The 144,179-nt window shown below is 38.6% G+C and overlaps 2 protein-coding genes and 1 pseudogene across 4 annotated transcripts; 2 read left to right on the forward strand and 1 right to left on the reverse strand.

Moving 5' to 3' along the window:
* Positions 1 to 4,674: 4,674 nt before the first annotated feature.
* On the forward strand, positions 4,675 to 57,160 carry LOC121979492 (annotated as a pseudogene).
* A 1,072-nt stretch (positions 57,161 to 58,232) lies between these two features.
* On the forward strand, positions 58,233 to 60,978 carry LOC121980349 (probable pectinesterase/pectinesterase inhibitor 34). The gene is made up of 2 exons (XM_042532351.1): positions 58,233 to 60,031; positions 60,123 to 60,978. The coding sequence occupies exons 1-2, from the start codon at positions 58,942 to 58,944 to the stop codon at positions 60,818 to 60,820; spliced, it is 1,788 nt and encodes a 595-aa protein (XP_042388285.1). The 5' UTR covers positions 58,233 to 58,941; the 3' UTR covers positions 60,821 to 60,978.
* A 15,259-nt stretch (positions 60,979 to 76,237) lies between these two features.
* Positions 76,238 to 84,400, reverse strand: LOC121982716. 3 transcript variants are annotated; one of them, XM_042535819.1, is made up of 4 exons: positions 83,877 to 84,400; positions 76,486 to 76,533; positions 76,382 to 76,406; positions 76,238 to 76,286 (listed from the first exon to the last, which is right to left on the reverse strand). In XM_042535819.1, the coding sequence occupies exons 1-2, from the start codon at positions 84,231 to 84,233 to the stop codon at positions 76,504 to 76,506; spliced, it is 387 nt and encodes a 128-aa protein (XP_042391753.1). In that variant the 5' UTR covers positions 84,234 to 84,400; the 3' UTR covers positions 76,238 to 76,286; positions 76,382 to 76,406; positions 76,486 to 76,503. The 3 variants fall into 3 exon arrangements, with proteins under 3 accessions (XP_042391753.1, XP_042391752.1, XP_042391751.1); XM_042535818.1 differs by lacking the exon at positions 76,238 to 76,286 and having other exon boundaries at positions 76,318 to 76,406; XM_042535817.1 differs by lacking the exon at positions 76,238 to 76,286 and having other exon boundaries at positions 76,318 to 76,533; positions 83,877 to 84,399.
* Between the last annotated feature and the right edge of the window lie 59,779 nt (positions 84,401 to 144,179).

Here is a 144,179-nt window from a genome sequence, read left to right on the forward strand (position 1 = left end):
AAAAATTAAAATCTCTTTTAATCTACAAATAAGGAAAGATATCAAATCTTTTCTTAATCTTTTGTAGAAACTTATAAAAGAGAATATTTAATTTTTAAACTCTCTTTTAAATCATGAACATGGTTAAAAAGGAAAGTTTTCTTAAAATTTAAAATCCACCTTTTAATCAACAAATAAGGAAAGATTTCAAATTTTAAACTCTCTTTTAAACATGTAGATGATTTACAAATAAGGAAAGTTTTTACCAAAAATTAAAACCATCCTTTTAATCTACAAATAAGGAAAGAGATTAATCTCTTCTCTTAATCTTTTGTAGAAAACTATAAAAGGAAATTTTTAATTTTTAAACTCTCTTTGAAAAACTGTGATATCCACATAAGAAATAATTTTAATAAAAATCCTTTTAATACTCTAGTGGTCGGCCACCTAAGCTTGGGACCCAAGCTTTGGCTGGCCACCAACTTGGCTCATCCACTTGGTCTTGGCCGGCCCTAGCTTGGGTTCCAAGCTAGCTTGGCTGGCCCCATTGGATGGGTAAGAAGGTGAGTATGTGGTGGGTATAAATCTCTATATACAAGAGGCTACGATAGGGACCGAGAGGAGGAATTAGTTTTGGTCTTTCGATGAAATTAAGCATCCCGTGTTCGCCCCGAACACACAACTTAATTTCATCAATAATAATTCATTCCACTAAAGAACTATTATTGAACTACCGCACCAATCCTAAATTACATTTTGGGCTCCTTCTTATTATGAGTGTGTTAGTCTCCCTGTGTTTAAGATAACAAATGTCCACTAATTAAGTTACTGACACCTCACTTAATATCTAGCTCAAAGAGTAGTACCACTCAACTTCATCGTCATGTCGGACTAAGTTCACCTGCAGGGTTTAACATGACAATTCTTATGAGCTCCTCTTGGGGACATTCTCAACCTAGATTACTAGGACACAATTTCCTTCTATAATCAACAACACACACTATAAGTGATATCATTTTCCAACTTATCGGGCTTATTGATTTATCGAACTAAATCTCACCCATTGATAAATTAAAGAAATAAATATCAAATATATATGCTTGTTATTATATTAGGATTAAGAGCACACACTTCCATAATAACTGAGGTCTTTGTCTCTTTATAAAGTCAGTATAAAAGAGACGACCTCTAATGGTCCTACTCAATACACTCTAAGTGTACTAGTATAATTATATAGTTAAGATAAACTAATACCTAATTACACTACGACCTTCCAATGGTTTGTTCCTTTCCATCTTGGTCGTGAGCTACTGTTTATAATTTATAAGGTACTGATAACATGATCCTCTGTGTGTGACACCACACACCATGTTATCTACAATATAAATTAATTGAACAACTACATTTATCATAAATGTAGACATTTGACCAATGTGATTCTTATTTCTAGATAAATGTTTATATCAAAAGCTAGGCTTTTAGTATATATCCTAACACTTAAAACAACTCTCCTCAAGTTAAACTCTTCCCTAAATTTAACATTGCAAATTTTTAAGAATGTTAAAGATTTCTTAACTTTGAATTTCATGTCTCCATTTGTCTCCCATCAAACAGAACGGGACTATTGCACAAATTTTTAGCCTAGGTTTGAAATAAACAATTTATTCTTAAAGCTAAGTATTCAAGTTTTTGATGAAAGTGTTCAAAAATAAGTTAAGTTTTTGAAAATATTTAAGAGTTTAAGAAATAAATTCAAAAAGAATTTTTAACAAAGTTTTGAAATAAAATTTGAAAAGGTTAAACTGTGCTTTAAAAATATTTTCAAATTATTTTTTAAGGTAAGAGAAATTTTTAAAAATGTTTTTCAAGATAAGAATAGTTTTCAAAAATAGTTTCTTAGTAATAATGCTTGTAAAAAACATTTATTTCATAAAGCATTTTTCATTTTCAAAATATTTTTAAGGTAAGAACATTTTTTGAAAATATTTTTAAAGGCAAGAAAAATTTTCAAAAATATTTTTCAAGATAAGAATCATTTTTAAAAATATTTTTCAAGATAAAAATAATTTTCAAAAATATTGTCGAAGTAATAATGCTTGTAAAAACTTTTCAAAATTGCATTTTATAAAAATGTTTTCAAAAGGAATGTTAAAAGAAGAGACTTTTTTTTAAAAAAAAAATAAATTTTTAAAAGAAAGTGTTTTCAAATAAATTTTAAACGAAAAGATTTTTCAAAAAAAAAAAAAAGGGGCTCCCCTTATCTTGACATTCTCTTTTTAAATTTAAGAAAAAAGATAAAATAATATCCTAAAATCCAAGATACATGATAATCAATTTTAACATGTGGCAAAAGAGGATTTGTTCGCCCCCAACGTCCCTGTCAATCCGTCCCTAGGCCAACACGGAGGAGATAAATCACAGATGGCTACTAGTTATTAGTATAAATGGCCAAGACATGGGGGAGGTTATGCTCAGTCACGTCGAATTTCGACCCTAAGACCTTATATGGTAACACCTCATATACCTTAACTATCGCATCATCCCGAGGAGACAATAATCAATTTTAACATGTCAATATAGAAGATATACTAATCATGCAAATCATAAGCAAGTCAAAGTCAAATACATAAAACTAAAGCAACAAGTGTCTAAGAGTCAACTAGTCAAACATAACATAAAGCTTCATAATGCTAGAATAGATAAGACATAAGTAGACGGTTCTAGATCTTAGGGGGCGTTTGATTCTTTCCTAGGAATAAGAATCGAAATGGGAATCATTGTATTGTGGAATGGGAATGGGTATAAGCATGGATATCACTCTTAAAAGCAATGTTTAGTTAGTTGCATATTTTCTATCGGAATAAATCAAAATTTCTTTTTTTACCCATAAAAGAAAATAAGAGAAAAAATTAGATGTGAGAGAAAGATGAATGTGAAAGAAAAATATGATGAAAGAGAATGATGAGAGAGAAAGTATCATGAGAGAGAAAGTGTGATGAGAAAGAATGAAGAGAGAGAAAGTGCGCTGAGAGAAAATGAGAAAAGAAAGTGTGATAGGAGAGAGCATGATGAGAGAAGATGAGGGAGAAAATATGATGTGAGAGAAAGTATGATGGGAGAGGATGAAGAGAGAGAAAATGTAATGAGAAAAATGAGAAGAGAGTGTGTGATGAGAGAGATTTAGGAGAAAGAAAGTATGGTGAGAGAGAAAGTACGATGAGAGAGAAAGTGTGATGAGAAAAAAAAGAACAGTGAGTATGATGTGAGAGATTCAAGAGAGAGAAAGTATGATGAGAGAGAAAGTGTGTTGAGGAAAAAAAGGAGAGAGTGTGACAAGAGAGATTGAGGAGAGAGAAAGTATGATGAGAGAAAAAAAAAGTAAGAGATTGCGATGGAAGAGATTGAGGAGAGAGAAAGTATGATGAGAGAAAAAATATGATGAGAGAGAAAGTGTGATGAGAAAAAAGAGGAAAGAGAGTGTGATAAGAGAGATTAAGGAGAGAGAAAGTGTATGATAAAATGATGAAAGAGAAAAAGGAGAGAGAAGTGATATGAAAGAAAAAATAAATAAATATATTTTGATATTTGATATTAAGGGAGAAAATTTTAGTTTTAGGTCAAGGGTATTTTTGGAATAAGGGAATATTTTGATGGATGAAAATAGGGTAATGGCTCATTGAAGGGGAGGTACATGGGAATAAGTTATTACTCATTTCAAGGATTCATTCCCTTATTTGCATTCATATTCCTATAATCCAAACATTAACAATGACAATCAATGATTCTCATTTTTATTCCTCACTCCTATTCCCCTAAATCAAACGTTACCTTAATTGGATGAAAGTGGGAGTTGCTGGCTGATGTGCCAAGCCCGAAGAAAGTTAAACATGGCATCCTGCTCCTGTCGCATCTCGTGCTGCTATTATTGTATCGTTCGTTGTGTCTATCGTATCTCTAACTAAGCTGCGCAAGAGAATCAACACATCCATCAATCAGATCTACACGTTCATGGACCCTCTGATAGCTTCTAAGCACGAGCATCTGGCTTAAAAGGTGATGCATAACTATGATATGGTGAAGGCAATGCTAGATATGGTGAAAACCTCTTCATCAGTAGGCAATTGTACTTCTACTGGTTTGGATTCCTCGGACTCTTGGGCTCATGCTCCTCTTTTGTATTATTCCTTGAACACTAAAGTCTAGCCTTCAATTCTTATTCCAACCAAGGAGAACTGCTTAATTCCTATTTTGTCATAATGTTTAACCGTAGCACCAGTAGTAGCAGTGTTTATTTCGTATGATGAGAGGATGGCTGTGATAATGTGCCAATAGGTCATGATCCGGCGATGACATAGGGGGGCCCACCGCCGAGGAGGTTCAATGATTGGATGGTCGTCAAAATCAAGGGACGGTCAGCTAAGAAACGAGCCGAGCGACAAGCCCCAGGGGCCGAGCGGCAGAAAGAGCTCGTGATGGTAAGGCCGAGCCCACAACCTGACCAGTCTAAAGAGTTTAAAGAAGTCGGGTTGAATCTAGGCCGGGCCGAGAAAGAGAGGCCCAAGCCGATCGGAATATATATATCCGTAGAATGCCAAAGAGTGGGTTGGCCGGATAGATCAAAGGAAGTGCCATCAGATTAGCGGCTGACATTTAAGAAGGGAAGGGAAATATGTCTTAACATCCTTTTGGGAGTCAATGTCGCCGGCTGATGGCGCGAATGGACAGGAAATCGTACGGAAGAAGATTGCGCCGCCTTGGCATAAATGCGTCCGCTCCGTTAAGGCAAGGTGTCAGGGATCCTTTCCCGATGTTAGCTATTGAGGAAAACTTAGGAAGTCACGTCCGCCCGGAAAGTGTGTAGTCAACCCATCAAAGCTCTATATAAGAAGAGGAATAGTCACCCGCGGAGATACGCGCAAATACGTCTCAGAACACCACCATTCACTTCTTCATTTCTTTCATTTCTCTTCTTGCCGTTGTGTGACTTGAGCATCGGAGGGCCGTCGCCGGGAACCCCTTCCCGGCTTGGCACTAATGACTTGTGATTGCAGGAGCGAGGCGTTTCCATCGCACACGGAGATCCAACGGTATTTCCCGACAGTCGTTCACTCAGCTTCGGGGCAGGATTAGGTCATAAGAACTATTTTAATTGAATTATATTCAGAATAATCAATAATGGTCTTGAAGACCCAGAGAGAGACCTACATCAATGTTGTCAAGATGATGTTTGAGGGCATAGATGAGAAAAAGATGATATGGTTTGAGGACAACTTGGTCCCCGGTGGCTAGGAGTATGAAACCTACAATGGCTTTGTAGAATGCATTGTCATGTGGACTAAGATTTACTGAACTCATTGTTTTAGGTCTAGGATCGTCAAAAGTCAGCATACATAAGCTCTAAGGTTAAATGAGTATAGGATGCTGGCAAGGTCTCAAGGTAGATGGGAAAGGCATAAAACTGATTATTGGTGGTCTTAGCATTAAGAAAATATCTAAGTATGTCAAAAGTGAAAAAGAAGTCACGACATACAACCCTAGTTTTATAGTTGAATTCATCTATTTGGACGAGATTATCACAAAGTTCAAAATTAACATAATGCATACAGGAGAAAACTTTAGACATGACATAATAATTGATAATTTCTACATCATTTGGGCAGTAAGTGTTGTAGATGTTGGGTTTTTCGAGTCGCAAAAATTACTTTTTGCGTTGCGGAAACCCCCATGCCATGGATCCGTGCGAAGAAATAAAATTTCGAAAAAATCTTCACGTACGAGTTTTCTAAGCCTAGATCTTCAAGATAAGATCTTTACCCTTGATGCGAAGCCCTTTGCTTAATCCCGCTCATCCAAAGTTCGTCGGATCTCAAGAGTATCAAGGTAGATACTCCTCTATGTGTATCCACACAAGCAAGAGATGGAGAGAAACCACTAAGATGTGCTAGCACCCTTGATGGTCTCGGCAAAGATGAGGAGAGGGAGAGAGCTTGAGAGCTTGAGGAAAAAGAAGGAATGAATGAGAATCAATTCTCACTTGTAACTCCACCAAAAGTGGCCGGCCACCTTCAAGTGAGGAGTTATATACTCCATGGAATTTTAAGAGTCAAAAACTCTTGATCTCCCTCATAAGATGGCACACCATGAAGTGGTCTTGATGATATGGCACATCATCATTAGTCCACTTAATGTCAACTCACCAATGAGGTGGCAAATGGTCAAGTCAAACTTAACCCTTCATCTTCCTCTCAAGTCAAGTCAAACTTGACCACTTCTCTCCCTTGGTTGATCTAATCTAACAATTAGTTCAAGTCAATTTTAATTTAATGAATCTCTATTCATTGAATTAAATTAATTAAATGAGTCTAAGTCCAAATTAGACTCACTTAACACATGAACCAAATTGAGTCCAACTCAATTAGCTCAATTTGGACTACTCTTAATCCAATTTGGTTCATCTCATGAACCTAATCCTTTAGGTTCATCAAATGAACCTAATCTCCATCTAATTACCCTTTGTGTATGACCATATATGTTCTTATAACGTTGGCAATGCTCCTAAACCAATTTAGAAGCATAAGTAATAAGCGGTATCTAGCAACACATCATTCCTACCTAAGTTATAAGAATGTTGAGATCCAACATCACCTTGTGACTACTAATTGTGACTCCTCCCAATATATGACATTGTCCTTTTATCCTAGACATCTAGATTGATCAATGTGAGGCATAGACCGTGTCATCCTCTAATCAATATAAATCTTGAACTCCAAGTAGACTCACTCAATCAAATGAGCTCAATATCTCATATTGACTCATTTGGGCATGGTCATGCACTTCGTGGTCTCACTCTATCAAGAATATCGATGTCATTCCCATCATATAGGAGGGATAGATCCCATCTACGTTTCTCACATCCCTCCGCATAATTTGTTACATACAGTAATCGCCTGTATAGTCCACCCAGTTACGGGTGACGTTTGACGAAGCCAAAGTAAGTAACTCCTTATGTAGGGAACCATGGTGACTTCAAGTCCAAGGATTAGTAGTCATACTAATAGCCACATGAGAAAGTAATGACACTCATATAACGATCCATGATACTTTCTCATAGCGGGTCATTCAGTATACATTCTCCAATGCATACCAATGTGTCAACTTGATATCTCCATATCCATGACTTGTGAGATCAAGTCATCGAGTTGACCTACATACTAGTCTCGTCGCATTAATATTGTCCCTGAATGTTAATACTTGACTAGGAATGATTAAAAGTAGTGGTCCCTATATCATCTCACTATCGATTAAACCAATCGATTGATATAGGTAAGAACCTTCTACTCAAGGACGCTATTATACTTAGTTATTTGGCACTAATACAAGTAAGTATAATAACTCAAACAAATGCCTTTATTTATATACAAGAATATGATACAACGAGTCCATACAACAATCATCAAATGATTGACTCTAGGGTTCTAACTAACAGTAGAAAGATATGTCAAGATGCCTAGACCCTAAGGGAATAGACTCCCTATTAGTGAAGGTTTGTCTATGTTCTTCGGTAGGGAATATAGGGTCTTGACTGGAATTAGATGGACCAGCTTGGTTTTGAACATTTTGTCATTTCTTTTGTCTACAAAAATAGGCAAAATAAGGAAAGAAAGACTATGATATTAAAGAGTGAAATTTAGGAATTTTACCGAGACATCGTGAATGGTTTTGTAGGGTTTTGGAGACCTTCATATTCATAAAAAAAACTCATTTTTGGCACCGGGAAGGAGAAAAAAAGGTGAAAGTTTGGGATGAGCATTTGGTTGGCCTTAGCTAAGTTTTTATAAGGGTGGATCAGTCGACTAATAAAGTGATCAATTAACTGATCAATTTAATGTGCAGGCAACCGTTTGGCTCTGATGGAACTGGACGGTCAAAGTTACGAGGTTCAGTTAATTGATAATGATTTATCAGTCGATTGAACAAGTTAGGTCATGTCAACTTTTTCACCGCTTGAGTTGACCTAATGTATTAGGTTGACTTTTAGCTTACCAAGGTTTATCAATCTCCTGATAAGAGTTTTTCAGTCGATTGATTGGTTTATTCAAAACTTTTAACAACCAAATTTTGAGTGAATTTTAATGTTTATCATTATCAGTCGACTAAGCATGTGTGTTCAGTTGATTGAATGATTATTTTCTGAAAAAAAAATAAAAGATATTGTTTTTCAAAATATTTAGTTTTAAAATATATCATCTAAGAATTTGTCCTTAAGAAAGTGTCTAACTCATTTTTTTCCTTAACTCACTTGATATTGAATGATCAAATAAGTTTAGTGTGGAGTTAGTTATGTTTAGTAATCATTTTGAGTTTAGATTCCTTGGTTCATGTTGATGTATATATTTATCTACATCTGGAACTTGGGATAGATCCTAACATGAGAATCTCATGTCCATCTACGTGGCTCAAGACACAAACATGTAAATGTTTAGGTGTTTGTGAGATGCAAAGGTTACCTAGGTCTATAGGTTTATGCAATATATGGTAAAGCCTAAGCTATTTAGAAAAAAAAAAAAAAAAAAGATAAGTATAAAAAATTATTTTTATTTTAATTAATATCTCACTGATTCTAAATGATCAAGCTAACTCTATGGTTTTATGAGATGATTTGTTTAATTGAAAATTTTAGATTATTTAATTTCAGTTCTTTTGACTTAGAATTAGATTAATTTTAAGTTTTCAAGTTAATTAAAATGGATTAAGTTAATGTTTCGATTAAGATTGATTTTGTATAAATTCAATTAAATTAAATTTTCAATTAGGTTTGATTTTAATTTATTAAGTAAAATTAAATTAAATTTATTAAGTAAAAATAAATTCAGATTAAAATAATTAAATTAAGGTTAAGGTTAATTTTTTGAATTAAAATAAATTTATTAAGTTAAAAAATTAATTAATTAATTAATTTAAAATTAAGTTAATTTAAAATTTATTAAGTTAAGTTTATTTAATTAATTAAGTTAAGTTAAAATAATTAATTAAATTAGGTTAAAATTACTTAAGTTAATTTCAGATAATTAATTAAGTAAAATTAAATTCAGATTGAAATTAATTAATTTAAATTTAATGAAAAGGTTAATTTCGAATTAATTATGTTTTTAATTGAAAATTAATGAATTTCAGTTTAATTAAATACTATCGGATTGATTAATAGTTGATAGATAAAATTGATTAGTTTGATTTGATTTATTAATTATTTTAGTTTTCGGATTAAAATTAATTAAGTTAAGGTTAATTAATATTAATTTTGAAATAAGTTCAGTTTGAAATTAATTAAGTTAAAGTTAATTAAGGTTAATTTCAAATTTTAGTTAAAATTAATTTTATTTGAGCTTTAAATTTATTTCTGATTTACTTAATTATTTTTTATTAATTATTATTTAAATAAAGTAGAATTATTAAATAGTAATGTCGAATTAACTAGATTAATTAAGATTTATTATTTAATGAAAATTTTGAATTAATGAGATTAAATTTGATTTGATTGAATAATTAACTAAAAATTTTGGATTAATAATTAATTAAATTTGTTTTGATTGATTAATTGTGAAAAAGGTTGATTGACCGTTGTGTTAGATTCAAACTTAGTTTTGAGTTTATCAAGAAAAAGTTTATAAAGTAAGTTTCTAGGCTATGATAAGTATAGATATTATTAAAGTAATCGAGTGCCTAAGACAAAGGTTCCGAAAATAACCAATCCAAAGAATTTAATACTAGGTTTTGGTCTAACTATCTCATGTTTGACTTACGTAACTTCAACTTGATCCACTAGGTCTAGTGCACCAGATAAAACACATATGATTCAACTTAGACATGCATGAGATAAAGTTTTCTTAGCCTATTATCATCCTAATTCATTCCAATACTAGGTTGTCTCATTCTAAATTATCAAAAAAAAAAAAAAAACTAAACATGCATATTTTAAAAATTATAAATCAAATAATCATGCATTTAAAGAATGATTCTTCTATTAGTTTCTCTGAATCATAATTTAGATAAGATCTATCTAGACAAATAAATTTGATTCTTAGGGTCCAATTTTGTTAATTAAACATGCTTTAAAGAATCATACTTGAACTTGGTTTCTAATATTTTGACTAAGTAAAAATAAGTAAGATTTGTTTGATGTGTTAGCTTTATATCCTAGTTCAAATTATTGTACACGGTTTGTTGGGAGCCAAACATCATATTCAAATACTTGGAGTGCAAATTAAACTTTTCTAATGTTTTATTGAGTCTCTCTACTATTAGATTGGTTGGATCAGCTAGAGGAGATGAATAGTCTACAAATTGTTAATTCAGACTGCTCTTGTTTTCTATCTAGTAAGGGCATACTAATTAATTAAAAATAACAATAACATAAATTAAAATAAGAGACAGGGGTTTACTTGGTTACAACATAAGTGGTTGTTAATCCAAGACTTTGAAAAGCACTATCAAGCTTCTTCTTTGACAAGGTCGAAGGTGGAGTAGTCCCATATAGAAATTGAAAACTTAAAATGAAATTAGAGAAGTGAGAAACAAGTGTATATTTAACAAATAACTTTAGGGCTCTATTTATAGTCCACTGATCAAAAGTGACCGTTGCTAATGTGGTACTTCAGAGGTGCCTCAAACACTTGGAGGTGCCTACAATTGGATAAAGTTTTATCCTTGTTGCAACTTCTACCATCTGATCTGGTGGCATTAGAGGCACCTTAGTTTATCAGAGGCACCTCGGTTCATCGGAGGCGCCTCGGTTGTGATGAGCTAGAATCCACTACTTATCTCCGTGGCAGCAGCTCCATCTCTTTCGAGGCACCTCAGTTCATCGAACATGCCTCAAATCCTGCAGCTGATAGTGGTTCTTCGCTTCATGCGAGACACCTTGGATCAATCGGAGGTGCCTTGGGTTTTCACTTCATCAAGGCCCCTTCAGTCCTGCAACTAACAACGGCTCTTCACTGCATGTGAGGTGCCTCAAATCAATCGGAGGTGCCTCAGGTCTTCACTTTATCAGTGCGCCTCCGATCAATTGGAGGCATCTAGAATGGTCAACCACAAATGTTGACCATTCTTCGTTCCACTCGCTTGGGTGATGCTTCAGAAGTCCGGAGTTAAGCTTACCTAAACTCAACTCTGACCTTCTTCTCAAGCAAACTTCCTCCCAGCTTATGTCCCTCGGATACACCATGCATGTTCTTCTTGCTCCACTGGTGTACTATTCTGCAGTTCCTCATTCCTCGAATGCAGTGAGCCTATCAGCTCTCTTCCCGTATCATCCTTCTCGTTCGCTGCATCTTCCGCTCGACTTCTTATATTCCTAAGTTCTTATACACTTAGACACAAGATATCAAATACATATGACATAACTTAACTTGGTTGATCAACATCAAAATAGACTCGGGGTACTTATAATTTCTCTCCTTTTTTATGTATATCAACCTAAGTTAATGTTAGAGAAATCAAACATGAAATTGTATATGAAAAATAAAAAAATAAGTATACTAACAAAATTTTTTGCAATTAAGTCCTCTCCTTAATTTAATATTATTTTTCTCCTTTAATCACATCAAAAATATGAAAAGAAGAATGAGAATAGAAGAGACAAATTTTTTTTTTAAAAATTTATGTATGTTTAAGAATTAAACCTTGGATTTCTCAAAAATAATTTAAATTTTTTTTATTATTTGAAAAATACAAAAACAATTTTGTTAATGTTGAACAAAATCAAATTGATTATAAAAAAAAGTTTTATGAGAAAACTATTTTTCAGTTAGTGAGAAAATATTTTTTATTATAAAAATAGGTATTTTTGAAAGTAAATACTTAAAAATAGATTTCAATGTCAAACTAATTTGCTAATTTTTTGAGCATTCAAAATATAATGGTCATTTATAGAAAAATCAAGTTTTTCAAAAAAGTAATCGTAGAAAATTTTTAATTTTAAAAATTTAATTTTTAAAATAATATATATAAAAATTATTTTAAAATGGAAATTATTAAAAATCTTTTGTGCTAATAGATAACATATTTGTTGATCATAAAAAAAATTAAAACTGAAAGAAAAGTGAACAAAAAGTTTATGAAAACTAATTTTACTAATAATTAATGCAAATTAATTTTTAGCATGCAAATAAAGACACTTAATAGGCTAGAATAGATTTTGGAACTCAAAATAAATTTCTATCTATTGGATTTACCAAGTATTTTCATGAAATATTAATATTAGAATTTTTTTTAATTTGGTCCCTATTGCTTAAATATCAATTAAGTCCTTCATAATTTCTAACATTTCTTGTAGGAATATTTTAAAATGAGTTTAAATTTGTAGAAAATTATTCTAACTCTAATTTTTGAGTTTCCATTATTTCTTTTAATTTTTTATTTTCATGTTTGAACTTTTTTAGTTCTAAGCATGCATTTTCCAATTCAATTTCCACTGTTAAATTTTCTTTTCTCAATTCAGGAAACTTACTTCTAGATTTATATAAGGATTTAGATAACATTTTTATTACATCATATAATTTTTCGATGGGTAAGAGTCGTACCTTACTTATCGTGTCGAACTCTAAGTGGATGCTCCCCCTTCATCGATGCTCTCTGCTCAGATGCCTTCGTCTTCTAATTCTTGGTAGTTCACTATTAGTACTAGTCCGGCATATTCTTCCATTTCAGACTCTTCTGACGACAACTTGCTCCACATCGCTTTAAGCTTACTTTGCTTTGACCTTCTTGACCCTTTGTCCTTTTCTTTTATTTTATTCTTCAATCTTGGATAGCTATTCTTAACATGACCTTCTTCTATTATTTTTCCTCCAAAGTAGCTTTGTCACCTGTTTTCTTATCAAACCCGTTAGTTTTTAAAAATTGACTCATTTTCCTTACCATATAAGCCTCCTGATCTTCGTCGAGAGATGACTCTGAATCCAGTTCATTCTTCTTAGCTTTAAGTACCTGATTTTGATTTGGTTCCTTTTCTTTTCTTAGTCCTAAACATCAAAATTCATGAAGTTCTAAAGTCAAAAATAAATTTTATAAACTACATACCTAGAGGTCCTTGGAGATGTAGTAGGAGTCTACAATTAATATCCATTCCGAGGTTCTTGAAAATGCATTTAGTGTATACCTTAGCCAATCTCATTCATTACTATTTCTCCAAGGTTGTTGAGCCCAATAATTAGCTCCTTGAGCTTTGTATATAGTTGAGCAACTAATTCACCATTCTGTAGTTTGAGGCTGCTAGTTTGTGTAGGACCGTGATCGTTCGATAGAAGGGGGGGGTGAATATCGATTCGAAAACTCGAGTGTAAAAGTACGCAGCGGAAAAGTAAATGAACACAATTGATTTTACTTCATTCGGAGCCTGTAACGACTCCTACTCGAAGGCCCGTGGTCCTTGACCACTTTCGTTGGGCAATCACTAGCAATTCGAACGTGATTACAAAAAGAGTACAAGAAATGCTAATGAAACAAAACACAAAGCTGTACTGACAGAAAAGAAAACTTAAAGAGCAAGGGCGCGTTGTCGGAGCTTTGTTGGCGTCGCTGGAGCACAGAGCAGCAAAGCAATCTGGGAATTCTGAGAGATGTTCTTTTGAAGGCGTCCTGGTGCGACGTGGCAAGTCCAGTCAGGATGCTCCACGTGGCGAGGCGACGCAGAGGATAAAACTTGCCTCCGGGCGCCCGGACCACCTTTTTCCAGAGATTCCTTCTCCTGCAAAACAAGGTTAGTCCGAGGCAAAATATACCCTGTAACACAGATTGTTAGCACAATTTATAAAGTATGAATTAACAGAAAAAGTATGACTTAGATTCCGTCTTTCCGAGACCGGAATCTGTTGGAACCTCGAGGTGTTTTGATGTGATCAAACAAGTTAAGCTAGGTCCTGCGTAGTTTAACCCTTGTGTCTAAGTGTGCAGGAACTTAGGAACACAGGAAGTCGAGCGGAAGACGCGGCTAGCGAGAAGGACGGCACGGGAGAGAGCCGACGGGCTCGGTGCGTCCGAGGGACAAGGTGTCCGCGGAAGAGTACACCGGTGGACGAGAAGAACGTGCGCGGCGTTCGAGGGACGAGAAACCGAGAAGGAAGGCTGCTCGAAGAGAAGGCAGGAACTTGGGTTCGGGTGAGCCCTATTCCGGATGGCCGAGATCACCCAAGCTAGCGAGACTGGAGCGAACAAGACCTGGACCGAGGAGAACTGAACCGGAGCAAAGAGCCCGGGCCAAAAGTCAACTGTGTTGACTTTGGGCTCCGGGGCGCCCGGAACAGTCCGGGGCGCCCGGAAGTTGATTTTCGAGCAGATCGAGCTTTGACTCGATCTGAACGTTGGGGATAAAATTTATCCCCCCTAGGGCGCCCGGAACCCTTCCAGGCGCCCCGACCAAGGCTATAAATATAGCCTTGGTCTAGAAGCAAGATAATAAATCAAGAACAACTAGTTGTAATCCAGTGCTTTCATTTGTTATTTCTTTCTGTGCTTTCAACGCTGTAAGAGGCTACTCCGCCCAGAGGAGAATCAATTAGTGCGCCTTCTTTCCCTTGGATTAGCAATCCTCTGATTGCAAACCAAGTAATTCCTCTGTGTCTATTTTCTATTTTAATTAGTCTCTGCCCTTTTAATTACAAGTTCTTTTAAGTTAGTTAAATATCCGAGAAGGGTTTTTGGTTTTATCTTGTAGGGCAATTCACCCCTCCCCTCTTGCCGGCCTCCAAAGGGACCAACAAGTGGTATCAGAGCGAGGACGCTTCAGGAGGACTAACCGCCGATCGAAGCAACAAGATGGCCGGACCAAGTATCGTCCCACCAAAATTCGAGGGGAACTTCGTAGACTGGAAGCGTCGTATGGAGGTATTCCTAAAAACAGATTTTGAAATTCGGTTTATTATGAAATATGGTTTTATAGCTCCAGTAGATAAAGATGGAAAAGAAAAAGAAGAGAGCGATTGGACAAAGAAGGAGCAGAATGAGTCGGTAGCAAACAGCCGTGCGGAACATCACCTGCTGAGTGTGTTACCGCCTCAAGAGGTCAATCGCATCGGAAACTATGTGTCTGCTAAAGAACTTTGGGAGAAGTTCTTGGAACTCCACGAAGGCACGTCCGAAGCAAAGCTCGCTAGAAGGGACATCCTCCGTAACAAACTGATGAACATCCATCTGGAAAAAGGTGAGAAAGTAGCCAATCTACACGCGAAGGTAAAAGAACTAATTACTAGTCTCGAGAACCTCGGAGAAAAGGTATCAAATCGGGATACAATACGCTACGCGCTCAACGCATTTCCTCGAACTCCGGAGTGGACTTCAATCATCGACGCCTACTACATCTCAAAAGATTTGGAGGTAAGTACATTAGAGGAATGTTTTTCTACCCTTGAATTACACGAAACTAGATGTGCAGAGACATCAAAGGACACAACCCAGACTATGGCGCTGAACGCAACCAATAAGGATGAACCCGAGTCAGACTCTGAAGACGATCAAGAAGCGTACATGGTAAGAAACTTTAAAAAGTTTTTTAGATCTAATAAATTTGAAATGCAGAATAACAAGAATAAAAAAGGTAGAAGAAAGGTACGGTGCTACCAGTGTCAGAAGGAGGGACACCTAAGGGAAGACTGCCCAGAACTTAAGAAGGTCAAAATGAAGACACCCAAGAAACACAACCTAAAAGCAACTTGGGACAACACTTCTTCATCCGAATCAGAAGCTCAAGAATATGCTGGGATAGCGCTGATGGCAAGTTACGAAGGGCAAGGCTCATCAGAACCTAGCATCGATGAAGGGGGAGCGACCTCAGATGAAGGCAGCGAAGCAGGGGGAGATTCAGGCTTCAAGTCTGATATGGTAAGTGAGGTATGCCTCTTACCCCCTGATCAACTTTATTCTGGCATTAAGACAATGACTGAATCCATGTATAAATTAGAAAATGAAAATATCAAATTAAAAAATGAAATTTTGGAAACAAAAAGAATTTTAGCAAAATCATGTCTTATAGAGGATTTTGATAAATTGAAAATTGAAAATGAAAAACTAAAAGAAGAAATAGAAAGATTGAAAAAATATAAAAGTTCAAATATTTCTACTTTTAGAAATTATAGAGGTTTAAATTGGTATTATAGATTTCATCAAAGTCAAATTAGAAATATATCAAAAATCTATGTACCTAGGAAATACTTGGTTAACCCTGTAGGTAGGAACCTCTACTGGGTTCAAAAAACCTATTTAATTTAACTTAGCATTTTCAGCAAGGAAATTAAACGACTAATTTCATTATGAGGCTTTGTCTAAGGAAGTGGTTGTTGCTCCAATAACCAAGAAGGCCTAGTGCCTCGCCACGACCTGGAAGCCAAGTATCGAAATGAAAAGTTTAATTGACTAACTGAAAAAGCATTAATTTAATTTACCTAATGCTTTAAAAGAGTTATTCAATTTATATATTTAAAATTAATTTATAATAATTTTTTTTGGAAATTAAATTTTTTTTTAATTGACTTAGAAAATTTCTGAAAATTATTGACTTAGAAATTTTCTGAAAATTGATTTAGAAATTCTTTTTGGAAATTGACTTAAATCTTTTTAAATTAACTTAGATATTTTTTTTAACTTAGGAATTTTTCTATGAATATTGTCTTAGACATTTTCCTTTGAAAATTACCTTAGAAATTTTTTATAAAAATTCACTTTAAAATTTTCTGAATATTGACTTAGAATTTTTTTTTTTTTTAAACTAGATATTCTCTTTTGAAACATTGCCTTAGAAATTGCCTTAGAAATTTCTCTTTTAAGTTAATTGCCTTAGAAATTTTTTTTTTCACTTAAATTTTTTTTTACCTTAGACTTGTTTAGAGAACCCCTATTTTTTATGTGATCAAAGGGGGAGAAGTATGTTAAGTCTAGGGGGAAGTATACACTTATTAAATTGAAATATCTTTGGACTTAATTGCAAATAAATTGTTTTTACTGCATCTATATTACCCTAGCTTAACTTGGGTTGCTCACATCAAAAAGAGGGAGATTGTTGGAACCCCGAGGTGTTTTGATGTGATCAAACAAGTTAAGCTAGGTCCTGCGTAGTTTAACCCTTGTGTCTAAGTGTGCAGGAACTTAGGAACACAGGAAGTCGAGCGGAAGACGCGGCTAGCGAGAAGGACGGGCTCGGTGTGTCCGAGGGACAAGGTGTCCGCGGAAGAGTACACCGGTGGACGAGAAGAGCGTGCACGGCGTTCGAGGGACGAGAAACCGGGAAGGAAGGCTGCTCGAAGAGAAGGCCGGAACTTGGGTTCGGGTGAGCCCTATTCCGGATGGCCGAGATCACCCAAGCTAGTGAGACTGGAGCGAACAAGACCTGGACCGAGGAGAACTAAACCGGAGCAAAGAGCCCGGGCCAAAAGTCAACTGTGTTGACTTTGGGCTCCGGGGCGCCCGGAACCCTTCCGGGCGCCGGAAGTTGATTTTCGAGCAGATCGAGCTTTGACTCGATCTGAACGTTGGGGACCCCTAGGGCGCCCGGAACCCTTCCAGGCGCCCCGACCAAGGCTATAAATATAGCCTTGGTCTAGAAGCAAGATAATAAATCAAGAACAACTACTTGTAATCCAGTGCTTTCATTTGTTATTTCTTTCTGTGCTTTCAACGCTGTAAGAGGCTACTCCGCCCAGAGGAGAATCAATTAGTGCGCCTTCTTTGCCTTGAATTAGCAATCCTCTGATTGCAAACCAAGTAATTCCTCTGTGTCTATTTTCTGTTTTAATTAGTCTCTGCCCTTTTAATTACAAGTTCTTTTAAGTTAGTTAAATATCCGAGAAGGGTTTTTGGTTTTATCTTGTAGGGCAATTCACCCCTCCCCTCTTGCCGGCCTCCAAAGGGACCAACAGAATCTAGTCACGATCTCGACTTAGATATCCGAAATGGATCTAAGCCGGATCGACGCCTAATGTTCCCTTCCCGCGAACGCGTTCTCGCAATCACTCCCCTCCAGTGACTTACCTTACTTACCTGCCAGACATCCGGTCAGCCCTTCGACCCGTCTGGACTTCTCGCCAGCTATCCGGTCAGCCCGTTGACCTAGCTGGACTTCTTGCCAAGCGTGCGGTCAGCCCGTTGACCCGCTTGGACTTCTCGCCAGCTATCCAGTTAGCCCGTCGACCTAGCTGGACTTCTTGCCAAACATCCGGTCAGCCCGTCGACCTGTCTGGACTTCTCCTGCACACTCGATCAAAGTGTCAGACAACAACAAAACTAACTTAACCCATTTATCATTCATCAAAACCTAGGTTAGACCGTTAGTGCTACCCGCACCAACAATCTCCCCCTGGTTAAGTTAGTGAAAAGACGCAAAAAATAAATAAAACAGGTACATGGATTTTAAAGTTAGTTTTGGTGTTTTCAATTTGGTTTAGCTAACTTAACCACCTAACCCTCCCCCTTTGGCATTCATCAAAAATAGGCAATGGTAAACAAGCATAGTGTAGAGTTACTGTAAAAATTTATAAATTTAAGAGACAGCTAATTTTGGAAAATATCTAAGTTTGATTCAAAATTCAAAGATACTGATAAAAGTAATTTGCTTTAAATTTTACTTTTTAGCCTTTGAAAAATATCTAAGTTATGAAAAACTTAGATTGCAGAGTAATTTTCAAAAGATAATATTTGCAATAATGAATTTTAAAAGGTATAAGTTTAAAGTTAATAAACTTTTCAAACGTGTAAAATTTTTCAAATCAGGTTTTTCAAATTTAGATTTTAAGTAACATTTACTTTTCAAAAGGTAAAATCTAATTTTCAAATTCCAATTTTCAAACACTAAGTTGAATCTAGTTTTTAAGCAAAATTTTAATTTTTTAAAAAACAAGTAAAATTTTAGCCAAAATAAATTTGTTAAAGCTAATTTGATAAAAACTAAGTTTGGAAAGTTTAATATTCAAGCATATGTTACAAAACTGAATAAGTTTAAAAATTAGGTGGGATTTTTAAACTTCCAATTTTTCAAACACTCAGTTAAATTTAACTTTTTGAAAACTAGTGTTCAAAAATAAGTTAGTTTTAAAATAGATGTACAAAAGCATTTTTCAAACATACAAAATTTTAATTAATTTCTCCCCCTGAACTCGACACTTAAAATTAAACAGCTGTCTAACCAATTAGGTACTAACTAACTATCAGAAGATAGTAGCTTTCACTTGGTTAGTTAGATTAAGTTGATTATAAGCAGCCAGTGTTTGACTTGACTGGTGAACTTAATCTGATTAATGTCTGATTTGTATTTAACGTCCAGACTTATGCTGATGCACTGAAATAAACATCTTAAGTCCAAACAGTTGGCCTATGCATCTCACCCCTTTCTATGTTTGTCAAACACAAGCAAGGTAAACCTAAGGTGTTGGTGAGATGCTCAAAGACTAGTCCTATGGGTACATGTTTTCTAAGGATTTTGAACTAGTCTAAGGCTAAAACTTTATTTGAAAATCTAAAAAGAAGGAAGGTTTTGAAAACACAATATGTTTCAACCTATAATTTGAGAAAGCCATTTTTGAAAATGTTTTTGAAATTTGAAACTCCTAGTCTATTAAGATTGAACATGCTCAACTCATACCAGAAAGAACACTAGATAGATCAATAAGTATACTACAAGTGATGTAAATGCCTGAAGTGTCACAACTAACAAGTAATGTAAATGTCTGAAGTGTCACAACTAGAGCTACTGAGATGAGGAAGGGGGTGGTCCAGATCCCCAGGAACGGAGTAGTGTCATCAGCTTCGTGTGTCGAGTCTGTCCGTCAGCTCGTAACTCGGAGACCTCTCGCCGCATCTCATGCTGGAAGTCAGAGTTCTCCTGCTGGAGACTCGCCATGTCCCTCTCTAGTCCAGTCATGCGGTCGGCTAGAGTGCGTGGTGCGTGACGTGGTGCTCGAGCTAGTGGTGGAGGTGGAACAGCCTCCTCCGGAAACAGTGCAAGCATGAACTCATCCTGCTCGGCCTCCCCCTGTGCGCCTGGGTCGTGCTGGTGCTGTGCCCCCCTCCGCCAAGACATGGTACCGTCGCCCTCATCTACGTGGATACCAGCCAGAGAAAAGTTTCTGGCTTTTATGACGTCAAACTCAGTCATATAGCGAATGTCTCCTCTAGTGACATCAATGCACAACGAGGACATATATGCTGTCAGAATGTGACAAAAAGGCATGTGGACTCGACTATTAGTCACATATCCAGCAGAGTAGATAATGGTGGAGAAGATATGTAGGCTAATGTCAATATCTAACCTATGACTCAGGGCATAAAGTAAAAATGAGTGGAATGGGCGCATCACAGCGATGTCCCAAGTAGTTAGTGGTAAGATGCAAAAGACTAAGACCCTATAAAGAGCGTAGTCCTGGACTCGAAGTTCTACAGACCTAAACTGGGTCACCGTGGGATCTCGCTCCCCCTCAAAAAAGTACGAATAAATCGTATCAAGAGTTATGTGTGAGTAGGGATCTCCGAATGGTAGATCCCCGGGAGGATAACACAGAAAGGAACAAGTGGATGGACGTAACCCTAAAAACTCTCAGATCGTCGTAGGTGATAGCGTGATATCAGTACCTGCTGCCCTGGTAGTATAGGTAAGGTCGTCTACTTTCACTAGGTTGTTACAAAATTCAGCACACAGACTAATGTTTACAGGACTAGTACATTCAACAAGGTTTCCTAGGTTATAGTAGTTTATAACTTCCATAACAGGAGCACAAGAAACTAAAAAGAATGATCTATCTATGTATTTAGTCCTAATGGCCATATAAATGGTTGACTCAAATCTAAGTCTAAGTTCATCTGTGGGAAACCTAGGGTCAGTACTAGCATTAGAGGGTCCAGCACCAGTATTTGTTCGTTTCCTACTGTATATAAAAAAAAAGATATTCTAAGAAAAAAATGAGAAGACAAATTCTAATAAATTTTCAGATAGGGGAAGAAGGTTTACCGAGGAGCCATCGACAAATATAGATCTGACGACCTCAGTTGAATCGCAGCAGCGTCTTCACCGCAAGAAAATTTTGATTTAAAATACTCTCGCACTGAGGTTCGGAGTGAACCTTGGCAAAAGTGAAGATTTTGTGGGGCAAGGGTTGGGGGTGCCCGCTGCCCCTTATTTATAGGGAGCTCCGGGCGCCCGGAGTTGATTTTAGGCGGGGCGCCCGGATTCCCTCCCGGGCGCCCCGGAAGTGTATACCAGGGGCGCCCGCCGAGATTAGGTTTAAAATTAATTTTTAAGTTTTTAAAATTAAAATTTTGAAATTAAGTTTTAAAATTAAAATTTTGAAAATGATTTAAGTTTAAAATTTTGAAATTAATTTTTAAGTTTAAAATTAAAATTTTGAAATTAATTTTTAAGTTTTAAAATTAAAATTTTGAAATTAATTTTTTAAGTTTAAAATTAAAATTTTGAAATTAATTTTTAAGTTTTAAAATTAAAATTTTGAAATTAATTTTTAAGTTTTAAAATTAAAATTTTAAAATTAATTTTTAAGTTTAAAATTAAAATTTTGAAATTAAATTTTAAGTTTAAAATTTTTGAAATTAATTTTTAAGTTTAAAATTAAAATTTTGAAATTAATTTTTAAGTTTTAAAATTAAAATTTTGAAATTAATTTTTAAGTTTAAAATTAAAATTTTGAAATTAATTTTTAAGTTTTAAATTAAAATTTTGAAATTAATTTTTAAGTTTTAAAATTAAAATTTTGAAATTAATTTTTAAGTTTAAAATTAAAATTTTGAAATTAATTTTTAAGTTTTAAAATTAAAATTTTAAAATTAATTTTTTTTTTTAAATTAAAATTTTAAAAATAATTTTTAAGTTTAAAATTAAAATTTTGAAATTAATTTTTAATTTTTAAAATTAAAATTTTGAAATTAATTTTTAAGTTTAAAATTAAAATTTTGAAATTAATTTTAATTAAACAAATTTAAGCATTATTCATCTCACCCGATCTATATTATCAATCAGGGAATCCTATGATTTTGTGAGATGAAATTGGATTTTTAATTATGGAGTTTTGGTTTAACTTGTGTTAGATTCAGATTTAGCTTTGGTCTCCACAAATAGGCAATCTTCAGATAAACTTCTAAGCTTGGTGAGTCACATGGACGTTATTAATAGTAACCAACCTTTCGAGGTTTTTCGAATAGTCCTATCCACAGAGCTTAGTACTAAATCTTGGTCTAACTGGTTAGGATTCATTTAAGGGTAGCTTCGGTCAGTTCCACTTGGCCAAATGCACCAGATCGAAACCATATCTTTCTAGACATGCGATGCCTAAGCTTCCCTAACGTACTATCATCCAAAAACTTCACCAGTACCATGATTCAAGTTAAACTTGGTCTCTTTTTAACTAATCCTAATTATCCTGCCGGGTTAGTTAATTTTGGAGGTGCCAGCTATTCTGGAGCCTCCCCCTGAATTATTGACCTTTAATTTAAATTTTCGTTTTAGGTTTGTGTCTGTTTCTTTTATAGTTATAATTAACTTGGTGATAGTTTATATTTTGTTGAGTTTTAAATTTTGAATTTTTCGATTTAGGTTTGTATTTTGGTTTTTTATTTGGTTTAATCGAGTTTATATAATATACTTTTCTTTAGGTATATAATATTGATTAAGTCCTACTTGCGTGGTCAGACACGCTTTTGGAACCCAAGCTTGATTATTTGATTTGTATTGAGTTATTAATGACTTAAAAGTTTTATTTGAGTTCAACTTGTATCCTAGTCCGATTTTATTATAACATGCTTTTTGATTGTTCAGGATTAAGTCAAGATTTTTTGATCTTGTTGTAAATTTTTCTAGCATTTCTTTTAAATTGTTAATATCATTTTTTAATGATAAATTCTCCTCCTCAAGTGTTAGATCTTGAGTTGGATTTGAATTTTTGATTTGTTCCTTGAGGTTTTGATTTTCCTCAAGAAATGATTTGTTTTCATTTTCTATTTTAATTAATTTACTATTTGAACAGGAAATGATTCTAAAAAAATTTTTGTTTAAATTAAAATATACCTCATTCGGGCCTTCGGAAACGAGTACGGACTCGTGGCTTGACCCGTCTTCATCTTCCGACTCGTCTTCTGTTTCAGCTTCGCGGGCCATCAGTGCGAGGTGGCTCTGATGTTTCTGCTCTTCTTCCTCCGATTCGTCCGAGGAGTCGTCCCACGTTACTTTGAGGGCCTTCTTTTTGGTTGGCTTCAGTTTGTCGAACTTTAGTTTTGGGCATTCGTTCTTGTAGTGTCCCTTTTTATTGCAGAAGAAGCAAGTCACGTTCTTTTGTTCTGAGGGAGAACTGATCTTTTGAAGGTCCTTTTTGCTGAAGCTCCTTTTTCTCCTGGTGAACATTTTTCTTATCAAGTTCACCAGGTGTTCTTCGTCTTCGGAGTCTTGGTCGGAATCTTCTTCATATTCAGGCTTGCTCTTCTTTTCTTTGGAGGAACCTGCAAATAAAGATATACCTTTTTCGGCTCCAGCATTAGTTTGTTCATGTAATTCTAATTCACAGAAAAGCTCGTCTAATTTTAACTTAGAAAGATTTTTAGAAATTTTGTAGGCATCTACGATTGATGCCCACAAACTATTACGTGGAAAAGCATTTAATGCGTACCTTATTAAGTCTCTATTTTCCATCTGGTGGCCTATCGCATGAAGCCCGTTGAGGATGTCCTTGATCCTCGCGTGGAGTTGATTCGCCGTTTCACCTTCCTGCATTTTTGTATTAAGAATTTTATTTAAAAGCAGGTCTCATTTTGTTACCTTGGCGTCGCTCGTTCCCTCGTGCAGCTCGATCAATTTGTCCCACAGCTCTTTAGCATTTTTGTGTGGACCGACTCTGTTCAGTTCTTCTCTTGTTAATCTGCACTATAGAGTGTTGATCGCTTTATTTTCTGTTGACGCCTTTTTCTTCAAATCTGTTGTCCAGCCTTCAGGATCCAGTATATTCCCGGAGCTGTCCGCTGGAATTTTATAGGGTCTCGTAACACTCATCCACTGGTCGAAGTCTGTTTTGAGGTAAACCTCTATGTGCTTCTTCCAGTACGGAAAATCATCCCCGTTGAAGAGTGGAGGTCGTACTGTGCTGAATCCTTCTGTCTGAGACATTTTAGTCCTGCGCATAGAAGAAAGAAAAGAAAAACAAAAATCCCAAGACTTGGTCTTGGATTAGTAGTGCGGAAAAAGAAAAATAATAGAAGTATCTAAATTGGTGTTGCACCAATTTAGATTTAATTGCAACGAAAAAAAATTCAAAGCAGGTAATAATACCAGTTTGAACGTAAAACTAAAAACCGAAAAAAAATTAATTTTTCACCCCCTGTCTGATTGGTGGTTGCACCAAATCAGAGCGGTACCTGCTCTGATACCACTTGTAGGACCGTGATCGTTCGATAGGGGGGGTGAATATCGATTCGAAAACTCGAGTGTAAAAGTACGCAGTGGAAAAGTAAATGAACACAATTGATTTTACTTCGTTCGGAGCCTGTGACGACTCCTACTCGAAGGCCCGTGGTCCTTGACCACTTTCGTTGGGCAATCACTAGCAATTCGAATGTGATTACAAAAAGAGTACAAGAAATGCTAATGAAACAAAACACAAAGCTGTACCGACAGAAAAGAAAACTTAAAGAGCAAGGGCGCGTTGTCGGAGCTTTGTTGGCGTCGCTGGAGCACAGAGCAGCAAAGCAATCTGGGAATTCTGAGAGATGTTCTTGAGAAGCTCCACCCCTGGGGCTTCTTTTATATGCTGCTCCGGACGCCTGGATCCCTTCCGGGCGCCCTGGTGCGACGTGGCAAGTCCAGTCAGGATGCTCCACGTGGCGAGGCGACGCAGAGGATAAAACTTGCCTCCGGGCTCCCGGATCCCTTCCGGGCGCCCGAACCTTCGGGCGCCTGGATCCCCTCCGGGCGCCCGGACCACCTTTTTCCAGAGATTCCTTCTCCTGCAAAACAAGGTTAGTCCGAGGCAAAATATACCCTGCAACACAGATTGTTAGCACAATTTATAAAGTATGAATTAACAGAAAAAGTATGACTTAGATTCCGTCTTTCCGAGACCGGAATCTAGTCACGATCTCGACTTAGATATCCGAAATGGATCTAAGCCGGATCGACGCCTAATGTTCTCTTCCCGGGAATGCGTCCTCGCAATCACTCCCCTCCAGTAACTTACCTTACTTACCTGCCAGACGTCCGGTCAGCCCTTCGACTCGTCTGGACTTCTCGCCAGCTATCCGGTCAGCCCGTTGACCTAGCTGGACTTCTTGCCAAGCGTCCGGTCAGCCCGTCGACCTGCTTGGACTTCTCGCCAGCTATCCGGTTAGCCCGTCGACCTAGCTGGACTTCTTGCCAGACATCCGGTCAACCCATTGACCTGTCTGGACTTCTCCTGCACACTCGATCAAAGTGTCAGACAACAACAAAACTAACTTAACCCATTTGTTATTCATCAAAACCTAGGTTAGACCGTTAGTGCTACCCGCACCAACAGTTTGTTGCGGAGCCCATCTCGTCTAGCCAATTTGGTCTCCGAGACTCTTTCATGAAGATCCAGAAACTTCTTCTAGAGTTCTTTGGTGAGATTGTAGACATCAATCTAGTTGACTTCTTGAGGTAGTAGTATGCTCAAAAGGTGGAACTCAGTCTTATAGTTTGTCATCAACTCAATCTGCTACTTTTTGTTATAGAGGTACTCTTCCTTTTCTTCTCTATTCTCATCCTTAGGCTCTTTAAAACCCTATTTTATAGTTAGTAAAATATCGAAGCCGATTTTAAAAAATACCTCCATTTGACTCTTTCGTAGCATGAACTCTCCCTCAAATTTTAGTGGGTGAATGCTTGATCTAATCATCTTTCTTGTAGCTTTAGTCGGCAGTTAGTCCTTCTAAAGTAGTCAGGCTCTGATACCATTTGTTAGATGAGTTGAACTGGCTAAAGGAGGATGAATAGCCTGCAAATTATTAATTCAAACTTCTCTTACTTTCTATTTAGCAATGACACACTAATTAATTAAAAACAAAAATAACATAAATTAAAATAAGAGGCAGGCATTTACTTGATGACAATATATACAGTTGTTAATCCAAGACTTTGAAAAACATTATCAAGCTCCTTCTTTGACAAGGTCGAAAGAGTAGTAGCCCCTTATAGTGGCTGAAAGCTTAAAACAAAATTACAGAAGTGAGAAACAAGTGTGTACTTTTAACAACTAGCTTTAGAGCTCTATTTATAGTCCACTGGTCAAAAGTGATCGTTGCTGACGTGGCACTTCAAAGGCGCCTTGAGCACTTGGAGGTGCCTCCAACTGGATAAGTTTTATACTCATTGCAACATCTACCATCTGATCTGGTGACATCGAAGGTGCCTCGATTCATCAAAGGCATCTCAGTTGTGTTGAGCTGGAATCAACTTCTTATCTCCACAAAAATGACTCTAGCTCTTTGAAGGTGCCTCAGTTCATCAGAAGTGCCTCAACTCCCACATAGCCGCTATTCACTGCATACAAGGTGTCTCAAATCAATTAGACGTGCCTCAGGTCTTTACTTCATTGGGTGCCTTTGTCAATTAGAGGAACCTAGAATGGTCAACTATAACTTTTGAGTATTCTTCGTTTAGCTTACTTGGGTGATGCTTCGGTCGTCTGGAGTAGAGTTCACCCGAACCCAACTCTGACCTTCTCCTCAAGCAAACTTCCTCCCTACTTCTCATCCCTCGGATGCATTGTGTGCATCCTTCTCTCTTTACCTGTGTATTCTTCACAGCTTCTCGTCACTCAGATTCACTAAGCTCGTCAGCTCTCTTCCCATTCCATCATTGTCATTTGTTGCGACTTTTGCTCGACTTCTTGTACTCCTAAATTTCTATACACTTAGATACAAGATATCAAATACATAGGATCTAACTTAACTCAGTTGGTCAACATCAAAAGTAACCCGAGATAGTCATATCTAATTTATCTTTCAAGATAAAATTTTCTTCCTCAAGTCTTGCAACTTGAGTTAAGTTTCCATCTTAAAGTTGGTTAATTAAGGCATTCAAGTTGACTTGTTCTTTAGGGTATTTGACTTCCTTAATGAGCAAGTTAATTTAACTCTCAGATTTAGCTAATTTCCTAGTTATGAATGCAATTATTTTAAGCATTTTATTTTTTAAAGGAGATGTTACCTCTTTTTATCCTTCTAAATTGGATACGGATTTGTCACTCGACTTGGACTCAAATGTGTCATTTCTTGCCATAAGTGCCATGAAGCTCGATTACTTCAGTTCTTCTGCATCTAACTCCTCTGAAGATGACTCATACCAGGTACTCTTGAGTGTTTTCTTCCTTCTTGATTTCTTAGGTTTCTCCTCTTTTAGATTAGGGCATTCATACTTGTAGTGGCCATTTACGTTGCACCCGTAGCACGTTACCTCTAATTTAAGTTTGCCTAGATTATTTTGTACCATATTTTTTAGATCTCTTTTGGAAAATATCTTCTTGGTGAACATCTTCCGGACCATCTTTACTATTTCTTCTTCGTCGTTTGAGTTTGAATTTGACTTGTCTTCGGACTCTTGTTTCAGCCAGGATTTGGACTTGACTTCTTTGCTTTTATTTTATTTTATTTTTTTATAAATAAAGCAATACCTTTCTTTATTTGGCTCAAGTTAGTCTGCTCGTGTGATTTTAATTCACAAAGCATTTCTTCTAATTTAATTGAGGAAAGATCCTTCGAAACTTTATACACATCTACCATAGATGCCTATAAGGAGTTCCAAGGAAAAGCTTTTAGAGCGTCCCATTTAGGATGTATTTTATCCTCAAATGTAGTTGACTAGAAATCTCTTCATCTTGCATTTTACAATTGAATAGTTGATTTACTAGTAAATCATGGTTAATTATCTTAGAGTTCTTTGTTCCTTCATGAAACTCTATTAGTTTGTGCCATAGTTCTTTGGAGTTCTCGAAAGGTCTGACCCGGTAGAGTTCTTCTTTCGTAAGCCCACATTGAAGTGTGTTCATTGCTTTGAAGTCAACTTGGGTCTTCTTTTTGATTTTCTGATTTCATTTATCTAGATCTAGTGGTTCTCCGAGTTCACTCAATGTTGTGTACCATTTCTTGAAACTGAATCATATGTCGAAGTCAGAATTTAGAAAGCACTCCATCTTCCTTTTTCAATAGCTAAAACCTTCTCCATTGAAGAGTGGTGGATGGATAGTGCTATAACCTTTTTGATGTGGCATCGACATACTTGTAAAAAAATATAAACTAGAAATATTCCAAGACTCCTGTGTTGGCGCAGCGAGCCAGCAAGAGGGGAGGGGTGAATTTCCTGAAATAGAAAAAGATACCCTCCTCGTTCTTTCAACTCTTCTTAAAGTGTAACAACAATAATAACATAAAAATGACAAAACTGAGGAAGAGACTTGGGATTGACTTGGTTACAACCTAAGTGGTTGTTAATCCAAGGTGGTTGCAAAGCTCACTAAGAATCTCCTTTCTATGAAGGCGGAGAAGCCTTTTGCACACAATGAAAGCTCGGATAGTTGCTAGGAAGTTAATACAAGAGTTGATGATTTATTCCCTAGCTCCATGGCCCTTTTTATAGCTCCTAAAAACTTTATCCGCAACTTGAGGGTGCCTCCCAAGGGCATGGAGGGCGCCTCCAGCATAGCAGCAACAGATAAGGTTTTATCCGCTGCAACGACTAAAAACTGGGTCAAGGGCGCCCTCCATAAGCATGGAGGGCGCCTCCCATACTTTATGGAGGGCGCCCTCTATGCCTCATGGAGGGCGCCCTCTATACCTCATGGAGGGCGCCCTCCACCTGCAGGGTATAAATTGCTCCAGCTTTCCTTTGGTTCTTTCGCTGCTCCGTTTGCTTGGGTGATTGCGGCTAACCGAAATAGGACTCACCCGAACCCAATTTTTGAATTTCTTCTCGAGTAGGCTTCCGCTCTGACTTCTCATCCCTCAAACATCGCATACGTTCTTCTCGTCCACCTGTGTACTCTTCCACAGCTCTTTCGTCCCTCAGACGCACCGAGCCCATCGGCTCCCTTCTCGTATCGTCCTTCTCGCCAATTGCGTCTTCCGCTCGACTTCCTATACTCTTAAGCTCCTACACACTTAGGCACATGGATCAAAACCAAACAGGACCTAACCTAACTTGGTTGATCATATCAAAATAACCACGGGGTCTAACAATCTCCCTCTTTTTGATGTGCATCAACCCAAGTTCAAGTTAGGGTAAAAACAAACAAGTAGTAATTGAAAAATAAATATTTTAAGCATAAATTTACAATAAAATAAATTTAAATATAAAATGTAATTCAAATTGGAAAAAATCTTAAATAAAAAAAACTTAACTCCCCCTAATTCCCTAGAACTTGTACATATTTATCTCCCTTTGATCACATAAAAAAACGCTTGTATTAGGTACAATTTTCTAAGTTAATGATTTTCTAAAAAATTAGAAATTTTGAGATAATAAAACACATTAAAACAATTTTAAAACAATTTCTAAGTTATGAAATTTTCAAATAATTGACAAGGATTTAAAGTATTATCTTAATCACATGCTTATCAGTTTGTCAATTAAATATTCAATTCGATAATTGATTTCTAGGCTGTGGTGAGGCACTAGGCCTTTTTGGTTATTGGATCATCAACCACTTCTAGACAGAGCCTTTTAAGAAATTTAAATATTTAATTTTTCTGAAAGTCTTAAATTAAAAAAAATTTAAGGTAAGTACGATTTCAGAACCCAATATAGGTTCCTTCCTACTATGTTGGTTAAATATCTGGGGGTACATATCGTCTAGGTATTCTTCTAAGTTGTCCTTGATGTTTTCTAATGTACCAGTTTAACTTTCCATAAATTCTAAGTTTTGATTTTTGAAAGTTATTTTTCAAACATGTATCTTTTTTTAAGTCGTCGATTTGTAGTTTCAAGTTATCATTTTCAGATTTTAAACTGTTTAACTGTCTTTTAAAATCAACATTCTCTTTTTCTAGTTTTACCAAATCTTTTGTAAGAACTTTAATAAACTTAAAAGACTACTTAGGAGACAGAGCATGCACCTTACTTACCTCAATTTTTGATGCTCTCCCTTCATCACAGCTTTCTTCTTCTGATCCTCCCCCTTCATCGATGCTCATCTCTGAGCTGGTTTCTTCTTCCACTTGATGGTTGGCCATTAGAGCTAGTCCCGAGAAGGCTGTGATCTCGGAATCAGAGGATGATGAATCATCCCATGTGGCCATCAGGGTCTTGTATTTGGAGGATGTTGGTCTTTTATCTTTCTCGTTATCTCCTGTCTTCAATTTTGGGTAGTCATCCTTGATGTGCCCTTCTTCATGGTAGTTGTAGCATCAAACCTTTTTTTTTGTTTCGGTAATCCCTCTCTGCGATTTAAATTTATTAGATCAACTAAATTTATTGAATTTTTTTACCATAAGGGTTGGTTCATTTTCACTAATTGATTCGTCGGAGTCTGAATTGTTTGTCCTTGCCTTCAGGGCAATGTTCTGACTCGATTCTTTTCTTTGTCTTATACACTGAGATTCGTGTAATTCAAAAGTAGAGAAAAGACTTTCTAACGTACTTACCTTGAGATCCTTGGATATATAGTAGGAGTCTACTAGAGATATTCATTCAGGTGTTCTTGGGAATGCATTAGAGCATACCTTTGTGCATCCTGATTCGTTACCATTTCTCCGAGGTTTGTTAGTCCTATGATTAGTTCTTTGATTCGTCCGTGTAGTTGTGCTACTGACTCTCCTTCCATCCGGAGGTTTATCAGTTGATTCCGAAGCATGTCCCGTCTCGCGAGCTTTGTTTCAAAAGTCCCTTCGTGCAACTCCAATAACTTTTCCCAAAGCTCCTTCCTGGAGTTGTAATTTTTTATCTGATTTACTTCCTAGGGTGGAAGCACACTAAGCAGGTGGAACTCGGCTCGTCCGTTCGCTACGAAATATGCTTACTCCTTCTTGGTCCAATGATACTCTTACTTTTCTTCTCCTTGGGGGGTTTTGGGAGATACAAAACTATATTTAATTATTAATAATATTTCAAAATCAGTTTTGAAAAATACCTCCATTCGTTTCTTCCACGACGCAAAATCTCCCTTGAATTTTATCCATTGCAACGGCTAAAAATTGGGTTGAGGGTACCCTCCATAAGCATGGAAGGTGCCTTCCATACTTTATAGAGGGTGCCCTCTATGCCTCATGGAGGGCGCCCTCTATACCTCATGGAGGGTGCCCTCTACCTGCAAGGTATAAATTGCTCCAGCCTTCCTTTGGTTCTTCCGCTACTCTATTCGCTTTGGTGATTGCGGCCAACTGAAATAAGGCTCACCCGAACCCAATTTCTAGCCTTCTCCTCAAGCAGACTTCCGCTCCGACTTCTCGTCCCTCGAACGTTGCGTACGTTCTTCTCATCCACCGGTGTACTCTTCCGCAGCTCTTTCGTCCCTCAGACGTACCAAGCCCATCGGCTCCCTTCCCGTGTTGTCCTTCTCACCAGCTGCGTCTTCCGCTTGACTTCCTGTGCTCCTAAGCTCCTGCACACTTAAACATAGGGATCAAAACCAAACAGGATCTAACCTCACTTGGTTGATCACGTCAAAACAATCACAGGGTCCAATATCTTGGAGTAAGTAGAACAATGGAAAGAAAAAAACAAGATAAAAAAATTTCTATAGAGTAAAAAAATGAAAAGAACCTTTTTAAAGAAAAGAGAAAATTTTTTAAAAAGTTCAAAAAATCATTAAGTCTTTTCAGAGCAATCTTACTCTGATACCATTTATTGGATCAAAATAGAGGACAGAGGAGGTGAATCTCATGCGTTTAAAAATTTCTTTTCTTTTCGTTTCGTAACTTAAAGTAGCAACGAAATAAGTAAATACAAAAACACAAGTTCTTTTTTACATGATTCGTAGTCTAGTGACTACTACTCTAAGGCTCTCAATCCTCAATCGCTTTACGATGAGCAATTCACTAAAGTTATTCTCTCCGAAAACCTTTGGAGAAGAAGTAAATTCGTACAAGAATGGAGGTGGATAGTAACAAACTATTATCACCTTAAATGAATGCAATTAAGAATGAGTATACCGAGATTACAAACTATTGGTCCAATATCTCCTAGGTCAAGATTGACTAGGTTGACTAAGCTTCAGTTGGCTCAAGCTTGAGTCTTGATGTTTCAGTTTTGATGTTTGACAATATATGGAGATTGCAGGTGCAATCATCCGATTGGGGAGATTGTTGGTGCAATTCTCCTCTGGTCAAGATTTGACCAGTTTGATGTGAAGAATAGTCAAATATGTCAAGGTTGACCAGTTACTTGACTGGGAAAGTTCTAACTGGAGGTTAGGCAAAGGCAAGTCAAACAGGAATGTTGGTAGAAAGGAAAGTTCCGGTGAGTGATGTCGGGTAGTGGAAAAGTCCTAGTGAGTGAAGTCGAGTAGTGTGAAAATCCTAGTGAGTGAAGCTAGGTGAAAGTCCTAGTGAGTGAAGCTAGACAAATGGAAAATCCTAGTGAGTGAATCTAGGTGAAAGTCCGGGTGAGTGAAGTCAGGCAGGTGAAAGTCCCGGTGAGTGAAGTCGAGTAGTGGGAAAATTCTGGTGAGTGAAATCAGGTGAAAATCCTAATGAGTGAAGCTAGGTGAAAGTCCTAGTGAGTGAAGCTAGACAGATGGAAAGACCTGGTGAGTGAAGCCAGGCACATGAAATCCAGATAAATCATGGTTGACCAGACACCTGGTGTTGGGAAGTCTAAATAGGTCAAAGGAATAATCGGATACTTATCACAAGGAAATCTAAATGGGTCAAGGGTGACCGAACATCTGGTGGAAGGAAGTCCAAGTGGGCCGTGGAGGACCGGATATTTGTCACAAGACGGTAAGTCCAAGTGGGTCAAGGTTGACCGGTCACTTGGCATGAGGTGAAAAGTCCAAGTGGGTTAAAGGATTGACCTAACACTTGGTGAAAAAGTCCCAGCAGGTCAAGGTTGACCATATGCTAAGCATGAGAAGTTCCAACAAGTCATGATTGACCGGATGTTGGATTTGGGAACTCTTGAGCTTGAGTTAACCAAGTCAGGGGTGGTCAATCGATCAGTCGATCGATTGAATCGAAGCTCAATCGATCAGCTGATCGATTGGGAGAGTGATGCGATAAACAGTAGCCCAATCGATTAGCTGATCGATTGGGAGCCTGAATCGCGAGCACGGAAACATCCCCAATCGATCAGCCGATCAATTGGGCACCACCAATCAATCGGTCGATCGATTGGGCACCACCAATCGATTGGCCAATCGATTGGGGCTGGAAATCTTACGCAATGCGAGAAAGGTTGAATCAATCGGGCAATCGATTCAAGCCTTTTCCAGTGAGAGCACAGAAGCATTCTGAATCAATCAGCTGATAGATTCACGCCTCCCCAACCGATTGGGATATGACCATTGCGAAGGTAGCGAGCTTTGGATGGCTGGGATGGCGCGGATCTCACATGAAAATCAATTGGGAGCAAGTTCAATTGATTGGGAGCCCTAGATACGCAAAGTATAAAGCTGTGGCGAGCTTTCTTCCCAACAGTTCTTGGTTCGAGCCTTCTTCCAGCGCACGCGATTCTCCTCACTACTCACCGCCAGTTCTTAGAAGCTCTTGGGGACAAGTGTTGTTGCACTTCCAAGGTTTAAGAGGTGATCTACATCAACAAGGTCAAGCAAAAAGAGGTTTTTATTGTGTACTCATGTATTTTCTTCTTGTGTGTGTTGTATCTTGTTGTGTGAGTGTTGTACTAGGTTTCTCTACCTCTGGTAGTTACCGAGAAAGAGTATTTTTCATAGTGGAGAGCATGTCATATATGGATCCTTGGATTAATCACCTCTTCTTGAGATGAATACCAAGTAAATCCTTATATTAGTATTGTAAATGTTACTTCGAGTTCTATCTGTTGCAAATCAGCATCACAAAGCAAGCAAACAAAGCACAACTAAATATTCACCTCCCTCTAGCTACAAATCAACCCTAAGACAAACCAATAATAGGTTGTCAGAGACCCTCTCAGCATTGTAGCTATAGAACTTACACGAATCGAAGAACAGGAGCGAGATGAAGCATTGAGAGAATTGGATACTGAGCTACAGAGCTCGAGCCTTCTTTTATAGGCTTCTATTAGCCAACTGGAAACTGTTCATTCTATTGAAATACTTATTCACCTTTATTAGTCAACTGAATCTCCCTATTTTGTCGACTAAACCCCTCGATAAATAAAAACTTTACTTTTCTACAAAATAAAGTTAGCACAATAATACAAGTAATGATCCTGCAAAACAAAGTTAGAAACATATAATAATGCATGAATAAATGGACAAATTGGATTGTCTTTATCTCAACTTAGAAATCTTCATTGGTTTCTTCTATTGAATCAATGCCTAAGATTTGTCCCGACTGGGACACGACCTCACTATTCTTCTTTTCAGAAGAACCACTCTACTCCAAGAGCTTACCTTAATTTATCTGCCAAATATCTAGTCCTCCAGACCTATTTGGACTTTTACTGCTCAGCATCTCATCATCTTACCAAGGCTTTCTCCTAATTCAATACCCGGTCTTTTTGATCTATCGAATCCATCTTATTAGATGTCTCTGGTCTACTAACTCATCTAAACTTCATGCTTGGTGTTGATGATCTACCAAGTCTTCCATTTCCTAGTATCTGGTCTAGTTGACCTACTAAGACTTTTAAAATTGAGCAAGCTACACACTTGATCAATCAATTAGATCACAATAGAACTTAACTTTGAACCTTTGGTAACATTAAAATATAGGTTCAATTCACTTGTCTTTTCATTCTAACAATCCCACAATTATAGCTGAGACTACTTGGGAATAATGTCCTCCACATGGAAAAAGCAAGCACTTAGGAGTATGAAGTGATAGATCAAACAGCTAAAATGGAACATGTATAGTGGAAACACATTACTAGATAAAGCTTGGAATCCTGAGCCGACTAACGCCGACACCATAAATGCATGAGATTGATGGACTGACAGGTAATGTAATGGAGACAATCAAAACTTAAGCTACAAGAATGAAACACTAGGCAGTAACCTGAACAGGTAGCAGAAGGACATGTGATATACCCACCAATTTCCCTGAACGAAGGAAGGAAAACAGTGCTAGCACTAGCACAAGACTAAATGAGATATGTCAGATGAAGCAAATGTTGGTGCGGAAAGCATCCGACGATCGAACTCGAGTTTTGATAATGACAAAAGGATTCAAAGTTAAGGTTACTTGTTGTCTGATATGCTCAATGAGTTTGCAGGAAAGTCCTAGCTGCGGTTAGGCAAGTGAAAACCCCTAGGGGGTGATAACCCTAGGTCCTAGGGGGTGGTAACCCTAGGCGGAAAGTCTTGGTGGGTCGAAGTCTTCGGGCAAAAATCCTAGGGGGCGGTAACCCTAGGTGGAAATCTTGGTGTCGCGAACCAGGTGGAAGTCTAGACGAGTCGTGGAGCGGATGTCCAGCATGAAGACCGGAAGATTCGAGAGCCGAGCAAAAGTCCAGTCGGTCTGGAGGACCGAACTAGCAAAAGATAACTTCTCCTGAGTGGAGTAGGTGAGGGCGCGTTCCCCGGAAGAGGGAACAGTAGGCGTTGGTTCTACCTAGGGTTTTCGGTCGAAAATCCAAAGTCAAAACTGGACAGGTCGAAGACTATCAAACTTAAGTTTCTTATATATATTATTTGTTCTGTTCTAACTCTGTTTTGCATGAAATTAACAGTTTTGTGCAGGGGTAGAACTGACCGGGATCGGTCGACCGAACGCTTGGATCGGTCAATCGAACCCCCAAAGCAGCAGATCAAATCTCCAGCGAATGAATCAGGCTCGACCAGGGGAGTGGTCAACCGAACCTGGTTATCGGTCGACCAAACCAGAGATAGGGGTTGACCATATTTGCCCTAGGCTCCGAACCAAGTAAATCTTGGTCTTCTTGTATGTGTGTTTTTATTTTCCACTGCGTTACTTGAATTTCCGAATACAAAACGCGTGAAAGCCACGAGCGCTATTCACCCCCCCCCCTCTAGCACTTTCGATCTAACAATTGGTATCAAAGCCCAGACTGCCAGAAGGTTTAACCGTCGACTGTGCACAAGAGCTATGATCTGATTGAGCCATCTGGGTACAATATTGACCTCGAACAAAGAAAGTGGGGGATCCTATGTTCTGATCAAGAGGACCATACATCAGGTAGGAAGTCCTAGTTGCGGCTAGGCAAGGAAGTCCTAGTAGGTCAGGTGGACCGAGGGGCAGGAAGACCTGGTGGGTCGAGGATCAGACATGGAAAGTCTGTGGTCCTTTGTTTGAGGGGGGATTGTTGGGGTTGCAAGGTTGCAAACATTGTCACGCCCCAGAGGAGTCTCTGTCCGAAGAAATTTCGGCAGCATCTCCCCTGTACGGCGGACAATCTGAAACTTTTCTACAAGCACTATATACCTCAGCCACATGCGGCTGGAATAATAACAATAAAAGAAAACAAACACCACGCAGTTAATATCAAATTCAGCCTCTGGCTGACACAACCACGCAGTAAAAAAAAATAAAGCAGCCCACTCGGCTGTACCAAAACCAAAACACAAAACTGCTAGCCGGCTAGGCTTACACAACCAACAACAAATACAAAATACCACATAACGACATCAACACTCCAAAAACAAAACCGAAGTACAGAGCTAAACAAACTGATACATAAACAAACAAAACATACGTGAAATCGATAAGTCTTCTGATGTGACGTGGGGACCAGCAGACAGGATGCTCCAAGCGACACTATAAATAACCTGGTACCTGAAAAATATAGAGTCCACGGGGGTGAGTTCAACAACTCAGCGAATACCAATAGACATGTCTAGCAAGATATATCTAACAGCAATAAACATGGAATACAGTTTCCTAATCATATATAGGAAATATGCAAAACTGAAAGGTAATTGAGGAAGCTGTACTTACCAGGAACTCCTATCCAGAACAAAAGGGTCGTCAAACTAGATACACAATATGCCTCCTGTATGCATGTCAAACAAATGCATCCACCAAAATGCAGCATATAAGTGCAGCAAACACAAGCAAATAAATGCATCAATGCATATGATGTCAATGATGCGTCCTGGTCACCCCCGACGCCACCACCATCTCACACACAAATGGCGAGACCGAGTGGGTAGGGGTATGACCTCTGCCGTCACTGCCCCCGATGAGTGACCGAGTGGACGGATGTTGCGGAGTACTCCTGTCCCGTGACCCCAAATCATAAATGGGGAGCTCAATGCTCTCAACTCCCGATACACGACGAGGAGGAATCCCTGCCGGCTAACACGTTGTGTCACACTACCCATGAGCGGACCAACGTAGCCAAACAAAGTCCCTGCTGCAACACACACTGCCTGAATCGACCACTAACCCATGAGTGGTGGTGTGTGCAGATCCATGTAACTGGCGATGTGCTCAACAACAATGGAGTCGACTATCGCACAGCATGCAATCATGATGCATGACACTAAGCATGGCAAAAACTGATCAACATAACCATATCCATACATACAAAATGGGTACTGTAAAAGCGATGGTCACATACCAAGATCTAGAGTACACAGGTCAGATAGAATATCAAAATCCTTATGTCCTGAACATAATAAGTATGGAATATCCTGATCAGCATAGAAAAATCCATATATACATAATATGGGTACCACAGTATCAGTAAGTCAAATCCACGGATCTAGGGTATACAAGTCCTCTAAGGTATAACAACCTAGACCCAAATCATATCCCTCTTCCATAGCATATGTACCAACAATATACACAGATCAAAGAATCAGGGTCTAAACACCCGAATCATATATGATATACAAATAGAGGTACACAAATCTGATATGGCACAAAAACCTAAATATCAGATAATCTAGATACACAGGCCAGAAACAACAATCCAAATCCTAGTCCTAACCTCAGTAAGCATGGTATGTCACTCTAGAAACCGAGATACTCATGGTAACAAGATAATCATGGCAACAAATCACGAGATATAAGCACGGATACATCACAGGTGACAAACCTAACATGCTATGGATATCAAACAGTGACATACCAAAGGCAAACATGTTCATTGCATGTAGTTATAAAATACTATGCATATCCAATGACAATATCATAAAAGATAAGTCAAGAGGTACCCGCCTTCATACGCAGGTCGTATCAACCGTCCTCAACAAATCCAAGAGATCGCATCCAACTCAAATCCTACAAATACAGGGTATTCAACAAACTAAGGATTTATAATCAACATATCAACTATAAATCCCTCTAATCTGATCCAACCCTTTCCTTCACATCAAATTAAATTCCAAGAACACATAAACTAATGATCCACTTATCCAATCAAGTTCACTACCATCCAATACTAAGCATCATGAATCAACCTAAAAACTTACCCGAATTCAAATGGGTTGTTGATAGCTCACCATCAAAGGATGACTTTAGATCGGAAGGTTGGCCGAAGCCATGGATCGTCCACGAACAGCACAGCTAGAGCTGCAATGGCTAACAACACCTACAAAGATTCCAAAACAAGTCATTCCTTGAAATCCTCATTCCACATCAATTGAAATCAAAGCTGAATACCAACAATTCCAAACTTGTATCCCACAAACTCTGTTACCTCACTGGCACAACACTTGGCACCTTCTCCAGCAGTGATGAATCCATCCAACAACCAATTCATCTCAAGAAAGCCTGTACACTGTGGTAGGGATCTGGAAATCCAAAAAAATTTCTGATCTGATGATAAGATACGGCGACCTCCGGCCAAGATCAGAATAAGGAGAGGTACGGAAACAACCATACCATCTTGGGCCAGAACAGGCTAACAGGTAAAGCGTATAAATGCTGAACGGTAAATTAAATCAGATACCTCAAGTGAAAAGATGGGGATATCGAGCTCGGATAGTATCCTCGAGCTCCCAAGTAGCCTCCTCGTCCGAATAATACTACCATCCGACTTTAACCAGCCGGATAGTCTTGTTCCTTAACTGACGCTCTTTCCAGTCCAGAATCCGTACCAGAATCTCCTCATAAGTGACGTCAGACTGAACTGGAACTAAGACACCTGTCAGCACCTGTGTCGGGTCAGGTACGTATCTACTCAGCATAGATACGTGGAATCCATCGTGCACGCCTACCAAGGACGGTGGTAGTGCTAGCCAGTATGCTACCGCTCCAATCCTCTCCAAGATCTAGAAAGGTCCAATGTATCGCGGAGCTGGCTTACCTCTAAGGCCAATCTTTTCACCCCTTTCGTGGGTGAAACTCGCAAAAAAATATATATGGTCGCCTCCAGAGAACTCTTAGAGTCTCCGACTCTGGTCTACCTAACTCTTTTGGCAGTCTTATAACTCTGACATCCTTTGTCTAATAGTACGGACCAACTCTACATCATGCTAGACTCTATGAGGTCCCAACAACTAGGCCTTCCCAACCTCATCCAGAGGGTGGGTGTCCGACAAGGCCTACCATACAACACTTCAAACAACGTCATCCGGATAGCCAAAAGAAAGCTGTCATTGTAGGTGAACTCTACAAATGGCAGATGGTCCTCCCAACTGCCTCCAAAATCCAACACACACAATCTCAGCAAATCCTCTAGAGTCTGAAAGGTCCGCTCTGACTGTCCATCTGTCTGCGGACAGAAAACTGTACTGTAACAGAGCTCAGTGCCTAAAGGCTGCTGTAAACTCTGCCAGAAATGAGACGTGAACCGAAGGTCTCTATCCGAAATAATAATCAACAGAACATCACGTGATCTGATGATCTCCCAGCAAAATAGATCTACCAATCGATCCAGGAAATCAATCTTCCGGATCGCTAACGAGTGCACGGATTTGGTTAATTGATCAACGATTACCCAAATCGCGTCATAACCTCGTCGTGTCCTCGGCAAACCCACCACAAAGTCCATGGTAATAGGTTCCCATTTCCACTCAAGAGTAGGAATCCGCCGAAATAATCCGGCAGGTCTCTAGTGCTCAGCCTTCACCTGCTGACAGACAAGACATCTAGCTACAAATTCCACGATGTCTTTCTTCATACCGTTCCACCAGTAGGAACACCTCAAATCTTGGTGCATACGGGTACCGCCTGGGTGGACAGCAAATCATAAGCGATGAGCCTCCGGAAGTAACTCCTATAAGACCGGATGAGACTGAAATACGCATAATCTGCCTCGGAAGTGTATAACACCCTCCTCGTCTCGTGTGAACTCGGTCTGCTATCCCTGCAAATAAACTATAAATACTGATCAGCAGCCTAGGGCTCTCTGATCCTGTTCTGATCGACGACTGAGCAACCCTGGTAACAATAATACCCTGCTCTGTCTGTCCCTTCTCCTCAAGGTCTAACTCGGAGAAGCCCTGAATCAAGTCTGTGACCACAACTCCGTGGCAAGCTAAAGTCCCTTTAGACTTCCGTCTAAGTACAACGACAACCACATTAGCTTTTCCCCAAATGATGGCTAATGGTACAATCAAAATCCTTCAGGAACTTCATCCACCTACTCTGTCTGAGATTAGGTTCCTTCTAAGTAAAACAGATATTTGAGACTCTTATGGTCAGTGAGAATCTCAAATATAACGTCATATAAATAATGTCGCCAAATCTTCATGGCAAAAATAATAGCGACAAGCTGCAGATCATGTACAGGGTAGTTCTTCTCATGCTTCTTCAACCGACGAGAAGCATAGGAGACTACTCTATCGTGCTGCATCAAAACAGCGTCCAAACCCTGAATAGGTGCGTCGGTGTAGAGGACATATCTGTCCTCTCCAGAAAGGTAAACCAAAATCGGAGCCGACACTAGTCTCCGCCTCAGCTCCTAAAAGCTGGTCTCGTAATCCTCGAACCACGTAAACTTCACGCTTTTCCTGGTCAAGCGTGAAACCCAACGAATCATTTGTCATATCGATCCAAACCAAGGAAGTTGCGAGTCTCCTATATAGACTACAACTACTCCCAACGATAACAACCTCTATCTCCTGTGTAACCACGGTATACTCCTACTAGTGACCGTGTGTCTCAAACATCTCACAGAAGACAACCAAAATATGCACTACTGATCTTCATATGTAGATGTTTTCGTTGAAACATCTCTAGAACTATTCAAAATGGTGTGCGTGTCTCACCGCGGATCCGAAATAGATCACAACATCGTCAACAAGACAATGGAAACCGATCCAAACATCCTGGAAATACTAAAATCATCAAATCTCTGAAAACATCTAAGGCTCCGCAATCTCTAATGGTAACACCAAGACACATCATGTCTGTATCACAGACATTCCTAACCATAAGATCCTCAACAATAAACAGATCTGATCACCCACTAATAACATAAATCACCAAGGAAAAGATCCTCTAGTGTGAGAGCAACGCTCCATCACACGAAATACCACAAATGTGGGAGCAACGCTCTACCACAAGAAATCCTCCATATGTGGGAGTAACACTCCACTACAAATAATCCGAAATATGTGGAGAATACTCCGCCACAACGATCCGAAATATGTGGAAGCTATAACGATCCATAACATGTGGGAGCTACACTCTACCACAACAATACATAAGTGCCCAAAGCACCTAACTATCTAGCTAGAGACTGCACAAGATCTCTCTACCACGGATCACTATGGGTACGCCTAGGGTATAACCACCCAGTAAGCAAATCAAATCCATAGTCAACTCTATCATCCTCCTAGTGGGTCGGTCACCCACTAATGAGAGAATTAGTTGACAAGGTAATACAACCAATATCATAATGTAGACATTTAATATTCTACATTTTACATAGGTAGAATCATCATGATGCTACCAACCATACATCTGACACACGTGCACACACAACATATGTATGATCGACATAATCCTCCAATTAGTACACACCAAAAATACTCACATCATAGGTATAAATCTCTGTGATACCTCCAACAATGTATACCGAACCCGTGTGCATATATCATCGTAGGTAAAATCAACAATACCCCTCAAACAATACTCACATGACAAATATACACATATGCCAAGAGTATAATCAACATATAGTTCCAATAAGACATACTAAACCCAGGTGCATTCACAAATCACACATAATCAACAAGATACCTCCAATATGTCAATCAGACACGTACAGCTAACTAAGAAGCTATAATCCATAAGGAACATACAATAACCATATCTAGATGTGAATACTCACACTTCCTGCAAATGAACTAACCATCAGAGAACTCCTATAACTCATTACAATCATATGTACACGAAACAAAGCTAGGGATAATCAACATATTTGACCCAATCAACCTGACATTCTGAAACGGTAGGGTCACCTTCTAAGTTATCCCACTAGATACATACAGTCAAAAATTAAAGTCCACATGGAATAGGATACATCGATCCTCTATAGACTGACACAAATCGACAATGGTATACTACTAATTCAGTCTTTTCCCACGTCAGTAACAGTCATGTACTCCAATGTGCTCATAATATCCAACTAAGTACGAAAAATCAAAAGATTCGAGCCTCTAAAAATAGAGTATAATTGTCCTCTACTGATCAAACCAACAAAACTAAATCAATCATCTTCTAACTAATCAAGAATACCTTAATCCTCCACAAGCAACTAAGGTATATCAATATACGACTACCCAAACCAATAAGTGTAAATCAGACTCCTATTGACTGATCTAACAAGAGTAAATCAATATTTACTGATGAAATTACTAAGATAACATGATATACTACTGGCTAGGTCAACATAAATAGGTAAATACTATCCACTACATAACTAATAAAGAGGCTGGTATTTACCTCAATCTGCTAACCAAATAGTAGTAACAGAAGCTAAAACTACTAGGGTATAATATGTAAAATCACCAAAGCTTATAATCCTTAATCTCTATTAAGGTCAATCACGATCAGTGGATAACCCATCACATATAATATATGCTACAACAACCAGACAAGCACTAGTAAAGAGTGCTAATACATGCCATAGACTGTAATAATGAACAGGGCATAAACTAACCAAAAAGATAGGATAACATATACCAACATACCTCCTACAGCTTGGAGATGTCCTGCCGCTGCTAGGTCCAAAAATCCGAAAAGTCACATCGAGAAGACCAAAACACGAAATCCGAAACACCGGAAATAAAACTCGTAAGTCGATCTCTGATACCAAATAAATTGATATCAGATACATCTCGAAAATCCAAAAAGTATCGATACAGCTCTGATACCACTAATTGTCACGCCCAGGAGTCTCGTCTCAAGAAAGCATCTCCCCTGTGGACAATCTGAAACTTTCTACAAGCACTATATACCTCAGCCACATGCGGTGGAATAATAACAATAAAAGAAAACAAACACCACGCAGTTAATATCAAATTCACCTCTGGCTGACACAACCACGCAGTAAAATATATACACAACACAAAACTGCTAGCCGGCTAGGCTTACACAACCAACAACAAATACAAAATACCACATAACGACATCAACACTCCAAAAACAAAACGAGTACAGAGCTAAACAAACCGATACATAAACAAACAAAACATACGTGAAATCGATAAGTCTTCTGATGTGACGCCAGCAGACAGGATGCTCCAAGCGACACTATAAATAACCTGGTACCTGAAAATAGAGTCCACGGGTGAGTTCAACAACTCAATGAATACCAATAGACATACCTAGTAAGATATATCTAATAACAATAAACACAGCTTCCTAATCATATATCTAGGAAAGATGCAAAACTGAAAGGTAACTAAGGAAGCTGTACTCACCAGAACTCCTATCCAAACAAAAGGGTCGTCAAACCTAAATCCTGTATGCATGTCAAACATATGCATCCAACCAAATGCAAGAAACACAATCACAAGAAATAAATGCATCAATGCATATGATGTCAATGATGCGTCCTCCAGTCACTCATCTCACACACAAATGGCGAGACCGAGTGGGTAGGACTGTACACTCTGTCATCACTGCTCCCGATGAGTGACCGAGTGGACGGGATGTTGTCGGAGTACTGTCCTGTGACCCCAAATCATAAATGGGGAGCTCAATGCTCTCAACCCCCGGTACGGGAGGAATCCTGCCGCTAACACGCTGTCACACTACCCATGAGGACCAACGAGCCAAACAAAGTCCTACGGCTCTAACTCACAGAATCGACCACTAACCCATGGTGGTGGTGTCCATATAACTGGCGATGTGCTCAACAACAATGGAGTCGACTATCGCAAGCATGCAATCATGATGCATGACACTAAGCATGGCAAAACCGATCAACATAACCATATCCATACATACAAAATGGGTACTGTAAAAGCGATGGTCACATACCAAGATCTAGAGTACACAGGTCAGATAGAATATCAAAAATCCTATGTCCTGAACATAATAAGTATGGAATATCCTGATCAGCATAGAAAAATCCATATATACATAATATGGGTACCACAGTATCAGTAAGTCAAATCCACGGATCTAGGGTATACAAGTCCTCTAAGGTATAACAACCTAGACCCAAATCATATCCCTCTTCCATAGCATATGTACCAACAATATGCACAGATCAAAGAATCAGGGTCTAAACACCCGAATCATATATGATATACAAATAGAGGTACACAAATCTGATATGGCCCAAAAACCTAAATATCAGATAATCTAGATACACAGGCCAGAAACAACAATCCAAATCCTAGTCCTAACCTCAGTAAGCATGGTATGTCACTCTAGAAACTGAGATACTCATGGTAACAAGATAATCATGGCAACAAATCACGAGATATAATCACGAATACATCACAGGTGACAAACCTAACATGCTATGAATATCAAACAGTGACATACCAAAGGCAAACATGTTCATTGCATGTAGTTATAAAATACTATGCATATCCAATGACAATATCATAAAAGATAAGTCAAGAGGTACCCGCCTTCATACGCAGGTCGTATCAACCGTCCTCAACAAATCCAAGAGATCGCATCCAACTCAAATCCTACAAATACAGGGTATTCAACAAACTAAGGATTTATAATCAACATATCAACTATAAATCCCTCTAATCTGATCCAACCCTTTCCTTCACATCAAATTAAATTCCAAGAACACATAAACTAATGATCCACTTATCCAATCAAGTTCACTACCATCCAATACTAAGCATCATGAATCAACCTAAAAACTTACCCGAATTCAAATGGGTTGTTGATAGCTCACCATCAAAGGATGACTTTAGATCGGAAGGTTGGCCGAAGCCATGGATCGTCCACGAACAGCATAGCTAGAGCTGCAATGGCTAACAACACCTACAAAGATTCCAAAACAAGTCATTCCTTGAAATCCTCATTCCACATCAATTGAAATCAAAGTGAATACCAACAATTCCAAACTTGTATCCCACAAACTCTGTTACCTCACTGGCACAACACTTGGCACCTTCTCCAGAAGTGATGAATCCATCCAACAACCAATTCATCTCAAGAAAGCTCATACACTGTGGTAGGGATCTGGAATCCAAAATTTCTGATCTGATGATAAACTACAGCAACCACCGGCCAAGATCAGAACAAGGAGAGGTAAGGAAACAACCATACCTTCTTGAGCCAGAAGAGGCGATCGATGGCTGAGTTAGACTCGGAGCTAGGGCACGGCTGGGATGCTCAAGTGCTCGGCAATCTCCAAATGCCTGCGACCAGAAGAAGAGAGGGAGGAGTTGACATTAGGGTTCCTGTGGCCGGCGGCTTTGAGCTGTGCCGATCAATCGGTGGTGGCAGTGGAGTACGAGGACTTAGGGCACAGCAGCGGCGCTGGATTCCAGTGGCCGACGATGTCTCGAGAGGGTGTGGGAGCCGCGGGTCGCTAGGGCACGGGATATTTGCCGGCGGCCGACGCTCGGGAGAGAAAGAGAAGGAGAGGCCGGCAGTAGACTGAGATCTCTGCGGCGACGAGGCAACGGCAGAGGGAAGGGCTACTGTTGGCGGTGAACTCATGGTGGCCGGCGCCGAGAGAAAGAGGAAAGGGTGGGATCGGCGTCGGAAGAAAAGGGGAAGAAATAAGGGGAGAAATGAAACTGTCGGTGTTGAGGAGAAGAAAAGGATCGGGCACGCGGGGAGTCGGCGAAGAAAAAGAAGTAAAGAAAATAAAAGAAAAATAAATAAATAAACATTTCCTCGCTAAAATGGGGTAGCCTAAACAGGCTTTTCCGGGCCCCGTTTTAATCCCCGTTAACTCGTCCGTACGAGTTCCGAAAAATTCCCAAAAATTTTCCAAAAATTTCAGAAAATTCCCTTATCAATATTTGCCTATTTTCGGTATTTTACAAACATAATCCTACATTGAAAACACATGGGAAAGATCATGGATTTATAAGAGAAAGATATCTCCATTTGGCATGAGGCCTTTTGGGAAAAGCCCAAGAGCAAAACCATGAGGGCTTAGGCTCAAAGTGGACAATATCATGCAATTGCGGAGATATCTAAATTCTTTTCGATCCAACAATTGGCATCAGAGTGGAGTAGCTTCGATTTGGTGTAACCACCAATCAAGCATTCTTTTCGTGGTGAGTTCATTTGTTTTCGGAGTCGATCGAAATCGGTATTTTTGTCGTTTTTTGATCTTATTTCTTTCGTAATCGGATTTGTCTCGAAGTTGGAGCAACACCACTCGAGATCGTTATTTATTTTTACTTTTATACCGCACTGCTAATCCAGGATCAAGTCCTGGGACAATCTCTTCGTTTATTTTTTTGTGTGCAAGTTTTTCAAATGGCCCAATAAGAAGGCTACAGCACAGTCTGTCCCCCGCTCTTCTCCAGCGAGGACTTCGACTACTGGAAAGGCCGAATGGAATCATACCTACAAACCCAGTTCGAAGTCTGGATGATCACCAAGACAGACCTCGAACTCCCACTTGGCGGCACGGGCAAATTAGTATCATACGAGAACTATGACGCATCCCTAATAAAGAAAGTAGAAGCAAACACAAAGGCAACCTGCATACTCCAGTGTGGTCTGACAAAGAAAGAACTCAATAGAGTAGGGCCGTTCTCAAGTGCAAAGGAGTTATGGGAAAAGCTAATCGAACTACATGAGGGTACATTAGAAACCAAGGTAAGTAAGCGAGATCTGCTTTTCAAAAAATTATATAATATCAAAATGCAGGAGGATGAGACAGCAAGCCAGATTCACACTAGAATTCAAGACCTGCTGAACGGACTCCACGCAATAGGATAGTAAGTGGAGAACAGGGATGTAATAAGGTATGCACTCAACGCCTTCCCTAGGAATACCTTGTGGGCATTCATAGTAGATGCGTACAAGGTATCCAAGGACTTATCTTCAATTAAATTAGATGAACTCTTCCCTGAATTTGAATTGCATGAGCAGATTAATGCACGCCCGGTCGAGAAGGGTATGGCTTTAATTGCAGGTAGTAGCAAAACGCGTGAACCTAGATCGAAGCACAAAACGAACCGGAGTCAGAAGAATAACTTGACTCAGACGATGAAGACGACGAACTTACGACTGAACTCGTCAACTTAGTAAGGAAACTCTACAAGAAAAAGAAAGGCTTCAACAAGAAGGACCTCAAGAAGGCAATTCAATCTAAGGAGGCTCAACCAAAGTCAAAGGTAAAATTTGAAGTGACATACTACGGTTGCAATCAGAAGGGGCACATCAAAGCCAACTGCACAAATCAAAAGGATGCAAAGAAGCAGCAACGGAAAAAGAAGGCTCTGAAGGCGACCTAAGACGAGTCATCCTCGGAAGAATCTGACGACGAAGAACTCGAACAGACGAGTTTTCTCGCGATGACAGTCCGAGACTACATCAATGAATCCGGAAGCGAGGATGAATTGGAAGCTGAATCTGAGAGAAGCCACGGATCCGTATCCGTTTCTAAAGGGCCTAACCCCACTGTAAGTATCTCGCATTTACACAATTTAGTAAATTATTTAATGCGAAAATTAGCAAAATCAAATATTAGGATCAAGTCACTTCAAAAGGAGGTAACAACCCTTAAAGAAGTGACTAACTTCGAATCCTTGCCTGACCCAATTCAGACTGGAAACTTAACTCAAGTCCAAAAGCTTGAAGAAGAAAATTCCAGCCTGAAAACTCAGGTCAAGGATTTGAAGAAAATGTTGGAATGATTTTCTTTGGGCTCCAAGAACCTTGGCCTTATTCTTGGAAAATAAAGAGTCATTTACAACAGATCCGGATTAGGATTTAAAACTAAAAAGAAATATTGATCCTATCTAATGTTACTGAACAGCCTAAACAGTAAGATAATCCAAGCATGGGTACCTAAGTCTAACTTGGTCAATCAAGTTGGACTTGGTCAATCAAGCATGGGTACATTACCTTGATAGACCATATCGAGGCTATGATCCAGGGGGAGCCAATAGAAAAACTATCTTAATAAATAGATAAAATTGATTGATGATTGTTTATTTATTTTCCTTGTATTATGCATGTTTAGATTAGGAAAGTGTAAGGACCAAGGCGTTATTTACACTTGGTTAGTTAAACCTAGGGGTCTCAAAAGGAAGATTAAATATATATTTTCTTTGAAAGACTCTGTTTAGAAGTGGTGGATGATCCCATAACCAAGAAGGTCTAGTGCCTCGCCATAGCCTGAGAGATAATATTCGAAATGTATATTTAATTAACCAATTGGAAAATCTAAGTTTAACTCAAATGTAAATTAATTCTTATAAATAATCTAAATTAAAGATAATCATCTCACAAAACTACCTAAGATTCCCTGTTTAATAACCTAAAATCAGGTGAGATGGATCTAGGTTGAACTTAGTCAGAACTTAATAATTAATTCAACTTAATTCAAATAATTAATTCAACTTAATAATTAATTCAACTTAATAATTAATTCAAATAATTAATTCAACTTAATAATTAATTCAACTTAATTCAAATAATTAATTCAACTTAATAATCAATTCAACTTAATTCAATTCAACTTAAATAATTAGTTCGACTTAATCAACCTAATAATTAATTCAACTTAATTCTAATAATTAATTCAACTTAATTTAAATAATTAATTCAACTTAATAATTAATTCAACTCAATTCAAATAATTCATCTTAATAATGAATTCAAGTTAATTCAACTTAATTAATTTAATTAACTTAACTAAAATTAACTTAACCCCAATTAATCTAATATACTATCTCACAATCACCCATAGGGATACCATGTTTTTGATCATTTAGAATGGGTGAGATGGAACATTAAGTTGATTTCAATCAAACTATCTTCTGAATCCATTAAATTGACCCAAATCAAATATCTTATGTAGGAACATAAAGATTTAGATTAATGGATACTAGATAGTGGATGCTCTAGACATATAACTGGAGATAGATTGAAATTCAGTAAGCTAAAACTCAAAAAAAAAAAAAATATGGAACCGCCACATCAGCGGCCCCCTTAAAGCCGGTCCCACTGATATGGAGGGAGGTAAATGTAGGTACACAGCTGAAAGTGCATAGCCGGGACGCTAACCCCAGGCAATAACACCCCGAGGATCGAACCCTGGACCTTTCGTCCATGAAACCATGCGCTCCCAGCTGTGCTACGCCCTGGGGACCAGTAAGCTGAAACTCAAGAACCTAGGGTTGGTTGCGTTCGGCAACGACGAAACCCTTAAGGTAATCAGAATATGTAATATCCAATTAAATTCTAATTTTTATATTCGAAAAGTGTTATTGGTTGAACAGTTTAGTTTCAATTTACTTAGTATTAGCCAATTATGTGACTCAGGTTATTTAGTCACATTTTCAAAAACTGAATGTATAATTAAGAATATTAAAAATCCTGAAACCACACTTAAGGAAATTAGAAAAAAGAACATTTATATTATAGACCTACCAACTTCCTCACTAGAGTGTTTATTAACACAACAAGAGGAAACTGAGTTGTGGCATAGGAGACTGGGTCACACTCATACTAGACTCATTTCAAAAATGAGTCAAAACGGTTTAGTTAGAGGTCTGCCCAAATTAAAATTTATTGAAAATATAACTTGTGATGCTTGTCAACAAGGCAAACAAACCAAGTCAAACCACAAGTTAACCAACCTAAACAGAACAACTTCAATACTTGAGCTCCTTCATCTAGACTTGTTTGATTCACATAGAGCCAAGTTACTAAGTAAAAATCAATATTGCTTAGTAATAATCGATAACTACTCAAGATTTACTTGGGTAAAATTTTTAAAAACTAAAGATGAAACTTTTAAAGTATTTAAAATCCTTTGTAAATTAATAGAAAATGAAAAAGACACTCACATAAAAAGAATCAGAAGTGACCATGAGGAAGAATTTGAAAAGCATAACTTTATTGAATTTTGTGAACTTAATGGGTATAAGCATGAATATTCTTGCCCTAGGACCCCCCCAACAAAATGGTCTAGTAGAACGTAAAAACAGAACCCTACAAGAAGCCGCTAGGACCATGTTAAACGAATACAAATTATCTAATCAATTCTGGGTTGAAGCAATTAATACAGTCTGTTATATACAAAATAGGATTTTAATTAACAAATTTCAGAATAAAACACCCTATGAAATATACTACAATAAAATTCCTAACTTAAACTATTTAAAAGTATTTGAGTGTAAAGTATTTATTTTAATCACAAAAGACTATTTAGGGAAATTTTCATCAAAAATAACCCCAGAAACATTTTTAGGGTACTCAACAACTGGTAGGGCATATAGAGTTTACAACAAAAATACCCTAAAAGTTGAAGAAACAATAAATGTAATATTTGATGAAGAAAATAAACCACCCAATATAATAAATGAAAATAATAATACAGAAAATGTTAACTCAAGAAATACAGAAGATGATGACAAAATTCAACCTGAACTTAATAAATTTAAAGAACCAATTACTAACCCAAGTATAAAACTAACAAGAACAAGCACCAATCACCCATCTAACCAAATTTTGGGTGATCCAACTCTAGGAGTTAGAACTAGGTCATCTTATAGGAACCTAAGCCAAATGGCTCTTATTTCCAAAATTGAACCCAAAACTATAGATGAAGCCCTACCAGACCCAGACTGGACCTTAGCAATGCAAGAAGAGTTGGCCCAATTTGAAAGAATTCAGGTCTGGAAATTAGTGCCTAAACCCATTAACAATACCATAATTGATACTAAATGGGTTTTTAGAAACAAATTAAATGATCAAGGTGAAATAGTTAGAAACAAAGCTAGGTTACTAGCTAAAGGGTTTAATCAAGTAGAAGGATTAGACTATGATGAGACCTATTCCCCTGTAGCCAGACTTGAATCTATTAGGATGTTGCTGGCCTATGCAACACACAAGGGATTCAAGCTATATCAAATGGATGTAAAATTCATATTTTTAAACAGATTTATTAAAGAAGAGGTCAACCCCCAGGATTTGAGTACTTAGAACAACCAAATCATGTCTTTAGACTAAAAAAGGCCCTATATGGACTAAAACAAGCACCTAGGGCTTGATATGAACGTCTGTCCAATTATCGAATATCAAAAGGGTTCAACCAAGGTCAAATAAATCCAACCCTTTTTGTAAAAACCTTAGAAAAAGATATTTTCATAACCCAAATTTACGTAGACGATATAATTTTTGGATCAACCAACTCCAAATTTTTAAAAGAATTCACCAAACTAATGGAAAATGAATTTGAAATGAGTCTGGTAAGTGAACTTAACTTCTTCTTAGGTTTACAAATTAAACAAACCAAAGATAGAATTTATATTTATCAAACTAAATATGCTAAGGAATTAGTTAGAAAATTTGGAATGGAAAACTCAAAAAATATTAATACACCAATGGCTACTAATATTAAAATTGAGTAAGACTTAGAAGGTAAACCAGTAGACTTGAAATACTATCGAAGTGCGATAGGGAGTCTACTGTACCTAACTGCGAGCCGACCAGACATTCTTTTCGCAGTAGGTATGTGTGCAAGATACCAATCTTGTGCAAAAGAGTCTCACTTAACCTTTGTCAAAAGAATCCTTATGTATATTAAGGAAACCCTAAATGTAGGACTATGGTATCCTAGATCTTGCACCCTTGACCTAACCGGCTACTCTGACTCAGACTATGTCGGGTGCAAGCTAGATAGAAAAAACACAAGTGGTAGCTGTCAATTTTTAGGTCAGTGCCTAGTAAGTTGGTCAAGCAGAAAACAACACTGTGTTGCTTTATCTACCACTAAAGTTGAATTATAGCCCTAGGTGAATGTGCCTCTCAATTATTATGGATGATGCATACCCTTAAAGACTATCAACTAGAATATCAGAAAACAAAATTTTCAATTGATAATATAAGTTCAATTAATCTAACGAAAAAATCCAATTCACCACTCAAGGACTAAACATATAGAAGTAAAGCACCACTTTGTAAGGGATCACATAGCTAAGGGTGATATTGTACTTAACTATGTTGAGTCAAAATCAAACCTAACTGACATATTCACAAAGCCCTTACCTGAATTTGAGTTCAGTTCACTTAGAAGACATATAGGGATGTGCTTGGTAGAATAGAACTTATCCTTTACTTTTCACAACTTATAAAAAAAATGGTTTTAAAATCTTAGAAAAAAAATATTTTTCAAAGTTCCAAATTTTGTTAGTTTTTCAAAAATCTTGTTTAGCCTATGATTTTACCCCCTAGAAATCATATATCCCTAGTTTCAGTCAGAGCATCTCACAAGCACACTAAGACTAACTTGCTTGTGTTTGAAAATACTTAGAACGGTGTGCGATGCATAGAGTACTGCCTGGACTTAAGAATACTTATGTCAGTGCATCGACATAAGTTTGGGCATTAAATATCAAAAATACATTAATCAAGTTAAATAATCCTGTTTTAGTCAAATCTAACTGGATTACTAACTTAACTTGACTAACCGAGTGAAAACTGTTACCCTCTAGGTGAACATCTAGTAGCTAACGGTTAGACATGTGGCTAAGAAATTGAAGTTACTCATGCTTGGACTATAGGACTCTTTGAATGTTTTTTGTGGGAGTGGCCTTAGCTAAAATTATTTAAATCAAGGAGTTTTAAAATCAAATTTTTTAAGATCTGTTAAACATCTTTTATCTTAAATTTCTCCTCTATTTTTTTCAAACTTTTTAGCTAAAATATTTTTCAAATCAAAACTTTCCTTTAGCAAAATTTATTTTTAAAATTAAGTTTTGAAATTTTGGCCAAAATTTTCCTCTAAAAAGCTAAGTATTCTTGCAAAATTTTTTCAAACTTTAGCTAAGTATTTTTCAAAAGCCTTTTTAAACTTATAATAAAACTTTTTCACTGATTTAAAAAGTGTTACAAGGAAATTTATTCTAAAAAGCTAAGTGAAATTTAGCTAAATTTTTCAAAATCAAATTATCTTAAGATCATTTTCTTACTTTTTGATAAACATTTTTGTTTGTTCACTTAGCTAGAAGCTAGGTGTTTTAATATTTTACATATCTGTTTTCTTTAAGTATTAGCTAAAGGATTTTGTGACAAACTAAAATTTTCTAAGTTGAAGGCTAAGTTAACTAAATATCTTTTTAGCTAAGGCCAATGGTCACTCAAGCTTAGGAGGAGAGTATAAGAACATTTTGATATATGGCAAAGGGGGAGAGTATAAGAAAATTCAAAAGAAATTAAGAAAATTCAAAGAGGAGCTTTTATTGAGGGGGAGTTCTTTGTGTACTTAAAACCTTTATTAAAGGGGACTTCTTCACTTACTATACTTAATTTATACTATCATGCATGCTTGCTTGTATTGTTCTTTGAAAATTCTTTATAGCATTATTTTACTTAACTTTGAATTTTTGTTACCATAATCAAAAAGGGAAAGATTGTTGGTGCGAAAAGCATCCGACAATCGAACTCGAGTTTTGATAATGGCAAAAGGATTTAAAGTTAAGGTTACTTGTTGTCTGATATGCTTAATGAGTTTGCAGGAAAGTCCTGACTACGGTTAGGAAAGTGGAAAACACTAGGGGGTGGTAACCCTAGGTCCTATAGGGTGGTAACCCTATGCGGAAAGTCTTGGCGGGTCAGAGTCTTCGGGCAAAAATCCTAGGGGGCGGTAGCCCTAGATGAAAATCCTGGTGTTGCGAACCAGGTGGAAGTCTGGACGAGTCATGGAGCGGGCGTCCAGCATGAAGACCGGAAGATTCGAGCACCAAGCAAAAGTCCAGTCGATCTGGAGGACCGAACTAGCAAAAGGTAACTTCTCCTGAGTGGAGTAGGTGAGGACGCATTCCCCATAAGAGGGAACAGTAGGCGTCGGTTCGACCTAGGGTTTCCGATCGGAAATCCGAAGTCAGAACTGGACAGGTCAAAGACTGTCAAACTTAAGTTTCTTATATATATTATCTGTTCTATTTTAACTCTGTTTTGCAAGAAACTAACAATTTTGTGTAGGGGTAGAACTGTCCGGGATCGGTCGACCGAACCCCCAAAGCAGCAGGTCAGATCTCCAGCGAATGAATTAGGCTAGACCAGGGGATCAGTCGACCGAACCTGGTTATCGGTCGACCGAACTGGAGATAGGGGTTGACCAGATCGAAGCGGCATGAGCAGATCGGGCGGATCAGATGAGGAGGAGATCATCTGATCGGTCAACCGAACGTGGGGATCGGTCGACCGATCCGCCTCGAGTCAAACCTGATCCCGAGACTTGAGGACCTAGATTAGATCTGTAAAGGCTATAAAAGGAGCCTCGGGTTGCAGCTTAAAGAACAACTCGAACAGAACAACTTGTGCTCTTGTACGCTGCTCCGAATGCTTCAACTACACTCTGCTACTCCGACAACTGACGACTTCATTCTTCAATTCTTTTGTACTGTCGGTATTATATTTCTTTATTCATCACTTGTACTCTTAAATTGTAAAAGATTTACGGATTGATAGTGATTTTCGACCGAAAGCGATCAATGATCGTTGGCCTTGGAGTAGGAGTCGCCCTAGGCTCCGAACCAAGTAAATCTTGGTCTTCTTGTGTGTGTGTTTTTATTTTTCGCGGCGTTACTTGAATTTCCAAATACGAAACGCGCGAAAGCCACGAGCGCTATTCCCCCCCCCCCCCCCCCCTCTAGCGCTTTCGATCTAACAGCAAACATCGTTAGTCAAGCATATCCTTTGAATTATTCACATTTAGCTTGTGCATAATGTATCAAACTACCTCCCTTACTTAGATAACTATCAAGATTCAGGGTGATCTTCATGATCATAAGATCTCTATGATCCTCAATCAGCTGGGGATATCCACCCTATACTTGGTGCAGTCTACATGATTGTAAGATTGTTGGAATCCCTGATTGAGGGAGGACTTGTCTTAGTTAGTATGGTCTCTATTACCTTGGGTTGCCACTCCTCTAGCTAGTGCGGGATTCATCCTATCCGAGCAAGTTATTCTTATTCCTAACCGTGGAATCGAGCTCCTCTCTCCGGTTCAGATGCAAAGGTTATTCTTATTCTTAGCCATGGGATCGAGCCCCTCTCTCTAGTTTTGATGAAAAGGTCATTCTTATTCCTAGACACAGGATCGAGCTTCTCTCCCCAATTCATATGCAAAGGTTATTCTTATTCTTGGATGCGGGATTGATCCTCTCTCCCTAATCTAAATGCAAAGGTCATTCTTATTCCTGGCCGTGGGATCGAGCTCCTCTCCTTGGTTCAGATGCAAAGGTCATTCTTATTTCTAACTATGAGATCACGCTCTTCTCTCCGATCTATATGCAAAGGTCATTCTTATTCTCAAACAAGGAAGGGAGCAAGCTCCTCTAGCTCCTTGATCTAAATGAAATGGAGAGGCCAACATTTCTGGCCTGTTCTTGAAATCTTAGATCTTCTCATGGTTGTCCTTGCAACTGAGTAATTATGCTCCTCTCCCAATCAGGATAGGACAGAATTTCTATTATGTGTAACATTCTTAGTATTCTTTTAGATTCTTGGCCTCCTTATTATGATCAGCACTATGGTCAATTCAGGATGACATTCTGGGGATATCCATAATATTGTTGTGCTATGGATAAGGTTGGATTTCTTATATCTTTAAATGCTCCCTTGGGGATTCTGCACGGTCGGATCAAATTACACATAGCTGATCGAAAATAGATCCTTCCCTCACTTTATAACTTATCGGGGAAATACATTATTACGTCCCTATTGTTTCTGAGTTTTCCCATTTATGTCCCTAAAATGTTTTCATTCCCATTTATATCCCTCATAAATCATTTTCGTTCCCACTTATGTCCCTGCCGTTAACTTGTCCGTGAATATGAGACGGAATCGGCACGTTCTCTGCACGTGTTTATAAGTGAGCGGTGGTTGATCGCGATGTCGTAGGTTCTACGTGGCGGAGGTGCTGCTCGTGCTGGAGTATCTTCACATGCTGGGCATCGTCTACCGCGACCTGAAGCCGGAGAACATCCTCATCCGCTCCAATGGCCACATCATGCTCTCCGACTTCGACCTCTCCCTTGAGTCCACCTCAGCCCCCACCCTCGAGCCCATCGCCACCTCCGCCGCTGCGTACAGGGATCACTCCGCCGTTGAACACGAAGAGTGCCTCCCCGCTGAACCCTCTTGCCTCCCCTTCCTCTCGCGTCGGCCGCCGCCCCACTCGGCCGCAAAAATCGAACCCTAGCGCTTCATGGCGGAGCCCATCGATGCCCGGTCGTGCTCCTTCGTGGGAACCCACGAGTACGTCGCGTCGGAGGTCACCGCAGGCCAGCCCCACGGCAGCGCCGTCAACTGGTGGGACTACGGCATCCTCCTCTACGAGCTCCTCTACGGGCGCACCTCCTTCGCCGGGTCCACCAACCAGCGGACCCTCCGAAACATCGTCAAGCATCCGCTCTCCTTCCCGCCTGCAGACGCCACCTCCTCGCCGGCGAGGCACCTCATCGCTGGCCTGCTCGCGAAAGACCCCACTGTGCGGCTCGGCTCTTGGCGCGGCACGGCCGACGTGAAGTCACACCCTTTCTTCTCCTTATAAACATGTGCATATCACGTGCCGATTCCGTCTCATATTCACATATGAGACGGATAAATTAACGGCAGGAACATAAGTGGGAACGAAAATGATTTATAAGGGATATAAATGGGAACGAAAACATTTTAGGGACATAAGTGGGAAAACTTAGAAACAATAGGGACGTAATAATGTATTTCCCCTAACTTATCAAATTTTATTCAACTTTACTCTTCACTCTAACTTAAATGGGAGGCATGTGATACTACCCAAGTAAACCTTGATAGCCCACCAGCATATTAGGGTCGGATACTATAGACTGGTGCCCTTTCCTAACAATGGAAGACGAGTCAGCTTCTAGTCGAGCAGTCATGTCAAGGGCTAGTTGTAGAGGATATTAGCTATGCTAGCTCTTCCAAGTGTCAACTTCCAACCAGTCTTGATACAGGACCGGCTCCAGCCAGACTATCCCTTTGGAAAGGGGCATCAAGTTGATAACTAGACAAAATCGGCAATACGAACCAACGATTGTCGCTTCTAGTGCGAAGGTTAGCTCATGCGATCTTTCAATAGATGATGCTCTGCTTGTTTAGTCATCCCTTAGCCTGTTGAGGGCTAGTGTGGCGGTCAACATGGACCCTCGTCCTCTATGGATTTATAGGCCCTTGCGAAGGTAAGTGAATATATAATTTTTCTTACACTCATAAAAGTTATTTTTTTCGTCTTTTTCTTTCGTGTCCCTTGCACTCTCGACCTTCTTGATCTCTTCACTGACTTGACTATCAAAGGAGCCATGTTGATAATGCCGGCTTCAACTAATACTCGTTAACGTACAGGCTTCTCAAATAATCCATATCGATCGCATCCTCAAGAAGGAAAGAAAGGAGGGGACCAAGCGGATATAAAGAGATACATTAAAGAGCTAAAAGTAGTCAAACTTATTGAAAGATATGTATTGATTTATCCATTATATTATTAAGATTAAAATTAGAGCACATACTTCATAATTATCAATTACAGTGAAAGAAATATTGTGTTCTTAGATTTTGACATTTTCGATTTTACTTTTAAATGGATGACTTGGAGGAGGCCCATGGACAATATTGTGCCCTGATATATTGAGCGAGGGCACGGGTAACAGCACGCAATTCTTCATGTGTCCTACCACCATTTTTCATTTGCCTGATTGATTGGCGTTCAAATCAAGCAGTCAATGCCCGAAAAAACCATTCACTAACCGATGACCAAACCCATCGGCATGCAAAAGGATCTACCATTCCCTTATCTTCCCAGGGGGTCATGACAGACGACTTGGACGACAATCAAACCCTTAATTAGTTTTTGCTAAACCTGCAGCTCTTGTCCTTCATGTGCCCACTTTAAATATTTCTCATCATGTGCCACATGCGCTGTTTCCTGCCTTCTCATCCTTCTCTTTCAGGCAGCCTTGCAATGCAGGGCGCCAATGCCTGCAAATCCTTGCAGCTCAATTTCAAGTAAATGTTGGCACTTAACTCAGCCAGAGCTTCAGATCGATGTAGAAAACAGAGGGCACTGGTGTTGCATGCAGTGGCAGTACTGTGGGTTGTGAGGGAGAGATAAAGCAGAGAGGGCGAGGAAGTAGAAGCCAGCTCACGGAGCAGGACATGGACCTCCCACCAAACTCTTGTTATTACTTACTACTGTGGGCTTGCTATAATTATAAACCTACCTCACTGACACACACAAACACACACAGACACTCGACGTCCTACTGCTTTTCTTGCCGTCGTCTTTCCTTTTGATATTCGAGTCTAGATCGCCACATGGGCTACGGCCGAGTCGCCTCGTCCGAGTCGCTCCCCTCCCTGTCCGATCTGCAACTGCAAGCGAGTCGCGACGCGTCCAGAGCGCGCCGCCGGGTGTTCCTCTGCCTTGGCCTTGTCGCCGTGCTTTTGCTCGTGACTTCCGGTTTCTCGGTGGCGATATTCGTGCGCCGCCGGGAGCCGGATGAGGGGACGACTCCTCCGGCGCGCCGGCGGACGCCGAGCCAGACCTTATCGCGCGCCTGCGGATTGACTCGGTACCCGGCCCTCTGCCTGCGCTCGCTGCTCGACTTCCCGGGGGGCCTCGGCGCGGCCCGGGAGCGCGACCTCGTCCACGTGTCGCTCAACATGACGCTCCACCGCGTCAGTGCGGCCATCTACGGCGCATCCGCCATTGCCGGCGCGGCCATGGACGGGCTCTCCCGCTCCGCGTACGAGGACTGCATGGAGCTGCTCGACCACTCGCAGGAGCAGCTCTCCAACTCGCTCCTAGCGGTGGCCCCCGTCGGGGTTTCGCCTCAGTCGCGGGCCCGGGTGAAGGGGTTCTCCGACGAGGACGTGGTCACCTGGCTCAGCGCCGCGCTCACCAACCAGGACACCTGCGACGAGGGGCTGCAACAGGTGACCGACCTCCGCGTGAAGCGGCACATGAAGAGCCAGACGAAGGACCTCACCGAGCTCGTCAGCAATTGCCTCGCCATCTTCTCCAGCTTCGGCCGCAATAAAGACTTCGCCGGCATTCCGATCCACGACAAGAGGAGACGGAAGCTATTGGAGTTCCCTTCGTGGGTGCGGAAGAAGGACAGAAGGCTGCTCCAGGCGCCGGCGTCGAGCATCCAAGCCGACATGGTCGTGTCCAAGGACGGAAACGGCAGTTACACCTCCATTGCCGATGCGGTGAAGGCGGCACCAGAATACAGCACTCGCCGCATCATCATCTACATCAAGGCAGGGCAGTACGACGAGAACATCAAAGTTGGACGAAAGAAGACGAATCTCATGTTCATCGGCGACGGCAAAAGCAAGACCATCATCGCCGGGTCGCGGAGTGTGACCGACAACTTCACCACCTTCCACACTGCAACTTTCGGTATTCACTAATGATTATCGGGGCTTTTGTTGATGTTTACAGAAAGTCAGAACAGAGGATGAAGTTGTGGTTGTGAATTTGGTATTTGCAGCGGCGACAGGGACGGGATTCATAATGAGGGACATAACGGTGCAGAATTGGGCGGGGCCGGAGAAGCACCAGGCGGTGGCACTGCGGGTAGGGGCGGACCACGCTGTGGTTTACAGATGCAACGTGATCGGGTACCAGGACACTCTATACGTGCACTCTCAGCGGCAGTTCTTCCGGGAGTGCGACGTCTACGGCACCGTCGACTTCATCTTCGGCAACGCGGCGGTGGTACTTCAGAACTGCAGCCTGTGGGCGCGGCGCCCGATGCCGATGCAGAAGAACACCATCACGGCGCAGAACCGGAAGGACCCCAACCAGAACACCGGCATTTCCATCCACGCCTGCAGAGTGGTGGCGGCAACAGACTTAGAGCCGGTCAAGGCCAACTATTCCACCTACCTCGGTCGGCCGTGGAAGCTCTACTCCAGGACGGTTTTCATGATGTCCTACATGGAGGACCACATCCACCCGGTGGGGTGGCTGGAATGGAACGCCACCTTCGCCCTCGATACCTTATACTACGGCGAGTACATGAACTACGGCCCAGGGGCGGCCGTCGGTAAGAGAGTGCAGTGGCCAGGATACCGGGTGATCACGCTGCCGGCGGAGGCCAGCAAGTTCACGGTGGCGCAGTTCATCTTCGGTTCCTCATGGTTGCCCTCCACAGGCGTCGCCTTCTTGGCCGGCTTGTCCGTGTGAAAAATCAAAATCAGTACCTTCCTCTACAAATTTATTTTCTCCTAGATTTCATTCCCTTTGTTTTATAATATGTGATCTCTCTTCCTCTCATGTCATAGTTTAATTTTTTTCCCCCTGAATTTTTCAGAAACAGATCGATGGCAACTCCTTCAATTAAACTTCTGATAATTATACACTTTACCTCCTCCAACATTGCTTCTTTTTCTTCTGTTCTAATTCTTAATGAAGATTCTGCCAAAGATTTGCTTTAAAACAACGGTCGAACGCTCATCATGATTACATTAAAAAAAACAGAGAATTTTTAGCCCTTTGCAAAGATTCGAGGAAAGCAGTGGTAAAGTAATCCACCGAATGCGCAGAAAAAGAATGAATTTGCGAAAAAAACATACTTTGATGATTACGCTGAATGATGAAGGGCTTCTTGTTCATTCTTGTTGACTTACACAGCCGACGCTTGCTAATCAAGAATAAAGACAAGTCGGGCCACACGCTGTCCTTCGGATCGACGAAAGCTCACAATTCCCGAGACTCAAAGTCAATCATGTGTTGCTGATTGGCACAATGGCACCAAAACAACATGCTGAGATGAGATAAGAGCTACACCCCACCATTAATTAAGGACGTCCATTTCCTTGAGATGTTCTAATTTGCTCCCATTCTCAGCTATTTTAAAATACTTTCGTTTACTAACGCTATCAGAGCACGAAGACGGTGGGTGTGGAGAGGAAGGTTCGTGCTAGTTCACAGAGATTGGAAGGTGGTAAGTAAGAGCGTGAGGCCTCGCACATGCTCATGCTGATGCTGGTGCTGCTGTAGATGGCAGATTCCACGTTACCTTTTGCTGCTAGTTTAGCTGCCTCTGGCTTTTTGCAGAGGCGGGGAAGTGTCGGTGAGCGACAGCAGAAGACTTTACTCGGGGAATTGATTAAAGATTTATGGAAGGGATAGGATTTAGCGGTGGAATTTGATGGGGCCAGTGAAACTGGACGGTGGGGATACGCACTGTTAATGATGGATCTCCAACTTATTTTTTATTTTTATTTTTGTAAATTAAGATAAGAATATCTTTTAAGATAAAAAAATATATATATAATGAAATATTATTTTAATGTAATTTTTTTATAAAATAAACTAAGTTAAATTATTATAAATATTTTGATAAATTTCTCTAAAATGATTTACCGTGAGAAGCAATTATTGGTACCTTTATTAAATAAAAAAAAAAAAAGTAAAGTTACGTGAGGCAACATCAGAAGGAGACACTGCATTCACATAGTTGCATAATAAATATATGATATATAAATTCTTATAAATAACAGTATTTTGGAAAAAAAAATCATTGATCAATTTATCTGTATGTTCATTATATTCGAAAACTATTAAGTTTAAAACAAATTTTAATTGATTATTAAAATATGAGTACTTATATAATTTTTAAAAATCATCTCATTTTCTTTTTATTTGCTTAATAAGTGTTGTCTATTCCTAGGAAAGTTATGTTGGAGATACCATATAATCGAAGCTAAGTTATAATATTGCCAAATGTTTGATGTTAAGTTTGGTTGTGATCTAATAGCTTCGTTAAGTGCATAGGTGACTTAACATAGAAAACCCCTAGTAGACCAAGTGCATCGAATATTAGGCAACGAAAGTTTAAACATAACAAGAGGATCAAACACCAAATAAGAAAGTCTAGATGAGTCAAGGGATCGAACATATGTCATTCGATGGATCAACGAGGACTGGACATCGAATCAAAGGAAGACCTGGCGGGACGAGTGTTTGAATGCTGAGGAGAGAAAGCCCAAACAGATTTAAAGAACTAGATGTTTGGCAGATGATAAGTGAAGGTAAATTCTTGAGTTGAGAGGTTCTTTTGCAAAGAAGAACTATTAAGGATGAGTCCTTGTTACAAGGACAACCTTAGATGGCGATATAATTAAGGGTTCCATTTGGAATCCTAAGTCGAGATCGAACAATTGATTAACTGTTACAATTTATATTGATTATATGCATGTTTCCAGTCGACTGAACCATTCGGACAACCAAACAATAAGGTTCAATCGATCGAACAAACGCTGAGATGACACTAACAGCTGAGATGTACGTTATGCTGACGTGACATCCGATATGGATGAGGATAAGTCTCAGATAATTGACATGGAAAAGGATAACTCTCGGTGTGCTAATGTGACAAAGGATAAAGATTGGTGTGCCAACGCATGAGGAACAGTCAAGCATAAGCCTTGCGAGGTTGACGTGAACGTGGATTGAAGTTAGGATGCTAAGGTAGTAGAAAGGCATTGGTCAGATAGAGGATTGATATACCAGTCCTATGAACTAGTTAACCGATAGATTAGATCTTATTAGTAACTTTTGTTCACTATGGAGCATTTATATGGTATTAGTAATGTATGCCCATTATGGGGCATTTAAAAGGGATAATGGGGTTATCTCATGACACTATTAACATAAATGACTCAACTAACATAAGTGAATATTAGTAGCTTCATCTCATGACTCTACTAACATAATTGAATGTTAATAACTCCATCTCATGACTCCACTAACATAAATGAATGTTAGTAACTCCATCTCATGACTCCACTAACATAAATGTCTCTATGTTAGTAACCCCTAATAGAATGACTATCCATATTCTTATCTTAGCTTATAAATTCATATTTCTTATGTGAAGTGTGAGTGAGAGAAAAAGAAGGAGGAAGAGTCTAAGAAAGAAGAGAGTTGTAGTCTCTATCTTATTGAGAATAATAAAAAAAGGCTATCGTCACACATCACCAGGTTAAGGGTTAAAGCGTTGTGACATAACGTTGATAGTTCGAGATACGTGATTATCATATCGACTTCGGGCAGTCTGTGGCTCGAGTTTACAACAATTCTGAAGGTTTGGAGTGTCGGAGATTAGTTCATCACCAACCAAGGTACAAATTTAATTTCCACAAAGTAGAAGTAAATTATGTGTTTTACTTTTATCAATATCCGACATTGGTATCAGAGCCAAATTTGTTTGATGCACTTCATTGACCAAGTGATCAACAAATTCACGAGTGAGAAACTCATGAACCCAACTGAAAATAGCTTGCACAGAGTTTTTTTAGGATGCTCGGGCACGTAAAGATGTTCAGGGAGCCCAAGAAGAAATGCTCAGCCCGCGTGTTCAATTGCATGTAAAAAAAATCTCAACCGTGCTTTCAGCGCAGGTGCTCAGGAACGCGACTAAGTCGCAGTACTTAGGAAGAACTATGGTGCTGGGTTCTCGACACCCGAGTGTGATTCTTGGGAGCAAAGGTCTGTAGTGCTCGGCATGCAGAAGTGATCAGCATTGCTCGGACTTGTCTGAATTATGGTGCTGCATTGCTCGGACTTGTCTGAATTACACTCGGTTTATAGCTCAGAGTGGGAGACAACCACTTGACCTTATCTTAAACTGAGTGTCTCTGGGTAAGACAAAGGAGGTCAAACTCTGAGACATGTGATATAACGTTGTCGGTGTTTGGCTATGTGTGGACTCACAGCAGCACGTAGGTTAGCCTTGAGAGTATGACGTAACTACTTGTGTACAACATCTTAATTCGAATGATGAGAGGTGATTTCAAATTATAGTGTATGACGTCTGTTGACTCATACTCTCGTCTTGGAATTTATATTTGAGTCATTTGAATTAAGATGATTTGTAGGATATACAAAGTTGATATATTAAGCATCAAATGTAACTAACGTATCTCTATTCTATGTAATAGAGATATGGCTACAACAAATAATGTCATATTGGATCTCGTGAAGGGAGACAAGTTGAACAGTGACAACTATAAAATTTGGCACTGGAGGGTTTAGTTTATTTTCGAGGAACAAGAACTCGGGGAGATTCTTAGGCACTATATGATGGACCCCAGGGAGGTACCATAACACAGGCAAGATGGGATCAAGAGGTATATCGTGCTTGGAACAAGATGGATGGCCAAACTAGGATATATAATTCTTCTCAGTAGCATGTACAATGAAATAATCTTGATTTATGAGTAGTATCCTACTGCCGTGTCAGTCTAGAATGCTCTTAAAGAGCATTATGGCACCCCCTTAGCTCCTAAGATGATGATGTTGACCTATAAGTTCATAACTCACAAGAAAAGGTCTGATCATACTGTGAAGCAGCATTTAATACATATGTTGAGCATGATTGTCTCTTTGAAGAATATGAGGTATCCTATGTCAAATGAGATTCAAGTATTAGGAGTGATGTAATCTTGTCTGACTCCTAGGATACTGTTAAGACCTATCTCACACATACTAAAAGTATCTGTACTTTCATGGATGTGAGTAGGCATTATGAGCTCGAGGAGGAGCATTAGGAGGTGACCAAGTCTGCTTCAAGTTATGCTCATTTTGTGAAGACATGTAAGGGCTCCCATGGTACAAAGCGCAAGTGGCGCAAGCATAAGAAGAATACCAAAGGTCGTAGCAGAACAAGTCATTTGTAAATGTTAGAGTGTATACTAAAAGCCTAGCTTTTATATAAATATTTATTTAAAAATAAAGAATCACAATGGTCAAATATATACATTTATTTGTTAAATGTAATTTGTTCAATTAATTTATATAGTAGACAACATGGTATGTGGTGTCACACACAGAAGATCATGTTATCGGTTCTTTATAAATTATAAACAGTTGCTCGCGACTAAGATGGAAAGGAACAAACCATCGAAATAGTTGTAGTGTAATTAGGTATTAGTTTATCTTGACTAATAAATTACACTAGTACACTCTAAGTGTATTGAGTAGGATCATTTAAGGTAAGTTCTTTTTATACTGACTTGATAAAAGAACTAGACTTTAGTTATTATGAAAGTGTGTGCTCTTAATCCTAATATAATAACAAGCACATATATTTAGTATTTATTTCTTTGACTTATCAATGGGTGAGATTTAGCTCGATAAATCAATAAAGTCGATAAGTTGGGAAATGGTATTACTTATAGTGTGTGTTATTGATTATAGAAGGAAACTGTGTCCTAGTAATCTAGATTGAGAATGACTCCAAGAGGAGCTTATAAGGATTGTCATGTTAAACCCTGCAGGTGGACTTAGTCCAACATGACGATAAGGTTGAGTGGTACTACTCTTGGACAAGATATTAATTAAGTGAGTTGTCAGTAACTCATTTAATTAGTGGGCATTCATTATCTTAAACACAGGGAGACTAACACACTCATAATAAGAAGGATCCCAAAATATAATTTGGGATTGGTACGGTAGTTCAATAATAATTCTTTAGTGGTATGAATTATTATTGATGAAATTAAGTTGTGTGTTCGGGCGAACACGAGAAGTTTAATTTCATCGGGAGACCAAAACCAATTCCTCCTCTCGGTCCCTATCGTAGCCTCTTGTATATAGAGATTTATACCCACCTTTCTACCCACTTAAGGTGGCTGGTCAAGCTAGCTTGGAGCCAAAGCTAGGGGCGGCCAAAGCTTGGGTCCTAAGCTTTGGTGGCCGACCACTAGAAAATAAAAAGGGATTTTTATTAAAATTATTTCTTATGTAGATATCATGGTTTTAAAATAAAGTTTGAAATTTAAATCTTTCCTTTTATAGCTTTCTACAAAAGATTAAGAAAAGATTTGAAATCTTTCATTATTTGTAGATTGAAAGGTGGATTTAAATTTTAAGAAAACTTTCCTTTTTAACCATGTTCATGATTTAAAAGAGAGTTTAAAAATTAAATATCTCTTTTATAAGTTTCTACAAAAGATTAAGAAAAAATTTAATATCTTTCCTTATTTGTAGATTGAAAGGAGATTTTAATTTTTAGAGATAACTTTCCTTTTTGAAAATTATCCGCATGTTTTAAAAAAAGTTTTTAATTTATAAAATTTCCTTTTTATAAACCACCATGAAGGGAAAAATTATTGGAGAAATTTTTTATAAATTTCCGGAGACAAATTAGGAAGTTTTAATTAATTAAAACTCTCCTTGTTTATATCTTTAATGTGGTCGACTATGTATTGTGAGAAGAGAAAATTATTTTTATAAATTTTCCTTTTCATGGCAAAAGAATTAAGAAAGTTTTTTATTTAAATTTTCTTATTTGCCAAGACCAAGGATTATAAAAAAAGGGATAGAGGTGCCTTCATGGCGAATAACTCTATTCTATTCTTCCTCTCTTTTTCTCCTTGGTGGCCGACTCTAGCTTCTCCCTCTTCTCTTCTTCTTGTGGCCGGCGGCAACTTCTCTAGGAGTTTGGTTGGTGGCCGGATTTTACTTGAGGAAGAAGAAGAAGAAGACTTTGTTTCCTAGCATCCCTTGGAGCTTGGTGGTGGTCGAACCTCATCCTTTCATGGAGTCTTTGTGGTGGCCGAATCTTACTTGGAGAAGAAGGTGGCTTAGGTGGATTCTCATCTCGGTAGATCGTTGTCCACACAACGCCCGGAATAAGAAGAGGAATACGGTAGAAAATCAAGAGGTTATTTGCTTACAAAGAAAGGTATAACTAGTAATTATTTTCCGCATCATATTAGTTTTCTTTGTATAGTTATTTTTGGAAATACCAAACACAAGAGACATATGATTCTAGAGTTTTTGGATTTGTTTCGAAGTTGTGTTTCTTTTCTTTTATTTTTTGAATTTGTGATTCGATTGTTCTTTTTGGTTAACCTAGAGTTATTTAAGGAAATTAAATATTAACTTTCCTTAAAAGGCTTTGTTTAGGCGGTGGTGGTTGCTCTCATATCCAAGAAGGCCATGTACCTCGCCATGCAGTCCTGGAAGTCAATTTTGGAAATTAATATTTAATGGAATTAATAACATAGGTGGATTTGAATCAATAGTGTTAAGTTCCGCTTGCGATTCAAATCTAAACCATTAAGAACAGATAAGTTAAATTTGGAATCAATGATGTTAAGTTCCGTCTGCGATTCCTAATTTAACTTCTAAATAATACAATAGGTTATTTAAGGAAAGGTTCGACACTTGTATAAAATTTTTGTACAGTGGAGCCGGTACGATTTTCCTAGGACTAACCAACAGTAAAGACCAGCAAAAAATGACAGGAACAAAAAGGAAAGAAGAAGGAGCTCGTAAAGAACAATGTCCGATGCTACGTATGTGGTAAGACAGGTATTTTGCACATGAGTATAGCGAGCAAAAGGTATATCCTTCTTCTTTACATGATGAGTTATATGTCATCTAGTGTGATGTTCGTTAATTCATCTCCTTTATGGATTGTAGACTTAGGAGTCACAGACCATGTAGTTTATGATAGGAGTGCACATGTGAAATTTTGTCGTTTAATCCCAAATGCGAGAAGACTATATGTGGGGAATGGGACATTTGTGGAGGTCAGAGGAATTGTCACTTGTAAGCTATTGCTATAAAGTAATCAAGTCCTGTATCTCCATGACGTGTTATATGCTCTAAAAATAATACAGAATCTTGTTTATGTTTGTAGTCTACACCAATTAGGATATTGTATTGTAATTGGAAACTCTAAGATTTCCATATCGTATGATAGTGCTTTAATATGTTCTGATTTAGTCCATGAGAAACTATATGCACTAAACTTAATTTCTTTTCATGAGCTTTATCCTACATCTATCATTGCATTTACATTTGATAGTGTAGTGGATGATGTGAATGTTTGGCATAGCAGATTTAGTCATATAGGGCAAGAGAGGATGTGTCGGTTAGCAGCATATGGTGCATTAAGCCAGCTAACCAAGGTCGAATTACCCTTATATGTAAGTTTTGTCTAGCAGGAAAAACTACGAGGATACCATTTAGAAAAGCAATGAGGGTTGGGACTCCATTACAGTTGATTCATTATAATATTTACGGATCCATGAATGTGAGAGCTCGAAACGGAGCCACATATTTTATTACGTTTATAGACGATTTCACACGTTTTGGTTATGTTTACCTAATCTCGTACAAGTCTGATGCACTAGAGTGCTTTAGAAAGTTTATTAGCGAGGTAGAAAATCAACTAGACATGAGAGTGAAAACTTTAAGAACCGATCGGGGGGTGCGAGTATCTATCTAGGTAGCTCAAAGAACTCTGCTTGAAAAATGTATTACAAGACAGCTGACTATTCCTACTACTTCTCAGTAAAATAGAGTCGTCGAGAGAAGGAATAGGACTCTATTGGAGATAGTAAGACCCATGATGGCGCAGGAAAATTTACCGATCTCTCATTGAGGGGATGCATTATTAACTACAATCTATGTCCTTAATCGTGTCCCAACAAAGTCCATGGTTAGCACCCTATATGAACTTTGAACAAGGAGGTAGCCTATCCTTAGCCATCTTAGGTCATAGGGTTGTGCTGCGTATGTTAGAGATTCCTCGCACTAGGACGGTAAATTAGGCTTGCGAGGAAAGAAGTGTATCTTCATCAGATACTCAGAACACTCCAAAGGATATGTGTTTCTAAGAGAACATACGAACGACACAATAACTGAGATTCAATTTTGTGATGTCATGTTTCTCAAGAATGATTTTCTTAAGAGAAGAGAAATCGATCAAGACTACACCTTCTATGAGATGGATGAGCCTAATGGTACAGTCAAGCCCAGTAGTGGGATTCAAGACTTGGTTATGGATCTTGGTCCTACTAGAAGTTGTCCATCTAAAGGCGGGAAGGCTCTCTCCTTGTACGAGTGGTCAGGGAAATATACTTTGTTGTCGTTTTCTGATTAGGAATGAGATTCTGATTGTGACTCCAGAGGATGATGATGAACCAAGTGTTGGTGTAAGGTGTACCAGAATCAAACTTGAGTTTTGATATTGTTAAAAGTTCAAGTTAAAGCTTGTTGTAATCTAATCAATTGACTAAGTGTGCAGGCTATTTACTCAACTGGGAAAGCCCTAGTCGCAACTAGGTAGAAAAGACTTAGCAAATCATGGAAGCCAGGCAGGAAGTCTAAGTAGGTCGAGAGGACCTGACACTTGATGGTGAAGCTCGATAGGTCTAGAGGACCCGATATTGAGAGGAAGCCCCGGTGAGCCGATCTGATGTTAAGCAGTAAAGTCCAAACATGTCGGGATGACCCAGTGTTTGGCATGTAAGTTGAGGTAAGCAATTGGAGTGGAGCGATGGTGAGGTCGTGTTCTGGGAAGAAACAAACCATATGTCGCTGATCCAACTGAAGAAAACAAGAAGTTTGAAAATTGAGATCAAGACATGTTTGATGTATTTTCTTACTCATGCATCATACTACTATGCTAATTTTGTATTCTAGAGATATTTTTTTATACTATGGAACTAACTCTGATTTATGCATATCTTAATTGATTAAAGTTGGCTTCCAATCAATTATACCATGTCTTAATCGATTGGGCATAATGCCAAATCGATTAAAGTTTCTAATTTCTGAATTTAAATTTAGATCTAATTTCAAAAACTCATAATTAATTTTATGATAATTAAAAAATCATTAAAGTTAAACTATCTTTAAATAAAAACTCAACCAATTCATTTCATAAAACTATAAGAATACCCTTGTTTGAAACCTTAGACTAGGTGAGATTATTAAATCAATAAAACTCAAATTCAACCAAATCTAATTTAAAATTAAAATTAAAATTAACCTTAACATTAAAAAAATTAAAACTAAATTTAAAATTAAAATAAAAAATTTAACTTAAAGTTAAAATTTAAAATTAAAACTAAATTAAAATTTTAAATTAAAATTAAACTTAAACATAAAATTAAAATTAAAATTAAACTTAATTAATCTCACAGAATTATAAAATACCTTAGTTAAACAATTAGTCCGGGTAAGATGATTAAAAATATTAAAATTAAATTAAATTAAATTTAAAATAAATTAAAATAAAATAAAATAAAAATAAATTAAATCATATTAAAATAAAAATAAAAATAAAAATAAAAAATATAACTTCACTTAATTAATTACACTAAATAAATACGTAAGTTCGAAACTTCATTAAATTTAAAAGAATAACTAAAATTTTAACATGATTAAAACCTTAAATAAAACTTAGGGGGCATTTGGTTCTCTCCTAGGAATTGGAATGGGAATAGGTATCATAGTATTATGGAATGAGAATGAGTACGAGCTTGGGTATCATTCTTAAAAATGATGTTTAGTTAGTTAAATATTTTCAATCGGAATGAACCTAATTTCCTTTTTTATCCTTACAGGAAAATAAAAAAAAAATAGATGGGAGAGAAAGTTGAATGTGAAAGAAATATATGATGAGAGAAAGTGTGATGAGAGAGAAAGTGTGTTGGAAAAAATTAAGAGAGAGAAAGTATGATGAGAGAAAATGAGGAGAGAATGCATAATAGGAGAGATTGAGAAGAGAAAAGGTATGATGAGAGAGAAAGTGTGCTGAGAGAGAAAGAGTGATGGAAAAAAATGAAGAAAAAGAAAGTATTATGAGAGAAAATGAATAGTAAGGAGAGAGAAAGTACGATGAGAGAGAAGTGGGTTGAGAGAGAAAGAGTGATGGGAAAAAATAAAAAGAGAAAAAGTGTGATGAGAGAAAATGAGAGACTGAGGAGAGAGAAAGTATGATGAGTGAGAAAAAGTGATGGAAAAAATAAAGAGAGAAAGTATTATGAGAGAAAATGAAAAAGTGAGGAGAGAGAAAGTATGATCAGAGAGAAAGTGGGTTGAGAGAGAAAGAGTGATGGGAAAAAATGAAAAGAGAATATGTGATGAGAGAAAATGAGAGACTGGGAAGAGAGAAAGTATGATGAGAGAGAATGAAGAGAGAGAAAGTATAATGAGAGAAATGAGGAGAGAGAGTATGCTAAGAAAAATTGAGGAGAGAGAAAGTATGATGAAAAACTAAGGAGAAAGTGTGATGGAAGAGAATGAAGAAAGAGAAAATGAGGAGAGAGAGTATATGATGGAAGAGAATATAAAGAAAATGGTAGAGAATATGTGATGAGAGAGAATGTATGTTGAGAGAGAAAGTGTGATGATAAAATAAGGAGAGAGAAAATATGATGAGAGAGAACAAGGAGAGAGAGTGTGAAATTTTAAAAAAATGTACAAATATATTAAGGGTATTTTTATCTAAAACTTAATTCACATTCCTATTCCATCAAAACCCAAGGGAGAGAGTGAGTTTCATCCATACCCAAGTTTTTGGGTTTCATTCCAAAATCTTGATTCCATTCCCATCAACTAAACATAAAATTTGAGAATGAATTCATTCCCTCATTCCTAAATCCATAAACCAAACGTCACCTTAAACATCGCTCAATTAGGTTGAATAAATTTATTATTTTTCTAAAACCCTCTCCTAAAAGACTTCACTTTTTGCCATCACATATAATTCAATACATAAATCCGAATGCATAAATAGTTCGATATTATTTAGGTTAGCGCCAATTAGGAAAAGTGATAGCAAAATGCTTAGCAACGATTTGAAAATTTCGGTACATCAATTTGACAATTTTCTTACTAATTCCATGAACACTCCAACAAGTTAAGGCGAATGTGTATTTTCTGATTTTTCTAATTTATATGCTCAATCTTTCTTGGTACTATCCTTAAGTCATTATATTGCTACAAAAAAAAAAGATAAAAATCATTTCATGTTCACAATTTTCGTAATATAACAAACATCGCTTCCTTCAATTGTAAATTAAATAAGTTTATTGAATCATGTAAAACTCATAGATTCGTCTTTTATCAAATTTTTTTGTTTTCGCCTTCTTCATATTTTCCATGGTTCAGTTATATATTTATTGTGCAAAATTCATTCATCTACATACAGTAGAAATGATCCAACAGAGCAGTTTGATCCACCTAAAACATGTAAAAGATACAGTGCACAACTCGATAAAATTAGTGCAAATGTAGCATTATTGGATGAATGACTGTAAATGACAAGCAAAAGCATCTTGCTTCTGAAACCCTTTTATATGTTTGTCAAATCCCTGCCACAAGAACATACAGAGGATTGTGAGTCAGAGTGACAATGATTCAAGCTAAAGCATCATCTATTGCTTAAATGTAAACATGCACTTAGATCTTAGAGAAACAAGAAGGGGAAAAAAAATAAGACTAAGAAACAATTAAAAATATTCAAAATGACAACAGCCATTTAATTAAATCAAAATGAAAGAAAACAAGCTCTACAATGCATTTACTTGTACATGATCCTTCACGAAAGAAGGATGAAACGTTGAAAGGAATTGAAAGACTAAACAAGCTTTACAATGAACTTGTACAAACGTATGGAAAGATAGAGACGGAGGGAAAGAAATATAAAAATATACACAAGTGATGAAATTCTCTACTTGTAATTTTGTGAGTTTTTCATTCTCTCACCCAAACCCTTTCTTAATTTTCCAAGCAAGTAAATCCAACCTTAACAGTAATCAGTTGTCTTTATTAAATACTTACTTGGATGAAGATAAGAGAAATAAAATGAAAAAAACTATATAAAATGATTAACTTCCCTTGCTTTAATTGGAAGATGATAGCAAGTGAGGGTTTTAACTCATCCATTCCTACGTCTATTTTTGCCAAATTGGTCAGAAACGAACAAAAATGAAAATAAATAAATAAATCTCATATAAAATGAGAACCTTCCATCTAATTCTATCAGAAGTACACAAGCAAAGTGAAAGAACCAACAGTATTTATAGAATTTATTTTTCAAGATTCACCTAGGAAGTGAAGCCTATGGTAAGTTCAGCAGCTTCCATGGTTGCTTGGTTGCTACCTGGGTGACCCCGTAGGTCATACGAGTTGATATGTGACAGGTGTTGTCACAATGAGATCGCAGGATCGATCCTCGGGATAGCTGGGGAATAAATCCTCTATCCTCATTTTACACCCTGTCCGTCACATGCTCACTCGGATGCTACGATTTACCTCCCTCATGATGGCCTTAGGTCGGGTCTGACGGAGGCGCTGGGGACGAGCGTTTCATCTTTTGCCACAATATGATTACTACCTGGGCAATTGATGGCATAAGGGACAGTTTCAGGGTGATTGGTTTCCTAACTCTGCTCCACCTGACAATTGAGGTTCAATTTACAGGGGTTGCTACCTCTTTTCAGCATCTGCTTTACCAATTCCCCATCACTCCGAGGAGCCTCCTCCTTTCCATAGCCACACCAACATCGTGGTGTCGGGTTATGACAGCCATTCCGATTCTCCTCGATCTATATTGTCATGCAGTCCTCATTCTTCCTCTCCTCAAATGGCGACCAAAAAGCTAGCAGCATGGTTACCTGGACCCACTTTCAAATGTTAGGGAAGGGTCATTTGACTCGTGACCACTTGAGCCAAGTCAACTATTGGCGATGTAGAAGAGATAGTTTAAATTGACAATTTCTCCTGCAACTTCCATCTTCTGTCACCTAGCAACCAGTGCGGCCACGGAGGCTGCATTGGAGGACCTCTCATTTGCCAATGGAGCTCAAGTTTTTACAGTTCACTTTAGGAATATCATGAGATCTCAATAGCATCCTGCTTTCAGTCACCAAATCCTGAAGGAAGAGGAACTCTGCTTTGCTCCTTTTCACCAAACTTGAAATCGTGTATTCCACTAAGCTCTTAAGCTTAAAGCCCAAGGCTGAACAAATTCTTATTGGCCTCCTGGTAATGCATCAAACCAGACCTTCTATGTTTTTAGTTATTTATTTTTTCTTCTTCTTCTCATAGCAGGGAAGCAGAATTTGATCATTTAAGCTATGCATCTCCCTCATTTCCAAGGTTGAATGGGCAACTCATCTGTCTGAGTTTAGGTCTAATTCTTTGGAGCAACTGACTATTTACGAAAAATTACTCTTTGTTCCCGAGTGACTGTCAGTTTGCTTCCGTTAAGGGCAGAAGGGCCAGAACAATTTTGCGTGTGCCACAGATGTAAAAAGAAGGAAGCTTGTTACAATTAAGCTGAACTATGAAAATAATTAGTGAAAATGTAAATTGGAATGCTCCTTTTCATGTTCTTCAACTAAATGATCATCATACGTTATGGATTTCTTAGATCTCACAAATTCTTGGCCAACTAGGTAGGCAGCTTCCAGATAATGTTACTGGAAATTGATTTTTTGTGGCAAAAGCATCAGATAAGGTAATCACGTATCACCATACTTCTTCATTCTCATTACAGATGCCTAGAAAATTGTCTAGTGTCTGAAGTAGGGGATCTTGTCAAAGGTAGCATGAGTGAGTTACTGCTCGAGTTTTCAACTAGAATCTAGTTCAAATACGATATGATGCTCTTGTTCTCCAAGGCAAGAAGCAAGACCTGTCATCTCCAATTTTTTTTAGAGCATCCACACCAATTTCCCTATCCAAAATGTATAATTTAAAATAAAAAAATTACTTTATTAAATTTGGATATCCACTTTTCAATATATCATATGTGCTACTGTGCTAGTCATTATTCCAAAGGCTAGTAGCGCCCATGATTTACTTCTTCCGTGTTGACCTTGGGATGGGTTGACAGGAACGCTGGGGGCGAGCGTATTCGCCTTTTGTCATAATATATCAGCTTCCCTATTTCTTCTCTCTCCTCTGTAATGTTTAGGGAATCCATTCCCTAAATTTAGAAAAGTACTATTCATAAATGCATAATTTAAGGAATAAATAGAGTAACTGATACAAAGATTTTTTAGCTACCCTATCTAAAATTTAAGGTAAAATTTTTGAATAGGATATGTATCAACCTGTACAAATCTGCCCTCACATACCTTGGGAAGACTCAAAATAGAAGTGAAAATTTAGTTGGGGCCTTTGGTTGTTCCAATTCAAAATCACCTATTCCTCATTTTGCAATTCAGCTTGGAGATCATCGGTTAAATAGAGATTATTGCCAACACTGCCAACGTCATTTTGTCAACACTCCACGACAAATATCTTTTAATTGAGATAAAATTCTTTGCTCGATCTATTTTGATTATGAATATAAGTGTTAAAAAATATAGTGTTAATTTTTTTTATGTATTTATACTTTTTGTTTGCTATCCATTTTATTTACTATTTATTTTTGAATTATTAGGAAAAGATAGTCATTAATTAGGTGATTATATTTTTAAAATATTATACTAATGATAAATTAAACAAAACAATAATATTAAAATATTTTTTTTGAAAAAAAAAAAAAGAGAAATTTACTTCAAAAGGCATCGCCGCCTCCACACCTCCTCCTCATCTACCTTCACCATTTCTTATTGTTGATTTGAATGAACAAGCTAGTGATTCTGGACTAAGAAAGAATATTCTCAAATATAATATAAATGACAGATAGTCATTTCAAATAAAATCAAAGGTTAAAATATAAATTTTTAAATTTATGTTCGTTTTCAGCTACTTAAATTCAAAATTTAGATTTTGAAATTGATCTACATTAAATTTTAAAAATCAACCCTCTTGCACTAAAATCCTGACTACACCACGGGAGGAAATGACATGTTTTTTAACAACCAAACCAAAATCCAGTCATCTCCTGGTATAATAGAACGATTTAGACTACTGGATTCGTAAACAAGCAAAGCTTACTAAGAAATGTCACAAGTGAAAAATCAAGGATCACAAACTTACTTTGATATTGGAGAGCAACTCCAAACTGCATCTCGAAACACAAATATGGGTGAAAATTAGTTTCTGGAAAATATTTTTCATCCAAAAAGAAGTCTCTAGAAAACCTGGATCGAGTGCCAATGTCACTGGTTCTTATCTTCAGCTTTCTTTGGCTGTAGAAGAATGAATATCTTACATTAACAGGGCTAACAATCTAATTAGAAAAGAATGCAATGGAACCTCAATGAATGAAACAAAGCAGAAGATGGATAACAGATGATATAAACCCATCAAAAAATATTCTTGATCTTAGTAATATGATTTGTGTTTTAACGGAATAATCTATGTTTAACTATGTTCTAGAGACTTGTAAAAGAAACCAATGTATCTGTATGCAAATGTAAAAAGCTCAGAATGTCATTACCAAGCTAAATGTTGTTTATGCAGTTATCAACAAATAGACAATATAACAAAGAGATGGTGACATATAGGGTTGCTGATAAAAGATGCGAATACATGGCTGATTATTTCTCTTAAATTGGGTTTCATAGCTGCGTCAATCACTTTGCTCTTGTTTTTCAATGCCTTTGATAAAAAAAAAAAGGAAAAAGAAATGTTGCACAATTCAACTAGGAGATTAAAAAAAATCACTAAGTAAAAATGGGTGGTCAAGTTGTTGATTTTTGGCAGAACTTGCTCTAAAAGTTCTCTACAAAACCAACTAAGTCTTAATCCACTAGGTGCAATCAGCTATATGGATCTTTATACATCATTGTAAATTTTATCTTGTTTTATTATTACTAATCAAGTCTTTTTTTTTTGACATTCCTCTCTTTCATTTGATGTGCATATTTGTCATAATTTCACATCACGTAACTGGGACATTTATTGACAGTCTAAGTGCATGTCCATACCATTTTAAAGGTATCTCTCAAAGTTTTTCCTCAATAAATACAACTCCGACTTTCTCTAAAATGCTCTCATTCCTTATTCTATCCATCCTCATATGTCTACATATTCACCTTAACATCCTCATCTCTACAACTTTCATCTTCTGCTCATTTAAAAGTCATAGCCCAACATTTAGAGTCATATAGCATTGTATGTATGTCGTTTTATAGAACTTCCCTTTAAGTTATAGAAGTACTTTATGATCATATAAAACACCCGACGGTAACCTTCATTTCAACCATCATGCTTATATTCTATGTAAAACATCTCTGTCAATTTCTTCATCATTTTACAAAAATGATCCTAAATATATAAAGCTCTCAGTATCAGGCAGCTTGTCATCTCCTATCTTAACAAATGTCTCATTACTTCTAATATTGCTAAACTTAAATTTCATATATTATATCTTGATTCTACTAGGCCTAAAACATTAATGTTTTCGTCAAAATTCTAGTTTAGCATTTACTCTTTCACTTGTCTTGTCTATCAAAATAATATCATCTGCAAATAACATGCATCATGGTACATTATCTTGAATGTGTCTAGTAGTTCGTCAATTATTAGTGTAAAAAAATAGAGATCCTTATTAAAAATACTTCAATTAATCCTCCAAATACCTTTAAGTCATTACATCCTCATACATATCCTTAATTAGTTCAATAGATATTATGCTAACACCTCTCTTTTTAGAATTCTCCATATAATTTCTCTTAAGATCCTATCATAAATTTTTTTCTAAGTAATATCATGTGTAGAGCTTACTTTTACCATCAATACTTTTCAATTAGTTGTCTGAGAAAATGCATAAGTTTTATTATTGATCTTCCAAGCATGAACCCAAATTGATTTTTGATTACTGTGGACTCCTTCCTTAAATCTTTTTTTCTATTACTCTTACTCAAAGTTTGATGGTATGACTCAGTTTAATACCCCTATAGTTTTACGTCTCCTTTGTTCTTATATAAGATAACTAGATTACTAACCTTCCATTAATTAGGCATTTTTTTTCAATAATTTTATAAGTCATTCAATACATTATTTCCCTAAGCACTTTACCTCTATTAAGATATCATCTGGTCTCATGGTTTTTCCATTTTGCATCCCTCTTAAAACTTGTTCTAGATGTTTAAATTCTACAATAAAAACTTAAATTTCTATACTCATTTGACCAACTTAAATTGCCTAAGTTAAGTTGGTCACCTAAACTTTTATTAAAAAGTTGATGGAAATATATTTTCCATTGCTTTTTTATTTCTCCATCATTTAATACATCAAATTGCCAAAGTACCTTATTGCATTTATCTTTAATACATCTTATTTGGCTAAGATCTCTTATTTTCTTCTCTTATTTCAGCTATTTTATAAATATCTCTTTCCCCTTCTTTTGTATATAAATTTTGATAAAATCGTTCAAAAGTTTCATTTTTTACTTCATTCACTATTTTCTTAGCCTCTTTCTTGACTATTATATATTTTTTTAAGTTTTCCTCGTTCTTACAAATATATAATTCTTTATACGCTATTCGTTTTTTCTTCACTTTTTCCTATACTTACTCATTCTACCACAAGATTCTTAACTTAGTGATGTATGTCCTTTTGACTCACCGAGTACACTCTTGGCTACTATTTTCAACTTTGATATCATCTTATCCCATATCGTATTAGAGTCAGTATATTTCACCTAATGTTTATACTTCTACCTTCTCCTATGTTTTGTTTCTCATCATTTAACTTCCACCACTTAATTCTAGGAGTCGTATATATTTTCCTTCTATTAATACTATGATTAAAGTATATATTCAATACTACTAACCTATGTTGGCCCGTTAAACTTTCTTTAAGTATGACCTTACAATCTTTACAAATCTTTCTATCCCTCTTCCTAACCATAAAAAAGTCAATTTGTAATTTATTATTCCCAATGTTCTAAAAATCGGCTTAAGTGACCTTTAGGCGTTATTGCGTTAGGCGCCAGCTAACCACACCAAAAATATATTAATTGGCTAGCCTAAGCGGCTTTGGTGCCTAAGTAGAATTAGGCGGCCCTAGGCATCGACTAATCGGCCGAATCGTCTAGGCTTCATGGAAATAGTGTAGGGTTTCCATGATTTTTTTAATTTGACCTAATTTAACCTTTTAAATTTAAAGCTAAAAAAAACTGAAATGTAATATTTTTTTTTATTGGGCTTAAGTTTTATAAACCCTAAACTTTGGTCCAATAAGAAAATTGATTTTTTGGTTTGCCCTAACGGTAACTTCAGAGTGAATGAAGAAGCTCACATTTGGGAGAAATTAAAGAGTTAAAAGGCTAGAGAAATCAATTTGAAGACAAATATGTTGTTTGATTCTTGGAGAGGTTGAATTGAAGGTTAGCCAAAGTCTCATCCTTTCGAAACTTCATTTCATCCAACACTCAAAATACTTATTGAAGTTGAAAGGTAATTTGTTTTAATTTTGATACCTGTAAATTGAAGATAATTTATTTTATTTATTATGTAATTTATTATATAATTTATGTTAATACTATGGAATCAGCCTAGCGGCGCCTAATCCCTGCCTAGGCAACCTATGCGCTGGTCTAGCACCCGACTAGCGGCACCGCCCGACTAGCGACACCTAGTCCCTGCCTAGGCAACCTATGCGCTGGTCTAGCGTCCGACTAGCGCCTAACGAATTTTAGAACCTTGATTATTCCCACTTTTGAACGTGATCAAGCATTTTTTTTCTTAAAAAATATATTAGCTAATATAAGATTATATGTTATTATAAAACTCAATATAGTTTTCTTTTTTCATTTCTTGTTCCAAACTAATAACCCCTCTCATATTCCTTATTTTTCACTCCAACATGTCAATTTAAATCGTCTCTTATTAAAAATCATTTCATTTGATAGAATATTTTGTAATACCTCATCTAAGTAATCCCAAAATCTTAATTTAGTTTCTTCATCTAATCCTACTTAAGGTGCATATATGCTAATTACGTTCACAACTTCTTTTGTCACTACTATCTTGAGAGCTATAATTATATTCTCTTTCTAACTACTTCAGCAACTTCATCTTTGAATGAACTATCTACAAAATACCCACTCGATTTCCTGTTTTACTCTTTCCTATATACCATCATGGTTTAAAGTGTCGTGCCGAAACAGTCGAAACGGGCGAAACATCTCGTTCCACTCGACGACCAGCACCGGCACGACCCCGGCACCAGACCCACGACAGGTGCGACGTGTTGTGCGACCCTATGGTCACAGCAAAGGGGTCGCTTGACCCTGCAACAGTAGCGGAGAGGTCGCATAACCCTTTCGCTGCCGCCGTGGAGGTATCGTGCGACCCTGTGGTCACTGCAGAGAGGTCACACGACCAACGTGGTCACGCCGAAGGAGTCATACAATCCCCGCGGCTATGGCTGGTCGTGCAACCTTGCGACAGCACCGAAATCGTGTGGGCTCGAGAGTGGTGTCAGCTTTCAGATTTTTTTAAATTAAACTTAGGTTAATTTTTTTAATCAACTCCTAATTATGGTGGAGATAATCTAAAGAGACTTTATTAAACCCTAATAAAATTATCTAATTAATTTTATATTTCATTTATTTTAATTTAAAAATTATAATAAAATTTTTATTTATTTATTTATCTATTTTCATATCTTTTTCTTTTTTAAAAGATTATTTTTTTATCTTGTTTATTTTTTAAATATTTATGTTAAATATTTTAGTTTTTAATTAATATATTTTATATTTAAAAAATACCGAAACTATATCGGCACGGCACGATACGGTACCAAAATCGTATCGTTCCGGTCCGGGATCGAAACCTCGACATGAGTCGAAATTTTAAACCTTGTATACCAAAACATTTTTTTTTTAATTCTCTTCCATTTTTATCTTCCCGCCTACCGATTTAGTCTCTTATACATACAAAATACTAATTATTCTCCTAATCATCCTATCTAGTACCTCCATTTCTTTACCAATGAGGGTTCTTATGTTTCATGTTTTAAATCTTAGACTATTAGTCTTCCTATAATGTTCGTTTTTATCCCACCTAAGGTGTGAGAACTCTTATCTATTTAACACTACACTCAAGTTCTCATAAAAATGTAACAATCCTTGCCGATATGTTACAGTCATACCTGCAACACGAACTCTTGCATATTTAACACTCCAACCGAGTTCTAGAGATGTAACGGTCATTCCCAAAATGCTACAGTTGGGGCATGCAACATGTTTCTTTTGGGGAATAACCTAGTATTAGCATAATAATTTAATGGATTCATTCATTTAGTATTTATCATATTTTAATGTTGGTTGGCAACCTAACGCAATCCTCCTTTATCTGGTCTTAGGACTAGCCATGACTAGGTCGTCATGGCGGAGTTGCTCTAAAAGTTCGCTAAAGAACCAAAAATAATTGGCTCATCAATGCTGCAAATTTACTTGTTAGTATTACCCACTCGTATTTGATTGACAGACAAACTATTTCTTACATAAAGCATGAAGATCACTTCAGCAAAGTTTACCATTTTCAAGCACAATGCATTTCAAGTGGTGAGATGGTGAGACAGAAGAAGTAAAACTAGAATCAGGAAGCCCAAAGCAAAATAAATTTGGAATTGCATTATCAAAACTAACTCTGATTTATTAAGAAAACAAGCAAAACATAGAAGTCATGCTAACTAAAGCTTTGCTCACATAAAAGAAGTCATTCTAACTTCTAAGTAAAGGATAGCTTTAAATTCTCATCCTCTGATATCTTTAAACCTCGCTGATCATTCTACAATTCTTTCTGATGATTTTTTATTATCATGGATTCTGCTGATAAAACTAGAAGGCATTTTTTCAACTATTAGATCCTCATAAATTGCATCTATCAGATCTTTTCAACTAGCCAATAGAAGAAATGGTACCTTGGTGAAGAAAGGACACGTAGAAATATGAGCGAGAAAAGGATTAAGAAATGATTGTGGATAATACAGATTCTTCTTATGATCAATTAATATGGATTATAGGCTTATAGTTTATATTCTAGGTCTGGTTCTCTTGCTTTTTTAATTATAAAAGAGTTAAGGAATGGGGCCGAAAATCTTGTATTCTGCTAAGATTAGCATAGAGAAAAGAGGATAGGCCAGAAGCACCAAAGACACTTTGTCTGAATTTATATAGATTGTTAGTATATCTCATTCATCAATCAGTAAACCCCATGGTCCGTGGACATAATACTAAGAAGATTGAGAGGAGGTGGAACAACTTCAATCAGGTCCAGTAGAACCTGAAACCATAAAACAGATAAACTTGCTATATCATTAACATGATTAGCAAGATATACCATGTCAATGATACAGACTGATAGAATATCTCTTTCTTCATTCAGCGAAGACCATGGGCACAACAATCTTGAATTCTGCTAAGATTTGCATAGAGAAAAGAGGATGGGACGTGGCATAGAGAAAAGAGGATAGGCCAGCAGCACCAAAGCACTTTGTCTGAATTTATATAGATCATTAGTATATCTCATTCTTCAATCAACAAAGCCCATGATCCATGGACATAATACTAGGAAGATTGAAAGAAGGTGTAACAACTTCAATTAGGGTCCACTAGAACCTGAAACCATAATCATGTCAATGAAATAGATTGATAGAACATCTCTTTAGCATGCTGACAAGATTTAAGGAGTAGCAATTTCACTAATGTTCAATAGAACATAAACTATAAAATGGGTAATTTGCTACATCCTTGGATAGCCCGATGCACGAAACTACCGTCAATGTGAGATACGGGGGAGGGATCGGACCATACTGAGTCTATTGTATGCAGTCTTATCCTGCATTACAAGAAGTTGTTTCCGCGACTCAAACCCATGACCTCCAAATCACATGAAAGCAACCCGTAATTTGTTATATCCTTGACATTATCAAAAAGAAAATAGTTGTAGCAAGTAGCAACTACCAGCATGAAACTTATGTTTAATTAAATAATCATCATATTATTGTAGATAATGAAAAATGACAAGCCTTTCCTGAGAGTATATAGAATAAAAGGGCATGCCTCATATTTCAAGATAACTTTTTAAAATATTTTATATCTTTCCTGAGAGTATAGAGAATTGAATGATAATCTTATTTTATCATTTTGAACACCAAAAGTCTGAAAGTATTCCTCCCAACACTCAATCTCCTCTTGTGCTACATCACTTAGGAGCATCATAAAGACAATAGTGGTCTCGTATTCCTGTTTTGATCAATAAAAGACCATCAAAATGTTTCGGCTAAAACATTTTGATGATCCACATTGTTGGTTTTCTATTGTCAAAATCAAAAGATAAGTCTTGAGCATCATAAACAAAACGGTAGTCTCATAATCCCACGTTGACTATTGAAAGGTCTTCAAACACAATGGTATATTAGAGGAAGAAGTTAATAAATCGACTCAATTTTCAAATAAAGAAAAAACAAACAAAAACAGAACCTAAAACATGGAGGTAAGATGGAGAAATGGTTGACTGAGAGGAAATTAAATGTGAGCTCGAAACCTAAAAGAACATCAACAAGAAGCACGCACCTTAGTACCCGGGAATGACTGGTGGATCTCCTCCTCGGGGATGAGCACGGGCCACACAACTCCGGCTTCGCGGAACATTTGCTCGGTTTCTAGGAGCTGCCCCCGGTCGAGTATCTGCTTGCGGATGACTTGGGCAGGAGTAGCGGCGGCGTCGATAACTTCCTCGACTCCGTTGACGTAGGTTACGACTACCCGTGGCGGGCTGTCATCCGTGCGGCGCTGCAGCTCGACCTGGCAGGTGGGGTTGGACTCCTTGGCCTTGCGGCCGTTGCACAGCGCCAGGATCTCCACGCACGCCGCCTTCCGTGGGTCCAGCGCATTGAACTCCACCCGCACCTTCGACAGAAACTTCAACATCACGACAGGTCAGAACGGCGGCGATGGTTGAAGGAGATGAATCGCCGGAAGAAATTTTAGGGTTGGATCCCGATAACCCTAAACTCTCGGATCAACTCTCAGTGTGGCGGCTGGCCGCGCAGGACGTCGGCGTCTCGCCGTTTGATAGGGGAAATAAATCCTTTTGACTTTATTTTCTTTTCTAAAGTAAATTTTAGATTTTTTTTTTCTATATAAATTTTAATAACATATTTTTAAAAAATATAAATAAATAAATATATATATATATATATATATATATATATATATATATATATATATATATATTTAGATCTTTTCTTTTGAAAATGTAATTTAGATCTCTATTTAAAAAGACATTATGTCATTTTGAAGGACAAGTAATTTTTTTAATTAATCAATTGTATTTGATTATTGGAGGTCAATCCTTTCAAAGTGATTACCATATCCCCTTTTCATTTTTCTCTTTTGATTTTTCCACGTGATAGATCCCCGGGTTCCTATCAACTTGGTTTCAGAGCACGTTCACTTCATCATCACCATATAGTATCTCGCAGCAACTTCAACAAGTGAATGGTCTTAACATGACTTCAAGAGAAGAAAATCTACTCTGACATAACGACCGAAAGATCTCATCTTGACACCAAATGGGCTCTGGAGTTTGAAGCTAAGCACGAGACAAGGATGGATAAATTCGAAAAAACTATGACATCATTGGTCACAATAGTGCAAGAATTGAAGGATCGTTTAGAAGTAGATTCCAGCTCAAGCATACTAATCAAGAGGGGAATAAATCAGCAGTCTCGACAACAACAATATGACCATAGAGTGAACTCAAATGAAGATCGAGAGCACAACCTTCCACGTATGAAAGTGGAATTTCCTTGCTGGGAGAACGATCCAATTGGATGGATTTCAAGGGCTGAAAAATATTTTCGCTTCCACAACACACCGGACTATGCAAAGGTAGAATTAGCATCTATAAACCTCGAAGGTGATGTCATCCAATGGTATGACTAGCTTGAAGCATGCCATGGACCTCCAAAATGGGAGGAATTCAAAGAAGAACTCCTCAATCGATTTAGTCCCTCCGATTATGAGAAAGTTGATGGAGAATTGGCTAAAATTTGACAGACTACAATCATACTAGAGTACTAAGGACGATTCGAGCGACTCTCTAATCGAACTCCTAAAAGGTCAGAAAAGTAATTACTAGGCACTTTTATTGAAGGACTTCGCCTTGATATACGATGAGAAGTAAAAATAAATCAACCCCGCACCATGAAGGTTGCCTTATCCTTTGCACGACTAAAAGAAGAAAAGATTAATGAGGAAGGAAGAATACATAATAAGGTAATTCATGAAAATACATCGCATTGTTCAACACCCCGTAAATTGACAAAAGAAGAGATCAAGGAAAGAATGACAAAGGGATTATGCTGGCATTACGATGAAAAGTACCGTGGTCATCAATGCAAGCAAAAGAGGATACTGATGATTGAACCAATAGAGAACTCTGAGGAAGAAGCTGATTTCGATGAAGGTGAAACACAAGATAATATCAATGAAGTACAATATGACTCTATGGCAATATCAGTTCATGCCTTAGAAGGACTACAAACTCCGCAAACGATGAAGGTAAAAGGATTCATTAAAAAATAACCAGTAATGATACTTATAGATTCAGGAAGCACCAACAATTTTCTAGACTCAACCTTGGCAAGCAGGCTTAAACAAAAAATAGAGCAAGCATCTACATTTGATGTTAAGGTGGCGGATGGAAGATCACTTACAAGTCCAGGAAAGTGCAATAGGATTAAAATTTTCTTACCAAATTATGAATTAATGACAGATCTCTTTCTTCCCCTAGATGGATGTGATGTTGTACTTGGAGCATAATGGTTTAGAATATTAGGAGACATAATATGGAATTTCTCTCAAATAACAATGCGCTTCCAAGATCAAGGAAAAGAAGTTTGTATCAGAGGCAAGAGACAAGATACTATCACATCAATCAGTAGTTATCAGCAGAGCAGTTATTAAAAAAAGATTGCTCTATTTTTCTCATGCAACTCTCCATCAAAAAATATCCTAAAGCAAATATTAGGTCTTATCGTTACCCTTACATACAGGAAGAAATTGAGAAGATTATACAAGAGATACTTCAGGCTGGTATCGTTCGCCTAAGTGTAATTTCTATAAGGATCGATGGCCGACTAGAAGGAGGGTTGGATAGCTAGGTCACCCCCAACTTAGATTCTTCTCTACAAGGTTAATTACACAAGCGGAATACGAAAACTAAATCAATGAAAATAAACAAGTAAGAGCACAAATGCTAACACGATTCCTTTACGTTGTTCGGAGATTGCTTGCTCCTATTCCACGGCGTGTCCTTGAGGTAGACGAACCCTTGACCCTTCGGTGGATCAATCCCCGGCATTCTCCGGCTAGCTCTTACTCCTTCTCGGTGGAGTACAACCTCTCACAAAACTCTCTTCCTCTTACAAGATGAAGACTTAGATTAGGAGGAAGAGAATGGATTGGAAGCTTTGGACAATTGCTAAGGAGTTATTCAACAAGCATGAGTGACCTCCTTCAAGCCTCAAAGCTTCCTATAAATAAGAGGAGAGAGTTGATCATCATATCAACTCATCTCGACACCAGTCGACTGGCAAAACCATCAGTCGACTGGTGTTACCGTTGGAGGTAGCCAACATCTACTTTGCAACACCAACGGTCTGCCAACGGTCATTTACCAGTCGACTGCTAAGACTAGCAGTCGACTGGTAGCTTTTTGCTGAGCAAATAGAATGTTTCTGTTCGCAGCCAGTCGACTGCTAAAACATGGAGTCGACTGGTGCAGTCGACTGGTGTAGTCAACTACTAAAACATGCAGTCGACTAATGCAGTTGACTGCTAAAAGTTGCAACCGACTGGACTGCACCTTGTTACACACTCATCCTCTCCGGAGTCGCCCTTGAAGTCCTCTTCCTTGGCCTTCGTCCCTCAGATGCACTCGAGCCCGCGGCTCCTCTCCGTGCTATCCTTCACGTTGCCTTAAAGTCCACTTCCCTCGGCTCCACTCCGTTGCTCCTCGTCCGGCGGTCCCTCGGATGCCTTCCACACTATCCTTCACCGACTCAAGGATCCGAGCCCTAGGATGAGCTTCCCAAGCTTAGCTGCACCAAGCTCCTCATGTGTGTTTCACCAAGTCCTGCAAGACTCAAACACACATATCAAACACATATGAAAGCCTAACTTAAACTTTTTGACACACACATCAAAACCATGATCGTACCGATCAAACTTAGGTCGATTGCATCAACAATTTCATATTCTTCTCTAGTACTGCTTGTACAAAAGAAAGACGGAAATTGGTGAATGTGTGTAGATTATCGGGCACTCAATAAAATTATAGTGAAAGACAAGCACCTCTTCCCCATCATTGATAAATTACTTGATGAATTAGGAGGTTCCTCATTCTTCTCAAAGTTGAATCTTCGCTCAGGCGTCCATCAGATAAGAATCCATCAGCCAAACATTCCAAAAATAGTCTTTCAAACTCATGATGGTCATTATGAATTTTTAGTCATGTCTTTCGGTTTAACTAATGCACCTTCTACATTCCAAAGTTTGTTGAATGATATCTTCAGGCCTTACCTCCATAAGTTTGTTTTGAATTTTTTTGATGACAACCTTGTTTATAGTTCATCATTCGAAGATCATTTGCATCACCTTTATAAAGTACTCACTCTTTTGCATGAGCATTCTCTTTCTGTGAAAAGAGCTAAGTGCAGCTTTGGGACAACTAAGGTGGAATACCTTGGTCATATTGTAAGCCAAAAAGGAGTAGCTACTGATCCCTCAAAGGTGCTATTTATGATGGAGTGACCCACCCCAAAGAGTATCAAGGCATTACGTGATTTTCTGGGTCTCACAGATGCATTTAGATGGTGTCTTGAAGCAAAAAAGGTATTCCAGAATTTAAAGGAGGCTATGATGATAACACTAGTTCTTGCACTACCTAATAAGCAATTGTCATTGAACTCGATGCATCCGAAATTAGAATCAGAGCAGTACTTATGAATTATATGATACCATTCAAGAAAATGTTCCATATTTTATTGCTAAACAACCTTGAGGACAAGGTTGTTTTGAAGGGCGGTGGAATAATAGGATCCTTTAATGGATATATTCAAATAAATCCTTTAACTTTATTTCCTTTTTTAAAATCAGTTTTAGACTTTTTCTTTTTTTTTCTAGATAAGTTTTAATAAGATATTTTATCTTGAAAATGTATTTTTATTTTATTTTTCCTTTAGACCTTTTCTTTTGAAAATGTAGTTTAGGTTTTCATTTAAAGAGACGTTATGTAATTTTGGAGGACAAGTAATTTTTCTTATAATTAATCAATTTCATTTGATTATTGGAGGTTGATTCCCTCGAAGTGATCACCCTATCCCCCTTTTCATTTTTCTCTTTCAATTTTTCCACGTGATAGGCCCCCGGGTTCCTATCAACTTGGTATCAGAGCACGTTCACTTCATCATTGTCATATAGTATCTCGCAGCAACTTCAATAAGCGCATGGTCTTAACCCGACTTCAAGAGAAGAAAATCTACTCTGACATGACGACCGGAGGATCTCATCTTGACACCAAATGGGCTCTGGAGTTTGAAGCTAAGCACGAGACAAGGATGAATAAATTCGAAAAATTATGCTATCATTGGTCACAATAGTGCAAGAATTGAAGGATCGTTTAGAAGTAGATTCCAGCTCAAGCATACTAATCGAGAGGGGAATAAATCAGCAGTCTCGACAACAACAATATGACCATCGAGTGAACTCAAATGAAGATCGAGAGCACAACCTTCCACGTATGAAAGTGGAATTTCCTTGCTGGGAGAACAACGATTCGATTGGATGGATTTCAAGGGCTGAAAAATATTTTCACTTCCACAGCACACCGGACTATGCAAAGGTAGAATTAGCATCTATAAACCTCGAAGGTGATGTCATCCAATGGTATGACTGACTTGAAGCATCCCATGGACTTCCAAAATGGGAGGAATTTAAAGAAGAACTCCTCAATCGATTTAGTCCCTCCGATTATGAGAATGTTGATGGAGAATTGGCTAAAATTCGACAGACTACAACCATACTGGAGTACTAAGGATGATTCGAGCGACTCTCTAATCGAACTCCTAAATGGTCAGAAAAGTAATTACTAGGCACTTTTATTGAAGGACTTCGCCTTGATATACGATGAGAAGTAAAAATAAATCAACCCCGCACCATAAAGGTTGTCTTATCCTTTGCACGACTACAAGAAGAGAAGATCAATGAGGAAGGGAGAAGACATAATAAGGTAATTCATGAAAATACATCGCATTGTTCAACACCCCGTAGATTGAAAAAAGAAGAGATCAAGGAAAGAATGACAAAGGGATTATGCTGGCATTGCGATAAAAAGTATCGTGGTCATCAATGCAAGCAAAAGAGGATACTGATGATTGAACCAATAGAGACTCTGAGGAAGAAGATGATTTCGATGAAGGTGAAACACAAGATAATATCAACGAAGTACAATATGACTCTATGTAATATTAGTTCATGCCTTAGAAGGACTACAAACTCCGCAAACGATGAAGGTAAAAGGATTCATTAAAAAACAACCAGTAATGATACTTATAGATTCATGAATCACTAACAATTTTCTAGACTCAACCTTGGCAAGCAGGCTTAAACAAAAAATAGAGCAAGCATCTACATTTGATGTTAAGATAGCGGATGGAAGATCACTTACAAGTCCAGGAAAGTGCAATAGTATTAAAATTTTCTTACCAAATTATGAATTAATGACAAATCTTTTTATTCTTCCCTAGATGGATGTGATGTTGTAATTGGAGCACAATGGTTTAGAACATTAGGAGACATAATATGAAATTTCTCTCAACTAACAATGCGCTTCCAAGATCAAGGAAAAAAAGTTTGTATCAAAGGCAAGATACAAGATACTATCACATCAATCAGAAGTTATCAAGCAGAGCAGTTATAAAGAAAGATTGTTCCATTTTTCTCATGCAACTCTCCATCAAAAAATATCCTAAAGCAAATGTTAGGCCTTATCGCTACCCTTATATACAAGAGGAAATTGAGAAGATTGTATAAGAGATGCTTCAGGCCGGTATCGTTCGCCCAAATGTAATTCCATATTCTTCTCTAGTACTGCTTGTACAAAAGAAAGACGAAAATTGATGAATGTGTGTAGATTACCGGGCACTCAATAAAATTACAGTGAAAGACAAGCACCTCATCCCCATCATTGATAAATTACTTGATGAATTAGGAGGTTCCTCATTCTTCTCAAAGTTGAATCTTCACTCAGGCTTCCATCAGATAAGAATCCATCAGCCAAACATTCCAAAAACAACCTTTCAGATTCATGATGGTCATTATGAATTTTTAGTCATACCTTTCGATTTAACTAATGCACCTTCTACATTCCAAAGTTTGTTGAATGATATCTTCAGGCCTTACCTCCATAAGTTTGTTTTGAATTTCTTTGTTGACAACCTTATTTATAGTTCATCATTCGAAGATCATTTGCATCACCTTTATAAGGTACTCACTCTTTTGTGCGAACATTCTCTTTCTGTGAAAAGAGCTAAGTGCAACTTTTGGACAACTAAGGTGGAATACCTTGGTCATATTGTAAGCCAAAAAAGAGTAGCTACTGATCCCTCAAAGGTGCTAGTTATGATAGAGTGGCCCACCCAAAAGAGTATCAAGGCATTACGTGATTTTCTAGATCTCAAGATGCATTTAGATGGTGTCTTGAAGCAAAAAAGGTATTCCAGAATTTAAAGGAAGCTATGATGACAACACTAGTTCTTGCACTACCTAATAAGCAATTTGTCATTGAACCCGATGCATCCGAAGTTAGAATCGGAGCAGTCTTATGAATTATATGATACCATTCAAGAAAATATTCCAGAGTTTATTGCTAAACAACCTTAAGGACAAGGTTGTTTTGAAGGGCGGTGGAATGATAGGATCCTTTAATGGATTTATTAAAATAAATCCTTTTAACTTTATTTCCTTTTCTAAAATAAGTTTTAGACTTTTTCCTTTTTTTCTAGATAAGTTTTAATAAGATATTTTCTCTTAAAAATGTATTTTTATTTTATTTTTCATTTAGACCTTTTCTTTTGAAAATGTAGTTAAGGTCTTTTGAAAATGTAGTTTAGGTCTCTATTTAAAGAGACGTTATCTAATTTTGGAGGACAAGTAATTTTTCTTTTAATTAATCAATTTCATTTGATTATTGGAGGTCGATCCCCTCGAAGTGATCACCCTATCCCCTTTTCATTTTTTTTTCTTTCGATTTTTCCACGTGATAGGCCCCTGAGTTCCTTTCACCGTCGAGGGGGCTCGGTGATTAGACGTGGGTGGCGCGGTGTCGGCCGACGACGTCAAGTAGAGACGCGAGAGGGAGGGGAGGTTGAGCGGTCGAGGCGAGATTTGGGGGCACGGGATGAAGAAAAATGGAGTTAGGGCAGAGTAATAATAACGTTAGCTTATAAACTTTAATTAATTAAAGGGTGGGGCTATCCACACCCCAACATTCACTAAACACACCTCAATATTTCCCTCTCAAAAACATCCTTAGATAAAAAAATCTAAAATACCCATTTTATAAAATTTATATATCCCTCCCCTCTTTCTCCTTCCTCTGCCCATCTCTTTTCTCTCTTTTTCTCTGTATCTAAACCCTAACAACCTAATATCTCCTAAAACTTCGATTTTGTAATAAACCAATCATGATGGGCCATGAAGAACCAATTCCTATGAACAACATAAGCTTTTTTTTTTCCATTTTTTTAGCAGTATATTGTATATTTGTATTCTCACGATTTGTTCAGATGATGGAGGTCGAACGTTTAGTGTTTCATTCGGTGATCATTGATCGAACACATTGTGTTACATTTGGTAGACTATGACCGAACAGATTTTGGTGCGTTCGGTAGATTGCAGCCAACAAGCAACAATGTGTTTGACAAACCAGGGAAGAATGAAGCACAACTGAAATTTAAGAGATTTTCATGGACACTTAAAACCTAAATACAAAATCTAACAAAAATAATGTAATGATTTGAACAAGCACTAACATTGTTTGATGCTACTGGAAATCGAGTTGCCCAAGTGGAGAGATGAGAGGGAGAGACGAAGGGTCCTCTAATTTCTTCAATCCTCGAATCCAGTGACAGTGAAAATGGCGCATGTAGGAGTAGCCGTCGAGGAAGATGAGACTGATGGTTTTGTTTGATTTTTCGAAAGGGTAAAATAGAAATTTTATGGGGTTTATTTAAAAAGAATTGTGATAAAATATTTTTTGAATGAGTGAATTTAGAAAGTAGGGTTTATTTAGTAAATGGTATGGTGTGGATAGCCCCACCCTTAATTAAATCCTAACGTAATTCCTCAATCAAACTTAATTCCTCAATAACTCTGGCTTAAATGGTTATTTTAAACCGTCTTTCTCTTAGTCTCTCTCTTAAAACATCTTATTCAAGGTCGAAATATATCTTTAAAAAATTATAAAAAATATTTAAAAATTTATATGTTATTTCTTAAATAGCATTTATTATTTAATTATGTTATCTCACAGTTAGTAACAAAAACTCGCTATAGAATGTCTTCCTAATAGGCAAAGATCGTAGTGAACAAGTTCAATAATAATTCAGGTAAATGGTTTCTGAGAAATCCTTTGCTGGGCACATGGTAATATCCCTCTATCCGGAAGCATTCTCAAACCTAATAAAAAGATACTCTCCTGATAAAGGTTGTAATTTTACGTGTAAAAATGGTACACGAACAAAAAGAGAATGGGTACAACATCCAGCTTTAAACGGTATTAATTGAACTGATTAAATTAAAAATTAAATTGATGGAATTTTTTTATAAAAATCCAATCCAACGAATTGATAAAATATCAGTTTATTTAACTTTTGATTGAAATAATCAAAATTTTCAATTTGATTTGTCTGATTTGATTTCGATTTAATTTGATTTTAATTTAATACAGTTCAACTTATAATATCGGTTCGATTTAGTTTAGTTTAATTCCGATTTAATTGATTCAACTTAAAGTACCGGTTTAATTGATTTAATCAAATTTTAATTTTAAAACTAAAATCAAACCAATTAAATTGATTAAATCGATGTTTTAAGGAAAAAAAATAAATTTCTGAATTAACTAACTAAACTTTTAATTCCATGATTAATTTATTTTAACTAAATTTTTACTGACTTCACGGCTACTTGATTTTTGGGGCTTGGATAATATAGCACGGCAGTATTCATGTCTGCAGCCACATTGATCAGGACTCAGGGATGTAAATGAATCAACGGTTCGCGAGCTATTCGGAACTCAATTCGATAAAAAATTTATTTGAGTTCGTTCGTTTATCTTATCGAACCGAGCTCGAGCTCGATTTCGAGCTCGACAGTTTTATCGAGTCGAGCTCGAGCTTAAAGATATTCGGCTCGTGAGCTCGCGAACATGTTCGTTTATAGGCTCGCGAACCAAAAAAACGAGTCTTAAAACGAGCCTTAAATCGAGCCTTAAAACAAGTCTTAAACGAGACAAAAAACGAGCTCTAAAACGAGCCAAAAAAACGAGCCTTAAAATGAATAAAAAAATAAGTTCTAAAACGAGCTAAAAAACGAGCTCTAAACGAGTCCGAAAACGAGTCCGAACTCGCTTAATGAGTTAGGCTCGTTAACTTTAATAATCGAGCTAATAACGAGCCGAGCTCGAACTGTTCGCGAGCCTAATAATTCTAAAACGAGCCGAGCTCGAGCCTTGTAATAAAAGCTCGATTCGAGCTCGAGCCGAGCTCGATTCGAGCTCGATCCGAGCTCGAGCCCGAATATAACTTAAACGAGCCAAACTCGAGCCTAATACTATTCGACTCGATTCAACTCGTTTACATTACTGTGTCCGGAAACCATCAACGCAGGCTTCTAGAAAGCAGCAACGCCAGTGCAATGATATTCCTCCCCCACCGTAGCGAACAGTGGTATACCGTTTGATGACTAAATAACAGTGCTTCTCTTCCTTCATGCACCAATGCACTTTATTCAATGGCCTCAGGTTATAGCACCTTCGTAAGCTCCGAAGACCAAGCCGCCTTCACTCCAATGCCATCACTTATCTCTTCTGCTTGCCCCTCCCTCTACATGTTTATGCATGTATACATAAATATATACAACAGAGCTCTATTAGATAAGAAGAAATGGGAGCTTCCCCTTTTATAATCCTCTGTCCTTAACAGGGAGAAAGTCTCTTGAAGAAGAACATCGGAATTAAATTTGGGTGAGTTTAACTTTGTTTAACTGGAACATTATTCACGCGAAGAAGATCAACTAAAGACTTGATCTACCTCAGAGAAGGTGCCTTTAATGACTTGGAAGGTGTCTTTCATGGTGGCAATACTTCATGCGCTAACCACTAGATCCATCCGAGGAGACCTTTGGAAAATGTCTTTCATGAACAATATCAAAGGCATTTTCCATCCTTTTGGAGACGCCTTCATATGACCATTGGCTGAAGATAAAATTGTATCTTCTGCGATAACACTTGTTTCATTGAAAGCGCCTTGAACTTAATTGAAGGCACCTTCAACTTCGAATACAGTTTTCTAAGAGCTATAAAAAGACCTCTGAAGTTACGAAATAAACAACAACTCCTATATTCATTTCCTATTTTGTTTCTGTGCTTTCAAAGAGTGTAAGAGTTTCTCCGCCTTCAATGAAAGAAATTTTTATTGAGCTTTCAACTGTCTTGAATTAGCAATCATCTAAGTTGTAACCAAGTAAAAAATACTGTAGCCTTCTTATTGGTGCGGTTCGCACTAACGGTCCAACTCAAGTTTTGATGAATGACAAAATAGGTTAAGTTAGTTTTATTATTATCTAACACTCTGATCGAATGTGCAGGAGAAGCCCAGACAGGTCGACGGGCTGACCTAATGTCTGGCACGAAGCCCAGCTAGGTCGACGGGTCGACCGGATAGCTGGCACGAAGTTCAAACGGGTCGATGGGCTGACCGGACGTTTGACACGAAGTCCAGCTAGATCGACGGGCTGACCGAATAGCTGGCACGAAGTCCAGATGGGTCGAAGGGCTTACCGGACGTCTGGCAGGTAAGTGAAAGTAAGTCACTGGAGGGGAGTGACTGTGAGGACGTGTTCCCGGGAAGGGAACTTAGGCGCCGATCCGACTTAGAACCATTTCGGAACTCTGAGTCGAGATCTTGACTAGATTCCGGTCTCGGAAAGATGAAATCTAATTAATATTCCGCTTAATTTTAAAACTGTGCTAATACTCTGTGTTGCAGGATATATCTTATATTTACCTCCGGACTAACGTTTTCTTGCAGGAAAAGATCTGCTGAAAACTAAGGGTCTGGGCGCTCGGGAGGGACCCGAGCGCCCGAAGGTGAAAAATTATCCTCAACGTCATTTCGCCGTATGGAGCTCCCTGGTTGGCTCAGCTATGTCATAATCAGGGCGCCATGAAGGTTTCAGGTGCCCCGAACCTCCTATATAAGGAGGGTCAAGGCTGAAGCTCCAACATCAACTCTCAATTCAATCTCTGGTGCTCCTGTGATGCTTTTGACAACGCTCTTCTTTTTCATTCTTCATTTTTGTCAGTATTATTTTCTTTATTAGTGTTCGTGTACTTTAAATTGTAAACATTTTCGAATTGCTAGTGAATTGCCCATCGAAAGCACCCTCGTGTGCGGGCCTTGGAGTAGGAGTCGACACAAGCTCCGAACCAAATAAAAAACCTACTTGTGTCACTTCTTTTTTATTTATTCTTTTTCCGCTGTGCACTTACTCTACGAAAATTTTTAAATTGATATTCACCCCCCCCCCCCTCTATCGAACGCTTACGATCCAACACTTCTAACTTATTTCCTTCTTTAGTTGTTCAATTTATTTCTGCTTTAAATTAATTGTGTTATCTAACTGTGTTGAAAAATCAAGAAAGGGACTATTTTTATTTTGTAGGCAATTCATCCCCCTCTTACCGACCGCACGGGACTAACACCGACTACCAGTTACACTCGACTCTCGGTTATGCTCGGCTCCTTCAAATTAAATTGAAATGGTCCCAACTATCAAGAGTTAAAGTAACGAAGTGTTAGACAATTCCTGGAAGAATAATGAATAATGCATCCTTTATCACGAGAAAGGCAAAAAACACAGCTACTGACTCTGACATAAATGGGTCGTAATGGCCATTTATGTCGAGGAGCATGGCCACGATAGCAAGAAAGGAGGGGGCACGAGGAGAACATGATGGAGAGGTATGGTTTTATAAAAGATAGTTGATTCTTATGAGCAAAGGTACGCGCACACATATACTTTCAAAGCACCATTTTCCAGCAACTACTTTCTTCTTCACAAAAAGCTAAATTGAGCGTCGGAGTGGCTTGGTCGAGACTCTCTAGCCATCATTCTAACTCATTTTCTATGAGTCTTCTTCTTTGTAGAATATAAGTCATGCCACCCTCCTGATCAGCAATAACAACAGTGCATAACCAGTAAGTCAAATGTCTCCATTCTTAGGTAGGATCAAATTGGCGATATCTGTGGGAACTTTGAGTTAAGAACTGGATTGACACATAAGATGGATGATACCGGACAATGATGGGTTACACCTTCTCGACTTAGATATGATTTTAGAAACAAGGGCAAAAGCTACTACTCGACTCATGACATATTGCCAAAGGATGCGTCTCAGCTATAACAAACAGGTGATACCTTGGTCATTTTAAGTTGGAGATTTAGTCTGGAAGAAATTAAAGCTAGTCGGGGATGTTGACAAGCTAGAATCTCAATGGGAAGGACCGTTCAAAGTGATTGAGAAGATGAACTCAAGGGCATATTATCTAACAAACTCCCATGATAAGAAGTTGGACCGATGATGGAATGTCAACCACCTGAAGCCATACTACTCTTAAAGCCAACTGATTACCCTCATGCATTTAATCATTATATTTTAGTCATCTCTTAAGATATTTTCTTTTATTGCAATGTGTACTCACTAGTTAAGTATGAATGACAACACTTTTTTTCCAGATTGATTCCTCAAACTCCCCTGACTAGGACATAATTGGGGTTGAAATCTTTTCAACTATGGTATCAACCTCACCCCTGTTAAGCGATCAAGCACATGCCATATGGCCCATGTCCTTTTCAGATCTCATACTCTCTCGATTGGGACATTGTCGGGGTCGATATCCTTTGGACTATGGTATCTATTTGACCCCTTCTAAGGAGTCGAGCATATATCATATTATACACGTCCTTTTCAGGGTCAAAACTCTCCCGACTTAGACATAGACGGAGTCGAGATCCTTCCGGATGTACATGTTGTTCAAGCGATTTCAATCAATTTAAAATAATTTTGATAAAATTTAAATAATTTTAACTAAGTTAGTAAAGAATATGACACAGAGGTATTTCCTAGGTGCCACGTAGCTAAGAGGGTCAATAATCAAGCTAGGGTGGCATACGGGGTCAACAAGGGATGACTCCCAACTACTCTTGGTTGCCAAATCCAATTACTCCCGACTCCCAACTACATTCGAAGCCCGACTTCTGACCACATTCAATGCTCGACTACTGGCTACACTTGAAGCCCGACTTCCAACCACATTTGATGCCTGACTCCTGGCTACACTCGAATCTTGAATTCCAGCCACATTCGATGCCTGACTCCCAACTACACTCGATGCCCAACTCTCGACTGTAAGTACCCCGCGGTAGTTTTGATATGGTCAACCAAGTTAAGTTAGGACCTGTTTGTATTTGATGTCTTGTGTCTAAGTATGAAGGAACTTAGGAGCACAAGAAGTCGAGCAGAAGATGCAGTGGACAAGAAGGATGACATGGGAGAAGAGCCAACGGGCTCAATGCATCCGAAGGACGAGGAGCTGCAGAAGAGTATACCGGTAGACAAGAAGGACGTGTGTGACATTTGAGGGTCGAGAAGCCGAGGAGGAAGTCTGCTCGAGGAAAAGGTCAAAGTTGAGTTCGGGTGAGCTCAACTCCGATTAACCTAAGCTCAACTCGAGGAAAAGATGAGCTAAGGAACTGATCTGCCTCAGGTAAGGCACTTTCAATGGCATGGAAAGTGTTGGTGCAGGAAATGTTGGGACTGATGTGCCCGCTAGAGGGAGGGTGGGGGGGGGGGGTGAATAGCGTCTCACCCAAATCGATGACTTCCTACGTTTTCGTTAGTTGCACAACGGAATAATACGAAACTAAATACGAATATGAAAGTTAAAGACAAAGAAAGGAAATGTAAACCAATGCACGTCAATGTTGTTGGTTGCTACTCGGAAAACCTAGAGGTTCCACTGTACAAAAATTTTGTACAAAGGTCTGAACCTTTTCCTAGCTACCATGTGTTCTTTTAAATTAAATTTTGGATCGCCTGCGGAACTTAACACGTTTGATCCAAAACTTAATCTATTCGTTCTTTTAGGTTTTGACTTGGGTTTCCTGCGGAACTTAACACGTTCGACTCAAATCACCTTAAGTTATTAATTTCATTAAATATTAATTTCCATAATTGGTTCCCAGTACTGACGTAGTGAGGCACACGACCTTCTTGGATATGGGAGCAACCACCACCGACTAGACAAAACCTTTTATGGAAAGCTAATATTTAATTTCCTAAAATAACTTTAGGTTAACCGAAAAGAACAATCAAAACACAAGGAAAAATAAAATAAAAGAACACAACATCGAAAAACATATTCGAAATACTAGAATCGTAAGCCTCTTATATTTGGTATTATTTCCATAAATAACTAGTATGATGCGGAAAGGAAAAATTACTAGTTATACCTTCTAGAAAGACCTCTTTATCTTCTACCGTATTCCTCTTCTAACCTCGGACGTTGTGTGGGCAACGATCTTCCGAGATGAGAAACCACCAACCACCTTCTTCTCCTCCTAGCTAGGTTCGGCCACAACAAGGAAGCTTTACCAAGGATGAAGAACAAATCACCAACCAAGCTCCAAGGGATGCAAGCTTTCTCTCCTTCTTCTTCTTCTTCTCCAAGTAGTATCCGGCCTCCACAAGATCTCCAAGCAATAGGGATGATTCGGCCACCACAAAGAGGAAGAGAAGAAAAGAGGTTGGCGGGCCACAACACCAAGGAAAAGAGGAAGAGAAATAATAGAAGTTGTACCTCATGAAGGCACCCCCTCCCCTTCTTTTATATTCCTTGGCCTTGGTAATTTAGGAAATTTAATTACAATAAAATTTCCTTAATTTTCCTTGACATGAATTAATTAATAAAAATTAAACAAAATTTCTTAAAACAACATGTCTTGGCCGGTCACATCAAAGAGAAGTAAATTAGACAAGTTTCAATCAACAAATTAAAACTTCCTAATTTGTTTCCGGAAATTTTAAAATAAAATTTCTCTTCAATAATCCCTTCATAGTTAATAAAAAAAAAATTCTATAATTTTAATTTTTCAACATGTGAATAATTTTTAAAGAGAAAATAAAATATTTTTCTAATCTACAAATAAGGAAAGAGATCTCTTTCTTTAATCTTTTGTAGATCCTTTTCAAGAGAGATATTTTAATTTTAATTCTCTTTAATAAATTATATCTTCCACATAATAAAAATTAAAATTAAAATTCTTTTTAATTTAATTATGGCCGGCCCCTCTAGCTTGGGTTCAAGCTAGGGCCGGCCACCCTAAACCATGCTTAGGCCGGCCCTAGCTTGATTCCAAGCTAGCTTGGTCGACCCCCTTTAGGTGAGTATAGAAGGTGGGTATAGGTGGGTATAGTACTTTATAGAGGCTACGATAAGGACCGAGAGGAGGAATTGGTTTTGGTCTCCCGATAAAATTAAGCATCCCGTGTTCTCCCCGAACACACAACTTAATTTTATCAATAATAATTCATTCCACTAGAGAACTATTATTGAACTACCGCACCAATCCCAAATTATATTTTTGGGCTCCTTCTTATTATGAGTGTGTTAGTCTCCCTGTGTTTAAGATATCGAATGTCCACTAATTAAGTGAGTTGCTGACAACTCATTTAATTAATATCTTAGTCCAAGAGTAGTACCACTCAACCTTATCGTCATGTCGGACTAAGTCCACCTGCAGGGTTTAACATGACAATCCTTATGAGCTCCTCTTGGGGACATTATCAACCTAGTATCTCTAGGACACAGTTTCCTTCTATAATCAACAACACACATTATAAATGATATCATTTCCCAACTTATCGGGTTTATTGATTCATCGAACTAAATCTCACTCATTGATAAATTAAAGAAATAAATATCAAATATATGTGCTTGTTATTATATTAGGATTAAGAGCACACACTTCCATAATAACTGAGGTATTTGTTCCTTTATAAAGTCAGTATAAAAGAAACAACCTCAAATGGTCCTACTCAATACACTCTAAGTGTACTAGTGTAATTATATAGTCAAGATAAACTAATTCCTAATTACACTAGGACCTTCCAATGGTTTGTTCCTTTCCATTTTGGTCGTGAGCTACTGTTTATAATTTATAAGGTACTGATAACATCATCTTCTATATGTGACACCACATACTATGTTATCTACAATATAAATTAATTGAACAACTACAAACAAATGTAGATAAATTGACCAAATGTGATTCTTTATTTAACATAAATGTTTACAAAAGCTTAGGCTTTCAGTATACACTCCAACAAATGTAACGTGGTTCGGAGATAACTTGCTCCTACTCCACCTCGAGCTAGGAAGATAAACTTCTCCCCCTTTGCCTAAACAATCGCTCCTCCTTCACCTAAGCTCCCCCTCGAGCTAGGATTTCTTGCAAATGTGTATAGGTTTCCCACTTAAACATAAACTTCTCCCCCTTTGCCATACATCAAAAAGAGCTCCAACAATATCCCAAATGTTGAAAACATGTCATCCAAATTGACCATAAACTCAGGTATTTATCCCCCATGAATTTCATACATTTAAATGAGTTGACACGGTCAAGAACAATGTTGAAAAACACTTTTAGGCTGGTATCAGTCGACTGAACTAGGTACTAGTCGACTGCCCCCTTCGATTTTCACTCACAGAACCTTCTATGTTTGAAATACACTGTTACCAGTCGACTAGTATCGGAACCAGTCGACTGGCCTCATCAAAATGAGCTTATAGAGATATTTTATGCTCAAAAATATTGTTACCAGTCGACTGGTAACTGTACCAGTCGACTGGTACTCTTTTTGGGCAAAAATCAACCTTTTTTACTTACTTTTAGAAATGCGCCAAAAATTCCACAGACCTCCAAAAAATCCCAAATTTTGTGGAGAGGTCTATTTTATCCATGTCTACTTGGGAAATATATATATAAAAATATATTTATCACAGATCCCATGATTGATATAAAATTCAAAACTAGCTAAATAGTTCAATTGAACATTGACCTAAAGTCCTAGTTTTGGCTTCTCTTGATGTATCTGCCCATACTAAACCACAATACTTCCCTAGCATGAGTTTATATGACATCTATATATCAAAAACTAATTTTTTATGCAATATGACCCCCAATGTCATATTTTTATGCATGAAACACATCCCAATTATGCTAACCCATTAGGTTAGAGACTTAAGTCCGTCTCCTAACCACTTGGCACATTTGATAACCCATCTATCATGGGTCCCAAATGCTCTTCCTAACCTTAGGAATCTTAACCTTAGTCACCTCCCTTGGTGACTCATCCACTATGGCTAGGCCACTTCGGTGCACCTCGGGTGACACTTGGCCTACTAAACTCACCTTCTTAACCTTAGACACCTTGTCTTTGATTAATTTCTTCTTGTCCTTAATCTTGGACACCTCATCCTTGCTATAATTATATGCTACCCTAGTATATTCCTTCTTATTGACCTTGGATGACTCTCCCTTGTCCTTGGTAACACCTCCCATACCAATGTCATGTGCTACCTTAACACTTGACCTCCTTTTGGTCTTGGAAAAGATTTTTATGTTTTCAAAGAGCAACTCCCCCTAAAAACATGGTCAAACTTCTATCATTGCACCAACAATGACTTGGGGTTCTTAAATAATTAGGAAAATCAAAACTCGAAGTTTTGAGGTTTAAAATTCAATAATGAAACTAAACATCAACCGAAACTTCACTTTGATTTTTCTTAACCAATCCATACTTGTTTTCATCATGAAAACTCATGTAGATATTATTTAGGGTATACTTTATCAGAGAAAAATAGTTTTCTATGAAAATATTTCCTATTTTCAAAGATTGACACCAATTTGAAAACTCTTGAAAACTTCAATGTTTTCTCCTAATTTGTGTCTAACTTTTCAATGATGATTACTATAAAAAGATAGTCTTCACAAAGGTTTTTCAAAAAGTATTTTGAAATAATTTTCAAAACCAATATCCAACCATGTTCTTTGGGCTCAATGCACATGACTTGTACATTAGCTTTCCCAATGATTGGAAGACACATAACTATGTGTTTTGATGAACCTAAAACTCAACAAGATGCACTAGATCAACATCTTGAGTTTTGTTCACCATCTTAACATCTCACTTGTATCTAACGTGTATTAAAACACATACAAGTCATCTTATATTTCTTTGTGAGATGTATATTTGGTCTTGCCCCTAAACTAAGGGATCATGCATCTCTATCTAGGCATTGTAAAAATCATGATCATCCATCTAAGATGTCACTTAATATGATCCCTCTTGTTGGGACACTTCCATACATAATAAATGCCTTTTGTCCTTAATTACAAGGAAATTGACATATTGCATGATGATTAATGACATACATCAAAATAAGCAATTTTCAAAAGCAAAGCATGCTATAGCTACATGATGTATGTATGACATGACATGACATTTTTATATTTTTCATAATAAAATGTGAATGTTAAATATGATGTCATGGCATATGATGGGCAAACAATCATGGCAAGTTAGCATAAATAAAATTTACCTAGATTACCTATCTAAGTATTCTTAACCCTAGCTAACTCAAAATTTAACCCTAGATTGCCCAATTTCATCAAGAAAATGTCAAACCCCAACTTGACATTTCTTTAATCTCTTGATTTATTTATGCCAATTAAAATTAAGCACATTCCTCAAACTTTGGCATATTTATCCTTCCAAAGAGGTAATCACCTTATATGTTGAGCCCCGGATTTGCCCTTAGCTCCTTAGGAACATACCAAAATTCCAACTTGGTAGTTCATATGATCATCCAAATTGTGCCAATTTAATCCACACACAATTCCTTAAGATTTGGCACATGTTACTCTTCCAAGAAGTAATTACATTTAATTAAAGTATGGATTTTCTCTTAATTTCTTAAGAAAGTATCAAAGTTCTAACTTGATTTTTCTTATACTTTTCTTAGGTGTGTCAATTTAGATTAAGTTCAACTCTTCAAATTTTGGCACATATATTACTCTTTCAAAGAGTAACCCCATAATCCTTTTCATTTTCAAAAGTTAACAATAACCTTGAAAATGTTCTCAAGTGTCAACTTTAACAAGGTTGGGTTAACTACCCTTCCAATTTGAGTTGACACTGTCTAAACCTATCTAGGGTGTAGAGAATATGTTCCTAGGAACCCAAAATCTATTGGTGCTCCTTGGATGCTCTAGGTACTCACTAGGGATGACTTCCATAGATACCTTCCTAAGGACCTTTCGAGGCTTCTTAGAAGCCTTGGTCACTTCTACTAGGTCACTTCTAGAAATAGCTTCCCTTGTAACCTTCTTTGTGACTTTGTTAGACTTCTTAGAAGTCTTAGTCACATTGGTCTTGCCAAAAGTACTTTTAGGGATTCCTTCCCTAGTATCTTTAACTTGACCTCTAAACCTAGGATTGGTCCCATAACTATATGGAACCCTATGAAAGGAAGTCATATCCTTCTTGGCTTTAGGTTTGTATCCCAAACCCCTATCGCCATTGGATGGCTCTTGTCTAGCTTTTCCTAGGTTATGCTCATTTTGACCCCTAAGCATGTTTTTCATTCTTGCTAAGGTCTTTTCTAAATTATCAAGTCTTGTCCTCAAGACTTGATTTTCACTCCATGAATCCCTAGATTTTGGGGTTTCATTTAATCTTTGAGCATTTCTATTTTTAGGCTTATATCTAAAATCCTTGGTGTTATTGCCTAAGTTGTTATTTACCTTCCTAACCTTAGGTGTGGTAAATCTATCATGAGGAGGAATATATTTATCCTTAAGGTTATCATGCCTCCTATTCTCATGATAAATAGCATTAAGATGATAAGAGTTATTTCTAGCATGCTTTTTATCATGTGTCAACGGAATGGATTCATTAAATGATACCTTGGTTTTTACCTTGGAAGCTCCCTTCTTCTCCCACTTCTTCAAGTGCGCCAATTTCTTGAGCTCTCCTCTCCTTGGGCACTTTGTGTGGTAGTGACCCCACTCACCACATGTAAAGCACCTAATGTGCTTCTTCTCCTTCTTCTTCTTCCTACAACTCACATTAATTTCAAAATTAACTTTAGTGAGTTTAGGGTTTACCTCCTTTACCTTCTTGAGTGAAGAACATCTACTCTTGTAGTGCCCCATCTTACCACACTCAAAACATTTGATGTGGTCCTTTATGCTCCTCTTGGTAGTTGAGGTAGAGGGTTGAACTTCCAAAATCTCCTCTTCCTCGGATTTATCTTCTTCCTCTTCACTTGAAGATGTGGACTCTTCCACTTCTTCATCTCTTGAGGATGTGGAAGATCTCTCCTCTTCCACCTCTTCCTTCTCTTTCTCTTCCTCCTCTTCCTTTTCCTCCTCGAATGTTGACCTCTTGTCAACATCGGATTGGTCCTTCTCTTCTTGGACCAATGAGTCATTCTCCTTGGGCTCTTCCACTCCTTGGATTTTTATAGTGTCTTCATGATAGGCAATGATCTTTTTCCAAAGATCACTTGCATTTGTGGTTTCACCTACACTCAACAAAATATTAGAAGGTAGTAAATTATGCAAAATTCTCGTTACCTCCTTGTCCGCCTCCGATTGCTCTCGTTGCTCTTCGGTCCAATGCCGAGGTCGGAGGCGTTTACCCTTCTTGTCCATAGGAGCTTCAAATGGGTCACTCAAGACAACTCATTGGTTCCAATCCATTTGGAACCATGTCTTCAATCGCTTCCTCCAATAATTGAAGTCTTCTTTGTCATACGGAGGTGGAATTCGGATATCCCATCCGAGCGGTCCTTCGGACTCCATCTTCTTCTTCCTCTAGCTCCTTGCTCTCTTGGCGGTTAGTCCGTAGAAGAGCGACCTTGCTCTGATACCACTTGTTGGGACCAATGTGCCCGCTAGAGGGGGGGTGAATAGTGTCTCACCCAAATCGATGGCTTCCTATGTTTTCGTTAGTTGCACAATGGAATAATACGAAACTAAATACGAATATGAAAGTTAAAGACAAAGAAAGGAAATGTAAACCAATGCACATCAATGTAACGTGGTTCGGAGATAACTTGCTCCTACTCCACGGCTGTCCGTAAGGTGGACGATCCCGATCCTTCGGTGGATTAACCCCCGGCAAACTCCGGCTACTCAAGCAACTCCTTGTGGGTGGAGAAACCTCACCACAACACCAACCAAGAACACTTTGACACAAGAGAACCTTGAGCACGTTTGGTGACTACTAATTAGGCTTTAACCAAGTCTAATTTCGTCACCTTGGACGGTCATACCAAGCTCCTTCTTATAGAGCTTGGAACAAATCAGCAACCTGATTTGCCCGTTACCAGTCGACTGGTTCATGCACCAGTCGACTGGTGCCAGCCCAACGGCTCTCTCAACGGCTCTCTGCTACAGTGCATCAGTCGACTGATCCATGCACCAGTCGACTGCTACAGTAAGTGCTACAGTAAAACCCTAAAACTAAGATTTTACTCCAAGTACAATCTCTCATGCACTCGTCCTCGCCCGACCAACCTAGACCTAGCCTTCTAGCCTCCTCCATCAGCCTCGCGCCCCTCGGATGTCTCCCCATCCTCACGTCTTGCCTTCTGGAGCTTCCTTCGGCCTTGTCTATATTGTCGAGTCTTCCTTTGCCAAGAGGCTCCTCACCTCCAAGACTTCATCCATTGCCAAGTCACACTTGGACTTACATTGCCAAGACTACATGCTTGGACTTACACCGCCAAAACTCATTCTTGGACTTTCCTCATTTACCAAGATCACACTTGGGCTTTCCTTGTTATACCTATATCCTGCACACTCACAATGCATATCAAATACAACAATAAACCTAACTTAAACCTTTACCTAAACATCAAAACATAGGGCACCTAGATTGCTTCAACAGGAAACACCAGATGATCGAACCTAAGTTTTGATTATGGAAAATGGTTCAAAGTTAAAGTTACTTGTTGTCTAACAAGTATGAATGAGCTTGTAGGAAAATCCTAAGTGTATTTAGGCAAAAGTCCTAGTGGATTCTAGGCAGGTGGAAAACCCTAGGGAGAGCTAACCCTAGTTCTAGGGGGTGGTAACCCTAGGTTATGAAAAGTCTTAATTACAGGTAAGCAAGGTAAAATCTTGGTGAGTCTAGAACTTTAGAAGAAATTCTAGAGTCAGGGATTCTAGGTGAAAATCCTGGTGGTTGCGGACTAAATGGAAGACTAGATGGGTCATGGAACGAACGTTCAGCATGAAGACCTGAAGTCTCGGACGCTGAGCAAAAGTCTAGACGGTCATGGAGGACCGATCTAGAAAAAAGTAAACTCTCCTGAGAGAAGTAGGTGAGGATGCGTTCCTCGAAGAGGGAACAGTAGGTGTCGGTTCGACCTAGAGTTTTAGAGAAACTCAAAGTCAGAATCGGACAATCTGAGGCTGTTAAATGCATATTATATATATTGTTTATTACCTGGATGAACATTGTTTTTTAGAAAATAAGGAGATTGAAAAAGTTAACCCAGGCGCCCGGAAGGGATCCGGGAGCCTGGAGCTGGTTCAGGTGCTCAGACCAGGCTCACCCGTGCGGGTCACGAGTGCCTAGGCGGTTTGGGTGCTCAGACTCAGTCTAGGCGTCCGAACACGAAAAAATATCCACAAGCTTATGTGGAGTGTGTCGATTGGCCAGGACACGTAGTCCAGGCGCCCGGAACAGCTTATATAAGCAGCATTTCACTAGGGGCTAAAGAACAACATTTAGAACGACTTCTATTCTTGCGCAATATATAGTCCTCTTTCATGAGTTGGATTAAAAAGTTCAAATTCAACCTATTATTCTTTAATAAAAAATTAGTTCATTAACCCCTTGGTTTGATTTACAACTAAATTAAGTTGGTTCATGACTAAACCAAATCGATTCATGACTAAACCCAATAGGGTCCAATTCTTTCACAAAAGATGTGGCTCATCCACACTTCTATTTTGACAAATATTTTCATATTTGTCTTATGCATGGTCCAACCAAATATTTATCTCTTGATCTTAGAATCATATTCCCTAACTTATTTTATGTCTTTTAGTAACTTGTAGTGTGTGCGACCCAATAGATTTCGGTTTATCTTGGTCATTCATAATTAACTACTTAATTATAAAATGATTATGAGTGACACCTACTAGTACATCATGATCCCCAATTAATAAAAAAAATCACAGTTAATCTTAGAACTAATTCTGAACCCTTCAGAAGCTACATTGAGGTGTGTCTCATTTCTTTCACTCATCTTATACCAACTTTGATTCAAGACATGGTCTATGTGTCTTCCCCCACTAGGTTGACTATGTCACACTTAGCCTACGTAATACTTCCTCATTCTACAAATTCAAATTGCTCAAATTACTCATACATGTGTACAAGAGTCACATACTCTTAACATATGATGCTTTGGCTAAAGACTTTGAGTAATAATCCTAAAGAGTGGTCATAGGGTATACGTCTCCTCGCAGGAGCGATGAATCCTCTATAGGTTATCCAAACACCTTCGGACACTTCAACTTATACCCAATCATTATATATAAAGAATCATATGAAGTCTTACAGTAGGTTACTCCAATGAATTAGTTATCATAACTAGCATATGTTGGCGTAGCGGACCGGCAAGAGGGGAGGGGTGAATTGCCTGAAACAGAAAAAGATACCCTCCTCGTTCTTTCAACTCTTCTTAAAGTGCAACAACAATAATAAAATAAAAATGACAAAACTGAGGAATAGACTCAGGATTGACTTGGTTACATCCTAAGTGGTTGTTAATCCAAGGCGGTTGCAAAGCTCATTAAGAATCTCCTTTCTCTGAATGCGGAGAAGTCTTTTGCACACAATGAAAGCTCGAATAGTTGCTAGGAAGTTAATACAAGAGTTGATGTCTTATTCCCTAGCTCCAAGGTCCTTTTTATAGCTCCTGGAAACTCTATCCGGAGCTTAAGGGCGCCTCCCAAGGGCATGGAGGGTGCCTCCAGTGTGGCAGCAGCAGATAAGGTTTTATCCACTGCAATGGCTAAAAAACTAGGTCGAGGGCACCCTCAATAAGCATAGAGGGCGCCCTCTATACATCATGGAGGGTGCCCTCAATATCATGGAGGGCGCCCTCCACCTGCAGCATATAAATAGCTCCAACTTTCCGTTAGATCTTCCACTGCTTTGTTCGCTTGGGTGATTGCAGCCAACCGAAATAGGGTTCACCCGAACCCAATTTTCGGCCTTCTCCTCGAGTAGGCTTCTGCTCCAGCTTCTCATCCCTCGAACGTCACGTACGTTCTTCTCGTCCACCGGTGTACTCTTCCGCAACCCTTTCATCCCTCGAATGCACCGAGCTCATCGGTTCCCTTCCTGTGTCATCCTTCTCGCTAGTTACGTCTTCCGCTCGACTTCCTGTACTTCTAAGCTCCTACACACTTAGACATGGGGATCAAAAATCAAACAGGATCTAACCTAACTTGGTTAATCACATCAAAATAATCACGGGGTCCAACAATCTCCCCCTTTTTTATGTGCATCAACCCAAGTTCAAGTTAGGGTAAAAACAAACAAGTAGTAATTGAAAAAATAAACATTTTAAACATAAATTTGTAATAAAAGAAATTTCAACATAAAATGTAATTTAAATTTTTAAAAAAATATCTTAAAAAAACTTAACTCCCCTTAATTCCCCTAGAACTTGTACATATTTCTCTCCCTTTGATCACATAAAAAAAAACTCTTGTATTAGGTACAAATTTCCAAGTTAATGATTTTCTTAAAAAATATTTAGATTGAGATAATAAAAAACATTAAAATAATTTAAAATAATTTCTAAGTTATGAATTTTTCAAATAATTGACAAGGATTTAAAAACATTATCTTAATCACATGTTTATCAGTTTGTCAATTAAATATTCAATTCAATAATCGGCTTCCAAGCTGTGGTGAGGCACTAGGCCTTCTTGGTTATTGGATCATCAACCACTTCTAGACAAAGTCTTTTAAGGAATTTAAACATTTAATTTTTCTTAAAGCCTTAAATTAAAAAAAAAATTGAACTAAGTACGATTTCGGAACCCAATATAGGTTTCTTCCTACTGGGTTGGTTAAATATCTGGGGGGTACATATCCTCTAGGTATTCTTATAAGTTGTCCTTGATGTTTTCTAATGTACCAGTTTAACTTTCCATAAATTCTAAGTTTTGATTTTTGAAAGTTATTTTTCAAACATGTATTTTTTTTTAAGTCATCGATTTGCAGTTTCAGGTTATCATTTTCAGATTTTAAACTATTTAACTGTCCTTTTAAATCAACGTTCTCTTTTTCTAATTTTACCAAATCTTTTGTAAGAACTTTGATAAACTTAAAAGACTGCTTAGGAGACAGAGCATGTACCTTACTTATCTAAATTTTTGATGCTCCCCCTTCATCGCAGCTTTCTTCTTCTGATCCTCCCCCTTCATCGATGCTCATCTCTGAGTTGGTTTCTTCTTTCACTTGATGGTTGGCCATTAGAGCTAGTCCCAAGAAGGCTGCGACCTTAGAATCGAAGGATGATGAATCATCCCATGTGACCTTCAGGGTCTTGTATTTGGAGGATGTTAGTCTTTTATCTTTCTCTTTATCTCCTTTCTTAAATTTTGGGCAGTCATCCTTGATGTTCCCTTCTTCGTTGCAGTTGTAGCATCAGACCTTTCTTTTGTTTCAATAATTCATCTTTGTCTGCGATTTAAATTTATTAGATCGAATAAATTTATTGAACTTTCTTACCATAAGGGTTGCTTTGTTTTCACTGATTGATTCGTCAGAGTCTGAATTGTTTGTCCTTGCCTTCAGGGCAAAGTTCTGACTCGATTCTTTTCTTTATCATGCACATCGAGATTCGTGTAATTCAAAAGTAGAGAAAATACTTTCTAACGTACTTACCTCGAGATCCTTGGATATATAATAGGAGTCTACTATAGATATCCATTCGGGTGTTCTTGGGAACGCATTTAGAGCATACCTTTGTGTGTCCCGATTCGTTACCGTTTCTTTGAGGTTTGTTAGTCCTGTGATCAGTTCCTTGATTCATCCGTGTAGTTGTGCTACTGACTCTCCTTCTTCCATCCGGAGGTTCATCAGTTGATTCTGGAGCATGTCCCGTCTCGCAAGCTGTATTTCATAAGTTCCTTCATGTGGTTCTAGGAACTTCTCCCAAAGTTTCTTTGCTAAGTCATAGCTGCCGATTCGATTGAACTCCTGGGGCAAAAGAACGTTGAACAGATGGAATTCTTCTTTACCATTCAGCATGAAGTTGGCTTGCTCCTTCTTCGTCCACTGATATTCTTCTTTTTCTTTTGAAACTATAAAACTATATTCCATTGTTAAAAGAATTTCGAAATCTATTTTGAAGAATACCTCCATTCGCTGTTTTCATTGTGCGAAGTCTCTCTCAAACTTTGGTGGATGAATTCTTGTACCGGCCATCGTCTTGATCTTAATGCTTCAGTCGGCAGTTAGTCCTTCTGAGGCGGTTGGGCTCTGATACCCTTAGAACTAATTTTGAACCCTTCAGAAGCTACAGTGAGTCGTGCCTCATTTCTTTCACTCATCTTATACCAACTTTGGTTCAAGACATGGTCTATGTGTCTTCCCCCACTAGGTTGACTATGTCACACTTAGCCTAAGTAATACTTCCTTGTTCTACGAATTCAAATTACTCAAATTACTCATACATGTGTACAAGAGTCTTATACTCTTAACAGGTGATGCTTTGGCTAAGGACATTGAGCAATAATCCTAACGAGTGGTCATAGGGTATACGTCTCCTCGCAGGAGTGATGAATCCTCTACAGGTTATCCAAATACCTTCAGACACTTCAACTTATACTCAATCATCTCGGGTCCACACCTCAAATGAGATGTTTGCTTAAGATGTCAAAGTATAAGCCTCCATGACCAAGGTGACTTGTATACCTCAAGTCAAAGGAAACTTGCACTCAAGCTGAGTAAGAACTTCATAGACATATCCATATATATATATATATATATATATATATATATATATATAAAGAACCATATGACATCTTACAGTAGGTTACTCCAATGAACTAGTTATTATAACTAGCATCTGTTAGCGCAGAGGGGAGGGGTGAATTGCCTAAAATAACAAAAGGTACCCTCCTCGTTCTTTCAACTTTTCTTAAAGTGCAACAACAATAATAAAATAAAAATGACAAAACTGAGGAAGAGACTCAGGATTGACTTAGTTACAACTTAGGTGGTTGTTAATCCAAGACGGTTGCAAAGCTCACTAAGAATCTCCTTTCTCTGAAGACCGAGAAACCTTTTACACACAATGAAAGCTCGAACAGTTACTAGGAAGTTAATATAAGAGTTGATGTTTTATTCCCTAGCTCCAGGGTCCTTTTTATAGCTCATGGAAACTCTATCCACAGTTTGAGGGCGCCTCCCAAGGGCATAGAGGGTGTCTCCAGTGTGCCAGTAGTGGATAAGGTTTTATCCGCTGCAACCGTTAAAAAACTGGATCAAGGGTGCCCTCAATAAGCATGGAGGGCGCCCTCTATACATCATGGAGGGCACCCTCTATACATCATGGAGGGCACCCTCAATATCATGGAGGGTGCCCTCTATACATCATGGAGGGCACCCTCAATATCATGGAGGGAGCCCTCCACCTGCAGTATATAAATAGCTCTAGCTTTCCTTTGGATCTTCCGCTGCTTCGTTCGCTTGGGTGATTGCGACCAACCGAAATAGGGCTCACCCAAACCTAATTTTTGGCCTTCTCCTCAAGCAGGCTTCTGCTCCGGCTTCTCGTTTCTCGAACGTCGTGTACGTTCTTCTCGTCCACCAGTGTACTCTTCCGCATCCCTTTCGTCCCTTGGATGCACCGAACCAGTCGGCTCCCTTCCTGTGTCATCCTTCTCGCTAGTTGCGTCTTCCGCTCGACTTCCTGTTCTCCTAGCTCCTGCACACTTAGACATAGGGATCAAAATTCAAATAGGACTTAACCTAACTTAGTTGATTATATCAAAATAACCACGGAGTCCAACAACATCCACATTTAACTTTCGACATCTCAATGCCTCCAACTAGTGAAAAATAGTTGTTTGGCCGAACTAAGGAGCATAACCTGTGCTATTCTTACAAAATTGATGATGTCCAAATGCACCAATTCAATGACTAGGAAAATTCTAATACGTTTATAATTACACATGTAGAGATAATCACAAGTTATGATCCAATCACAAATTCTCTCATACTATGAATTATATTGCAGACATTCAGTAAATGAGTTTAAAACTATTTAAACAAATAATATGCACTCAAATAGTGAATCTATATTTATTAAATAAATAGTAAAACCATAAGATAATAATTATCTTATGACATCCCTCAAAATCTAACACTCCCACTTAGCCTAATATCAATCAACATGGTGTCCTAAACCTAAGCACAGACGTGACTCTCAAATTTGCTTTGTAGTAGAGCCTTTGTCAAAGGATCCACTAGGTTCCTTTCAGTGGGGATTTTCTTAAGTTTTATTTCTTTCCTACTAATGATCTCCCTGATTACATTATAGCAGCGAAGCACGTGTTTGGTTTGCTTATGAGACCTAGGTTCCTTTGCTTGTGCAATGGCTCCAGTGTTGTTACAGTAAACAAATAATGCTTCAATAGTGGATGGAACTACACCAAATTCTGAAATGAACTTCTCAATCCAAACTGCTTCTTTTGTTGCTTCTAAAGTTGCAATGTATTCCGCCTCACAAGTAGAATCTACAATAGTATCTTGCTTGGAACTCTTCCAAATAACTGTACCTCTATTTAATATGAATATAAATCCAGACTAGGACTTAGAGTTATCTTTGTTCATCTGGAAACTGGCATCCGTATACCCACTATGATCGTATCACTATTTTCATATACCAAAAACATATCCTTAGTTCTTTTCAAGTACTTAAAGATTGTATTGATAGTCACCCAAAGATCCATTTCTAGATTTGATTGGTATCTGCTCATAACACTCAAAGCATATGATACATCGAGCCTTGTACATAACATAACATACATGATAGATCCTATTATGGACGTATAAGGTATCTTATCTATGAAAATCCTCTCATCTTTTATGCGTAAGCACATAGACTTTGAAAGGTTAATTTCATGCCACATAGGTATGAAACCTTTCTTGAATTCAGACATGCTAAACCATTTTAGCACTCTATTTATATATGTCGAGTGTGAAAGATAAAACAATCTTTTTAGTTTATCTCTATAGATCTTCATCCCTAGGATGTAAATTGCTTCTCCCATGTCTTTCATGGAGAATGTCGTGGACAACCAAACTTTAATTGACTATAGAACTGGCACATCATTTCCTATAAATAATATGTCATCAACATTTATTATTAGGAATACAACCACACTCCCACTAACCTTTTGATACACACAAGGTCTGTCTGGATTTTATGAGAAATCAAACTCTTTGATTGCCTCATCAAAATGGACATTTCAACTCCTGTATACTTGTTTTAGTCCATAAATGAACTGTTTAAGCTTGCATACTCTATTCTTGTTAACAGATGTGAAACCTTCAGATTGTATCGTATACACGCCCTCGAGCAAGTTTCCATTAAGGAAAGCTATTTTCATATCCATTTATCATATCTCATAATCATTATGAGCTAATATATCTAGGAGTATCTGAATAGATTTAAGCATGGCTACAGGTAAGAAGGTTTCGTCTTAGTTAATACCTTGCCTTTGACGATAGTCTTTCACTATTAACCTTGCCTTATAGGTAATTACATTATCATCCATGTCAATTTTTTTCTTGAAAACCCACTTGCACCTTATAGGCGCAATGCCTTTAGGCGGGTCCACGAAATTTTAAACTTAGTTTTCATACATGGAATATATTTCCGACTTTATGGATGTAAGTCACTTGTCATTCTCTGAACTATTTAGAGTTTCTTCATAATCAATAGGTTCCTCATCCTCAATGAGTAACACGTCATTCGATTCTCTTACAAGAGATCCACATCTCTCAAGAATATTGTGTGTCCTACTTGATCTATGAGAAGATTGTGTCATAATCGATTGTGATTCTTGGCTAGACATCTCATTAGTGTTGGGGTTGCAAGGTTGCAAACATAGTCCCACATTGAAAATACATGGGAAAGATCATGGGTTTATAAAAAAAAGATATCTCCATTGGTATGAGACCTTTTGGGTAGAGCCCAAGAGAAAAACCATGAGGACTTAAACCTAAAGTGAATAATATCATACTATTATGGAGATATCTGAATTCTTTTGGTCCTAACAATTGGTATCAGAGTGAGGTCACTCTTCGCCAGACTAACCGCCGGAAGAAGTACGAGCTAGAGAAATGATCCAAAATCGAACCATGTGGGTGAAACCTTGAACAAAGTAGGGGAGGTCCTGAGCAGGTCAGTGACCTGATGCTTGAGGGGGGCCTTGAGCAGGTCAAGAGTGACTTAATGCTTGAGGGGAGGCCCTGAGCAGGTCAAAAGTGACCCTATGCTTGAGGGGAGCCCTGAGCTGGTCAAGAGTGACATGATTCTTGAGGGGGACCTTGTGATCCTTTGTTTAAGGGGGATTGTTGGAGTTGTAAGGTTGCAAACATAGTCCCATATTGAAAACATATGGGAAAGATCATGGGTTTATAAAAAAAAGATATTTTCATTGGTATGAAGCCTTTTGGGTAGAGCCCAAGAGCAAAACCATGAGGTCTTAGGCCCAAAGTGGACAATATCATACTATTGTGGAGATATCTAAATTCTTTTGGTCCTAACAATTAGTGTCTATTGAAGTCTCTTAAACTTCATTAAGTTCAACTATACTCTTACTTGCTTCCTACAAGAGAAATTCTTTCTTTAGGAATGAAGCATGCCTTGAAACAAACATCTTTTATTCTAAGGGGTAATAGAATTGGTAACTCTTAGTTTCCTTAGGGTATCCAATAAATAAACACTTATCAAAATTAGCATCCAACTTATCTGATACAGTCCTCTTCACATAAGCAGGACATCCCCATATTTTTAAATAAGATATGAAGGGTTTTTTACTAGTTCATACCTCATATGGAGTAGTTGAAATTGCCTTCGTTGGGACTCTATTTAGTAAGTAAATAGCTGTCATGAGTGCATAACCCCAAAAGGTTTTGGAAAGATTTTCACAATCCATCATTAACCTAACCATGTCTAATAGGGTTCGGTTACATCTTTCAAATACACCATTGTGTTGTGGCATATATGGCGGAGTTCATTGAGACAATATACCATTGACCCTTAAATAATCTTGAAACTTTTGGCTTAAATACTCACCACCTCGATCGGATCGAAATATCTTAATACTTTTACCAAGTTGTTTCCCTACTTTATATCTGAATTCTCTAAACTTTTCAAATGCTTCAAACTTATGTCTCATTAGATACACATATCCATAATGAGAGTGATTATCAATTAAAGTAATGAAGTAGGAATAATCTCCTAGTGCATGAGTTGGCATTGGTCAACATACATCGGGTATGTATGAGCCCAAGTAAATCATCAACTCGTTCACCCTTTCCAGAAAAAAGTAATTTTGTCATCTTGCCTTTTAAATATGAATCACATGTATCAAATGTATCTAATTTAAATGATTCGAGAACTTCAATATTTTATAATTTGGACATGTGTTTTTGCTTATATGGCCAAGGTAACAATGCCACTAGTAAGAGGTTAATTGATTATCTATTCGAGCGTGTTTATTGCTAGTTTCGATATTGAATATGTTACCAGATATATCTAATGCACAGATGTCATTGCATAAAGTTCTAGTATCAAAAGAACATCATTCAAAGTTATATAACAACAATTATTACTAAAAGTCAAATGAAAACCTTTTCTATCAAAGCAAGAAATAGAAATATTGTTCTTTATTAATGTAGGAACAAAATAACAATTATTCAGTTCTAGGACAAGTCCACTAGGAAGCTTTTACAAGTATGTTCTAATGGCAATTGCAGCAACCTTTGCTCCATTTCCAACTCGCAGACTTGATTCTCCCTTGACGAGTCTTCTGTTATTACTTAGTCCCTATATGTCATTATATATATGTGAGCCACACCCAATATCCAATATCCAAGTGTCTGAGAAAATAGCATGACAATCAGTAACAAAAATATCTAAAGATGATGGGGCATTGGATGTCTTATTCTTCTTCACGAACTTAAGATAAATCTTGTAATTTTTTCGCTAGTATCTCATCTTGTCACAATGATGGCATGGACCCTTTTTGCTCATCCTACTGTCTTAGTCTTTTTGTTCTTCCCCTTAGCTTGATGTTTTATCTTTCTTTTAGAACTTTTCTTGGAGGAGTCTACTAACATCATAATTTTCTATTCACCTTTAACAGAAGGCTCCACAGTCTTGAGAATATTAATCATCTTGGGGATAGTCGATTCTAAATTGTTCATCTGATAGTTCATCACAAATTGTGAATAAATTTTCGACAAACTATGTAGAATTAGGTCAATACTTAACTCATGATCCATCGCAAAACAGAGTGATGCTAAACGCTCTATGTAGCTATTCATCTTTAGTACAAATTGTACTGCAGACAAACTCCCCTGCATCTTTGAGCAAAAGAGAAGCCTGAAGACCTCAATACCTTTCGGATCTAGCTTGCTCATCAAGCAACCCACCAAGATGATAGATAATATCATAAGCATCCAAATGCTCATGCTGTTTTTATAGTTCAAGAGTCATAGAGGCTAGCATGATGCAACTTGTAATTACAGAATCATCCTTATATTTCTAATGGACCAACAATTGGTCTGTAATTACATCGACATCAAGACTTGTGGGAAGAGGCTCTTCAAGGATATAAGCTAGCTTCTTAGCTTTGAGAACAATTCTTAAACTTTGAAACCAGTTTAAGAAGTTCTATCCAGTTAGTTTGTTTGAGTCTAAAATTGAACACAAATTAACAAAAGTTATAGTTAAATGATTAACCTAAAAAATATAAAAATGAGAATGTATTAGAGACATTATTTTATTTATGTAAACAATTTACATGTAATAAATGTTTGCTTATTTATCAAATTGAAATACCCTTATTTTGAATTCGAGAGATGATAGATTTTCTCCAAGTGGTTTGATATCCACCATAGATAAAAATAACTTTGACTTTGGCCAACAAGTCATTCTTAGCTATAGCGGTAGGTAATAAGTTTACCGATTGCATATCGCTTATATGCAACAATCACATTATGCTAGTAACTAATTAATTTTCATATAAACATCGGGTTGTTAACACATTAACAAGTATACATCAAATGCATATCACCCAACTTCACCTCTATCCATATTAATTATGACTTTGGCACAACAAATCAACGCTTTAAGTTTAAAATCAACCCGTTAATTATGAGATTGCATCTCCATGGTTTGAACATATTTAATTTCAAGTTGAACTTGACTTTAACCAACAACTCAAACAAAAATTTAAACTCTAGTTCTTACCATATTAACGGAATGTGTAGGTTTTAATATTGTGTAAGAGATTTGTCTCATCTACATCATGCAAATATTCTATCTACATAACAATATATGCATGGCATAAATGATGACATAACACATCACATATATGACATAGATGATGGGACATTTTACATTGCATGCATGACATAGCATGACACATCACACATATGACAAGATCTAATCACATTACACACATGACAAAATCTAATCATGTCATAATTAATGTATCTATATGGCATATAATATGACATGAACATGACATAAATTTAAATATGTTATAATTCTATTTTGAAAATAAAAATAAGTTATAAATTTGATTTTAATAAATCAAAATTTATTTAATCAAATTAGGAAATTAATTTCTAAATTTAATTAACATATCTCATCTAGAATCTTTCTATCAATCAAGAATATTTAATTATTTTAGAAATAAATTTATAAATTAATTTTATAATAATTTAGGAAATAAATAATTAATACTTCTTAATATATTACAAAATAATTTGAATCTATATTTTTTTATGATTTTTTAAATCTTTCCAAATTTAGTATTTCCTAACAATTTAGGAAACTTTCAAAAAAAATAGAATATTTTTAATAAATCTGAAAATTCAAAAAAAAACTATTTTTATAATTTAATTCAGATTATCTCAAATTTATATTTTTAATTGAATATAAATTCTAAATAGAAGTCGATTATTGAATTGAATATTTAATTGATAAACTGATAAGCTTATGAAATTAATTAAAATAATATTTTCAATGTTTGTCAATTATTGAAAAATTCATAACTCAGAAATTGTTTTAAATTTCTTTTACTTAATTTCAAACTCTCCATATGTTGACCCTATTTTTTTGATGTGATCAAAGAAGGAAGAAAAGGTACAAGCTTAGGGGGAGTAGGGGGAGTTAGGATTTTTTCCAAAATTCTAAAAATTCTAAATTTTTGCTAACTCTATTTTATAAGTCTAAATTTTGATAAATCAATTTATTTCATACTTAATGTTGCAATTTCTTTTATTTGCAACTTTATACTTAAAATGTGCAATTACTACTTATTTGTTTTTTTATCCTATCTTGAATTTGGGTTGATGCACATCAAAAATAGAGAGATTGTTGGATCCCGTGGTTATTTTGATGTGATCAACCAAGTTAGGTTAGGTCCTGTTTGGTTTCGATCCCTGTGTTTAAGTGTGTAGGAGCTTAGGACACAGGAAGTCGAGCGGAAGATGCAGCTAGCGAGAAGGATGACACGAGAAGGGAGCCAACAAGCTCGGTGCATTCTAGGGAGGACACCGGTGGACGATGTTGGGATGTATACTATAAGCCTAGCTTTTGTATGAACATCTGTTTTGAAATATTTTGAAATGAGAATCACTTTGGTCAAATGTTTATATTTTATATTTATATATGTCAATGCAGTTGTCCATTTAGTTTATATTGTAGATAACATAGTGTGTGGTGTCATACAGAAGATCATATTATCGGTTCCTTATAAATTATAAATAGTAGCTCACGACCAAGATGGATTGGGATAAACCATTGGAACGGTTGTAGTGTAATTTGGTATTAGTCTGTCTTGACTATAAAATTACATTAGTACACTATGTGTGTATTGAGCAGGACCGTTTGAGGTTGTTTGATTTATACTAACTACATAAAAGAACAGAACCTCTGTTATTATGGATGTGCGCCCTCTTAATCCTTATATAATAACAAGCACATATACTTAGTATTTATTTCTTTAACTTATCAATGGGTGAGATTTATTCATTAAATCAATAGGCTCGATGAGTTGGGAAATAGTACTATTTATATGATGTGTTGTCGATTATAGAAGGAATATGTGTCCTAATTATTTAAGTTGATGATGTCCCATTGAGGAGCTCATAAGGATTATCATGTAAACCCTGCAGGTGGACTTAGTCCGGCATGATAATAAAGTTGAGTGGTACTACTCTTGGAATCAAATGTTAATTAATTGAGTTATCAATAACTCATTTAATTAACGAACATATGATATCTTAAACACAAGGAGAATAACGCACTCATGATAAGAAGAAGCTCATATTGTAATATAGGATTGGTGCGGTAGTTTAATAATAACCCTTTAGTGGTATGGGTTATTATTGATGGACTTGAGTTGGGTGTTCGAGCCGAACACAGGAAGCCCAAGCCCATCAGGAGGCCTAAACCAATTTCTCCTCTAGGTCTCTGTTGTAGCCTCTATATAAAGTCTCGCATCCACCCATCCACAACTTGGTTTTGGTTTGGTTTTTCTCTTACCTTCCTAGGGTCGATGGCAAGCTTATAAAAGGAGTAGGTGGTGCCCCCTAAAACCTAATTTTCCATAACTCTCTTCTCCTCCTTGTGGTCGGCGCCCCTCCCCTTCTTCCCTTGCTTAGGGCCGGCGCCCCTCCCCTCCTCCATGCTTAGGGCCGGCGCTCTTCCCCTCCTCCTTGCTAGGGTCGGCGCCCCTCCTTGCTAGGGTCGGCGCCCCTCCTTGCTAGGATCTCTTGGTGGGCGGTGGATTGGAGAAGAGGAAGAAGAGGATAAGGAAGAAGATTAGAAGGTGCTCATTCTAGAGCCTCCTTTTATGGCTGGCGGTTTGGAAACAAAGAAGAGAAGAAGGGTGGTTTTGTCTTGGTAGATCGTCGCCCACACAACATCCAAGAAGAGGAGAAGAATACGGTAGAAGATCAAGAGGTCTTCAGCTACAAAGGAAAGGTACAACTAGTTCTTTAATTCCGCTGTGTAATTAGTTTAGTTTTTTTTGTATCGATTTTGAATACCAACACAAGAGGTCATCAATCTTGTACTTCAATCAAGGTGTACTTTGATCCATCAAGAACTTGCTTGATTGATCAAACACATATCTGATCGAATATGCGGGCTGCTAGGAAAAGTTTTGTACTTGTATAATTTTTTTTGTACAGGGAAATTGGAACATAACGGAATTCCAGCGCCTTCAATAATCACGTAGACAAAAACATATAACAAAAAAAATTGAATAACAATTATTCTAGGTATATCTTACGAATGATCTATAACAAGAAGGGTATCAACCTTTTACGACATTATCGAACCTCGCCTCTATTTATATCCACGCAAAGCTCTTCAAGATAATTCCAAGAAAATAAGCTTCACTTTTGAAAGGTACTAGCTACGAGCGAAGGTGAAGGATCAAGAATAGGAAGAAGAAGCAAAAGGAAGATCTTCTTCCTTTGGGGGGCTCATGGCAAGAGAGAGGGAGAGAGGTATTGGGTTTAGGTTTCCTAAACCTAATCAAGCCAATAATGAATTGTGTGTTAATTCTTTCTTAACCATATCAATATATAGTCCTCTTTAATAAGTTGGATTAGAAATCTCAAATCAACCCATTACGTCTTAACCAAAAATTAGCCCATTAACCCCTTGATTTGGTTCATAACTAAATCAAATTAGTTCATGACTAAACCAAATAGGGTCCAACTCTTTCATAAAAGATGTGGCCCGTCCGCGCTTCCATTCTGACAAATATTTCCATGTTTATCTTATGTATGGTCCAACCAAACATTTATCTCTTGATTTGATAATCATATTCTCTAACTTATTTTATGTCTTTTAGTGACTCGTAGTGTGTATGACCCAATAAGTTCCCGATTTATCTTGGTCACCCATAATTAACTACTTAATTATGGAATGATCATGAGTGGCACTTAGTAGTACATCATGATCCCTAATTAATCAAAAAATCACAGTTGATCTCAGAACTAATTCTGAACCCTTGGCTCCTTTCACTCGTCTTATACCCACTTGGTTCAGGTCTGTGTCTGCCCCCACTAGATTGACTATATCACACTTAGCCCAAGTAACACTTCCTCGTTTTGCAGATTCAAATTACTCGTACATGTGTACAAGAGTCTCATACTCTTAACATGTGATGCTTCGGCCAAAAACTTTGAGTAATAATCCTAACGAGTGGCTATAAGGTATACGTCTGCTCGCAAGAAGTGATGAATCCTGTGTGGGCTATCCAAACACCTTCAGGCATTTCGACTTATACTCAATCATGTCAGGTCTATACCTCCAAGGAGATGCTTGCTTAAGATGTTAAAGTATAAGTCTTCATGACCAAGATGACTTGTATACCTCAAGTTGAAGGAAACTTGCACTCGAGCTACAGTAAGAACTTCACAGACATATACACATATGTAGAGAACCATATGAAGTCTTACAACAAGTCACTCCAATGAACTAGTTACCATAACTAACATCCACGTTTAACTCTCGACATCCCAATGTCTCCAGCTAGTGAGAAACAGCTGCTTAGCTGAACCAAGAAATATAACCCGTGCTAGTCTTACAGAATTGATGATGTCTAAATGGACCAATTTGACAAATAGGAAAATTCTAATACGTTCATAATTACACATATACAGATAATCACAAGTTGTGATCCAATCACAAATTCTCTCATGCTATGAATGGTATTGCAGATATTCATTAAATGAGTTTAAGGCTATTCAAACATATAATATGCATTCAAATAGTGAATCTATATTTATCAAATAAATAGTAAAATCATAAGGCGATTATCTTAGGACATTCCTTAAAATCTAATAAAATATGTATTATTAAATGGACAAATTAAAGAAGAGGTGTATGTAAGTCAACCACTAGGATTTGAAGACTTAGAACATCCAAACCATGTCTTTAAACTAAAAAAGACATTATACGGATTAAAATAAGCACCTGGGGCTTGGTATGAGAGATTGTCTAGTTTCTTAAATTCGAAAGGGTTTAAAGAAGGTCAAATTAACCCTACACTTTTTATAAAAACCCTTGACTCAAACATATTTATAACCAAAGTATACATAGATGACACTTAGTTTCCTAAATTCAAAAGGGTTTAAAGAATGAAACTTTTGAACAATTATATTAAAAAATGAATACAAAAGAAGGAGAAAAAGATGTTTATAGAATAGATAAAGTGAGAGAAAGGAAGACGAGAGTTCTTATCTAAATAAAATGTATTAAAGATGAATGTAATAGGGTACTAGTAAACAATAGAGAAATGAAAGACCGGTGGAAGAGGTATTTTCATCAACTTTTTAATGAAGGTTTAGGTAACCAACTTAACTTAATAATTTAAGTAGATCAAATAAGTATAAAAATTTAAATTTTTATCACAAAATTCAAACTTTAGAAGTAGAACAAACTTTAAATGGGATATACAATAAAAAAAATTATTGGACCATATAACATTCCGATAGAGGTATGGAAATGGCATTGAATAACTTACAAAATTATTTAACATAATATTGAAAACAGAAAAAATATCTTATCAATGTAAAGTAACTACTCTAGTTCTATTATATAAGAATAAGGGAAATATATAAAATTGTGTAAATTATAAGGATCTTAAACTAATAAGTCATACCATAATTTTAAAAAAATAATAATAATAGAAAAAAAATTAAGGAAATCACGGTGACCGAAAATCAATTTAGGTTCATGCCTAGAAAGTCAACAATAGAAGCTATATATCTTCTTAGACAACTAATTAAAAAATATAGGGAGTAAAAATAAGATCTGCACATGATATTTATTGACTTAGAAAAAATTTATGATAGAGTCTCAAGAGAAATTATATGAAGAATTCTAGAAAAGAGAGGTGTTAGCATAACATATATTCAACTAATTAAGAATATGTATGAGGATGTAATGACCAGAGTAGAGACTTTAGGTAGAGTAATTGAAGCATTTATAATAAAGATAGGATTATATCAAAGATCAACTCTGAGTCCATATCTTTTTACACTAATTATGGACGAACTTACTATACACATTCAAGGCACAATACTGTGGTGTATATTATTTGCAGATGATATTATTTTGATAGATGAAACACATGAAGGAGTAAATGTTAAATTAGAATCTTGTCAGGAAACACTAGAAGGGAAAGGTTTTAGACTTAGTAGAATAAAGATAAAATATATAAAATTTAAGTTTAGTAATATTAGACGTATTGAGACAATTATTAAGATAGGAGATAATGAGTTACCTGAAATTGAGAGCTTTAAATATTTAGAATTATTTTTACAAAATCACGGAGGAATTGACAGATATGTCTTACATAGAATACAACCAAGATGATTGAAATAGAGCAGAGCGTTGGGTGTTTTATGTAACCGTAAAGTACTTCTAAAACTTAAAAGAAAGTTCTATAAAATCGCAGTTAGACCTGTTATGTTATATGGTGTTAGGATCGATATGTATCTAGAAGGGGGGTGAATAACTCTTCGCACTTCGTTGACTTGCTTCATGATGATAATGTGCAGCGGAAAACACTCAAGCAACACTAACTCTAGAATTTACTTGGTATCCACCTCAAAAAGAGGTGACTAATCCAAAATCCGGCCCTCATTCACTCATCCACTAATAAAAACACTCCTTCTCGGTAACTACCGAAGGTGGAGAAGCCTTATACAACCTCTCAATACAAGAAGAAAGAAAAACAAGCTTATACAATACAAATCTTACAAGATTTACAAAACCCTAGCTTGCATCTCCTTGTGTGGAATGCCTCTTGACCTTGGAAGTGTAGCAACAATTTACTCCAAGAAGTTTCAAGATCTGTGTGAACCTGTGAGAAATCGTCGCATGAAGTGGAGAGGAAGAGATAATAGAATCGCTGCGAGGAAGACGGCTTTAAACCCGAAGCTTCTTTTGTAACGGTCACAACCCAATCGATTGACCAATCAATTGGGGAGGCTTGAATCGATCGGTTGATCAATTCAGAGTGCCTCTGTGCTCTACAAGAGAACCTTGAATCGATCGGTCGATCGATTCAGCATTTATCGTGACTCGCACAATAAACCCATCCCCAATCGATCGGATGATCGATTGGGCAGCTCTCTGTGCTTGCGACATTTGCTCCCAATCGATCGGCCGATCGATTAGGCCGCTGCTTGTCACAACACTCTCCCAATTGATCGCCTGATCGATTGGGCTTGGGTCAATCAATCAGCCGATGAATTATCCCAACCTTGACTTGCCTAAACTCATGTCCAAGGTTCTCAAATCCAACATCTGGTCAATCATGACCTGTTGGGACTCCTTCTGCCTAGCATCTGGTCAATTTTGACCTGTTGGGACTTCTTCAGCAAGTGTCCGGTCAATCCTTTGACCCACTTGGACTTTTCTCCTCGTACCAAGTGTCCGGTCAACCTTAACCCACTTGGACTTACCGTCTCGTGCTAAGTGTCCGGTCCTCCATGACCCACTTGGACTCTTCCATCAGATATCCGATCACCCTTAACCCATCTAGATTTCCCTGTGTCAAGTATCCGATCAATCCTTTGACCCACTTGGGCTTCCCAACACCAGGTGTCTGATCAACCTTGACTCACCTGGATCTCCATGTGTCTGGCTTCACTCACCAGGTCTTTCTATCTGTCTGGCTTCACTCACCAGGACTTTCACCTAGTTTCACTCACTAGGGTTTTCACCTGGCTTCACTCACCAGTATTTTCCCACTGCCCGACTTCACTCACCGGGACTTTCACCTGCCTAGCTTCACTCACTAGGTCTTTCACCTAGCTTCACTCATCAGAATTTTTCAACTGTCTAACTTCACTCACTAGGTCTTTCACCTGGCTTCATTCACCAGGATTTTCCCTTGCCTAACCGTCAGTTAGAACTTTCCCAGTCAAGTATCCGATCAACCTTAACCTACTTGACTCTTCTTCACATCAAATTGGTTATCCCTTGACCAAAGAGGAATTGCATCAACAATCTCCCCAATCGGACGATTGCATCTGTAATCTCCATGTATTATCAAATATCGAAACTCAAAATCAAGACTCAAGCTTGAGCAAACTCAAGCTTAGTCAACCAGGTCAACCTTGACCTAGGGATATTGCACCAATAATCTCCTCCTTTTTGATATTTGACAATACCTTTAAGTTAGACTAATCTCATAGCCTCAACTTATTCTTCATGCCAATGCCCTTTGGATAATGAAGGTATAATTTAGACCCTACATTCTCCCCCAAACTTTCCTTGAGGGACAAAGGCCTAACTTAAACCCTACATTTCTCCCCCTATTGTCACACATCAAAAACTCTCCTCCTGAAGAGTTACTCACATGTTGTTCACAACATCACAATGAAGGTCTCATACCCTTCATTATCTTCAATGCTCACCCTTGAGCATTAACCAACTTCACACTCACAATAAAGGTCTCATACCCTTCATTATATTCAATGGTCATCCTTGAGCATACTCATTTTCTACAATGAAGATATCCAATCTTCCATTGTTCCCCAATGCTCAATCTTGAGCATTTTTCCAAACGTAGGATTTACCACCTTCAATGATTTCGGAAAAATATTTCTATATTTTTAAAGAGTAACTTCCCCTAAAAACATGCTTCAAACTTCTGTCATTGCACCAACAATAACTTGAAGTTCCCAAATCTTTAGGAATCTCAAAATTTAAAGTTTTGAGATGTGAAAGATTCAATATTGAAACTAACCTCATTCTAAATTTCAACCTAGTGTTCTTTAACCATTTCTCCTTGTTTTCATCATGAAAACTCCCCCTATATGTATACAAATGTGTTTCAAGGGATTAGGAATTGTTAAAGGGGCTAAAAATTACTTAAAGTGCTGAAATTAGACTTCCCCAGCCAAAATCAGCCTTTTCAATCGATTGGGTTGGGACTAAATCGATTGACACTTGCTCAATTGATCCATTAATCGATTCAAAGAGGTTCTGTTCGCAGAAACTGCATCTGAATCGATTGTCTGATCAATCTAGGCATGAATGGATCGATCGGCTGATCGATTTTGTGAGCTACTGTTCACGGGAAACACATCCCAATCAATTTGCTGATCGATTGGGGCTCTAATTTCTTGAAATTCAATTTTAGTGAAATTCAGAAATGTCCTAAAAATTCTACAAAATTCTAAAAAACATGTAAATTGTTGTAGACATTATTTAGGGTATATACTATTAAGAAAAAATAGTTTTCTAAGAAAATATATCTTATTTCCAAATATTGACATAAAATTAAAAACTTCTAAAAACTTCAATATTTCTTTCAAGTTTGTGTCTAACTTTTTAATGATGATTATTATCAAGAGATAGTCTTCACCAAGGTTTTACAAAATATATTTAAAATGGTTTTCAAAACTAATTTCCAACCATGTTCTTTGGGCTTGATGGGCATGACTTGTACATTAGCTTTCCCAATGATTGGAGTACACATAACTATGTGTTTTGATGAAATCAAAACTCAAATAGATGCACTAAATCAATATCTTGAGTCTTGTTCATCATCCTAACATTTCACTTATATCTAATGTGTACTAAAACACATACAAGTCAACTTATAGCTTTGTGAGATGTAGATTTTGATTTTGCCCTAAACTAGGGATCATGCATATCTATCTAGGTATTTTAAGAATTATGAACATCCACCTAAGATGTCACTTGTTAGTAAATGTTATTGTCCTTAATTGCAAGGAATTAAAATGATACATAATGAGTTATGGCATACATCAAAAAGAGATAATTTTCAAAAGAAAATATACTAATACTACATGATATATGTATGACATGACATGGTATTTTTATATTTTTCATAATAAATATGAATGTAAAATATGATGTCATGGCATATGATGGACAAACAATCATAGCAATTTAGCATAAATAAAATATACCTAGATATTCTATCTAAGTATCCTTAATTCCTTAGCTAAATTAAAATCTAATCCTAGATTACCCATATTTCTTCAAGTAAATGTCAAACCCCAACTTGGCATTTCTTTTGCCTTTCCTTAGTTGTATCAATTTAAATTATGTGTAATTTCTCAAGGTTTGGCACATTTTACTCTTCCAAAGAGTAATTACTTAAATTAAGACTTAAATTTGCCCTTAACTCCTTAAGAAAATACCAAAATCTCAACTTGACATTTCTTATACTTTTCTCAAGTATGTCAATTTAAATTAAGTTCAATTCCTCAAATTTTGACACATTTTACTCTTCCAAAGAGTAATCAATTTATCCTCTTCATTTTCAAAGGTTAACAAAAACTTTGAAAATGCTTTCCAAGTGCCAACTACATCAAGGTTGGGTTAACCACCCTTCCAATTTGAGTTGATACTCTATAACCCTTTAGGGTGTAGAGAATATACTCCTAGGAACCCAACACATATTGGTGCTCCTTGGATGTTCAAGGTATTCACTAGGGATAACTTTCCTAAATATCTTCCTAATGACCTTTCTAGACTTCTTAGAAGTCTTGGTCACTTTCTCTAGTTCAACTGTAGGGATAGCTTCCCTTGTGATCTTCTTAGTGACTTTCTTTGACTTCTTAGAAGTCTTAGTCACATTGTCTTGGCAAAAATATTTCTAGGGATAACTTCCCTTGTACCTTTGACTTGACCCCTAGACCTAGGGTTGGTTCCATAGCTATATGGAATCCTATAATAAGATGTCACATCCTTCTTAGCCTTAGGTTTGTACCCCATGTTAGGATCGACGGTCGAGGCTAGAGAGGGGGGGTGTGAATAGCCGACCCCAAATTCGCGTTTCTTCCTACAATTTTAGTTAGCGCAGCGGAAATACAATGTAGAAATGAAACAAAGAATAGCAAACCTTAAACTCGACAATGTAACGAGGTTCGGAGATGAAACTCCTACTCCTCGGCGTGTCCGTAAGGTGGACGAAGCCTATCAATCCGTCGGTGGATGAGACCCCGGAAAACCGGCTAATAGAAACTCCTTCTGGGTGGAGAAACCTCGCTACAAACTTCTTGCAACAGCAAGATAGGAGTACAAAGATACAGCACAATACAAAGGCAGTAAGAATGTAAAAACAAAGCTTGCCTTCTCGTCAACTGGATGAAGCAGCAACTTCACGAAACACCTACAACAGCAGGAACCAGCCGAAGGAAGCTTCCACGAAGCTTTAGGAAAATGAGAGCTCAGCAAAGCTCTGATTGCAGTAAGATCAGACAGAAAAGAGAGGCTTTTTCACTGTAGAGGCACTCGACCCCTTTATATCATGTTCCTGCGAAGAAGACAAAGAGCAACACAGAGATCTAGCCGTTGTGTCGCAATGGCTAGGCCTGGACCGATCAGGCTCCAACCTGATCGGTCCGGGAGACTCCTGATCGGTCTGTGGACCGATCAGGCCCTAGGTCCCCGGATCGATCAACCAACTCTCACGAGAGTTGGCAATCTGATCGGCGTGGACCGATCGGACTATATGAATCGGTCCACGCACCGATCCTCCTATCGCTCTCCTCCTGATCGATCTACAGACCGATCGGTAAACCTGACAAAAATTACTGTTGGTTACTGATCGGTCACGTGACCGATCAGACAATCAAGGTATCGATGGATCGGTCACCAGACCGATCCAATGCCTAGAGCTTCCCAACCCTAAAAGCCTTCCTGGTCTAGAGAACGAGCTACCGAACCCTTTCTGACCTAGTCCGGAGAACGAGCTACCGAGCCCTCTCCGACTTCCACGTTCGGTCCAGAGAACGAGCTACCGAGCCCTCTCTGACTTAGTCCGGAGAACGAGCTACCGAGCCCTCTCCGACTTCATCCGGTCCAGAGAACGAGCTCCCGAGCCCTCTCCGACCTAGTCCGGAGAACGAGCTACCGAGCCCTCTCCGACTTCCTCCGGTCCAGAGAACGAGCTCCCGAGCCCTCTCTGACCTAGTCCAGAGAACGAGCTACCGAGCCCTCTCCGACTTCGTCCGGTCCAGAGAACGAGCTCCCGAGCCCTCTCTGACCTAGTCCGGAGAACGAGCTACCGAGCCCTCTCCGACTTCCCATGCCAAGCTCCCATACTTTGGACTTTTCCCGTGCCAAGCTCCCTGCTTGGACTTTTCCGTGCCAAGTCTCCATACTTGGACTTTTCCCATGCCAAACTCCCTGCTTGGTCTTTTCTGTGCCAAGTCTCCATACTTGGACTTTTCCCGTGCCAAGCTCCCTGCTTGGTCTTTTTCGTGCCAAGTCTCCATACTTGGACTTTTCTCGTGCCGAGCTCCCTGCTTGGACTTTTCACCAGATGTCTGGTCAATCTTGACCTATCTGGATTTCCCTTGCCTGGCTTCACTCACCAGGACTTTCACCTGGCTTCACTCACCAGGATTTCCCGAATCAGGTCGACTCACCTCGGGTCAACCAGGTCAACCTTGACCAAAGATCGCACCCACAATCTCCCAAGTTTGTATTCTGTCAAACATCAGAATACAACTTTTCTACTCTCGTCAAACATCAAAATAGAACTTTTCTATTCTCGTCAAACATCAAAATACAACTCGAGTCAGGTCAACTCGAGTCAGGTCAACCAGGTCAACCTTGACCTAAGGTTGCACCAACAATCTCCCCCTTTTTGATGTTTGACAAAAATCATAATCAAGTTAGGTTAACCCGATAACCTAACTTAGGTTTTCCAATGTTCTTCCTTAAACATTCTCCCCAAACTCTAATGTTCTTCATTGAACATCCTTTGGACATTCTCCCATTCTCCCCCTTTTTGACACACATCAAAAAGAGTGAATCAAGGTCAAGAGTTTCTTCCTAATGAAAGTCCCATACCTTTCATTGAAACCCTTAATTTCCCCCTTGATACTAAAGTCAACAATCAACTTAGTGATAATCCCATATCACTCATTCTCAGAAATCTTGACGAGTAAAAACTCCCCCTAAAAGTCAACTCCCCTTTGACAATTAGGTAAAACTCCCCCTAAAGGTCAACTCCCCCTTGACCATTAGGTAAAACTCCCCCTAAAGGTCAACTCCCCCTTGACCATTGCACCAACAACGTCTTGGAGAAGTTCAATCCTTTAGAAGTCTAAAATACCAACTTCCAGTTGAAATTTCATACAATTAGTCGAAAATCAGCATGCCACTCAGCCCTTTACTGGATCGGTCACCAGACCGATCCATACTGCCCTGGATCGGTCCAGTGACCGATCCAGACCTCCCTGGACCGATCAGCATCCCCTCTGATCGGTCCACAAATCTCTGATAGGGATTTCTGATTTTTCTCCCGAAATTCAGAAACTCCTAAAAAATCACAGAAAATTCCAAAAATTGTAAAATTTTGAGAGTACATTCCTCATAACATATATTATCATGGAAAAATAGTTTTCTATGAAAATAACTTCCATTTTCAAATCTTGATACAAAGTTCGAAAAACTTTGAAATAACTCAAGGTTAATCCATCTTTGTATCAACTTGCTCAATGATGAATGCTATCACTAGAAAAGCTTCATCAAGGTTTTTCAAATCAATTTTGAAATGATTTTAAACCATTTAATTTAGGACCACAATCTTAGGGCTAAGTGTACATGACTTGTACGCAAACTTTCCCTATGATCCTCCATTTTGAATTAGGCTCATCTAGGTACAAAAACTATGCACCTTGATCCTAACTCATGATCCTAATATCTCACACACATCTAAGGTGTATCAAACACATCCAAGTCAATTTTGATGTGAGATATGGTTTAGGTCATCTTAATCTAAGTTCTCATGCATTTTCTAAACAACAATTTGATTTCCATATCAAATTATGTTTTTGTCCTTAAATCAAATTAATTGATTATAAATGCAAAAGATGATGACATGGCATATAATGATATCATAAGTAAAAACATGTGCCAATGTCATGATGTCATGGCATAAAGTATGAAACTTAAATAAGGCATGACATATAGCCAACCTAAGTATTATCATGACATTTCAAATGATAATAAATTAAATATGATGTCATGACATGGCATATGGCAAACAATACATGGCAAATAATATATAAAGGTATAGAAAATACCTAATTCTAGCCTTAGTTGCCATTTTTGATAATTTTGATCATTTTGCCAAAAATTCCATATTCCTAAGTGTAATAGACCTAAAATCATATACTAAAGATTTTTAGATCACTATGTGCCAATTAGATTGACCCTAGAGAATTCCTCGAATATGGTTGGCACATGCTAATCACCTTAGGAATAATTTCTTAATCTCATTTTCAAGGCTTGATTACACCTTGAACATTCCTAAAGTGCCACCTTTTCCCATGATTAGGTTAACTACCTATTCAATTAAGGTTGGCACACCCTAATTCATCTAGTGTGATGGAATCACGCTCCTAGGAACCCAATACCTATTTGAGCTCATTGGGTTCACTAAATATTCACTAGGGATGACTTCCCTAGCAACCCTCCTAATGACCCTCCTAGGCTTTAAAGCCTTGGTCATTTGAGACTCATCAGGATCAACTCTAGGGGTGACTCCCCTTGTGACCTTGGTGATGGTCTTCCTAGCCCTAGGTCTTGTTCCATAATCGAATGGAACATCATGATAAGTGAGCTTGACTACTTGAGACTTAGGTTTGTGACACAAACCTCTCATGTCCTTGGGCTTTGGTTTTTGACCCTTAGACCCTAGAGTTGACTTCTCTAAATTCTTAAGGGCCTTTTCTAAATTGTCAAGTCTTGACCTCAAGACTTGATTTTCCTTTTCTAATACCTCAAGTTTTAATTTGTCATTTATCTTTGAGGTATTCCTAGGCATATGTCTAGTTGTTTTGGGATTTCTACCTAGGTTCTCCTTAGCCTTAGATGAGTTAATTCTAGGGTTATCATTTCTAGAATTGTCCTTACCTAGGCTAACATGTTTGGCACCTAAGCACATGTATTGATTTCTATTGTTATCATGCCTATCTTTATTGACAATTGCAACAAAACTACTATTAACATGTGTCTTATTCAAATTGCAAGAATGTGCCTTAAAGGTTACCTTAGGGTTTGCCTTAGCTCCCCCTATCGATGTGCTCGGTCTCTTGTCCTTGTGAGGTTGCCTCCCCCTCGGACACTGGCTCCTATAGTGTCCCCTTTGCTTGCATTGGAAACATTCCACGTGCTCCTTGCCCTTGCGTATCGGGACTCCGGCTTCCTTGACCTTTGGCGCCGGTGGAGTCTTCCTAATCCTCTTTGGACATTTACTCTTGTAATGCCCAAATTCCCTACACTCAAAGCACATTATATGTAATTTACTTGAAAGTAAATTGCTTGAGTTACCTAGGGTTGAGGATGGTTGTATGCTTTCTTCTTCATCCCTTCCGGAAGTAGAGGCTTCTTCTTCTTGCTCCAATCTTGAAGAAGAACTCTCCTCCTCCTCTTCCTTAGATGTTGAGTAGCCCTCAACTTCTAATTCCTTTTCTCCATGATGTGAGCTACTTGGCTCACTTGACTCCTATTCATGACTTGAAGTGGAGCTCTCCTCATGGAACTTAGCCAAGTTGTTCCACAACTCCTTGGCATCGTTGTATCCACCTATCTTACACAAGATATCATTAGGTAATGAAAATTCAAGGATTTTCGTTACCTCGTCGTTGATTGTGGATTGGTGGATTTGTTCCTTCGTCCACTTCTTCTTCTCGAGAGGTTCTCCCTTTTTATCCACCGGAGGAGTAAAACCTACTCGTACACAATTCCAATTCACTATGTTAGTCATAAGAAAATACTTCATTCTTACCTTCCAATACGTGAAGTCGTCGCGATCGTAGAAGGGTGGAATCGTGATGTCTTCTCCAAGTAGATCCATTCTCTAGCTTGTGCTCCCCCGGGTGTTAATCCGACGAAGAGCAACCTCGCTCTGATACCACTTGTTAGGATCGACGGTCGAGGCTAGAGAGGGGGGGTGTGAATAGCCGACCCCAAATTCGCGTTTCTTCCTACAAATTTAGTTAGCGCAGCGGAAATACAATGTAGAAATGAAACAAAGAATAGCAAACCTTAAACTCGACAATGTAACGAGGTTCGGAGATGAAACTCCTACTCCTCGGCGTGTCCGTAAGGTGGACGAAGCCTATCAATCCGTCGGTGGATGAGACCCCACAACTCCTACTCTTCTTTGTTATGGGGGTGGTCTTCTTGGGCTTCTCCTTGCCCTTAGGTGCCACTTGTGTTAGGATCGATTGAGCTAGAGGGGGGTGAATGGCTCACTTCGTTTTCTTGATCAATTTACTCTTTCCCAGCGGACACTTGAAGGCAATGCTAACTCTTGTATTTACTTGGTATCCACCTCCTCAAGGAGGTGACTAGTCCAAGGATCCACACCACTCTTCCACTATCAAAACCCTCCTTCTCGGAATCACACCGAAGGTGGAGAAACCTTACAAGATTACAACTCTCCCTCCAAAGTAAAGATCACAAACACAAGAAGAAAAGAAAGATCACAAACTTTAACCAGTTTCTTCTTTGCAAGTGAGACTTCAGAAAGTGGTGGAGAGGAGAGCTTGAACCCTTTTTCAAATCTTGATCACTTGAAGAATTTCTGAAAACCTTTGAGAGCAATGGAACAGTATTTTCTTTTGGATGATCTTGTTTTCTTTTTCTTCCACACTTTTAAACGTCGAGAAAACTAGCCGTTTCTCACGTAGTCATCGCCATGAATCGATTGGGCTTGTATTCCAATCGATTCAAAGGTATCCGTTGAGTGTTGTCACGTTAAGATCAATGGCGTAGATCATCTGATTTGAACCTTAATCGATTGGGATTTTGCCTTGATCGATTCAGACGTGTAGTGCTTCATCGCAGGATCACAGAGCCTCTTTGAATCGATCGGCCGATCGATTCAATACCTTGAATCGATCGGCTGATTGATTCAGGAGGAATCTGTGCTTCGCACAGATCGTTCACCGATCGATCGGCCGATCGATTCAATACCTTGAATCGATCGGCTGATCGATTCAGGAGGAATCTGTGCTTCGCACAGATCGTTCACCGATCGATCGGCTGATCGATTCAGGACGATTCTGTGCTTTGCACAGAACCTTACTAATCGATCGGATGATCGATTGACTTCCCTTCAATCGATCGGCTGATCGATTCAGAGGCATTCTGCCTCACAGATATGTCTGAATCGATTTACAAATACAGTGGGCTTAACACACATCCATTCTTCTGACTTGCAGGAGCTTCTCTTGCCAAGAATCCGGTCCCCGACCTTCTTGGACTTCTCTTGCCTTGCATCTGGTCTTCTGACCTACAAGAACTTCCTTTTGCCAAGAATCCAGTCCTCGACCTTCTTGGACTTCTCTTGCATCTGGTCTTCCGACCTGCAAGAAACTCCTCCTGCAAACTCACAATGCATGTTAAATCCAACGTATTAACATAAACTTAAATAATTGTCAATACATTGAAACTTCCAGGGTATGATTGCACCAACAACTTGACCCTTCTTCTTGGCCAATTTAGGACACTTACTCTTGTAGTGCCCATGTTCCCTACACTCAAAGGATATAATATGATTTTTATTTTTAATTGAACTAATTGTACCTTCACATGTAGGGATGGCACTCGATCCTCCAATTGATTTCGCTTGACGTGTGGATGTTGCCTCATCCTCTTCATCTACACTTGACCCGGAAGTAGAAGCCTCTTCTTACTCCGGTGTCAATGATCTATACTCCCCCTTAATCCTAGAGGTGGAGGCTTCATCATCACCATCCTCATATACATGAAACAAGAAGTATGCTCCCTCCTTACCTTTTTCTTTGCATTCCTTTGAGGATGAAGGTTCTTGGACTTCTTCTTCAAAAGTTGAGCATCTCTCAACTTCGGAGTCCTCTTCCTCTTGGTATTGCTCCAATGAGTCATCATCTTTGGATTTCTCTTGATTTTGTGCGGTGGAGGGTTCTTCATGAAACTTGGCCAATTTGGTCCATAGTTCATTTGCATCCTTGTATTCTCCAATTTTGTAAATGATTGTGCTTGGCAATAGACTAACTAATAATTTGGTTACCTTATCATTCGCCTCACACCTTTGAGTTTGATCCTTGCTCCATTTGCTTTTCTTGAGAATTTTACCCTTTGAATCTTTTGGAGCTTCAAAACCTTCTATTAGAGCAAACCATTGCTCTATCTCCATCATAAGAAATTTTTCGATCCTTGATTTCCAAGAATCGAAGCTCATTAATATGAATGGTGGAGGTACCCTTGTGTCGAATCCAAATTCATCTTGAAATTCCATTTGAAGCTGAGCCTTTTGATGAAGTCTTCAACTTTTGAACTTGCTTCAACTTTTGAACTTGCTTCAACTTCTTCTCCCTCTAGCTCGTTGCCCCTTCCGGCGATGATTCCGGTGAAGAAAAACCTCGCTCTAATACCACTTATTAGGGTTGATTTGTAGCTAGAGGGGGTGAATAGCTCTTCGCGCTTCTTTGACTTGCTTCATGATGATGATGTGCGGCGGAAAACACTCAAGCAACGCTAACTCTAGCATTTACTTGGTATCCGCCTCAAGAAGAGGTGACTAATCCAAGGATCCGGCCCTCACTCACTCATCCACTAATAAAAATACTCCTTTACGATAACTACCGAAGGCGGAGAAGCCTTGTACAACCTCTCAATACAAGAAGAAAGAAAAACAAGCTTATACAATACAAATCTTACCAGATTTACAAAACCCTAGCTTGCTTCTCCTTGTGTGGAACGCCTCTTGACTTTGGAAGTGCAGCAACACTTTACTCCAAGAAGCTTCAAGATCTGGCGTGAACCTGTGAGAAATCGTCACAAGAAGTGGAGAGTAAGAGATAATAGAATTGTTGCAAGGAAGACGGCTTTAAACTCGACGCTTCCTTCACAACAATCACAACCCAATCGATTGACCAATCGATTGGGGAGGCTTGAATTGATCGGCTGATCAATTTAGAGTGTCTCTGTGCTCTACTGGAGAACCTTGAATTGATCGGATGATCGATTGGGGCAGCTCTCTATGCTCGCGACATTTGCTCCCAATCAATCGGTCGATCGATTGAGCCGCTGCTTGTGGCAGCACTCTCCTAATCGATCGACTGATCGATTAGGCTTGGGTCAATCGATCAGTCGATCGATTGCCCCAACCTTGACTTGCCTAAACTCATGTCCAAGGTTCCCAAATCCAACATCCTATTAACTGTGACCTGTTGGGACTCTTTCTGCCTAGCATCTGGTCAACCTTGACCTGTTGGGACTTCTTCACCAAGTGTCCGGTCAATCTTTTGACCCACTTGGACTTTTCTCCTCGTGCCAAGTGTCCGGTCAACCTTGACCCACTTGAACTTACCATCTCGTGCCAAGTATCCGGTCCTCCATGACTCACTTGGACTTCCACCAGATGTCCAGTTACCCTTGACCCATCTGGATTTTCCTATGCCAAGTATCCAGTCAATCCTTTGACCCACTTGGACTTCCCAACACTAGGTGTCCGACAACCTTGACCCGCTTGGATCTCCACATGTCTGGCTTCACTCACCAGGTCTTTCCATCTGCCTGGCTTCACTCACCAGGACTTTCACCTAGTTTCACTCACTAGGGTTTTCACCTGGTTTCACTCACCAAGATTTTCCCACTGCTCGGCTTCACTCACCGGGACTTTCACCTATCTAACTTCAGTCACTAGGTCTTTCACCTGGCTTCACTCACTAGGATTTTTCTTTGCCTAACCTCTAGTTAGGATTTTCTCAGTCAAGTATCTGGCCAACCTTAACATACTTGACTCTTCTTCACATCAAACTGGTCATCTCTTGACCAGAGGGGAATTGTATCAACAATCTCCCCAATTGGACGATTGCATCTACAATCTCCATGTATTGTCAAACATCGAAACTCAAATATCAAGACTCCATGTATTGTCAAGTATCCGGTCAACCTTGACCTACTTGACTCTTCTTCACATCAAACTAGTCATCCCTTGAACAGAGGGGAATTATATCAATAATCTTCTCAATCGGACGATTGCATCTGTAATCTCCATGTATTATCAAATATTGAAACTCAAACATCAAGACTTAAGCTTGAGCCAACTCAAGCTTAGTCAACCAAGTCAACCTTGACCTAGGGATATTGCACCAACATATGGAGCTGAATGTTGGATTATAACTCGAGCACATCAGCAGAAAATGAGAGTTGCTGACCTGAGGATATTAAGATGGATGTGTGAACATACAAGGATAAACATAATAAGAAATAAGAGCATTAAAGAGAAAGTCAGTATTGCATATATTGAGGGAAAACTCTAAGAGACACATTTAAAATGATAGGAGTATGTACTTAGACAACGGATAAATACTCCAGTTAGGCGATATGAAATTATGACAAACACATATGATCCGGTGGTAACGATGGGGGACCCCCTTTGAGGGAAGTCAACACCACGTGGAGGTTGAAAGGTAAAAGGTCAACCAGAGGTTTGGCCGAGCGGATAAAGATTGGGGTGATCGGTCGAACGTTCCGAACGGAAGCAAAGACACCCCGGCTAGGAGTCGGGGTTCCGACGCTCATGTTGAACAGGGGTGACTGGCCGAGCGGATAGCCCGCTCGGCCGAAGGCATAAGACAGCAATGTTGTGAACAGTCTCATCCGAGCACGTGGCCGGGAGAATCTTCCCGGTCGGACCGATATCTACGCCCGGTCGGGTCGATGCTTGCCGAGCGGACGGACGCTCGGCTGGGGAAAAGGAGACAAAGACAAGGGGACATGGGAAAACATCTTCTGACAGCAAGTATGTTCAACGACCAAGCCATAAGCAGGATCTTACAACAGAGGGTTCCGCTGTCCCATCAGAGGGTTCCGCTGTCCCATCAGAGAGATACTCAGACTATAGCAGTATGGGGTCAGGCAAGCTCCTCTGAGAAGCCCATACTGAGGTATGGTAAGAGGACACGTATTCACCTCGGTATATGTGTACTCGCTTCTCCATAGCCCTATATAAATGTCCTCATACTTCGCCGGAGGTACGCATTCTCTGGTATTCGAAGCCACTTCTGCATTTCCTCTTGCCTGACTTGAGCGTCGGAGGGTCGTCGCTGGGAACCCCTTCCCGGCCCGACTTCTTTGCAGGTTCGCCGGAGACCCGGGCGACCGGTCGGAGATCCACGTCAGCATTTCGGAGAGCGCCACGTGCCCAACGTCCGTTGATTCAGTGTTCGGACAGGATCAAATTGGCGCCGTCTGTGGGAACGCACCTGCATTCGAGCGGAAGCAATGGACGAAGCTGGACGACCGCACACGGTGATGCTCTCCACGGAGGAGCTCGACGCTCTGATCGAGGCCAGAGCTGCTAAGCTTGTGGAACAACAAAAACAGAAAGCGCAAGCCGAGCGGATCGAGCAACAAGCGACGTCCGCGTCGGGAGGCCGAGCGGAAGTACCACCGGCCACGGTTCCATTTCATCGGGCCCTATTTCGTACGCCTCCTGAGGCCGCAACAGTTAATCGAGACCGAGGATCTTCGTCCGACGAGGCGCTCATGCGAGACAACAGAAAATGCAAAGCTCCCCGAACGGACGTCTCCCCCGAACAGATCAACCGGCAATTTTCAGAGGTCATCCTACGGGACTCTCTACCAAAGCACTATGTGCCCCCGACGATCGGTGAGTACAATGGAACCACCGACCCGGACGATCATTTGGGTAAGTTCGACAACACAGCTACCCTACATCAATACACGGATGGAGTAAAGTGTCGGGTGTTCCTTACCACCCTCTCGGGATCGGCTCAACGGTGGTTTCGGAGGCTGCCGGACGGATCCATCACAAGTTTCAAGGAGTTCCGCACGGCTTTCCTCCACCATTTTGCAAGCAGCCGGCGCTATCAGAAGACTAGTGTTAGTCTATTCGCCATCAAGCAAGAGCCCAGAGAGCCGCTCAGAGCTTACATTCAGCGATTCAACCGGGTGACCATGGATATCCTAACGGCCACCTCAGAAACGATGATGAACGCATTCACACAGGGCCTCGTGGACGGCGACTTCTTCCGTTCACTGATTCGGAAGCCGCCCCGAGACTACGATCACATGTTACACCGGGCCAACAAGTACATTAATATGGAGGAAGCCCAGGCGGCCAGAAGAAAAGAAGTTCCAACTGAGCGGTTAGCACCCGCCGAGCGGAAGCCTGCCAATCGCCAAGAGCCGCCCAGAGGACAGAGGGCCGAAGCAGCCCGCCCTCACCACGCGAGGTCCCAAGCAGTCCAAGAGGTAGCTGCCGAGCGGCCCAAACCTAAGAAGAAGGTATGGACCCCCATGTTTTGCTCGTTCCACCGGACCGACACGCATAACACCAAAGATTGCCGAAGCCTTCCTCTGATAGCCCACCCCGCTCCTCGGAGTAACCGACGTCGCTCACCATCATCCGACAGGCGACAGCAACACCATGAAGCCGATCGGCATATGTCCGACAGGCGACAACGACAGTCTCCCGAGCGGCATCATCCTCAGAGGCACGAGGACTATCCCCTGGTGCCTAGGGAGCGGCCTAGGCCGTCCGCTCGAGAAGAAGAAAATAGAAGAAACACGTCCCGCGGCGAAATCAACATCATCGCTGGCGGACCGACCGGAGGTGACTCCAATAGAGCACGGAAGGCAAGTGTCAGGCAGCTCCAGATCCATGCGGTCGGCTGCAGCCAAGAACGGGCGAGCGGACCCGAAATCAGTTTCGGGCCCAGGGACTTGGAGGGAATCGAAGTGCCACATGACGACGCTCTCCTCATCAAAGCGGTAATAGCTAACAATACTATTCACCGCATTTTTATCGATACAGGAAGCTCGGTCAATATTATATTCAAAAAGGCCTTCGACCAACTGCAAATTGATCGAGCCGAGCTGCTGCCCATGACAACCCCCCTCTACGGGTTTACGGGCAATGAAGTTCTGCCGGTCGGACAGGTCCGACTGGCTATTTCGCTGGGAGAGGAGCCGCTCAGAAGGACACAGACCGCCCACTTCGTCGTGGTCGACTCTCCCTTTGCATACAACGTCATCTTGGGGCGACCGGCGCTCAGCGAGTTTCGAGCGGCCGTCTCCACCTTCCACCAGAAAATCAAGTTCCCGGTGGAAGATGAAGTGGGAGAAGTACGAGGAAACCAGCTGGCGGCTAGGCGATGCTACGTCGAGATGGTCCGAGCTGAAGCTAATTCCGCTCGGAAGACGCCACGGATCGAGGTGAATGCCATAACCGAAAAACCCTCCTCTTTGGTTTATGAAGAAAAAGAGGAAGTGCATATTCACCCGACCCGATCGGAGGCCACCACATTCATCGCGGTCGATCTGGAGGCGAGGCAAAAAGAAGAAGTGATCAAATGTCTCCAGAGAAACTGTGATGTTTTCGTTTAGTCAACACATGAGCTGCCAGGAATTTGCCAAGTATAGCTCAGCACGAGCTCCACGTCCGATCGGACACTCGGCCGGTGAAGCAAAGGAAGAGGGACTTCAACGCCGAACAAAATGCCATCATCCGAGCGGAGGTCGAGAAGCTCCTGGAGGCCGGCCACATACACGAGGTCTAGTTCCCAAGCTGGCTGGCGAACGTGGTGCTAGTCTCCAAGTCGGGCAACAAGTGGAGAGTTTGCATCGATTTCCAAGATCTCAACAAAGCATGCCCTAAGGATTTTTATCCTCTACCCCGGATCAATCAACTGGTGGACTCCACAGCCGGCTGCGAGTTGATATGCATGCTCGACACCTATCAAGGCTACCATCAAGTGCCGCTCGCCCGAGAAGATCAAGAGAAGGTCAGCTTCGTTACAACCGACGACACTTACTGCTATAATGTGATGTCGTTCGGACTGAAGAACGCGGGGGCAACCTACCAGCGATTGATGAACAAAGTGTTCAAGGAGCAAATCGGACGCAATTTGAAAATATACGTGGATGATATTCTCATCAAGTCCGTCCGATCAACAGATCTTTTTAAAGACATGGAGGAGACCTTCCAAACGCTGAGGAAGTATGGAGTTAAGCTGAACCCTCAGAAGTTTCTGTTCGGAGCAAAAGACGGGCGTTTCTTGGGCTATATAGTGACCGAGCGGGGCATCGAGGCAAATCCCAGCAAGGTGAAAGCATTACAAGATATGTCACCCCCAAGAAATCTGAGGGAAGTACAGTGCTTGACCGGTCGGATAACAGCATTGTCAAGATTCATCTCGAAGACGGTCGATCGGAGCCTCCCGTTTTTCAAAATCTTGCGCAAAGCTACTAAGTTTCATTGGGATGAAGAATGCGATCGGGCGTTTGAAGAACTGAAGACATATCTGAACTCTCTGCTCGTGCTCGCCAAGCCAACTGTGGGTGAGCTGTTTTATATCTACTTATCTTCAACTGAGCAAGCAGTAGGCTCGGCATTAGTGAGGGCGAGCGGAGAAGAGCCCGTGTATTTCTTAAGCCATATTTTAAAAGACGCTGAATCTCGCTACACTGGGCTCGAGAAGCTGGCTTTTGCTTTGGTCCTCGCCGCTCGGAGACTTCGCCCCTATTTCTTGGCTCATACTATCATCGTCCGGACAAATAGCCCCTTGGGAAGAGTGTTGTTGAACCCAGAAGCGTTCAGACGGCTCATCAAATGGGCAACGGAGTTGAGTGAATTTGACATTCAGTATCAACCCCGTTCGGCGATAAAGGCGTAGTCCTTGGCAGATTTATCACCGAAGTACAAAGGCCAGAGCCAGAAGCTATGTGAAAAATATTTGTAGACGGATCATCGACTCGGCTCAGGAGCGGGATTGGCGTGCTATTACTCTCTCCCCAAGAAGAAAGGATGCATTTATCCGTTAGGCTGGACTACAGAGCCACAAACAATGAAGCGGAGTACGAAGCCCTTATAGCCGGCTTGCAGGCCGCCCAGCATGTTGGTGCCGGTCGGGTGACACTCCATTCAGATTCTCAGTTGGCCGCCCAACAGCTCTCGGGCACTTTCGAAATTAACAACGCTCGGCTCAAACTCTACGCTGAAGCCTTCGAAAAGCTCAAGGCCAATTTCAGAGAAGTCATTATCCGAAAGATACCCCGAGCGGAGAACCAGGCAGCAGACGAGTTAGTCAAGCTTGCAAGTTCAATATCACCGGTCGTCATTCAACAGCCGATTGAGCAAGTATCTTTGGTGGCGCACGTCGACCGGATGGAGGGCCTCGCGTTTCCGAGCGATTGGAGAACAACCATCATGGAGTTTCTTCGATCGGGGGCAACACCATCCGATCGGGAAGCAGCCCAGTTATTAAGGAGGAGTGTCGGTCGGTTCACGCTCATTGGAGACTAACTCTACAAGAAGGCTTTCTCCCGCCCACTGTTGAAGTGTGTAAGCTCGGAGGATGCGGAATACATCCTCCACGAAGTGCACCAAGGATTGTGCGGGGGGCATCCGGGCGGACGATCGCTGGCCAAGAAGATCTTGCTGGCCGAATACTTCTGGCCAACCCTGCAAACAGACGCCGCTCAGACCGTCGCGATGTGCCTCTCCTGCCATAAATACCACAACTTCTCCCACTGACCGGCAGAGAAAATGAAAGCATCTACCGTATCCTGTCCGTTTGACCAGTGGGGAATGGATATTGTGGGTCCATTCCCTATGGCGACCGGTCAGCGGAAGTTTCTACTGGTGGCGGTCGACTACTTCTCCAAATGGGTGGAGGCCGAGCCGCTGGCGAAGATCACAGAGCAAATGGTCAAAAAGTTTATCTGGCAGCATATAATCTGTCGGTTCGACATTCCTCGTCGCCTCGTATCTGATAATGGGCGGCAGTTCGTCGGGAAGCAGCTCGAAGAATGGTGCAACAGTTATGGAATTGAACAACACTTCACTTCCGTGGCATATCCCCAGAGTAACGGCCAAGCGGAAGTAACCAATAGAGAAATACTCAGAATTCTCCGAGCTCGACTTGACCACATAGGGGGAAGTTGGGTGGACGAACTGCCAGGCATCCTATGGGCCATCCGCACGACTCCAAAAGAGGGAACGGGCGTCACGCCGTTCCATTTAGTGTACGACGGCAAAGCGATTATCCCGGTTGAAGTCGGCGTCGAG

Source organism: Zingiber officinale, chromosome 5A (assembly GCF_018446385.1).
Source record: "Zingiber officinale cultivar Zhangliang chromosome 5A, Zo_v1.1, whole genome shotgun sequence".
NCBI classification, from domain to species: Eukaryota; Viridiplantae; Streptophyta; class Magnoliopsida; order Zingiberales; family Zingiberaceae; genus Zingiber; species Zingiber officinale.

What these genes read in the sequence shown, in the direction of transcription:
- LOC121980349 (XM_042532351.1), top strand. Translation starts at nt 58,942, where the DNA reads ATGGGCTACGGCCGAGTCGCCTCGTCCGAGTCGCTCCCCTCCCTGTCC. An exon ending in CTTCCACACTGCAACTTTCG is followed by an intron (nt 60,032 to 60,122) that starts GTATTCACTAAT and finishes TGGTATTTGCAG; the next exon opens with CGGCGACAGGGACGGGATTC.
- LOC121982716 (XM_042535819.1), bottom strand. Translation starts at nt 84,233, where the DNA reads ATGTTGAAGTTTCTGTCGAAGGTGCGGGTGGAGTTCAATGCGCTGGAC. An exon ending in AGTCATTCCCGGGTACTAAG is followed by an intron (nt 76,534 to 83,876) that starts GTGCGTGCTTCT and finishes ATTCTTCTACAG; the next exon opens with CCAAAGAAAGCTGAAGATAA.